This window comes from Anomaloglossus baeobatrachus, chromosome 2, assembly GCF_048569485.1.
Source record: "Anomaloglossus baeobatrachus isolate aAnoBae1 chromosome 2, aAnoBae1.hap1, whole genome shotgun sequence".
NCBI lineage: Eukaryota > Metazoa > Chordata > Amphibia > Anura > Aromobatidae > Anomaloglossus > Anomaloglossus baeobatrachus.
In genome coordinates this window covers 237,097,026-237,241,204 of record NC_134354.1, presented here as the reverse complement: position 1 = coordinate 237,241,204, position 144,179 = coordinate 237,097,026, and positions in this window count along the sequence as shown.

The window sequence follows — 144,179 nt, the reverse complement described above, 5'->3', positions numbered from 1 at the left end:
TGCCTGAACTACACTGCTGCTTTGCTTTCATAAGTATTAGTACATAATGACGTGGTCTTAACCAATAAGAATCATCCATCTCTTAAACTTGGTGTCATTAACAAAAGATAGTCAGCAAGGGAAATAAAGTATGTTGATTGAATCTTAATAGCTGGGCCAAGTCTGAAGCCTGAGAACTTATGAGTGCTATAGGACCTATAGAAGAATCTAACATGGTCACATTTGGCCCATGACAATACAGTTTCAAAATATACATTAGACTTAAATGCACTATTCTACTTTCCATAAAGTATCAACAAATTGGTGAAATTACACCTATCAAAAAAATAACAGCCTCCTCCATATCCCCTATAGCTGTCCTATCCATCGCCACAATAGGTGTGTTTTCTACTACTTAAGGTAGAAGTCACCGTCAATTAATTTGCTAATTTAGACAATGCAGCTGCAAAGTTTTCAAGCAAACTCTAAATGTGAGGTCTGCCTATTTTACAACCGGTGTAGTATGTAGTTCCGAAACTTTTATTCTTTATTTGCCTGAACTACACTACTTCTTTGTTTTCATAGGTATTAGTACATAATGACGTGGTCTTAACCAATAGGACCAATCCATCTCTTGGAGTGGGTGTCACTAACATTACTTATTTGGCTGAATTTACCTAATCATGTCTCGATATTACTTTTAAAAGATACTCAGCAAGGCAAATAAAGCGTGTTGATTAAATCTTATTGCTTAGCCAAGTCTTATGTGTGCTAAAGGACCTGTAGAAGAATCTAACATGGTTAAATTTGGCCCATGACAACACAGTTTCAAAATATGCATTAGAATTAAATGCCATGATCTACTTTCCATAAATTATAAGAATATTGGTGAAATTACACCTATTAAAAAAATAACAGCCTCCTTTATATCCCCTATAGCTGTCCTATCCATCACCTCAATAAGTGTGTTTTCTACCACTTAAAGTAGAAGTTACCATCAATCAATTTGCTAATTTAGACAATGCAGCTGCAAAGTTTTCAAGCAAACTGTAAATGTGAGGTCTGCCTATTTTACAACCGGTGTAGTATGTAGTTCCGAAACTTTTACTCTTTATTTGCCTGAACTACACTACTTGTTTGTTTTCATAGGTATTAGTACATAATGACGTGGTCTTAACCAATAGGACCAATCCATCTCTTGGACTCGGTGTCATTAACATTACTTATTTGGCTAAATTTACCTAATCATGTCTCGATATTACTTTTAAACGATAGTCAGCAAGGCAAATAAAGCGTTTTGATTGAATCTTATTGCTTAGCCTAGTCTTAAGCCTGGGAGCTTATGTGTGCTAAATGACCTGTAGAAGAAACTAACATGGTCCAATTTAGCCCATGACAACACAGTTTTTAAAATATGCATTTGAATTAAATGCACTGATCTACTTTCCATAAATTATCAACAAATTGGTGAAATTACACCCATCAAAAAAATAACAGCCTCCTCCATATCCCCTATAGCTGTCCTATCCATCGCCACAATAGGTGTGTTTTCTACCACTTAAGGTAGAAGTCACCGTCAATCAATTTCCTAAATTAGACAAAGTAGCTAGAACGTTTTTCAAGCAAACTGTACATGTGAGGTCTGCCTATGTTACCACCAGTGTAATATGTAGTTCCGAAACTTTTATTCTTTATTTGCCTGAACTACACTACTTCTTTGTTTTCATAAGTATTAGTACATAATGACCTGGTCTTAACCAATAAGACTCATCCATCTCTTGAACTGGGTGTCATTAACATTATTTATTTTTCTACAATTACCTGATCATGTCTCAATATTACTTTTAAAAGATAGTCAGCAAGGCAAATAAAGTATGTTGATTGAATCTTAATAGTTTGCCAAGTCTGAAGCTTGGAAACTTATGTGTGCTAAACGACCTGTAGAAGAATCCAACATGGTCCAATTTGGCCCATGACCACACAGTTTTTAAAATATGCATTTGAATTAAATTCACTGATCTACTTTCCATAAATTATCAACAAATTGGTGAAATTACACCCATCAAAAAAATAACAGCCTCCTCCATATCCCCTATAGCTGTCCTATGCATCGCCATAATAGGTGTGTTTTCTACTAATTAAGTTTGAAGTCACCATCAATCAATTTGCTAATTTAGACAATGCAGCTGGAAAGTTTTCAAGCAAACTGTAAATGTGAGGTCTGCCTATTTTACAACCGGTGTAGTATGTGGTTCCAGAACTTTTATTCTTTATTTGCCTGAACTACACTACTTCTTTGTTTTCATAAGTATTAGTACATAATGACGTGGTCTTATCCAATAGGATCAATCCATCTCATGGACTGGGTGTCATTAACATTACTTATTTGGCTAAATTTACCTAATCATGTCTCGATAATACTTTTAAAAGATAGTCAGCAAGGCAAAAAAAGCGTTTTGATTGAATCTTATTGCTTAGCCAAGTCTGAAGCCTGGGAACTTATGTGTGCTAAAGGACCTGTAGAAGAATCTAACATGGTCAAATTTGGCCCATGACAACACATTTTCAAAATATGCATTAGAATTAAATGCACTGATCTACTTTCCATAAATTATCAACAAATTGGTGAAATTACACCCATCAAAAAAATAACAGCCTCCTCCATATCCCCTATAGCTGTCCTATCCATCGCCACAATAGGTGTGTTTTCTATCACTTAATGTAGAAGTCACCGTCAATCAATTTCCTAAGTTAGACAAAGTAGCTGGAACGTTTTTAAAGCAAACGGTACATGTGAGGTCTGCCTATGTTACCACCAGTTTAATATGTAGTTCCGAAACATTTATTCTTTATTTGACTGAACTACACTACTTCTTTGTTTTCATAAGTATTAGTACATAATGACCTGGTCTTAACCAATAAGACTCATCCATCTCTTGAACTGGGTGTCATTAACATTATTTATTTTTCTACAATTACTTGATCATGTCTCAATATTACTTTTAAAAGATAGTCAGCATGGCAAATAAAGTATGTTGATTGAATCTTAATAGTTTGCCAAGTCTGAAGCTTAGGAACTTATGTGTGCTAAACGACCTGTAGAAGAATCTAGCATGGTCCAATTTGGCCCATGACAACACAGTTTTTAAAATATGCATTTGAATTAAATGCACTGATCTACTTTCCATAAATTATCAACAAATTGGTGAAATTACACCCATCAAAAAAATAACAGCCTCCTCCATATCCCCTATAGCTGTCCTATCCATCGCCATAATAGGTGTGTTTTCTATCACTTAATGTAGAAGTCACCGTCAATCAATTTCCTAAGTTAGACAAAGTAGCTGGAATGTTTTTCAAGCAATTGGTACATGTGAGGTCTGCCTATGTTACCACCAGTGTAATATGTAGTTACGAAACTTCCATTCTTTATTTGCCTGAACTACACTACTGCTTTGCTTTCATAAGTATTAGTACATAATGACGTGGTCTTAACCAATAAGAATCATCCATCTCTTGAACTGGGTGTCATTAACATTGCTTATTTGGATACATTTACTTGATCATGTTTCAATATTACTTTTAAAAGATAGTCAGCAAGGCAAATAAAATATGTTGATTGAATCTTAATAGCTGGGCCAAGTCTGAAGCCTGAGAACTTATGAGTGCTATAGGACCTATAGAAGAATCTAACATGGTCACATTTGGCCCATGACAACACAGTTTAAAAATATACATTAGAATTAAATGCACTATTCTACTTTCCATAAAGTATCAACAAATTGGTGAAATTACACCTATCAAAAAAATAACAGCCTCCTCCATCTCCCCTATAGCTGTCCTATCCATCGCCACAATAGGTGTGTTTTCTACTACTTAAGGTAGAAGTCACCGTCAATCAATTTGCTAATTTAGACAATGCAGCTGGAAAGTTTTCAAGCAAACTGTAAATGTGAGGTCTGCCTATCTTACAACTGGTGTAGTATGTAGTTCCGAAACTTTTATTCTTTATTTGCCTGAACTACACTACTTCTTTGTTTTCATAGGTATTATTACATAATGACGTGGTCTTAACCAATAGGACCAATCCATCTCTTGGACTATGTGTCATTAACATTACTTATTTGGCTAAATTTACCTAATCATGTCTCGATAATACTTTTAAAAGATAGTCAGCAAGGCAAAAAAAGCGTTTTGATTGAATCTTATTGCTTAGCCAAGTCTGAAGCCTGGGAACTTATGTGTGCTAAAGGACCTGTAGAAGAATCTAACATGGTCAAATTTGGCCCATGACAACACAGTTTCAAAATATGCATTAGAATTAAATGCACTGATCTACTTTCCATAAATTATCAACAAATTGGTGAAATTACACCCATCAAAAAAATAACAGCCTCCTCCATATCCCCTATAGCTGTCCTATCCATCGCCACAATAGGTGTGTTTTCTATCACTTAATGTAGAAGTCACCGTCAATCAATTTCTTAAGTTAGACAAAGTAGCTGGAACATTTTTAAAGCAAACGGTACATGTGAGGTCTGCCTATGTTACCACCAGTGTAATATGTAGTTCCGAAACTTTTATTCTTTATTTGCCTGAACTACACTACTTCTTTGTTTTCATAAGTATTAGTACATAATGACCTGGTCTTAACCAATAAGACTCATCCATCTCTTGAACTGGGTGTCATTAACATTATTTATTTTTCTACAATTACCTGATCATGTCTCAATATTACTTTTAAAAGATAGTCAGCAAGGCAAATAAAGTATGTTGATTGAATCTTAATAGTTTGCCAAGTCTGAAGCTTGGGAACTTATGTGTGCTAAACGACCTGTAGAAGAATCCAACATGGTCCAATTTGGCCCATGACCACACAGTTTTTAAAATATGCATTTGAATTAAATTCACTGATCTACTTTCCATAAATTATCAACAAATTGGTGAAATTACACCCATCAAAAAAATAACAGCCTCCTCCATATCCCCCATAGCTGTCCTATGCATCGCCATAATAGGTGTGTTTTCTACTAATTAAGTTTGAAGTCACCATCAATCAATTTGCTAATTTAGACAATGCAGCTGGAAAGTTTTCAAGCAAACTGTAAATGTGAGGTCTGCCTATTTTACAACCGGTGTAGTATGTGGTTCCAGAACTTTTATTCTTTATTTGCCTGAACTACACTACTTCTTTGTTTTCATAAGTATTAGTACATAATGACGTGGTCTTATCCAATAGGATCAATCCATCTCATGGACTGGGTGTCATTAACATTACTTATTTGGCTAAATTTACCTAATCATGTCTCGATAATACTTTTAAAAGATAGTCAGCAAGGCAAAAAAAGCGTTTTGATTGAATCTTATTGCTTAGCCAAGTCTGAAGCCTGGGAACTTATGTGTGCTAAAGGACCTGTAGAAGAATCTAACATGGTCAAATTTGGCCCATGACAACACAGTTTCAAAATATGCATTAGAATTAAATGCACTGATCTACTTTCCATAAATTATCAACAAATTGGTGAAATTACACCCATCAAAAAAATAACAGCCTCCTCCATATCCCCTATAGCTGTCCTATCCATCGCCACAATAGGTGTGTTTTCTATCACTTAATGTAGAAGTCACCGTCAATCAATTTCTTAAGTTAGACAAAGTAGCTGGAACATTTTTAAAGCAAACGGTACATGTGAGGTCTGCCTATGTTACCACCAGTGTAATATGTAGTTCCGAAACTTTTATTCTTTATTTGCCTGAACTACACTACTTCTTTGTTTTCATAAGTATTAGTACATAATGACCTGGTCTTAACCAATAAGACTCATCCATCTCTTGAACTGGGTGTCATTAACATTATTTATTTTTCTACAATTACCTGATCATGTCTCAATATTACTTTTAAAAGATAGTCAGCAAGGCAAATAAAGTATGTTGATTGAATCTTAATAGTTTGCCAAGTCTGAAGCTTGGGAACTTATGTGTGCTAAACGACCTGTAGAAGAATCTAGCATGGTCCAATTTGGCCCATGACAGCACAGTTTTTAAAATATGCATTTGAATTAAATGCACTGATCTACTTTCCATAAATTATCAACAAATTGGTGAAATTACACCCATCAAAAAAATAACAGCCTCCTCCATATCCCCTATAGCTGTCCTATCCATCGCCATATTAGGTGTGTTTTCTATCACTTAATGTAGAAGTCACCGTTAATCAATTTCCTAAGTTAGACAAAGTAGCTGGAATGTTTTTCAAGCAATTGGTACATGTGAGGTCTGCCTATGTTACCACCAGTGTAATATGTAGTTACGAAACTTCCATTCTTTATTTGCCTGAACTACACTACTGCTTTGCTTTCATAAGTATTAGTACATAATGACCTGGTCTTAACCAATAAGACTCATCCATCTCTTGAACTGGGTGTCATTAACATTATTTATTTTTCTACAATTACCTGATCATGTCTCAATATTACTTTTAAAAGATAGTCAGCAAGGCAAATAAAGTATGTTGATTGAATCTTAATAGTTTGCCAAGTCTGAAGCTTGGGAACTTATGTGTGCTAAACGACCTGTAGAAGAATCCAACATGGTCCAATTTGGCCCATGACCACACAGTTTTTAAAATATGCATTTGAATTAAATGCACTGATCTACTTTCCATAAATTATCAACAAATTGGTGAAATTACACCCATCAAAAAAATAACAGCCTCCTCCATATCCCCTATAGCTGTCCTATGCATCGCCATAATAGGTGTGTTTTCTACTACTTAAGTTTAAGTCACCATCAATCAATTTGCTAATTTAGACAATGCAGCTGGAAAGTTTTCAAGCAAACTGTAAATGTGAGGTCTGCCTATTTTACAACCGGTGTAGTATGTGATTCCAGAACTTTTATTCTTTATTTGCCTGAACTAAACTACTTCTTTGTTTTCATAAGTATTAGTACATAACGACGTGGTCTTATCCAATAGGATCAATCCATCTCATAGACTGGGTGTCATTAACATTAGTTATTTGGCTAAATTTACCTAATCATGTCTCGATATTACTTTTAAAAGATAGTCAGCAAGGCAAAAAAAGCGTTTTGATTGAATCTTATTGCTTAGCCAAGTCTTAAGCCTGGGAACTCATGTGTGCTAAATGACCTGTAGAAGAATCTAACATGGTCCAATTTAGCCCATGACAACACAGTTTTTAAAATATGCATTTGAATTAAATGCACTGATCTACTTTCCATACATTATCAACAAATTGGTGAAATTACACCCATCAAAAAAATAACAGCCTCCTCCATATCCCCTATAGCTGTCCTATCCATCGCCACAATAGGTGTATTTTCTACCACTTAAGGTAGAAGTCACCTTCAATCAATTTCCTAAGTTAGACAAAGTAGCTGGAACGTTTTTCAAGCAAACTGTACATGTGAGGTCTGTTACGGTTGCTGCGAGCACTGGAGACTATGTCCAGATTTCTTGCTACTGCACATGTGCGAGCGCTGGAGACTAAGTCCAGATTTCTTGCTACTGCACATGTGCGAGCGCTGGAGACTAAGTCCAGATTTCTTGCTACTGCACATGTGCGAGCGCCGGAGACTAAGTCCAATCTTGGAGCCATTGCACATGTGCGGGTGACATCATCGCTGACACGAGGTCACATGTCTCTGACACCTTCTATGCGGATTGGTCGCTGGTCATGTGCTTGTGACGTCTTGCTCGGTGATAGGCCAGCATGACGTCACTCCTGTCGTTCTGGCAGCGGATTGGCTCTGGTGTCCTCCATCTTGGATGAGGCACAGAGTCTATATAAGACCCTGACACACGCCGCATGGTGCTCAGTCCTCTTGGTTCATGCATATGAGTAGACGCTCTGTGCGCGTTCCTCTAGGCATTCCTCTGTCTATGCTAGGTGAGCGCTACCGGCAGGGTAGCGTTCTTATACCTTACAGCTTCGGCTGCTGTCCGTATCCTTACCTCTTAGGGGAGCGGACATAGGCAGGTGCCTGAGGCACATGGTCTGGCTGGGCCTTGTGATTCTACTCGTAGGTGGACGTTGCCGCTAGGGTAACGTTCCTTATACTGCGTCTGGCAGTTGTTCGTATCCTCGCACACTAGGGGAGCGAACAGAGGTAGGAGCTTTGTGCGGCTTACGCTGCTGTTCGTCTCTTTTGCACCACTAGAAGAGCGGACCTAGGCAGGTGCCATATCTAGTGGTTCGTGTCCTCGCACACTAGTGGAGCGAACGCAGGTAGGAGCTTTGTGCGGCTTACGCTGCTGTTCGTCTCTTTTGCACCACTAGAAGAGCGGACCTAGGTAGGTGCCATTTCGCACAAATTGCCTTTGTCTCTGTGATTATTAACAGAGATCATTCCACACACCCTCCAAGTAAGGGAGGAATTGCTTTACTTACTTATTATATCCTTCTGTGAGTTAACAGAGGTATTGCACTCTGCCATAGTCTGCAGCAAAGTCTTTGCACGGTGGACCCTGACTGTCTGATACTCCTTTCGGTTATTATCAGACAGCCCCCCGTAACATTAGGACTGAGCCAAGGGTCTGGCAGTTATGGCAGAATATCAGCAGTTACACCGTTACATACAAGTACTTGAGTCACGGCTCAAGAGTATAGAGGATAAACCTCAGACCATGGTGACATCTGCACATGATCCTCGACTTGCTCTGCCAAACAGATATTCTGGCGATGCCAGATCATGTCGTGGTTTCATTAGTCAGTGTCAGATACACCTAGAGGTCAACTCTTCTCGCTTATCTACGGAGAGGTCCAGAGTAGGCTTTATCATCTCCTTACTTCAGGACAAAGCCTTAGAATGGGCGACTCCCCTATGGGAGCGCTCTGATGTGGTTACTCTGAGACATCAAGACTTTCTTGATGCTCTTAAGGCGGTATTCATGGGTCCGCAGGTTACCCATGATGCGGCCCTGAGACTGTTAGATCTATCTCAGGGTTCGTTATCCACTAGTTCTTATGCCATTGCTTTTAGAACTCTGGTGGCAGAACTAGATTGGCCAGAGAAGGTGTTGATTCCTATCTTCTGGAGAGGGTTGGCAGGCTATGTCAAGGATGCCCTTGCTACTCGTGAGGTCCCTGCTTCTCTGGAGGACTTGATCACAGTAGCAACGAGGATCGATGTACGCCATAAGGAACGTAGACTCGAGGTCTCTTCCTCACGCCCTAAGCATCGGGCTATTCCAGTTGTTGAGTGTCCACTACCATCTTCCTCAGCATCTGAAACATCTCCCACTCCTATGGAGTTAGGTCATACGTTCTCCAGACTACGCAAGTCTGGTCCTCCTATATGTTACGTATGTCGTCAGGCTGGGCACTATGCCAACAAGTGTCCTAGTCGTCAGGGAAACTCCCTGGCCTAGTAACCATTAGAGGGGGGTTACTAGAGACGTCTTCTGCACCCTCTAAGTGTTGTATCCCAGGTCAGCTCTCGTTATCTGAGAATACATGGCCTATTATGGCTTTTGTGGATTCCGGAGCTGACGGGATTTTTGTGTCCTCAGGATTTGTAAAGGGACACAATATTCCCTCTATCATGTTAGAGGCGCCTATTCCTGTCCGTGTTGTTAATGGAACTATGTTGTCTGACTCCATTACATTGAGGACAGTTCCCTTGCGCCTTTCCCTGTCTCAGGGTCACATAGAGGAGATTTCTTTTCTTGTTAGATTTCTTTTCTTGTTTTGCCTGAGGGTATAGACGACGTCCTTCTGGGTCTTCCATGGCTTCGGACTCATGCTCCTCACATTGACTGGGAGTCTGACAGCATTATTAGTTGGGGTTCGAAATGTCAGTCCCGATGTCTTCCCTTACCACCTAAGGTCGTTGCGGTTGCATAAACTGATCTCTCTCCCATACCTACACCCTATTTGGATTTCGCTGACGTGTTCTCCAAACAGGGTGCTGAGGTTCTTCCACCCCATAGGCCGTATGACTGTGCCATAGACCTTATCCCAGGTTCGGTTCCACCTAAAGGCAGGGTTTACCCCCTGTCGATACCTGAGTCGGAGGCCATGTCGACCTATATAAGAGAGAGTTTAGAGAAGGGGTTCATTCGTAAGTCTGTCTCTCCCGCGGGAGCTGGGTTTTTCTTTGTTCGGAAGAAAGAGGGTGATTTGCGTCCCTGCATAGATTACAGGGGTCTCAACGCAATCACAATAAAGAACAAATACCCATTACCTTTAATTTCGGAGCTCTTTGACAGACTGAGAGGAGCTCAAGTTTTTACGAAGTTGGATCTGCGGGGTGCGTATAATTTGGTACGAATTCGAAAGGGTGACGAATGGAAGACCGCTTTTAACACCCGAGACGGTCACTATGAATACCTCGTCATGCCTTTTGGGTTATGTAATGCACCCGCAGTATTTCAGGACTTCGTAAACGATGTGTTCAGGGATTTACTGTTATCCTCAGTAGTGGTGTATCTGGATGACATCCTGATTTTTTCTCCTGATCTGGAGACTCATCGTCAGGATGTCGTTCGTGTCCTTTCCCGTTTAAGGGAGCACTCATTGTTTGCTAAACTCGAGAAATGTGTATTCGAGCAGTCCTCATTGCCTTTTTTGGGTTACATTATTTCACAAGAGGGTCTGGCTATGGATCCTGCGAAGCTCTCTGCTGTCCTGCAATGGTCCGAACCTCATTCCTTGAAGGCGGTGCAACGCTTCTTAGGATTCATAAATTATTACAGGCAGTTCATACCCCATTTTTCTACTTTGGTGGCCCCTTTGGTGGCCTTGACTAAGAAAGGTGCTAATCCCAAAGCCTGGTCTACTGAGACATCTCAGGCTTTTGAGGCAGTAAAAAGACACTTTTCAACTGCTCCCGTTCTTCAAAGACCCGATGAGAATAAGCCCTTCCTCTTAGAGGTTGATGCCTCTTCAGTGGGTGCTGGTGCGGTCTTGTATCAAAAGAACGGTGCAGGTAGAAAAAGGCCGTGTTTCTTCTTTGCTAAAACCTTTTCACCGGCAGAGAGAAAGTATACCATTGGGGATAGGGAACTGCTCGCCTTGAGATTAGCCTTGGAGGAGTGGCGTCACTTGCTGGAAGGAGCGAAACATCCTTTCCAGGTCTATACAGACCATAAGAATCTGACGTACTTACAAACCGCTCAGCGTCTGAATCCTCGCCAAGCCCGCTGGTCCTTGTTTTTCTCCCGCTTTCACTTCTCCATCAACTATCTGTCTGGGAGTAAGAATAACAAGGCAGACGCCCTGTCTCGCTCTATGCTTTCTACCCAGGAAGAGATTGACGAACCTCGTCTTATCCTTCCCTCCAGGGTTTTTCATACGCTCTCCCCTGTGACGTTAGACCAAATCCCACCGGGCAAGACCTTTCTCCGCCTGATCGACAGAATGATATACTGTCATGGGCCCACACCTCAAAGGTGGGTGGGCATTTTGGTATTAGGCGGACACGAGAGATACTGGAGAGGTGGTATTGGTGGCCACACTTAGCCAGCCACGTCAAGAGATATGTCGGTTCCTGCTACTCGTGTGCTCGCAACCGTCCATTACGGCAGAGACCGGCTGGGCTCTTGCATCCTTTACCAGTGCCAGATAGACCATGGGAGGTGGTAGGCATGGACTTTGTGGGTGATCTTCCATGTTCACAGGGACATAGATTTGTGTGGGTCATTACGGACCATTTCTCCCGGATGGTTCATCTCGTACCGTTATCGAGAATCCCATCTTCCAGGGTACTAGCCAAACTATTCCTCAAGCATGTCTTTAGGCTTCACGGGATGCCAGATCGTATCATTTGTGATAGAGGCCCGCAATTTACTTCCCGTTTCTGGCGAGATCTTTGTAGCCTTCTGCAAATTGAGTTGAATCTCTCTTCGGCATACCATCCGGAGACTAATGGTTTGGTTGAACGTACCAATCAATCTATGATTATATACCTTCGACACTTTGTTGCTGAGAACCACGATAACTGGTCCTCTCTCCTACCCTGGGCAGAATTTGCCCTTAACAATTCGCTGGCTGAGGCCACTGGGCAGACACCGTTCGTACTCAATAATGGGCAACACCCTAGGGTACCGGTACCGTTTCCCGCTGCTGCACCTCCTCCTCTTGTGGCCGACTGGGCAACTAATGCCAGAGAGGTTTGGGATCGGACTCAAGAGTCGATCCAAGCAGCTAAGGACCGTATGAAGACGGTGTCCGATCGGTTTCGTCGCCCGGCTCCTGTCTTTTCTCCAGGGGACTTTGTGTGGCTCTCTGCAAAACACGTGAGACTTAGAGTGAGCTCTGTCAAATTTGCTCCTCGCTTCCTGGGTCCTTATGAGGTTCTTCGACAGGTAAATCCTGTAGTCTATCAATTGAAGTTACCTGTCCATCTTAGGATTCATGACAAATTCCATGTCTCACTGCTAAAGCCGGCTATTTTACCTCACGCTCGTGAAGTGCACTCTCCTGCCTCTGATTCCTCTCGCTCTAGCTATGAGGTACGAGCCATAGTTGGTTCTAAGATGGTTAGAGGGCGCAGGTTCTTCTTGATAGATTGGGAGGGCTATGGCCCGGAACATCGCTCTTGGGAGCCTGAGGAGGCTGTCCATGCTCCCGACTTAGTTGCCGATTATCTGCGTCGCCGGGAGGGGGGCCCTTGAGGGGGAGGTACTGTTACGGTTGCTGCGAGCACTGGAGACTATGTCCAGATTTCTTGCTACTGCACATGTGCGAGCGCTGGAGACTAAGTCCAGATTTCTTGCTACTGCACATGTGCGAGCGCTGGAGACTAAGTCCAGATTTCTTGCTACTGCACATGTGCGAGCGCCGGAGACTAAGTCCAATCTTGGAGCCATTGCACATGTGCGGGTGACATCATCGCTGACACGAGGTCACATGTCTCTGACACCTTCTATGCGGATTGGTCGCTGGTCATGTGCTTGTGACGTCTTGCTCGGTGATAGGCCAGCATGACGTCACTCCTGTCGTTCTGGCAGCGGATTGGCTCTGGTGTCCTCCATCTTGGATGAGGCACAGAGTCTATATAAGACCCTGACACACGCCGCATGGTGCTCAGTCCTCTTGGTTCATGCATATGAGTAGACGCTCTGTGCGCGTTCCTCTAGGCATTCCTCTGTCTATGCTAGGTGAGCGCTACCGGCAGGGTAGCGTTCTTATACCTTACAGCTTCGGCTGCTGTCCGTATCCTTACCTCTTAGGGGAGCGGACATAGGCAGGTGCCTGAGGCACATGGTCTGGCTGGGCCTTGTGATTCTACTCGTAGGTGGACGTTGCCGCTAGGGTAACGTTCCTTATACTGCGTCTGGCAGTTGTTCGTATCCTCGCACACTAGGGGAGCGAACAGAGGTAGGAGCTTTGTGCGGCTTACGCTGCTGTTCGTCTCTTTTGCACCACTAGAAGAGCGGACCTAGGCAGGTGCCATATCTAGTGGTTCGTGTCCTCGCACACTAGTGGAGCGAACGCAGGTAGGAGCTTTGTGCGGCTTACGCTGCTGTTCGTCTCTTTTGCACCACTAGAAGAGCGGACCTAGGTAGGTGCAATTTCGCACAAATTGCCTTTGTCTCTGTGATTATTAACAGAGATCATTCCACACACCCTCCAAGTAAGGGAGGAATTGCTTTACTTACTTATTATATCCTTCTGTGAGTTAACAGAGGTATTGCACTCTGCCATAGTCTGCAGCAAAGTCTTTGCACGGTGGACCCTGACTGTCTGATACTCCTTTCGGTTATTATCAGACAGCCCCCCGTAACAAGGTCTGCCTATGTTACCACCAGTGTAATATGTAGTTCCGAAACTTTTATTCTTTATTTGCCTGAACTACACTACTTCTTTGTTTTCATAAGTATTAGTACATAATGACCTGGTCTTAACCAATAAGACTCATCCATCTCTTGAACTGGGTGTCATTAACATTATTTATTTTTCTACAATTACCTGATCATGTCTCAATATTACTTTTAAAAGATAGTCAGCAAGGCAAATAAAGTATGTTGATTGAATCTTAATAGTTTGCCAAGTCTGAAGCTTGGGAACTTATGTGTGCTAAACGACCTGTAGAAGAATCCAACATGGTCCAATTTGGCCCATGACCACACAGTTTTTAAAATATGCATTTGAATTAAATTCACTGATCTACTTTCCATAAATTATCAACAAATTGGTGAAATTACACCCATCAAAAAAATAACAGCCTCCTCCATATCCCCCATAGCTGTCCTATGCATCGCCATAATAGGTGTGTTTTCTACTAATTAAGTTTGAAGTCACCATCAATCAATTTGCTAATTTAGACAATGCAGCTGGAAAGTTTTCAAGCAAACTGTAAATGTGAGGTCTGCCTATTTTACAACCGGTGTAGTATGTGGTTCCAGAACTTTTATTCTTTATTTGCCTGAACTACACTACTTCTTTGTTTTCATAAGTATTAGTACATAATGACGTGGTCTTATCCAATAGGATCAATCCATCTCATGGACTGGGTGTCATTAACATTACTTATTTGGCTAAATTTACCTAATCATGTCTCGATAATACTTTTAAAAGATAGTCAGCAAGGCAAAAAAAGCGTTTTGATTGAATCTTATTGCTTAGCCAAGTCTGAAGCCTGGGAACTTATGTGTGCTAAAGGACCTGTAGAAGAATCTAACATGGTCAAATTTGGCCCATGACAACACAGTTTCAAAATATGCATTAGAATTAAATGCACTGATCTACTTTCCATAAATTATCAACAAATTGGTGAAATTACACCCATCAAAAAAATAACAGCCTCCTCCATATCCCCTATAGCTGTCCTATCCATCGCCACAATAGGTGTGTTTTCTATCACTTAATGTAGAAGTCACCGTCAATCAATTTCTTAAGTTAGACAAAGTAGCTGGAACATTTTTAAAGCAAACGGTACATGTGAGGTCTGCCTATGTTACCACCAGTGTAATATGTAGTTCCGAAACTTTTATTCTTTATTTGCCTGAACTACACTACTTCTTTGTTTTCATAAGTATTAGTACATAATGACCTGGTCTTAACCAATAAGACTCATCCATCTCTTGAACTGGGTGTCATTAACATTATTTATTTTTCTACAATTACCTGATCATGTCTCAATATTACTTTTAAAAGATAGTCAGCAAGGCAAATAAAGTATGTTGATTGAATCTTAATAGTTTGCCAAGTCTGAAGCTTGGGAACTTATGTGTGCTAAACGACCTGTAGAAGAATCTAGCATGGTCCAATTTGGCCCATGACAGCACAGTTTTTAAAATATGCATTTGAATTAAATGCACTGATCTACTTTCCATAAATTATCAACAAATTGGTGAAATTACACCCATCAAAAAAATAACAGCCTCCTCCATATCCCCTATAGCTGTCCTATCCATCGCCATATTAGGTGTGTTTTCTATCACTTAATGTAGAAGTCACCGTTAATCAATTTCCTAAGTTAGACAAAGTAGCTGGAATGTTTTTCAAGCAATTGGTACATGTGAGGTCTGCCTATGTTACCACCAGTGTAATATGTAGTTACGAAACTTCCATTCTTTATTTGCCTGAACTACACTACTGCTTTGCTTTCATAAGTATTAGTACATAATGACCTGGTCTTAACCAATAAGACTCATCCATCTCTTGAACTGGGTGTCATTAACATTATTTATTTTTCTACAATTACCTGATCATGTCTCAATATTACTTTTAAAAGATAGTCAGCAAGGCAAATAAAGTATGTTGATTGAATCTTAATAGTTTGCCAAGTCTGAAGCTTGGGAACTTATGTGTGCTAAACGACCTGTAGAAGAATCCAACATGGTCCAATTTGGCCCATGACCACACAGTTTTTAAAATATGCATTTGAATTAAATGCACTGATCTACTTTCCATAAATTATCAACAAATTGGTGAAATTACACCCATCAAAAAAATAACAGCCTCCTCCATATCCCCTATAGCTGTCCTATGCATCGCCATAATAGGTGTGTTTTCTACTACTTAAGTTTAAGTCACCATCAATCAATTTGCTAATTTAGACAATGCAGCTGGAAAGTTTTCAAGCAAACTGTAAATGTGAGGTCTGCCTATTTTACAACCGGTGTAGTATGTGATTCCAGAACTTTTATTCTTTATTTGCCTGAACTAAACTACTTCTTTGTTTTCATAAGTATTAGTACATAACGACGTGGTCTTATCCAATAGGATCAATCCATCTCATAGACTGGGTGTCATTAACATTAGTTATTTGGCTAAATTTACCTAATCATGTCTCGATATTACTTTTAAAAGATAGTCAGCAAGGCAAAAAAAGCGTTTTGATTGAATCTTATTGCTTAGCCAAGTCTTAAGCCTGGGAACTCATGTGTGCTAAATGACCTGTAGAAGAATCTAACATGGTCCAATTTAGCCCATGACAACACAGTTTTTAAAATATGCATTTGAATTAAATGCACTGATCTACTTTCCATACATTATCAACAAATTGGTGAAATTACACCCATCAAAAAAATAACAGCCTCCTCCATATCCCCTATAGCTGTCCTATCCATCGCCACAATAGGTGTATTTTCTACCACTTAAGGTAGAAGTCACCTTCAATCAATTTCCTAAGTTAGACAAAGTAGCTGGAACGTTTTTCAAGCAAACTGTACATGTGAGGTCTGTTACGGTTGCTGCGAGCACTGGAGACTATGTCCAGATTTCTTGCTACTGCACATGTGCGAGCGCTGGAGACTAAGTCCAGATTTCTTGCTACTGCACATGTGCGAGCGCTGGAGACTAAGTCCAGATTTCTTGCTACTGCACATGTGCGAGCGCCGGAGACTAAGTCCAATCTTGGAGCCATTGCACATGTGCGGGTGACATCATCGCTGACACGAGGTCACATGTCTCTGACACCTTCTATGCGGATTGGTCGCTGGTCATGTGCTTGTGACGTCTTGCTCGGTGATAGGCCAGCATGACGTCACTCCTGTCGTTCTGGCAGCGGATTGGCTCTGGTGTCCTCCATCTTGGATGAGGCACAGAGTCTATATAAGACCCTGACACACGCCGCATGGTGCTCAGTCCTCTTGGTTCATGCATATGAGTAGACGCTCTGTGCGCGTTCCTCTAGGCATTCCTCTGTCTATGCTAGGTGAGCGCTACCGGCAGGGTAGCGTTCTTATACCTTACAGCTTCGGCTGCTGTCCGTATCCTTACCTCTTAGGGGAGCGGACATAGGCAGGTGCCTGAGGCACATGGTCTGGCTGGGCCTTGTGATTCTACTCGTAGGTGGACGTTGCCGCTAGGGTAACGTTCCTTATACTGCGTCTGGCAGTTGTTCGTATCCTCGCACACTAGGGGAGCGAACAGAGGTAGGAGCTTTGTGCGGCTTACGCTGCTGTTCGTCTCTTTTGCACCACTAGAAGAGCGGACCTAGGCAGGTGCCATATCTAGTGGTTCGTGTCCTCGCACACTAGTGGAGCGAACGCAGGTAGGAGCTTTGTGCGGCTTACGCTGCTGTTCGTCTCTTTTGCACCACTAGAAGAGCGGACCTAGGTAGGTGCCATTTCGCACAAATTGCCTTTGTCTCTGTGATTATTAACAGAGATCATTCCACACACCCTCCAAGTAAGGGAGGAATTGCTTTACTTACTTATTATATCCTTCTGTGAGTTAACAGAGGTATTGCACTCTGCCATAGTCTGCAGCAAAGTCTTTGCACGGTGGACCCTGACTGTCTGATACTCCTTTCGGTTATTATCAGACAGCCCCCCGTAACATTAGGACTGAGCCAAGGGTCTGGCAGTTATGGCAGAATATCAGCAGTTACACCGTTACATACAAGTACTTGAGTCACGGCTCAAGAGTATAGAGGATAAACCTCAGACCATGGTGACATCTGCACATGATCCTCGACTTGCTCTGCCAAACAGATATTCTGGCGATGCCAGATCATGTCGTGGTTTCATTAGTCAGTGTCAGATACACCTAGAGGTCAACTCTTCTCGCTTATCTACGGAGAGGTCCAGAGTAGGCTTTATCATCTCCTTACTTCAGGACAAAGCCTTAGAATGGGCGACTCCCCTATGGGAGCGCTCTGATGTGGTTACTCTGAGACATCAAGACTTTCTTGATGCTCTTAAGGCGGTATTCATGGGTCCGCAGGTTACCCATGATGCGGCCCTGAGACTGTTAGATCTATCTCAGGGTTCGTTATCCACTAGTTCTTATGCCATTGCTTTTAGAACTCTGGTGGCAGAACTAGATTGGCCAGAGAAGGTGTTGATTCCTATCTTCTGGAGAGGGTTGGCAGGCTATGTCAAGGATGCCCTTGCTACTCGTGAGGTCCCTGCTTCTCTGGAGGACTTGATCACAGTAGCAACGAGGATCGATGTACGCCATAAGGAACGTAGACTCGAGGTCTCTTCCTCACGCCCTAAGCATCGGGCTATTCCAGTTGTTGAGTGTCCACTACCATCTTCCTCAGCATCTGAAACATCTCCCACTCCTATGGAGTTAGGTCATACGTTCTCCAGACTACGCAAGTCTGGTCCTCCTATATGTTACGTATGTCGTCAGGCTGGGCACTATGCCAACAAGTGTCCTAGTCGTCAGGGAAACTCCCTGGCCTAGTAACCATTAGAGGGGGGTTACTAGAGACGTCTTCTGCACCCTCTAAGTGTTGTATCCCAGGTCAGCTCTCGTTATCTGAGAATACATGGCCTATTATGGCTTTTGTGGATTCCGGAGCTGACGGGATTTTTGTGTCCTCAGGATTTGTAAAGGGACACAATATTCCCTCTATCATGTTAGAGGCGCCTATTCCTGTCCGTGTTGTTAATGGAACTATGTTGTCTGACTCCATTACATTGAGGACAGTTCCCTTGCGCCTTTCCCTGTCTCAGGGTCACATAGAGGAGATTTCTTTTCTTGTTAGATTTCTTTTCTTGTTTTGCCTGAGGGTATAGACGACATCCTTCTGGGTCTTCCATGGCTTCGGACTCATGCTCCTCACATTGACTGGGAGTCTGACAGCATTATTAGTTGGGGTTCGAAATGTCAGTCCCGATGTCTTCCCTTACCACCTAAGGTCGTTGCGGTTGCATAAACTGATCTCTCTCCCATACCTACACCCTATTTGGATTTCGCTGACGTGTTCTCCAAACAGGGTGCTGAGGTTCTTCCACCCCATAGGCCGTATGACTGTGCCATAGACCTTATCCCAGGTTCGGTTCCACCTAAAGGCAGGGTTTACCCCCTGTCGATACCTGAGTCGGAGGCCATGTCGACCTATATAAGAGAGAGTTTAGAGAAGGGGTTCATTCGTAAGTCTGTCTCTCCCGCGGGAGCTGGGTTTTTCTTTGTTCGGAAGAAAGAGGGTGATTTGCGTCCCTGCATAGATTACAGGGGTCTCAACGCAATCACAATAAAGAACAAATACCCATTACCTTTAATTTCGGAGCTCTTTGACAGACTGAGAGGAGCTCAAGTTTTTACGAAGTTGGATCTGCGTGGTGCGTATAATTTGGTACGAATTCGAAAGGGTGACGAATGGAAGACCGCTTTTAACACCCGAGACGGTCACTATGAATACCTCGTCATGCCTTTTGGGTTATGTAATGCACCCGCAGTATTTCAGGACTTCGTAAACGATGTGTTCAGGGATTTACTGTTATCCTCAGTAGTGGTGTATCTGGACGACATCCTGATTTTTTCTCCTGATCTGGAGACTCATCGTCAGGATGTCGTTCGTGTCCTTTCCCGTTTAAGGGAGCACTCATTGTTTGCTAAACTCGAGAAATGTGTATTCGAGCAGTCCTCATTGCCTTTTTTGGGTTACATTATTTCACAAGAGGGTCTGGCTATGGATCCTGCGAAGCTCTCTGCTGTCCTGCAATGGTCCGAACCTCATTCCTTGAAGGCGGTGCAACGCTTCTTAGGATTCATAAATTATTACAGGCAGTTCATACCCCATTTTTCTACTTTGGTGGCCCCTTTGGTGGCCTTGACTAAGAAAGGTGCTAATCCCAAAGCCTGGTCTACTGAGACATCTCAGGCTTTTGAGGCAGTAAAAAGACACTTTTCAACTGCTCCCGTTCTTCAAAGACCCGATGAGAATAAGCCCTTCCTCTTAGAGGTTGATGCCTCTTCAGTGGGTGCTGGTGCGGTCTTGTATCAAAAGAACGGTGCAGGTAGAAAAAGGCCGTGTTTCTTCTTTGCTAAAACCTTTTCACCGGCAGAGAGAAAGTATACCATTGGGGATAGGGAACTGCTCGCCTTGAGATTAGCCTTGGAGGAGTGGCGTCACTTGCTGGAAGGAGCGAAACATCCTTTCCAGGTCTATACAGACCATAAGAATCTGACGTACTTACAAACCGCTCAGCGTCTGAATCCTCGCCAAGCCCGCTGGTCCTTGTTTTTCTCCCGCTTTCACTTCTCCATCAACTATCTGTCTGGGAGTAAGAATAACAAGGCAGACGCCCTGTCTCGCTCTATGCTTTCTACCCAGGAAGAGATTGACGAACCTCGTCTTATCCTTCCCTCCAGGGTTTTTCATACGCTCTCCCCTGTGACGTTAGACCAAATCCCACCGGGCAAGACCTTTCTCCGCCTGATCGACAGAATGATATACTGTCATGGGCCCACACCTCAAAGGTGGGTGGGCATTTTGGTATTAGGCGGACACGAGAGTTACTGGAGAGGTGGTATTGGTGGCCACACTTAGCCAGCCACGTCAAGAGATATGTCGGTTCCTGCTACTCGTGTGCTCGCAACCGTCCATTACGGCAGAGACCGGCTGGGCTCTTGCATCCTTTACCAGTGCCAGATAGACCATGGGAGGTGGTAGGCATGGACTTTGTGGGTGATCTTCCATGTTCACAGGGACATAGATTTGTGTGGGTCATTACGGACCATTTCTCCCGGATGGTTCATCTCGTACCGTTATCGAGAATCCCATCTTCCAGGGTACTAGCCAAACTATTCCTCAAGCATGTCTTTAGGCTTCACGGGATGCCAGATCGTATCATTTGTGATAGAGGCCCGCAATTTACTTCCCGTTTCTGGCGAGATCTTTGTAGCCTTCTGCAAATTGAGTTGAATCTCTCTTCGGCATACCATCCGGAGACTAATGGTTTGGTTGAACGTACCAATCAATCTATGATTATATACCTTCGACACTTTGTTGCTGAGAACCACGATAACTGGTCCTCTCTCCTACCCTGGGCAGAATTTGCCCTTAACAATTCGCTGGCTGAGGCCACTGGGCAGACACCGTTCGTACTCAATAATGGGCAACACCCTAGGGTACCGGTACCGTTTCCCGCTGCTGCACCTCCTCCTCTTGTGGCCGACTGGGCAACTAATGCCAGAGAGGTTTGGGATCGGACTCAAGAGTCGATCCAAGCAGCTAAGGACCGTATGAAGACGGTGTCCGATCGGTTTCGTCGCCCGGCTCCTGTCTTTTCTCCAGGGGACTTTGTGTGGCTCTCTGCAAAACACGTGAGACTTAGAGTGAGCTCTGTCAAATTTGCTCCTCGCTTCCTGGGTCCTTATGAGGTTCTTCGACAGGTAAATCCTGTAGTCTATCAATTGAAGTTACCTGTCCATCTTAGGATTCATGACAAATTCCATGTCTCACTGCTAAAGCCGGCTATTTTACCTCACGCTCGTGAAGTGCACTCTCCTGCCTCTGATTCCTCTCGCTCTAGCTATGAGGTACGAGCCATAGTTGGTTCTAAGATGGTTAGAGGGCGCAGGTTCTTCTTGATAGATTGGGAGGGCTATGGCCCGGAACATCGCTCTTGGGAGCCTGAGGAGGCTGTCCATGCTCCCGACTTAGTTGCCGATTATCTGCGTCGCCGGGAGGGGGGCCCTTGAGGGGGAGGTACTGTTACGGTTGCTGCGAGCACTGGAGACTATGTCCAGATTTCTTGCTACTGCACATGTGCGAGCGCTGGAGACTAAGTCCAGATTTCTTGCTACTGCACATGTGCGAGCGCTGGAGACTAAGTCCAGATTTCTTGCTACTGCACATGTGCGAGCGCCGGAGACTAAGTCCAATCTTGGAGCCATTGCACATGTGCGGGTGACATCATCGCTGACACGAGGTCACATGTCTCTGACACCTTCTATGCGGATTGGTCGCTGGTCATGTGCTTGTGACGTCTTGCTCGGTGATAGGCCAGCATGACGTCACTCCTGTCGTTCTGGCAGCGGATTGGCTCTGGTGTCCTCCATCTTGGATGAGGCACAGAGTCTATATAAGACCCTGACACACGCCGCATGGTGCTCAGTCCTCTTGGTTCATGCATATGAGTAGACGCTCTGTGCGCGTTCCTCTAGGCATTCCTCTGTCTATGCTAGGTGAGCGCTACCGGCAGGGTAGCGTTCTTATACCTTACAGCCTGAGGCACATGGTCTGGCTGGGCCTTGTGATTCTACTCGTAGGTGGACGTTGCCGCTAGGGTAACGTTCCTTATACTGCGTCTGGCAGTTGTTCGTATCCTCGCACACTAGGGGAGCGAACAGAGGTAGGAGCTTTGTGCGGCTTACGCTGCTGTTCGTCTCTTTTGCACCACTAGAAGAGCGGACCTAGGCAGGTGCCAAATCTAGTGGTTCGTGTCCTCGCACACTAGTGGAGCGAACGCAGGTAGGAGCTTTGTGTGGCTTACGCTGCTGTTCGTCTCTTTTGCACCACTAGAAGAGCGGACCTAGGTAGGTGCAATTTCGCACAAATTGCCTTTGTCTCTGTGATTATTAACAGAGATCATTCTACACACCCTCCAAGTAAGGGAGGAATTGCTTTACTTACTTATTATATCGTTCTGTGAGTTAACAGAGGTATTGCACTCTGCCATAGTCTGCAGCAAAGTCTTTGCACGGTGGACCCTGACTGTCTGATACTCCTTTCGGTTATTATCAGACAGCCCCCCGTAACAAGGTCTGCCTATGTTACCACCAGTGTAATATGTAGTTCCGAAACTTTTATTCTTTATTTGCCTGAACTACACTACTTCTTTGTTTTCATAAGTATTAGTACATAATGACCTGGTCTTAACCAATAAGACTCATCCATCTCTTGAACTGGGTGTCATTAACATTATTTATTTTTCTACAATTACCTGATCATGTCTCAATATTACTTTTAAAAGATAGTCAGCAAGGCAAATAAAGTATGTTGATTGAATCTTAATAGTTTGCCAAGTCTGAAGCTTGGGAACTTATGTGTGCTAAACGACCTGTAGAAGAATCCAACATGGTCCAATTTGGCCCATGACCACACAGTTTTTAAAATATGCATTTGAATTAAATTCACTGATCTACTTTCCATAAATTATCAACAAATTGGTGAAATTACACCCATCAAAAAAATAACAGCCTCCTCCATATCCCCTATAGCTGTCCTATGCATCGCCATAATAGGTGTGTTTTCTACTAATTAAGTTTGAAGTCACCATCAATCAATTTGCTAATTTAGACAATGCAGCTGGAAAGTTTTCAAGCAAACTGTAAATGTGAGGTCTGCCTATTTTACAACCGGTGTAGTATGTGGTTCCAGAACTTTTATTCTTTATTTGCCTGAACTACACTACTTCTTTGTTTTCATAAGTATTAGTACATAATGACGTGGTCTTATCCAATAGGATCAATCCATCTCATGGACTGGGTGTCATTAACATTACTTATTTGGCTAAATTTACCTAATCATGTCTCGATAATACTTTTAAAAGATAGTCAGCAAGGCAAAAAAAGCGTTTTGATTGAATCTTATTGCTTAGCCAAGTCTGAAGCCTGGGAACTTATGTGTGCTAAAGGACCTGTAGAAGAATCTAACATGGTCAAATTTGGCCTATGACAACACAGTTTCAAAATATGCATTAGAATTAAATGCACTGATCTACTTTCCATAAATTATCAACAAATTGGTGAAATTACACCCATCAAAAAAATAACAGCCTCCTCCATATCCCCTATAGCTGTCCTATCCATCGCCACAATAGGTGTGTTTTCTATCACTTAATGTAGAAGTCACCGTCAATCAATTTCTTAAGTTAGACAAAGTAGCTGGAACATTTTTAAAGCAAACGGTACATGTGAGGTCTGCCTATGTTACCACCAGTGTAATATGTAGTTCCGAAACTTTTATTCTTTATTTGCCTGAACTACACTACTTCTTTGTTTTCATAAGTATTAGTACATAATGACCTGGTCTTAACCAATAAGACTCATCCATCTCTTGAACTGGGTGTCATTAACATTATTTATTTTTCTACAATTACCTGATCATGTCTCAATATTACTTTTAAAAGATAGTCAGCAAGGCAAATAAAGTATGTTGATTGAATCTTAATAGTTTGCCAAGTCTGAAGCTTGGGAACTTATGTGTGCTAAACGACCTGTAGAAGAATCTAGCATGGTCCAATTTGGCCCATGACAGCACAGTTTTTAAAATATGCATTTGAATTAAATGCACTGATCTACTTTCCATAAATTATCAACAAATTGGTGAAATTACACCCATCAAAAAAATAACAGCCTCCTCCATATCCCCTATAGCTGTCCTATCCATCGCCATATTAGGTGTGTTTTCTATCACTTAATGTAGAAGTCACCGTTAATCAATTTCCTAAGTTAGACAAAGTAGCTGGAATGTTTTTCAAGCAATTGGTACATGTGAGGTCTGCCTATGTTACCACCAGTGTAATATGTAGTTACGAAACTTCCATTCTTTATTTGCCTGAACTACACTACTGCTTTGCTTTCATAAGTATTAGTACATAATGACCTGGTCTTAACCAATAAGACTCATCCATCTCTTGAACTGGGTGTCATTAACATTATTTATTTTTCTACAATTACCTGATCATGTCTCAATATTACTTTTAAAAGATAGTCAGCAAGGCAAATAAAGTATGTTGATTGAATCTTAATAGTTTGCCAAGTCTGAAGCTTGGGAACTTATGTGTGCTAAACGACCTGTAGAAGAATCCAACATGGTCCAATTTGGCCCATGACCACACAGTTTTTAAAATATGCATTTGAATTAAATGCACTGATCTACTTTCCATAAATTATCAACAAATTGGTGAAATTACACCCATCAAAAAAATAACAGCCTCCTCCATATCCCCTATAGCTGTCCTATGCATCGCCATAATAGGTGTGTTTTCTACTACTTAAGTTTAAGTCACCATCAATCAATTTGCTAATTTAGACAATGCAGCTGGAAAGTTTTCAAGCAAACTGTAAATGTGAGGTCTGCCTATTTTACAACCGGTGTAGTATGTGATTCCAGAACTTTTATTCTTTATTTGCCTGAACTAAACTACTTCTTTGTTTTCATAAGTATTAGTACATAACGACGTGGTCTTATCCAATAGGATCAATCCATCTCATAGACTGGGTGTCATTAACATTAGTTATTTGGCTAAATTTACCTAATCATGTCTCGATATTACTTTTAAAAGATAGTCAGCAAGGCAAAAAAAGCGTTTTGATTGAATCTTATTGCTTAGCCAAGTCTTAAGCCTGGGAACTTATGTGTGCTAAATGACCTGTAGAAGAATCTAACATGGTCCAATTTAGCCCATGACAACACAGTTTTTAAAATATGCATTTGAATTAAATGCACTGATCTACTTTCCATACATTATCAACAAATTGGTGAAATTACACCCATCAAAAAAATAACAGCCTCCTCCATATCCCCTATAGCTGTCCTATCCATCGCCACAATAGGTGTATTTTCTACCACTTAAGGTAGAAGTCACCTTCAATCAATTTCCTAAGTTAGACAAAGTAGCTGGAACGTTTTTTAAGCAAACGGTACATGTGAGATCTGCCTATGTTACCACCAGTGTAATATGTAGTTACGAAACTTCCATTCTTTATTTGCCTGAACTACACTACTGCTTTGCTTTCATAGTTTCATAGTTTCATAGTTTTTAAGGTTGAAGGGAGACTCTTAGTCCATCTAGTTCAACCCGTAGCCTAACATGTTGATCCAGAGGAAGGCAAAAAAACCCCAATGTGTCAAATAAGCTCCAATGGGGAAAAAAATTCCTTCCTGACTCCACATACGGCAATCAGACTAGTTCCCTGGATCAACACCCTGTCATAAAATCCAATATACATAACTGGTAATATTATATTTTTCAATTAATGCGATCAGGCTCTGCTTAAATTTTACTTGTGAATCCCTCAATACAACATCATACGGCAGAGAGCTCCATAGTCTCACTGCTCGTACAGTAAAGAGTCCTCATCTGTGATTATGATTAAACATTCTTTCCTCAAGACGTAGCGGATGCCCCCGTGTTCCAGTCGCAGGCCTAGGTGTAAAGAGATCTTTGGAAAGGTCTCTGTACTGTCCCCTCATATATTTATACATTGTGATTAGATCCCCCTAAGCCTTTGTTTTTCCTAACTAACTAACCCCAAGTTTAATAACCTGTCTTGGTATTGCAGCCCACCCATTCCTCTAATAATCTTGGTCGCTCTTCTATCTACCTGTAAGATTATGCTATTTATAACCTTCTATACTTTTGCTAACAAGAAATGCATCCATTCCTCTCTTAAATTCATTCAGTTAGTTGGCCATCACCACTTCCTCAGGAAGAGAGTTCCAGAGCCTCACTGCTCTTACCGTGAAGAACCCTCTTCTATGCTGATGTAGGAATTTTCTTTCCTCCAATCGAAAAGAATGCCCCCTTGTTCTTGTCATAGTCCTTGGTACAAACAGATCATGGGAGAGATCTCTATATGGCCCTCTGATATATTTGTACATATTTATTAGGTCTCCCCTAAGTCTTCTCTTTTCTAGAGTAAATAGACCTAATTTTGATAACCTTTCCGTGTATTGTAATGCACCCATTCCATTTATTATTTTAGTAGCCCGCCTCTGAACCCTTTCAAGTTCAGTAATGTCTTTCTTCAGCACCGGCGCCCAAAATTGCACACAATACTCCAATACTCCAATACTCCATAAGTATTAGTACATAATGACGTGGTCTTAACCAATAAGAATCATCCATCTCTTGAACTGGGTGTCATTAACATTACTTATTTGGCTAAATTTACCTAATCATGTCTCGATATTACTTTTAAAAGATAGTCAGCAAGGCAAATAAAGTATGTTGATTGAATCTTAATAGTTTGCCAAGTCTGAAGCTTGGGAACTTATGTGTGCTAAACGACCTGTAGAAGAATCTAGCATGGTCCAATTTGGCCCATGACAACACAGTTTTTAAAATATGCATTTGAATTAAATGCACTGATCTACTTTCCATAAATTATCAACAAATTGGTGAAATTACACCCATCAAAAAAATAACAGCCTCCTCCATATCCCCTATAGCTGTCCTATCCATCGCCATAATAGGTGTGTTTTCTATCACTTAATGTAGAAGTCACCGTCAATCAATTTCCTAAGTTAGACAAAGTAGCTGGAATGTTTTTCAAGCAATTGGTACATGTGAGGTCTGCCTATGTTACCACCAGTGTAATATGTAGTTACGAAACTTCCATTCTTTATTTGCCTGAACTACACTACTGCTTTGCTTTCATAAGTATTAGTACATAATGACGTGGTCTTAACCAATAAGAATCATCCATCTCTTGGACTGGGTGTCATTAACATTGCTTATTTGGCTACATTTACTTGATCATGTTTCAATATTACTTTTAAAAGATAGTCAGCAAGGCAAATAAAATATGTTGATTGAATCTTAATAGCTGGGCCAAGTCTGAAGCCTGAGAACTTATGAGTGCTATAGGACCTATAGAAGAATCTAACATGGTCACATTTGGCCCATGACAACACAGTTTAAAAATATACATTAGAATTAAATGCACTATTCTACTTTCCATAAAGTATCAACAAATTGGGGAAATTACACCTATCAAAAAAATAACAGCCTCCTCCATATCCCCTATAGCTGTCCTATCCATCGCCACAATAGGTGTGTTTTCTACTACTTAAGGTAGAAGTCACCGTCAATCAATTTGCTAATTTAGACAATGCAGCTGCAAAGTTTTCAAGCAAACTGTAAATGTGAGGTCTGCCTATTTTACAACCGGTGTAGTATGTAGTTCCGAAACTTTTATTCTTTATTTGCCTGAACTACACTACTTCTTTGTTATCATAAGTATTAGTACATAATGACGTGGTCTAAACCAATAGGACCAATCCATCTCATGGACTGAGTGTCATTAACATTACTTATTTGGCTAAATTTACCTAATCGTGTCTCGATATTACTTTTAAAAGATAGTCAGCAAGGCAAATAAAGCGTTTTGATAGAATCTTATTGCTTTGCCAAGTCTTAAGCCTGGGAACTTATGTGTGCTAAATGACCTGTAGAAGAATCTAACATGGTCCAATTTAGCCCATGACAACACAGTTTTTAAAATATGCATTTGAATTAAATGCACTGATCTACTTTCCATAAATTATCAACAAATTGGTGAAATTACACCCATCAAAAAAATAACAGCCTCCTCCATATCTTCTATAGCTGTCCTATCCATCGCCACAATAGGTGTGTTTTCTACCACTTAAGGTAGAAGTCACCGTCAATCAATTTCCTAAATTAGACAAAGTAGCTAGAACGTTTTTCAAGCAAACTGTACATGTGAGGTCTGCCTATGTTACCACCAGTGTAATATGTAGTTCCGAAACTTTTATTCTTTATTTGCCTGAACTACACTACTTCTTTGTTTTCATAAGTATTAGTACATAATGACCTGGTCTTAACCAATAAGACTCATCCATCTCTTGGACTAGGTGTCATTAACATTATTTATTTTTCTACAATTACCTGATCATGTCTCAATATTACTTTTAAAAGATAGTCAGCAAGGCAAATAAAGTATGTTGATTGAATCTTAATAGTTTGCCAAGTCTGAAGCTTGGCAACTTATGTGTGATAAACGATCTGTAGAAGAATCTAACATGGTCCAATTTGGCCCATGACAACACAGTTTTTAAAATATGCATTTGAATTAAATGCACTGATCTACTTTCCATAAATTATCAACAAATTGGTGAAATTACACCCATCAAAAAAATAACAGCCTCCTCCATATCCCCTATAGCTGTCCTATCCATCGCCATAATAGGTGTGTTTTCTACTAATTAAGTTTGAAGTCACCATTAGAGATGAGCGAACTGGTCCCGGTTCGGCTCGAGGCCGGTTCGCCGAACGGGGGTCCCGTTCGAGTTCGGTTCGTCGAACGTTCGACGAACCGAACTCGAACGTATAGGCTATAATGGGAGGCAATCACAAACACATAAAAATGCATTATAAATGTACACAAACAGTTAATAAACATTGCCATAACACTTACCGGTCCTCGCGATCCCTTCTGCACTCTGTCTCCTGCCGCTATTCCATCCGATGATCGCTGAATCCTCCCGGTGACCTGCACTGCCAGCAGAGATGCAGGACCTATCGTGACGTCAAAATAGCCATGTGACCAGTCACGTGGCTATTATCTCATTGGCTACAGACTGGTCACATGACTATGACACGTCATGTAGGACCTGCGAGTGCATCTCTCCGGTACACGGTGCACATATGTGTATCGCCGTGTACCGGCGACATGCTCTAGCACACGGTCGACTCCCCGTTCCGTTAGGGACCGGCTGACACAGCCGGTCATTAACGGAGATCACCGTTGCCATAGCAACGCAGTTAGCGGTGACGTCACCGCTAACCGCGGCTCCGAGAGCACCGTTGCTATGGTAACGCGTCTGTCAGCGTTACCGCTGTTACCGCTGACAGCCAGCACTGATCACTCACGGAGTGAAGGCTGCACGCTGCTTCCCGATTGTAGTGATGATTGTAGTGAGGATGGAGGTTCCCCAGCCCCAAGTGATGAGCTGGTGAACCTCATCCTCACTACAATCGTCACTACTACTACACTAGTGATGATTGTAGTGATGATGGAGGTTCCCCAGCCCCAATTGATGAGCTGGTGAATCTCATCCTTCCTCACTACAATCGTCACTACTACTACACTAGTGATGATTGTAGTGAGGATGGAGGTTCCCCAGCCCCAAGTGATTAGCTGGTGAATCTCATCCTCACTACAATCGTCACTACTACTACACTAGAAAGAAAGAAGACAGAAAAGCAGGATCGTGGAGGGCTGACAGGGGGTAATAAAGATGGAGTCTCTAATGTGTCTGTGTATTTATTTCTATTAAAGTATTTTTTCTCTGTGTGGTGTCTTTTTTTTAACCCTTTATTGGAGATTCTTAATGGCCGGGTCAAACGTGCCTGACATTAAGAATCTCTGGCTTAATACTGGCTGGTAAAACAAAGACAGTATTAACTCATGATTACCCAACAAGCCACCCGGCTCCAGGGCTGTTGGAAGAGTTGGATACAGCGCCAGATGATGGCGCTTCTATGAGAGCGCCATTTTCTGGGACGGCTGCGGACTGAAATCCGTAGCAGAGGCGCCCACAAACCTCGGGCTAACCTGTGCTGCGGATTCCAATCCCCAGCTGCCTAGTTGTACCCGGCTGGACACAAAAATGGGGCGAAGCCCACGTCATTTGTTTTTTAATTATTTCATGAAATAAGTGAAATAATTAAAAAAACGGGCTTCCCTATATTTTTGGTTCCCAGCCGGGTACAAATAGGCAACTGGGGGTTGGAGGCAGCCCGTGGCTGCCAGCTGTACCTGGCTAGCATACAAAAATATGGCGAAGCCCACGTCATTTTTTTGGTGGGCAAAAAAATTCTGCATACAGTCCTGGATGGAGTATGCTGAGCCTTGTAGTTCTGTAGCTGCTGTCTGCTCTTCTCCATACAGACAGACAGCAGTTGCAGAACTACAAGGCTCAGCATACTCCATCCAGGACTGTATGCAGAAGTTTTTTGCCCCCTGAAAAAATTATGTGGGCTTCGCCATATTTTTGTATGCTAGCCAGGGACAGCAGGCAGGTACGGCTGCCCCCAACCCCCAGTTGCCTATTTGTACCCGGTTGGGAACCAAAAATAAAGGGAAGCCCTTTTTTTATTATTTCATGAATTTCATGAAATAATTAGAAAACAAATGACGTAGGCTTCGCCCCATTTTTGTGTCCAGCCAGGTACAACTAGGCAGCTGGGAATTGGAATCCGCAGCACAGGTTGGCCTGAGCTTTCTGGGCCCCACTGCTGCGAATTGCAGTCTGCAGCCGCCTCAGAAAATGGCATTTTCATAGAAGCGCCATATTCTGGCGCTGTATCCAACTCTTCCAGCACCTGCCTGCTATACCTGGCTAGCATAAAAAAATATGGCGAAGCTCACGTCCTTTTTTTGTAGTTTTTTGGCAAAAAAAATAAAAAATGCTTCCCTGGATTTTCCATTGCCAGTGAAGGTAACACCAAGCAGTGGGGGTTAGCAGCCAGTAGCTACTTGGATTACCCTTAGCTAGCAATACAAAAAATGCAGCGGGAGCCTATATTTATTTTTTTTAATTATTTATATAAATAACTAAAAATAAAATGGGCTTCCCTGTATTTTGATTGCTGGACATCACAGTGCTGTAAAAATAAATCTTTAAAAAAATGACGTAGCGCTCCGCGGTATTTTTGATTCTCAGCGCAGATAAAGCAGACAGCTATGGGTTGCCACCCCCATCTGCCTGCCGTTACCTTGGTTGGCAATCAAAATACAGGGAAGCCCATTAATTTTTTCTATTTAAAAAATAGTTAAAAAAAAAATGACGTTGGGTCCCCCCATTTTTGATAGCCAGCTAGGGTAAAGCAGACGGCTGTAGCCTGAAAACCACAGCTGGCAGCTTTACCGTGGTTGGGGATCCAATGTGGAGGTCCCCTCAGGCTCTTTTTTATAATTATTTTATAAATATTAATAATTACACAAAAAAAGTAGGGTCCCCTCCAAATTGGATCACCAGCCAAGGTAAAGCGGACAGCTGTGGTTTGGTATTCTCAGGGTGGGAAGGTCCATAGTTATTGGGCCTTCACAGCCTAAAAATAGCAGGCCGCAGGCACCCCAGACGTGGCGCATCCACTAGATGTGCCAATCCTGGCGCTTCACTCCAGCTCATCCCGTGCCCTGGTGCAGTGGCAAACGGGGTAATAAATCGGGTTGATACTAGCTGTAAAGTCACCTGAGATCAAGCCCAGCAGTTTGTGATGTCATGGCGTCTATTAGATACCCAACATCATAAACTGTCAGTACTAACAAAAACAAAAAATCGACAAAAGAAATTTATTTGAAAAAACAGTCCCCAAAACATTTCCTCTTTCATAGTTTCATAGTTTCATAGTTTCATAGTTTTTAAGGTTGAAGGGAGACTCTAAGTCCATCTAGTTCAACCCGTAGCCTAACATGTTGATCCAGAGGAAGGCAAAAAAACCCCAATGTGTCAAATAAGCTCCAATGGGGAAAAAAATTCCTTCCTGACTCCACATACGGCAATCAGACTAGTTCCCTGGATCAACACCCTGTCACAAAATCCAATATACACAACTGGCAATATTATATTTTTCAATTAATGCGATCAGGCTCTGCTTAAATTTTACTTGTGAATCCCTCAATACAACATCATACGGCAGAGAGCTCCATAGTCTCACTGCTCGTACAGTAAAGAGTCCTCATCTGTGATTATGATTAAACATTCTTTCCTCAAGACGTAGCGGATGCCCCCGTGTTCCAGTCGCAGGCCTAGGTGTAAAGAGATCTTTGGAAAGGTCTCTGTACTGTCCCCTCATATATTTATACATTGTGATTAGATCCCCCTAAGCCTTTGTTTTTCCTAACTAACTAACCCCAAGTTTAATAACCTGTCTTGGTATTGCAGCCCACCCATTCCTCTAATAATCTTGGTCGCTCTTCTATCTACCTGTAAGATTATGCTATTTATAACCTTCTATACTTTTGCTAACAAGAAATGCATCCATTCCTCTCTTAAATTCATTCAGTGAGTTGGCCATCACCACTTCCTCAGGAAGAGAGTTCCAGAGCCTCACTGCTCTTACCGTGAAGAACCCTCTTCTATGCTGATGTAGGAATTTTTCTTCCTCCAATCGAAAAGAATGCCCCCTTGTTCTTGTCATAGTCCTTGGTACAAACAGATCATGGGAGAGATCTCTATATGGCCCTCTGATATATTTGTACATATTTATTAGGTCTCCCCTAAGTCTTCTCTTTTCTAGAGTAAATAGACCTAATTTTGATAACCTTTCCGTGTATTGTAATGCACCCATTCCATTTATTATTTTAGTAGCCCGCCTCTGAACCCTTTCAAGTTCAGTAATGTCTTTCTTCAGCACCGGCGCCCAAAATTGCACACAATACTCCAAGTGTGGTCTGACTAGTGATTTGTACAGAGGGAGAATGATGTTTTCATCTCGTGCCCCCAGACCTCTTCTAATGCATCCCATCACCCTATTTGCTTTGGTGGCTGCTGCCTGACACTGGGCACTCCAATTTAGATTCTTATTCACTAAGATGCCTAAGTCTTTTTCCATGTCTGATTTCCCCAGTAGTTTCCCATTTAGTAAGTAATCGTAGCATCTGTTTCTCCTTCCCATGTGCATAACCTTACACTTATCTGTGTTAAACCTCATTTGCCATTTTTCAGCCCAATTCTCCAATTTACTCAAGTCCATCTGTAGTTGCAAACTGTCCTCCTTTGTGTTAACTACCTTACATAGTTTTGTATCATCTGCAAATACTGATATTTTACTCTGTAAACCATCCACCAGATCATTAATAAATATATTAAATAGTAGGGGGCCCAATACAGACCCCTGTGGCACCCCACTAGTAACCCTGGCCCAATCTGAGTATGCACCATTAATAACCACTCTTTGTTTTCTACCACTAAGCCAGCTACCTACCCATCTACACACATTTTCCCCGAGCCCAAGCTTTCTCATCTTACTTAGCAGTCTTTTATGTGGGACAGTGTCAAATGCTTTACCGAAGTCGAGATAAATGACATCCAATGATTCTCCTCGGTCCATGTGAGAGCTTACATCCTCATAGAAGCTGATCAGGTTAGTTTGACAGGAGCGATCCTTCATAAATCCATGTTGATATGGAGTTAAACAGTTACTAACATTGAGACATTCCATAATAGTATCCCTTAAAAACCCTTCAAACATTTTACCCACAACAGATGTTAAGCTTACCGGCCTATAGTTTCCAGGTTCCCTTTTGCACCCTTTTTTGAATATTGGTACCACATTTGCTAGCCGCCAATCCAGTGGAACAGACCCAGTTTCTATAGAGTCTTTAAATAAAAGGAATAGAGGCCTGTCTATCACATTACTTAACTCCCTTAATACCCGAGGGTGAATGCCATCAGGGCCTGGTGATTTGTCAATTTTAATGTTACTAAGTCGGTTCTGCACTTCTTCCTGGGTTAGGCAGGTCATACTTAATGGGGCATTTACATGATCACTCTGCATTTCCCCTGGCATATGCTTTTCCTGTGTGAACACAGTAAAAAAAAAATAAAGGGGTCCCACGACGACTCTGGACCGTCTAGAATATGAGGGGGAGACACTCAGGGAACGTATCCCCCATTTTCTAGGAGTGCGGACCCTTCATGTGAGGAGTGTGGGTGCAATGAATCTGCACTCACTCTCCCCGGGTCCACAGCAGCAGAGTCCATGTCGTAATGGTTGCTACCAAAGCTGCAATGCCCTGCTCATGAGGTGAGGGCATGCCTAATCAGGAGAACTACTGTAGAGGAAGCTCTGCTCACTGGTATATAGGTGCTCAGAGTTAATAATAGATAAAATTAGTGAGTAACCTCGGCACTCTAAATCTCCCAGACTAAGTCAGTAAGTCCCAATGGATAGTAATGCAAAATCACTCTTTATTGGTCCGTATTAAGAACATTTTTTTTTTCATAAGCATATATGTTTTTGTCCAAAACAAGTTACAATTGACGTTTCGGCCTGAGCCTTCGTCAGATTGGACTTATCTGCATGTAATCATGAAAAATGACAATAATCAGTATCACATAAGAGTGAGAGAACAATAACATAAACTCGAACAATGTAGAGGTACAATTGGCATGCAGCAAAAAAATTGCAACACAGCAAGAAATGAAACACATGATACAAATGTCATAATACAGTACAAGGACAATATAGTAATGACAAATATGGGGTCAGAGTAGACTTAGACAGCTCTGGTACGAAAGAGATGTCAATCATAAAGTAACATGTGCAGTAGGTGTAGAGCTACAGTATGCATGGCAGAGCTAATGGGTAGACCGACCATAGAAAAAGAACGGAGAAAAAGTGGAGAAAAAGTGGAGAAAAAGTGGAGAAAAAAATGGAGAAACAGTGGAGAAAAAGTGGAGAATAAGTGGAGAATAAGTGGAGAATAAGTGGAGAAAAAGTGGAGAAAAAGTGGAGAATAAGTGGAGAAAAAGTGGAGAATAAGTGGAGAAAAAGTGGAGAAAAAGTGGAGAAAAAAATGGAGAAAAAGTGGAGAAAAAGTGGAGAATAAATGGAGAAAAAGTGGAGAAAAAGTGGAGAAAAAAATGAAGAAAAAGTGGAGAAAAAGTGGAGAATAAGTGGAGAATAAATGGAGAAAAAGTGGAGAAAAAGTGGAGAAAAAAAATGGAGAAAAAGTGGAGAAAAAGTGGAGAATAAATGGAGAAAAAGTGGAGAATAAGTGGAGAAAAAGTGGAGAAAAAGTGGATAAAAAAATGGAGAAAAAGTGGAGAAAAAGTGGAGAATAAGTGGAGAATAAGTGCGGAATAAGTGGAGAATAAGTGGAGAAAAAGTGGAGAATAAGTGGAGAAAAAGTGGAGAATAAGTGGAGAAAAAGTGGAGAATAAGTGGAGAAAAAATGGAGAAAAAGTGGAGAAAAAGTGGAGAATAAATGGAGAAAAAGTGGAGAAAAAGTGGAGAAAAAAATGGAGAAAAAGTGGAGAAAAAGTGGAGAATAAATGGAGAAAAAGTGGAGAAAAAGTGGAGAATAAGTGGAGAATAAGTGAAGAAAAAGTGGAGAATAAGTGGAGAAAAAGTGGAGAAAAAGTGGAGAATAAGTGGAGAAAAAGTGGAGAAAAAAATGGAGAAAAAGTGGAGAAAAAGTGGAGAATAAGTGGAGAATAAATGGAGAAAAAGTGGAGAAAAAGTGGAGAAAAAAAATTGAGAAAAAGTGGAGAAAAAGTGGAGAATAAATGGAGAAAAAGTGGAGAATAAGTGGAGAAAAAGTGGAGAAAAAGTGGAGAAAAAGTGGAGAAAAAGTGGAGAAAAAAATGGAGAAAAAGTGGACAAAAAGTAAAGAATAAATGGAGAAAAAGTGGAGAAAAAAATGGAGAAAAAGTGGAGAAAAAGTGGAGAAAAAGTGGAGAATAAGTGGAGAAAAAGTGGAGAGTAAGTGGAGAAAAAGTGGAGAAAAAGTGGAGAAAAAAATGGAGAAAAAGTGGAGAATAAATGGAGAAAAAGTGGAGAATAAGTGGAGAAAAAGTGGAGAAAAAGTGGAGAAAAAGTGGAGAATAAGTGGAGAAAAAGTGGAGAAAAAGTGGAGAATAAGTGGAGAAAAAGTGGAGAAAAAGTGGAGAAAAAGTGGAGAATAAGTGGAGAAAAAGTGGAGAAAAAGTGGAGAAAAAGTGGAGAAAAAAATGGAGAAAAAGTGGAGAAAAAGTGGAGAATAAATGGAGAAAAAGTGGAGAAAAAGTGGAGAAAAAAATGGAGAAAAAGTGGAGAATAAGTGGAGAATAAATGGAGAAAAAGTGGAGAAAAAGTGGAGAAAAAGTGGAGAATAAGTGGAGAAAAAGTGGAGAATAAGTGGAGAAAAAGTGGAGAAAAAGTGGAGAAAAAAATGGAGAAAAAGTGGAGAAAAAGTGGAGAATAAATGGAGAAAAAGTGGAGGAAAAGTGGAGAAAAAGTGGAGAAAAAGTGGAGAATAAGTGGAGAAAAAGTGGAGAAAAAGTGGAGAAAAAGTGGAGAAAAAAATGGAGAAAAAGTGGAGAAAAAGTGGAGAATAAATGGAGAAAAAGTGGAGAAAAAAATGGAGAAAAAGTGGAGAAAAAGTGGAGAATAAGTGGAGAAAAAGTGGAGAATAAGTGGAGAATAAGTGGAGAAAAAGTGGAGAAAAAGTGAAGAAAAAGTGGAGAAAAAAATGGAGAAAAAGTGGAGAAAAAGTGGAGAATAAATGGAGAAAAAGTGGAGAAAAAGTGGAGAAAAAAAATTGAGAAAAAGTGGAGAAAAAGTGGAGAATAAATGGAGAAAAAGTGGAGAATAAGTGGAGAAAAAGTGGAGAAAAAGTGGAGAAAAAGTGGAGAAAAAGTGGAGAAAAAAATGGAGAAAAAGTGGACAAAAAGTAAAGAATAAATGGAGAAAAAGTGGAGAAAAAAATGGAGAAAAAGTGGAGAAAAAGTGGAGAAAAAGTGGAGAATAAGTGGAGAAAAAGTGGAGAGTAAGTGGAGAAAAAGTGGAGAAAAAGTGGAGAAAAAAATGGAGAAAAAGTGGAGAATAAATGGAGAAAAAGTGGAGAATAAGTGGAGAAAAAGTGGAGAAAAAGTGGAGAAAAAGTGGAGAAAAAGTGGAGAATAAGTGGAGAAAAAGTGGAGAAAAAGTGGAGAATAAGTGGAGAAAAAGTGGAGAAAAAGTGGAGAAAAAGTGGAGAATAAGTGGAGAAAAAGTGGAGAAAAAGTGGAGAAAAAGTGGAGAAAAAAATGGAGAAAAAGTGGAGAAAAAGTGGAGAATAAATGGAGAAAAAGTGGAGAAAAAGTGGAGAAAAAAATGGAGAAAAAGTGGAGAATAAGTGGAGAATAAATGGAGAAAAAGTGGAGAAAAAGTGGAGAAAAAGTGGAGAATAAGTGGAGAAAAAGTGGAGAATAAGTGGAGAAAAAGTGGAGAAAAAGTGGAGAAAAAAATGGAGAAAAAGTGGAGAAAAAGTGGAGAATAAATGGAGAAAAAGTGGAGGAAAAGTGGAGAAAAAGTGGAGAAAAAGTGGAGAATAAGTGGAGAAAAAGTGGAGAAAAAGTGGAGAAAAAGTGGAGAAAAAAATGGAGAAAAAGTGGAGAAAAAGTGGAGAATAAATGGAGAAAAAGTGGAGAAAAAAATGGAGAAAAAGTGGAGAAAAAGTGGAGAATAAGTGGAGAAAAAGTGGAGAATAAGTGGAGAATAAGTGGAGAAAAAGTGGAGAAAAAGTGAAGAAAAAGTGGAGAAAAAAATGGAGAAAAAGTGGAGAAAAAGTGGAGAATAAATGGAGAAAAAGTGGAGAAAAAGTGGAGAAAAAGTGGAGAAAAAAAATGGAGAAAAAGTGGAGAAAAAGTGGAGAATAAATGGAGAAAAAGTGGAGAATAAGTGGAGAAAAAGTGGAGAAAAAGTGGAGAAATAGTGGAGAAAAAGTGGAGAAAAAAATGGAGAAAAAGTGGAGAAAAAGTGGAGAATAAGTGGAGAATAAATGGAGAAAAAAAATGGAGAAAAAGTGGAGAAAAAGTGGAGAATAAATGGAGAAAAAGTGGAGAAAAAGTGGAGAAAAAAATGGAGAAAAAGTGGAGAAAAAGTGGAGAAAAAGTGGAGAATAAGTGGAGAAAAAGTGGAGAAAAAGTGGAGAATTAGTGGAGAAAAAGTGGAGAAAAAGTGGAGAAAAAGTGGAGAAAAAAATGGAGAAAAAGTGGAGAAAAAGTGGAGAATAAATGGAGAAAAAGAGGAGAAAAAGTGGAGAAAAAAATGGAGAAAAAGTGGAGAAAAAGTGGAGAATAAGTGGAGAAAAAGTGGAGAAAAAGTGGAGAATAAGTGGAGAAAAAGTGGAGAATAAGTGGAGAAAAAGTGGAGAAAAAGTGGAGAAAAAAATGGAGAAAAAGTGGAGAAAAAGTGGAGAATAAATGGAGAAAAAGTGGAGAAAAAGTGGAGAATAAGTGGAGAAAAAGTGGAGAAAAAGTGGAGAAAAAGTGGAGAAAAAAATGGAGAAAAAGTGGAGAAAAAGTGGAGAATAAGTGGAGAAAAAGTGGAGAAAAAGTGGAGAATAAGTGGAGAAAAAGTGGAGAAAAAGTGGAGAAAAAAATGGAGAAAAAGTGGAGAAAAAGTGGAGAATAAATGGAGAAAAAGTGGAGAAAAAGTGGAGAATAAAAGGAGAAAAAGTGGAGAAAAAAATGAAGAAAAAGTGGAGAATAAGTGGAGAAAAAGTGGAGAATAAGTGGAGAAAAAGTGGAGAATAAGTGGAGAATAAATGGAGAAAAAAAATGGAGAAAAAGTGGAGAAAAAGTGGAGAATAAATGGAGAAAAAGTGGAGAAAAAGTGGAGAAAAAGTGGAGAATAAGTGGAGAAAAAGTGGAGAATAAGTGGAGAATAAATGGAGAAAAAAAATGGAGAAAAAGTGGAGAAAAAGTGGAGAATAAATGGAGAAAAAGTGGAGAAAAAGTGGAGAAAAAAATGGAGAAAAAGTGGAGAAAAAGTGGAGAATAAATGGAGAAAAAGTGGAGAAAAAGTGGAGAAAAAAATGGAGAAAAAGTGGAGAAAAAGTGGAGAATAAATGGAGAAAAAGTGGAGAAAAAAATGGAGAAAAAGTGGAGAAAAAGTGGAGAATAAGTGGAGAAAAAGTGGAGAAAAAGTGGAGAAAAAGTGGAGAAAAAAATGGAGAAAAAGTGGAGAAAAAGTGGAGAATAAGTGGAGAAAAAGTGGAGAATAAATGGAGAAAAAGTGGAGAAAAAGTGGAGAAAAAAATGGAGAAAAAGTGGAGAAAAAGTGGAGAAAAAGTGGAGAATAAGTGGAGAAAAAGTGGAGAAAAAGTGGAGAAAAAGTGGAGAAAAAAATGGAGAAAAAGTGGAGAAAAAGTGGAGAAAAAAATGGAGAAAAAGTGGAGAAAAAGTGGAGAATAAATGGAGAAAAAGTGGAGAAAAAGTGGAGAAAAAAATGGAGAAAAAGTGGAGAAAAAGTGGAGAATAAGTGGAGAATAAATGGAGAAAAAGTGGAGAAAAAGTGGAGAAAAAGTGGAGAATAAGTGGAGAAAAAGTGGAGAATAAGTGGAGAAAAAGTGGAGAAAAAGTGGAGAAAAAAATGGAGAAAAAGTGGAGAAAAAGTGGAGAATAAATGGAGAAAAAGTGGAGAAAAAGTGGAGAATAAGTGGAGAAAAAGTGGAGAAAAAGTGGAGAAAAAGTGGAGAAAAAAATGGAGAAAAAGTGGAGAAAAAGTGGAGAATAAGTGGAGAAAAAGTGGAGAATAAGTGGAGAAAAAGTGGAGAAAAAGTGGAGAAAAAAATGGAGAAAAAGTGGAGAAAAAGTGGAGAATAAATGGAGAAAAAGTGGAGAAAAAGTGGAGAATAAATGGAGAAAAAGTGGAGAAAAAGTGGAGAATAAGTGGAGAAAAAGTGGAGAAAAAGTGGAGAATAAGTGCAGAAAAAGTGGAGAAAAAGTGGAGAAAAAAATGGAGAAAAAGTGGAGAAAAAGTGGAGAATAAATGGAGAAAAAGTGGAGAAAAAGTGGAGAATAAGTGGAGAAAAAGTGGAGACAAAGTGGAGAAAAAGTGGAGCACCCTTTGGTGCCTTTCATGTGGCACTAAGGGCTGCTTAGCTTTGTATTTAGCCAAAAAAATGAAAAAAGAAATGACGTAGGGTTCCCCCTAGTTTTGTAGCCAGCTAGGGTAAAGCAGACGGCTGCAGCCTGCAGACCACAGCTGGCAACCTCACCTTGGCTGGTAATCCAAAACTGAGGGCACCCCATGCTGTTATTTTAAATTAAATAAATAATTTAAAAAAAAAAAACACGTAGGGGTCCCCCAAAATTGGATCACCAGCCAAGGTAAAGCAGACAGCTGGGGCCTGATATTCTCAGACTAGGGAGGTCCATGGTTATTGGACTCTCCCAAGCCTAAAAATAGCAGGCCGCAGCCGCCCCAGAAGTGGCGCATCCATTAGATGCGCCAATCCTGGTGCTTGGCCCCAGCTCATCCCGCGCCCTGGTGCGGTGGCAAACGGGGTAATATATGGGGTTAATACCAGATGTGTAATGTCACCTGGCATCAAGCCCTGGGGTTGGTGAGGTCAGGCGTCTATCAGATACCCGACATCACCAACCCAGTCAGTAATAAAAAAAAATAGACGACAAACACATTTTTATTTGAAAAAACACTCCCCAAAACATTCCCTCTTTAACCAATTTATTAGAAAGAAAAACAAATCCAGGTCTGCTGTAATCCAAGGGGTTGCCATGACGATCCACACTGTCCCAGTCAATGAAGAGCAGGATGTTCCCCATTGGCTGGGAGAGCAATGCAGTGACCTGAGCTAACATCAATGGGTCAGCCCAGGTCACTGCAGGGGATGACAAGTGATTCTGTCAGCGAGGTACATTACCTGCGCTGATCTCCAGCACTGCCGACAGCCCCTGTCACTGAGGTCAATGACCGGCGCCTTCACATCAAGTATCGCGAGAGGTCCGTGACGTCACCGCCAGTGTCAGTCTCGGGCCGGAAGCGATAGGTGATGTGACAAGCGGCGGCCATGGAGGACAGTGACAGCGCTGAGGTCGGGATGGCGGGACTTCATCACCGCAGGTAAGCCGAGCGGGGGGGGGTGAGAGTGTGTGTGTGTGCGTGTGTGTATATGTATGTATACATGCCGCGGGCAGGAGGGGTCGGAGCGAACTGAGCGGGAAGTGTGGGCTTCCTGCACGTAACTAAGGTAAACATCGGGTTACTAACCAAAGCGCTTTGCTTGGATACCCGATGTTTATCTTGGTTACCAGCTTGTGGCAGGCTGCCAGCGATGGCTCCTGCACACTGTAGCTGGGAGGGGGGGTGTGCGTGAGTGAGAGTGTGTATGTGTGTGTATATGTATGTATACATGCCGTGGGCAGGAGGGGGCGGAGTGAGCTGAGCGGGGAAGTGTGGGCTTCCTGCACGTAACTAAGATAAACATCGGGTTACTAACCAAAGCGCTTTGCTTGGATACCCGATGTTTATCTTGGTTACCAGCTTCTGGCAGGCTGCCAGCGATGGCTCCGGCAACCCTGTAGCTGTAAAAAGCCCTGCTTTTTGCTGCTAGAACCGTTCTCGAACGTATCTAGAACTATCGAGCTTTTGCAAAAAGCTCGAGTTCTAGTTCGATCTCGAACAGCCCCAAAAATCACTCGAGCTTAGAACTGGAGAACCTCGAACCACGAACCGCGCTCAACTCTAGACAGCATCAATCAATTTGCTAATTTAGACAATGCAGCTGGAAAGTTTTCAAGCAAACTGTAAATGTGAGGTCTGCCTATTTTACAACCGGTGCAGTATGTGGTTCCAGAACTTTTATTCTTTATTTGACTGAACTACACTACTTCTTTGTTTTCATAAGTATTAGTACATAATGACGTGGTCTTAACCAATAGGATCAATCCATCTCATGGACTGGGTGTCATTAACATTACTTATTTGGCTAAATTTACCTAATCATGTCTCGATAATACTTTTAAAAGATAGTCAGCAAGGAAAAAAAGCGTTTTGTTTGAATCTTATTGCTTAGCCAAGTCTGAAGCCTGGGAACTTATGTGTGCTAAAGGACCTGTAGAAGAATCTAACATGGTCAAATTTGGCCCATGACAACACAGTTTCAAAATATGCATTAGAATTAAATGCACTGATCTACTTTCCATAAATTATCAACAAATTGGTGAAATTACACCAATCAAAAAGTAACAGCCTCCTCCATATCCCCTATAGCTGTCCTATCCATCGCCACAATAGGTGTGTTTTCTACCACTTAATGTAGAAGTCACAGTCAATCAATTTCCTAAGTTAAACAAAGTAGCTGGAACGTTTTTCAAGCAAACGGTACATGTGAGGTCTGCCTATGTTACCACCAGTGTAATATGTAGTTACGAAACTTCCATTCTTTATTTGCCCGAACTACACTACTGCTTTGCTTTCATAAGTATTAGTACATAATGACATGGTCTTAACCAATAAGTATCATCCATCTCTTGAACTGGGTGTCATTAACATTACTTATTTGGCTACATTTAACTGATCATGTTTTAATATTACTTTAAAAAGATAGTCAGCAAGGCAAATAAAGTATGTTGATTGAATCTTAATAGCTGGGCCAAGTCTGAAGCCTGAGAACTTATGAGTGCTATAGGACCTATAGAAGAATCTAACATGGTCACACTTGGCCCATGACAACACAGTTTCAAAATATACATTAGAATTAAATGCACTATTCTACTTTCCATAAAGTTTCAACAAATTGGTGAAATTACACCTATCAAAAAAATAACAGCCTCCTCCATATCCCCTATAGCTGTCCTATCCATTGCCACAATAGGTGTGTTTTCTACTACTTAAGGTAGAAGTCACCGTCAATCAATTTGCTAATTTAAACAATGCAGCTGCAAAGTTTTTAAGCAAACTGTAAATGTGAGGTCTGCCTATTTTACAACCGGTGTAGAATGTAGTTCCAAAACTTTTATTCTTTATTTGCCTGAACTACACTACTTCTTTGTTTTCATAGGTATTAGTACATAATGACGTGGTCTTAACCAATAGGACCAATCCATCTCTTGGACTGAGTGTCACTAACATTACTTATTTGGCTAAATTTACCTAATCATGTCTCGATATTACTTTTAAAAGATAGTCAGCAAGGCAAAAAAAGCGTTTTGATTGAATCTTATTGCTTAGCCAAGTCTGAAGCCTGGGAACTTATGTGTGCTAAAGGACCTGTAGAAGAATCTAACATGGTCAAATTTGGCCCATGACAACACAGTTTCAAAATATACATTAGAATTAAATGCACTATTCTACTTTCCATAAAGTATCAACAAATTGGTGAAATTACACCTATCAAAAAAATAACAGCCTCCTCCATATCCCCTATAGCTGTCCTATCCATCGCCACAATAGGTGTGTTTTCTACTACTTAAGGTAGAAGTCACCGTCAATCAATTTTCTAATTTAGACAATGCAGCTGCAAAGTTTTCAAGCAAACTGTAAATGTGAGGTCTGCCTATTTTACAACCGGTGTAGTATGTAGTTCCGAAACTTTTATTCTTTATTTGCCTGAACTACACTACTTTTTTGTTATCATAAGTATTAGTACATAATGACGTGGTCTAAACCAATAGGACCAATCCATCTCATGGACTGGGTGTCATTAACATTACTTATTTGGCTACATTTACCTAATCATGTCTCGATATTACTTTTAAAAGATAGTCAGCAAGGCAAATAAAGCGTTTTGATTGAATCTTATTGCTTAGCCAAGTCTTAAGTCTGGGAACTTATGTGTGCTAAATGACCTGTAGAAGAATCTAACATGGTCCAATTTAGCCCATGACAACACAGTTTTTAAAATATGCATTTGAATTAAATGCACTGATCTACTTTCCATAAATTATCAACAAATTGGTGAAATTACACCCATCAAAAAAATAACAGCCTCCTCCATATCCCCTATAGCTGTCCTATCCATCGCCACAATAGGTGTGTTTTCTACCACTTAAGGTAGAAGTCACCGTCAATCAATTTCCTAAATTAGACAAAGTAGCTAGAACGTTTTTCAAGCAAACTGTACATGTGAGGTCTGCCTATGTTACCACCAGTGTAATATGTAGTTCCGAAACTTTTATTCTTTATTTGCCTGAACTACACTACTTCTTTGTTTTAATAAGTATTAGTACATAATGACCTGGTCTTAACCAATAAGACTCATCCATCTCTTGGACTGGGTGTCATTAACATTATTTATTTTTCTACAATTACCTGATCATGTCTCAATATTACTTTTAAAAGATAGTCAGCAAGGCAAATAAAGTATGTTGATTGAATCTTAATAGTTTGCCAAGTCTGAAGCTTGGGAACTTATGTGTGCTAAACGACCTGTAGAAGAATCTAACATGGTCCAATTTGGCCCATGACAACACAGTTTTTAAAATATGCATTTGAATTAAATGCACTGATCTACTTTCCATAAATTATGAGAATATTGGTGAAATTACACCTATTAAAAAATATAACAGCCTCCTCTATATCCCCTATAGCTGTCCTATCCATCACCTCAATAAGTGTGTTTTCTACCACTTAAGGTAGAAGTCACCGTCAATCAATTTGCTAATTTAGACAATGCAGCTGCAAAGTTTTCAAGCAAACTGTAAATGTGAGGTCTGCCTATTTTACAACCGGTGTAGTATGTGGTTCCAGAACTTTTATTCTTTATTTGCCTGAACTACACTACTTCTTTGTTTTCATAAGTATTAGTACATAATGACGTGGTCTTAACCAATAGGATCAATCCATCTCATGGACTGGGTGTCATTAACATTACTTATTTGGCTAAATTTACCTAATCATCTCTCGATATTACTTTTAAAAGATAGTCAGCAAGGCAAAAAAAGCGTTTTGATTGAATCTTATTGCTTAGCCAAGTCTGAAGCCTGGTAACTTATGTGTGCTAAAGGACCTGTAGAAGAATCTAACATGGTCAAATTTGGCCCATGACAACACAGTTTCAAAATATGCATTAGAATTAAATGCACTGATCTACTTTCCATAAATTATCAACAAATTGGTGAAATTACACCCATCAAAAAAATAACAGCCTCCTCCATATCCCCTATAGCTGTCCTATCCATCGCCAAAATAGGTGTGTTTTCTACCACTTAATGTAGAAGTCACCGTCAATCAATTCCCTAAGTTAGACAAAGTAGCTGGAACGTTTTTCAAGCAAACGGTACATGTGGGGTCTGCCTATGTTACCACCAGTGTAATATGTAGTTACGAAACTTCCATTCTTTATTTGCCTGAACTACACTACTGCTTTGCTTTTATAAGTATTAGTATATAATGACGTGGTCTTAACCAATAAGAATCATCCAAATCTTGAACTGGGTGTCATTAACATTACTTATTTGGCTACATTTACCTGATCATGTTTCAATATTACTTTTAAAATATAGTCAGCAAGGCAAATAAAGTATGTTGATTGAATCTTAATAGCTGGGCCAAGTCTGAAGCCTGAGAACTTATGAGTGCTATAGGACCTATAGAAGAATCTAACATGGTCACATTTGGCCCATGACAACACAGTTTCAAAATATACATTAGAATTAAATGCACTTATCTACTTTCCATAAAGTATCAACAAATTGGTGAAATTACACCTATCAAAAAAATAACAGCCTCCTCCATATCCCCTATAGCTGTCCTATCCATCGCCACAATAGGTGTGTTTTCTACTACTTAAGGTAGAAGTCACCGTCAATCAATTTGCTAATTTAGACAATGCAGCTGCAAAGTTTTTAAGCAAACTGTAAATGTGAGGTCTGCCTATTTTACAACCGGTGTAGTATGTAGTTCCGAAACTTTTATTCTTTATTTGCCTGAACTACACTACTTTGTTTTCATAGGTATTAGTACATAATGACATGGTCTTAACCAATAGGACCAATCCATCTCTTGGACTGGGTGTCATTAACATTACTTATTTGGCTAAATTTACCTAATCATGTCTCATTATTACTTTTAAAAGATAGTCAGCAAGGCAAATAAAGCGTGTTGATTAAATCTTATTGCTTAGCCAAGTCTGAAGCCTGGGAACTTATGTGTGCTTAAGGACCTGTAGAAGAATCTAACATGGTTACATTTGGTCCATGACAACACAAATTTTAAAATATGCTTTTGAATTAAATGCACTGATCTACTTTCCACAAATTATGAGAATATTGGTGAAATTACACCTATTAAAAAATATAGCAGCCTCCTCTATATCCCCTATAGCTGTCCTATCCATCACCTCAATAAGTGTGTTTTCTACCACTTAAGGTACAAGTCACCGTCAATCAATTTGCTAATTTAGACAATGCAGCTGCAAAGTTTTCAAGCAAACTGTAAATGTGAGGTCTGCCTATTTTACAACCGGTGTAGTATGTAGTTCCGAAACTTTTATTCTTTATTTGCTTGAACTACACTACTTCTTTGTCATCATAAGTATTAGTACATAAAGACGTGGTCTAAACCAATAGGACCAATCCATCTCATGGACTGGGTGTCATTAACATTACTTATTTTTCTAAATTTACCTAATCATGTCTCAATATTACTTTTAAAAGATAGTCAGCAAGGCAAATAAAGCGTTTTGATTGAATCTTATTGCTTAGCCAAGTCTTAAGCCTGGGAACTTATGTGTGCTAAATGACCTGTAGAAGAATCTAACATGGTCAAATTTGGCCCATGACAACACAGTTTCAAAATATACATTAGAATTAAATGCACTATTCTACTTTCCATAAAGTATCAACAAATTGGTGAAATTACACCTATCAAAAAAATAACAGCCTCCTCCATATCCCCTATAGCTGTCCTATCCATCGCCACAATAGGTGTGTTTTCTACTACTTAAGGTAGAAGTCACCGTCAATCAATTTTCTAATTTAGACAATGCAGCTGCAAAGTTTTCAAGCAAACTGTGAATGTGAGGTCTGCCTATTTTACAACCGGTGTAGTATGTAGTTCCGAAACTTTTATTCTTTATTTGCCTGAACTACACTACTTTTTTGTTATCATAAGTATTAGTACATAATGACGTGGTCTAAACCAATAGGACCAATCCATCTCATGGACTGGGTGTCATTAACATTACTTATTTGGCTAAATTTACCTAATCATGTCTCGATATTACTTTTAAAAGATAGTCAGCAAGGCCAATAAAGCGTTTTGATTGAATCTTATTGCTTAGCCAAGTCTTAAGTCTGGGAACTTATGTGTGCTAAATGACCTGTAGAAGAATCTAACATGGTCCAATTTAGCCCATGACAACACAGTTTTTAAAATATGCATTTGAATTAAATGCACTGATCTACTTTCCATAAATTATCAACAAATTGGTGAAATTACACCCATCAAAAAAATAACAGCCTCCTCCATATCCCCTATAGCTGTCCTATCCATCGCCACAATAGGTGTGTTTTCTACCACTTAAGGTAGAAGTCACCGTCAATCAATTTCCTAAATTAGACAAAGTAGCTAGAACGTTTTTCAAGCAAACTGTACATGTGAGGTCTGCCTATGTTACCACCAGTGTAATATGTAGTTCCGAAACTTTTATTCTTTATTTGCCTGAACTACACTACTTTTTTGTTTTAATAAGTATTAGTACATAATGACCTGGTCTTAACCAATAAGACTCATCCATCTCTTGGACTGGGTGTCATTAACATTATTTATTTTTCTACAATTACCTGATCATGTCTCAATATTACTTTTAAAAGATAGTCAGCAAGGCAAATAAAGTATGTTGATTGAATCTTAATAGTTTGCCAAGTCTGAAGCTTGGGAACTTATGTGTGCTAAACGACCTGTAGAAGAATCTAACATGGTCCAATTTGGCCCATGACAACACAGTTTTTAAAATATGCATTTGAATTAAATGCACTGATCTACTTTCCATAAATTATGAGAATATTGGTGAAATTACACCTATTAAAAAATATAACAGCCTCCTCTATATCCCCTATAGCTGTCCTATCCATCACCTCAATAAGTGTGTTTTCTACCACTTAAGGTAGAAGTCACCGTCAATCAATTTGCTAATTTAGACAATGCAGCTGCAAAGTTTTCAAGCAAACTGTAAATGTGAGGTCTGCTTATTTTACAACCGGTGTGGTATGTGGTTCCAGAACTTTTATTCTTTATTTGCCTGAACTACACTACTTCTTTGTTTTCATAAGTATTAGTACATAATGACGTGGTCTTAACCAATAGGATCAATCCATCTCATGGACTGGGTGTCATTAACATTACTTATTTGGCTAAATTTACCTAATCATCTCTCGATATTACTTTTAAAAGATAGTCAGCAAGGCAAAAAAAGCGTTTTGATTGAATCTTATTGCTTAGCCAAGTCTGAAGCCTGGGAACTTATGTGTGCTAAAGGACCTGTAGAAGAATCTAACATGGTCAAATTTGGCCCATGACAACACAGTTTCAAAATATGCATTAGAATTAAATGCACTGATCTACTTTCCATAAATTATCAACAAATTGGTGAAATTACACCCATCAAAAAAATAACAGCCTCCTCCATATCCCCTATAGCTGTCCTATCCATCGCCAAAATAGGTGTGTTTTCTACCACTTAATGTAGAAGTCACCGTCAATCAATTCCCTAAGTTAGACAAAGTAGCTGGAACGTTTTTCAAGCAAACGGTACATGTGGGGTCTGCCTATGTTACCACCAGTGTAATATGTAGTTACGAAACTTCCATTCTTTATTTGCCTGAACTACACTACTGCTTTGCTTTTATAAGTATTAGTACATAATGACGTGGTCTTAACCAATAAGAATCATCCATCTCTTGAACTGGGTGTCATTAACATTACTTATTTGGCTACATTTACCTGATCATGTTTCAATATTACTTTTAAAATATAGTCAGCAAGGCAAATAAAGTATGTTGATTGAATCTTAATAGCTGGGCCAAGTCTGAAGCCTGAGAACTTATGAGTGCTATAGGACCTATAGAAGAATCTAACATGGTCACATTTGGCCCATGACAACACAGTTTCAAAATATACATTAGAATTAAATGCACTTATCTACTTTCCATAAAGTATCAACAAATTGGTGAAATTACACCTATCAAAAAAATAACAGCCTCCTCCATATCCCCTATAGCTGTCCTATCCATCGCCACAATAGGTGTGTTTTCTACTACTTAAGGTAGAAGTCACCGTCAATCAATTTGCTAATTTAGACAATGCAGCTGCAAAGTTTTTAAGCAAACTGTAAATGTGAGGTCTGCCTATTTTACAACCGGTGTAGTATGTAGTTCCGAAACTTTTATTCTTTATTTGCCTGAACTACACTACTTTGTTTTCATAGGTATTAGTACATAATGACATGGTCTTAACCAATAGGACCAATCCATCTCTTGGACTGGGTGTCATTAACATTACTTATTTGGCTAAATTTACCTAATCATGTCTCATTATTACTTTTAAAAGATAGTCAGCAAGGCAAATAAAGCGTGTTGATTAAATCTTATTGCTTAGCCAAGTCTGAAGCCTGGGAACTTATGTGTGCTTAAGGACCTGTAGAAGAATCTAACATGGTTACATTTGGTCCATGACAACACAAATTTTAAAATATGCTTTTGAATTAAATGCACTGATCTACTTTCCACAAATTATGAGAATATTGGTGAAATTACACCTATTAAAAAATATAGCAGCCTCCTCTATATCCCCTATAGCTGTCCTATCCATCACCTCAATAAGTGTGTTTTCTACCACTTAAGGTACAAGTCACCGTCAATCAATTTGCTAATTTAGACAATGCAGCTGCAAAGTTTTCAAGCAAACTGTAAATGTGAGGTCTGCCTATTTTACAACCGGTGTAGTATGTAGTTCCGAAACTTTTATTCTTTATTTGCTTGAACTACACTACTTCTTTGTCATCATAAGTATTAGTACATAAAGACGTGGTCTAAACCAATAGGACCAATCCATCTCATGGACTGGGTGTCATTAACATTACTTATTTTTCTAAATTTACCTAATCATGTCTCAATATTACTTTTAAAAGATAGTCAGCAAGGCAAATAAAGCGTTTTGATTGAATCTTATTGCTTAGCCAAGTCTTAAGCCTGGGAACTTATGTGTGCTAAATGACCTGTAGAAGAATCTAACATGGTCAAATTTGGCCCATGACAACACAGTTTCAAAATATACATTAGAATTAAATGCACTATTCTACTTTCCATAAAGTATCAACAAATTGGTGAAATTACACCTATCAAAAAAATAACAGCCTCCTCCATATCCCCTATAGCTGTCCTATCCATCGCCACAATAGGTGTGTTTTCTACTACTTAAGGTAGAAGTCACCGTCAATCAATTTTCTAATTTAGACAATGCAGCTGCAAAGTTTTCAAGCAAACTGTGAATGTGAGGTCTGCCTATTTTACAACCGGTGTAGTATGTAGTTCCGAAACTTTTATTCTTTATTTGCCTGAACTACACTACTTTTTTGTTATCATAAGTATTAGTACATAATGACGTGGTCTAAACCAATAGGACCAATCCATCTCATGGACTGGGTGTCATTAACATTACTTATTTGGCTAAATTTACCTAATCATGTCTCGATATTACTTTTAAAAGATAGTCAGCAAGGCCAATAAAGCGTTTTGATTGAATCTTATTGCTTAGCCAAGTCTTAAGTCTGGGAACTTATGTGTGCTAAATGACCTGTAGAAGAATCTAACATGGTCCAATTTAGCCCATGACAACACAGTTTTTAAAATATGCATTTGAATTAAATGCACTGATCTACTTTCCATAAATTATCAACAAATTGGTGAAATTACACCCATCAAAAAAATAACAGCCTCCTCCATATCCCCTATAGCTGTCCTATCCATCGCCACAATAGGTGTGTTTTCTACCACTTAAGGTAGAAGTCACCGTCAATCAATTTCCTAAATTAGACAAAGTAGCTAGAACGTTTTTCAAGCAAACTGTACATGTGAGGTCTGCCTATGTTACCACCAGTGTAATATGTAGTTCCGAAACTTTTATTCTTTATTTGCCTGAACTACACTACTTTTTTGTTTTAATAAGTATTAGTACATAATGACCTGGTCTTAACCAATAAGACTCATCCATCTCTTGGACTGGGTGTCATTAACATTATTTATTTTTCTACAATTACCTGATCATGTCTCAATATTACTTTTAAAAGATAGTCAGCAAGGCAAATAAAGTATGTTGATTGAATCTTAATAGTTTGCCAAGTCTGAAGCTTGGGAACTTATGTGTGCTAAACGACCTGTAGAAGAATCTAACATGGTCCAATTTGGCCCATGACAACACAGTTTTTAAAATATGCATTTGAATTAAATGCACTGATCTACTTTCCATAAATTATGAGAATATTGGTGAAATTACACCTATTAAAAAATATAACAGCCTCCTCTATATCCCCTATAGCTGTCCTATCCATCACCTCAATAAGTGTGTTTTCTACCACTTAAGGTAGAAGTCACCGTCAATCAATTTGCTAATTTAGACAATGCAGCTGCAAAGTTTTCAAGCAAACTGTAAATGTGAGGTCTGCTTATTTTACAACCGGTGTGGTATGTGGTTCCAGAACTTTTATTCTTTATTTGCCTGAACTACACTACTTCTTTGTTTTCATAAGTATTAGTACATAATGACGTGGTCTTAACCAATAGGATCAATCCATCTCATGGACTGGGTGTCATTAACATTACTTATTTGGCTAAATTTACCTAATCATCTCTCGATATTACTTTTAAAAGATAGTCAGCAAGGCAAAAAAAGCGTTTTGATTGAATCTTATTGCTTAGCCAAGTCTGAAGCCTGGGAACTTATGTGTGCTAAAGGACCTGTAGAAGAATCTAACATGGTCAAATTTGGCCCATGACAACACAGTTTCAAAATATGCATTAGAATTAAATGCACTGATCTACTTTCCATAAATTATCAACAAATTGGTGAAATTACACCCATCAAAAAAATAACAGCCTCCTCCATATCCCCTATAGCTGTCCTATCCATCGCCAAAATAGGTGTGTTTTCTACCACTTAATGTAGAAGTCACCGTCAATCAATTCCCTAAGTTAGACAAAGTAGCTGGAACGTTTTTCAAGCAAACGGTACATGTGGGGTCTGCCTATGTTACCACCAGTGTAATATGTAGTTACGAAACTTCCATTCTTTATTTGCCTGAACTACACTACTGCTTTGCTTTTATAAGTATTAGTACATAATGACGTGGTCTTAACCAATAAGAATCATCCATCTCTTGAACTGGGTGTCATTAACATTACTTATTTGGCTACATTTACCTGATCATGTTTCAATATTACTTTTAAAATATAGTCAGCAAGGCAAATAAAGTATGTTGATTGAATCTTAATAGCTGGGCCAAGTCTGAAGCCTGAGAACTTATGAGTGCTATAGGACCTATAGAAGAATCTAACATGGTCACATTTGGCCCATGACAACACAGTTTCAAAATATACATTAGAATTAAATGCACTTATCTACTTTCCATAAAGTATCAACAAATTGGTGAAATTACACCTATCAAAAAAATAACAGCCTCCTCCATATCCCCTATAGCTGTCCTATCCATCGCCACAATAGGTGTGTTTTCTACTACTTAAGGTAGAAGTCACCGTCAATCAATTTGCTAATTTAGACAATGCAGCTGCAAAGTTTTTAAGCAAACTGTAAATGTGAGGTCTGCCTATTTTACAACCGGTGTAGTATGTAGTTCCGAAACTTTTATTCTTTATTTGCCTGAACTACACTAGTTTGTTTTCATAGGTATTAGTACATAATGACATGGTCTTAACCAATAGGACCAATCCATCTCTTGGACTGGGTGTCATTAACATTACTTATTTGGCTAAATTTACCTAATCATGTCTCATTATTACTTTTAAAAGATAGTCAGCAAGGCAAATAAAGCGTGTTGATTAAATCTTATTGCTTAGCCAAGTCTGAAGCCTGGGAACTTATGTGTGCTTAAGGACCTGTAGAAGAATCTAATATGGTTACATTTGGTCCATGACAACACAAATTTTAAAATATGCTTTTGAATTAAATGCACTGATCTACTTTCCACAAATTATGAGAATATTGGTGAAATTACACCTATTAAAAAATATAGCAGCCTCCTCTATATCCCCTATAGCTGTCCTATCCATCACCTCAATAAGTGTGTTTTCTACCACTTAAGGTAGAAGTCACCGTCAATCAATTTGCTAATTTAGACAATGCAGCTGCAAAGTTTTCAAGCAAACTGTAAATGTGAGGTCTGCCTATTTTACAACCGGTGTAGTATGTAGTTCCGAAACTTTTATTCTTTATTTGCTTGAACTACACTACTTCTTTGTCATCATAAGTATTAGTACATAAAGACGTGGTCTAAACCAATAGGACCAATCCATCTCATGGACTGGGTGTCATTAACATTACTTATTTTTCTAAATTTACCTAATCATGTCTCAATATTACTTTTAAAAGATAGTCAGCAAGGCAAATAAAGCGTTTTGATTGAATCTTATTGCTTAGCCAAGTCTTAAGCCTGGGAACTTATGTGTGCTAAATGACCTGTAGAAGAATCTAACATGGTCCAATTTAGCCCATGACAACACAGTTTTTAAAATATGCATTTGAATTAAATGCACTGATCTACTTTCCATAAATTATCAACAAATTGGTGAAATTACACCCATCAAAAAAATAACAGCCTCCTCCATATCCCCTATAGCTGTCCTATCCATCGCCACAATAGGTGTGTTTTCTACCACTTAAGGTAGAAGTCACTGTCAATCAATTTCCTAAATTAGACAAAGTAGCTAGAACGTTTTTCAAGCAAACTGTACATGTGAGGTCTGCCTATGTTACCACCAGTGTAATATGTAGTTCCGAAACTTTTATTCTTTATTTGCCTGAACTACACTACTTCTTTGTTTCAATAAGTATTAGTACATAATGATCTGGTCTTAACCAATAAGACTCATCCATCTCTTGGACTGGGTGTCATTAACATTATTTATTTTTCTACAATTACCTGATCATGTCTCAATATTACTTTTAAAAGATAGTCAGCAAGGCAAATAAAGTATGTTGATTGAATCTTAATAGTTTGCCAAGTCTGAAGCTTGGGAACTTATGTGTGCTAAACGACCTGTAGAAGAATCTAACATGGTCCAATTTGGCCCATGACAACACAGTTTTTAAAATATGCATTTGAATTAAATGCACTGATCTACTTTCCATAAATTATGAGAATATTGGTGAAATTACACCTATTAAAAAATATAACAGCCTCCTCTATATCCCCTATAGCTGTCCTATCCATCACCTCAATAAGTGTGTTTTCTACCACTTAAGGTAGAAGTCACCATCCATCAATTTGCTAATTTAGACAATGCAGCTGCAAAGTTTTCAAGCAAACTGTAAATGTGAGGTCTGCCTATTTTACAACCGGTGTAGTATGTAGTTCCGAAACTTTTATTCTTTATTTGCCTGAACTACACTACTTCTTTGTTATCATAAGTATTAGTACATAAAGACGTGGTCTAAACCAATAGGACCAATCCATCTCATGGACTGGGTGTCATTAACATTACTTATTTGGCTAAACTTACCTAATCATGTCTCGATATTACTTTTAAAAGATAGTCAGCAAGGCAAATAAAGCGTTTTGATTGAATCTTATTGCTTAGTCAAGTCTTAAGCCTGGGAACTTATGTGTGCTAAATGACCTGTAGAAGAATCTAACATGGTCCAATTTAGCCCATGACAACACAGTTTTTAAAATATGCATTTGAATTAAATGCACTGATCTACTTTCCATAAATTATCAACAAATTGGTGAAATTACACCCATCAAAAAAATAACAGCCTCCTCCATATCCCCTATAGCTGTCCTATCCATCGCCACAATAGGTGTGTTTTCTACCACTTAGGGTAGAAGTCACCGTCAATCAATTTCCTAAATTAGACAAAGTAGCTAGAACGTTTTTCAAGCAAACTGTACATGTGAGGTCTGCCTATGTTACCACCAGTGTAATATGTAGTTCCGAAACTTTTATTCTTTGTTTGCCTGAACTACACTACTTCTTTGTTTTCATAAGTATTAGTACATAATGACCTGGTCTTAACCAATAAGACTCATCCATCTCTTGGACTGGGTGTCATTAACATTATTTATTTTTCTACAATTACCTGATCATGTCTCAATATTACTTTTAAAAGATAGTCAGCAAGGCAAATAAAGTATGTTGATTGAATCTTAATAGTTTGCCAAGTCTGAAGCTTGGGAACTTATGTGTGCTAAACGACCTGTAGAAGAATCTAACATGGTCCAATTTGGCCCATGACAACACAGTTTTTAAAATATGCATTTGAATTAAATGCACTGATCTACTTTCCATAAATTATGAGAATATTGGTGAAATTACACCTATTAAAAAATTTAACAGCCTCCTCTATATCCCCTATAGCTGTCCTATCCATCACCTCAATAAGTGTGTTTTCTACCACTTAAGGTGGAAGTCACCGTCCATCAATTTGCTAATTTAGACAATGCAGCTGCAAAGTTTTCAAGCAAACTGTAAATGTGAGGTCTGCCTATTTTACAACCGGTGTAGTATGTAGTTCCGAAACTTTTATTCTTTATTTGCCTGAACTACACTACTTCTTTGTTATCATAAGTATTAGTACATAAAGACGTGGTCTAAACCAATAGGACCAATCCATCTCATGGACTGGGTGTCATTAACATTACTTATTTGGCTAAATTTACCTAATCATGTCTCGATATTACTTTTAAAAGATAGTCAGCAAGGCAAAAAAGCGTTTTGATGGAATCTTATTGCTTAGCCAAGTCTGAAGCCTGGGAACTTATGTGTGCTAAAGGACCTGTAGAAGAATCTAACATGGTCAAATTTGGCCCATGACAACACAGCTTCAAAATATGCATTAGAATTAAATGCACTGATCTACTTTCCATAAATTATCAACAAATTGGTGAAATTACACCCATCAAAAAAATAACAGCCTCCTCCATATCCCCTATAGCTGTCCTATCACTCGCCTTAATAGTTGTGTTTTCTACCACTTAATGTAGAAGTCACCGTCAATCAATTTCCTAAGTTAGACAAAGTAGCTGGAACGTTTTTCAAGCAAACGGTACATGTGAGGTCTGCCTATGTTACCACCAGTGTAATATGTAGTTCCGAAACTTCCATTCTTTATTTGCCTGAACTACACTACTGCTTTGCTTTCATAAGTATTAGTACATAATGACGTGGTCTTAACCAATAAGAATCATCCATCTCTTGAACTGGGTGTCATTAACATTACTTATTTGGCTACATTTACCTGATCATGTTTCAATATTACTTTTAAAAGATAGTCAGCAAAGCAAATAAAGTATGTTGATTGAATCTTAATAGCTGGGCCAAGTCTGAAGCCTAAGAACTTATGAGTGCTATAGGACCTATAGAAGAATCTAACATGGTCACATTTGGCCCATGACAACACAGTTTCAAAATATACATTAGAATTAAATGCACTATTCTACTTTCCATAAAGTATCAACAAATTGGTGAAATTACACCTATTAAAAAATATAACAGCCTCCTCTATATCCCCTATAGCTGTCCTATCCATCACCTCAATAAGTGTGTTTTCTACCACTTAAGGTAGAAGTCACCATCCATCAATTTGCTAATTTAGACAATGCAGCTGCAAAGTTTTCAAGCAAACTGTAAATGTGAGGTCTGCCTATTTTACAACCGGTGTAGTATGTAGTTCCGAAACTTTTATTCTTTGTTTGCCTGAACTACACTACTTCTTTGTTTTCATAAGTATTAGTACATAATGACGTGGTCTTAACCAAAACGACCAATCCATCTCATGGACTGGGTGTCATTAACATTACTTATTTGACTAAATTTACCTAATCATGTCTCGATATTACTTTTAAAAGATAGTCAGCAAGGCAAATAAAGAGTGTTTATTAAACCTTATTGCTTAGCCAAATCTGAAGCCTGGGAACTTATGTGTGCTAAAGGACCTGTAGAAGAATCTAACATGGTTACATTTGGCCAATGACAACCCAGTTTCAAAATATACATTAGAATTAAATGCACTGATCTACTTTCCATAAATTATGAGAATATTGGTGAAATTACACCTATTAAAAAATAACAGCCTCCTCTATATCCCCTATAGCTGTCCTATCCATCACCTCAATAAGTGTGTTTTCTACCACTTAAGGTAGAAGTCACCGTCAATCAATTTGCTAATGTAGACAATGCAGCTGCAAAGTTTTCAAGCAAACTGTAAATGTGAGGTCTGCCTATTTTACAACCGGTGTAGTAAGTAGTTCCGAAACTTTTATTCTTTATTTGCCTGAACTACACTACTTCTTTGTTATCATAAGTATTAGTACATAAAGACGTGGTCTAAACCAATAGGACCAATCCATCTCATGGACTGGGTGTCATTAACATTACTTATTTGGCTAAATTTACCTAATCATGTCTCGATAGTACTTTTAAAAGATAGTCAGCAAGGCAAATAAAGCGTTTTGATTGAATCTTATTGCTTAGCCAAGTCTTAAGCCTGGGAACTTATGTGTGCTAAATGACCTGTAGAAGAATCTAACATGGTCCAATTTAGCCCATGACAACACAGTTTTTAAAATATGCATTTGAATTAAATGCACTGATCTACTTTCCATAAATTATCAACAAATTGGTGAAATTACACCCATCAAAAAAATAACAGCCTCCTCCATATCCCCTATAGCTGTCCTATCCATCGCCACAATAGGTGTGTTTTCTACCACTTAGGGTAGAAGTCACCGTCAATCAATTTCCTAAATTAGACAAAGTAGCTAGAACGTTTTTCAAGCAAACTGTACATGTGAGGTCTGCCTATGTTACCACCAGTGTAATATGTAGTTCCGAAACTTTTATTCTTTGTTTGCCTGAACTACACTACTTCTTTGTTTTCATAAGTATTAGTACATAATGACCTGGTCTTAACCAATAAGACTCATCCATCTCTTGGACTGGGTGTCATTAACATTATTTATTTTTCTACAAGTACCTGATCATGTCTCAATATTACTTTTAAAAGATAGTCAGCAAGGCAAATAAAGTATGTTGATTGAATCTTAATAGTTTGCCAAGTCTGAAGCTTGGGAACTTATGTGTGCTAAACGACCTGTAGAAGAATCTAACATGGTCCAATTTGGCCCATGACAACACAGTTTTTAAAATATGCATTTGAATTAAATGCGCTGATCTACTTTCCATAAATTATGAGAATATTGGTGAAATTACACCTATTAAAAAAAAATAACAGCCTCCTCTATATCCCCTATAGCTGTCCTATCCATCACCTCAATAAGTGTGTTTTCTACCACTTAAGGTAGAAGTCACCGTCAATCAATTTGCTAATTTAGACAATGCAGCTGCAAAGTTTTCAAGCAAACTGTAAATGTGAGGTCTGCCTATTTTACAACCGGTGTAGTATGTGGTTCCAGAACTTTTATTCTTTATTTGCCTGAACTACACTACTTCTTTGTTTTCATAAGTATTAGTACATAATGACGTGGTCTTAACCGATAGGATCAATCCATCTCATGGACTGGGTGTCATTAACATTACTTATTTGGCTAAATTTACCTAATCATGTCTCGATATTACTTTTAAAAGATAGTCAGCAAGGCAAATAAAGCGTGTTGATTAAATCTTATTGCTTAGCCAAGTCTGAAGCCTAGGAACTTATGTGTGCTAAAGGACCTGTAGAAGAATCTAACATGGTTAAATTTGGCCCATGACAACACAGTTTCAAAATATGCATTAGAATTAAATGCACTGATCTACTTTCCATAAATTATATGATCATTGGTGAAATTACTCCTATTAAAAAAATAACAGCCTCCTCTATATCCCCTATAGCTGTCCTATCCATCACCTCAATAAGTGTGTTTTCTACCACTTAAGGTAGAAGTCACCGTCAATCAATTTGCTAATGTAGACAATGCAGCTGCAAAGTTTTCAAGCAAACTGTAAATGTGAGGTCTGCCTATTTTACAACCGGTGTAGTAAGTAGTTCCGAAACTTTTATTCTTTATTTGCCTTAACTACACTACTTCTTTGTTATCATAAGTATTAGTACATAAAGACGTGGTCTAAACCAATAGGACCAATCCATCTCATGGACTGGGTGTCATTAACATTACTTATTTGGCTAAATTTACCTAATCATGTCTCGATAGTACTTTTAAAAGATAGTCAGCAAGGCAAATAAAGCGTTTTGATTGAATCTTATTGCTTAGCCAAGTCTTAAGCCTGGGAACTTATGTGTGCTAAATGACCTGTAGAAGAATCTAACATGGTCCAATTTAGCCCATGACAACACAGTTTTTAAAATATGCATTTGAATTAAATGCACTGATCTACTTTCCATAAATTATCAACAAATTGGCGAAATTACACCCATCAAAAAAATAACAGCCTCCTCCATATCCCCTATAGCTGTCCTATCCATCGCCACAATAGGTGTGTTTTCTACCACTTAGGGTAGAAGTCACCGTCAATCAATTTCCTAAATTAGACAAAGTAGCTAGAACGTTTTTCAAGCAAACTGTACATGTGAGGTCTGCCTATGTTACCACCAGTGTAATATGTAGTTCCGAAACTTTTATTCTTTGTTTGCCTGAACTACACTACTTCTTTGTTTTCATAAGTATTAGTACATAATGACCTGGTCTTAACCAATAAGACTCATCCATCTCTTGGACTGGGTGTCATTAACATTATTTATTTTTCTACAATTACCTGATCATGTCTCAATATTACTTTTAAAAGATAGTCAGCAAGGCAAATAAAGTATGTTGATTGAATCTTAATAGTTTGCCAAGTCTGAAGCTTGGGAACTTATGTGTGCTAAACGACCTGTAGAAGAATCTAACATGGTCCAATTTGGCCCATGACAACACAGTTTTTAAAATATGCATTTGAATTAAATGCGCTGATCTACTTTCCATAAATTATGAGAATATTGGTGAAATTACACCTATTAAAAAAAAATAACAGCCTCCTCTATATCCCCTATAGCTGTCCTATCCATCACCTCAATAAGTGTGTTTTCTACCACTTAAGGTAGAAGTCACCGTCAATCAATTTGCTAATTTAGACAATGCAGCTGCAAAGTTTTCAAGCAAACTGTAAATGTGAGGTCTGCCTATTTTACAACCGGTGTAGTATGTAGTTCCGAAACTTTTATTCTTTATTTGCCTGAACTACACTACTTCTTTGTTTTCATAGGTATTAGTACATAATGACGTGGTCTTAACCAAAACGACCAATCCATCTCTTGGACTGGGTGTCATTAACATTACTTATTTTGCTAAATTTACCTAATCATGTCTCGATATTACTTTTAAAAGATAGTCAGCAAGGCAAATAAAGCGTGTTGATTAAATCTTATTGCTTAGCCAAGTCTGAAGCCTAGGAACTTATGTGTGCTAAAGGACCTGTAGAAGAATCTAACATGGTTAAATTTGGCCCATGACAACACAGTTTCAAAATATGCATTAGAATTAAATGCACTGATCTACTTTCCATAAATTTTATGAATATTGGTGAAATTACACCTATTAAAAAAATAACAGCCTCCTCTATATCCCCTATAGCTGTCCTATCCATCACCTCAATAAGTGTGTTTTCTACCACTTAAGGTAGAAGTCACCGTCAATCAATTTGCTAATGTAGACAATGCAGCTGCAAAGTTTTCAAGCAAACTGTAAATGTGAGGTCTGCCTATTTTACAACCGGTGTAGTAAGTAGTTCCGAAACTTTTATTCTTTATTTGCCTGAACTACACTACTTCTTTGTTCTCATAAGTATTAGTACATAAAGACGTGGTCTAAACCAATAGGACCAATCCATCTCATGGACTGGGTGTCATTAACATTACTTATTTGGCTAAATTTACCTAATCATGTCTCGATATTACTTTTAAAAGATAGTCAGCAAGGCAAATAAAGCGTTTTGATTGAATCTTATTGCTTAGCCAAGTCTTAAGCCTGGGAACTTATGTGTTCTAAATGACCTGTAGAAGAATCTAACATGGTCCAATTTAGCCCATGACAACACAGTTTTTAAAATATGCATTTGAATTAAATGCACTGATCTACTTTCCATAAATTATCAACAAATTGGTGAAATTACACCCATCAAAAAAATAACAGCCTCCTCCATATCCCCTATAGCTGTCCTATCCATCGCCACAATAGGTGTGTTTTCTACCACTTAGGGTAGAAGTCACCGTCAATCAATTTCCTAAATTAGACAAAGTAGCTAGAACGTTTTTCAAGCAAACTGTACATGTGAGGTCTGCCTATGTTACCACCAGTGTAATATGTAGTTCCGAAACTTTTATTCTTTGTTTGCCTGAACTACACTACTTCTTTGTTTTCATAAGTATTAGTACATAATGACCTGGTCTTAACCAATAAGACTCATCCATCTCTTGGACTGGGTGTCATTAACATTATTTATTTTTCTACAATTACCTGATCATGTCTCAATATTACTTTTAAAAGATAGTCAGCAAGGCAAATAAAGTATGTTGATTGAATCTTAATAGTTTGCCAAGTCTGAAGCTTGGGAACTTATGTGTGCTAAACGACCTGTAGAAGAATCTAACATGGTCCAATTTGGCCCATGACAACACAGTTTTTAAAATATGCATTTGAATTAAATGCGCTGATCTACTTTCCATAAATTATGAGAATATTGGTGAAATTACACCTATTAAAAAAAATAACAGCCTCCTCTATATCCCCTATAGCTGTCCTATCCATCACCTCAATAAGTGTGTTTTCTACCACTTAAGGTAGAAGTCACCGTCAATCAATTTGCTAATTTAGACAATGCAGCTGCAAAGTTTTCAAGCAAACTGTAAATGTGAGGTCTGCCTATTTTACAACCGGTGTAGTATGTGGTTCCAGAACTTTTATTCTTTATTTGCCTGAACTACTCTACTTCTTTGTTTTCATGAGTATTAGTACATAATGACGTGGTCTTAACCGATAGGATCAATCCATCTCATGGACTGGGTGTCATTAACATTACTTATTTGGCTAAATTTACCTAATCATGTCTCGATATTACTTTTAAAAGATAGTCAGCAAGGCAAAAAAAGCGTTTTGATTGAATCTTATTGCTTAGCCAAGTCTGAAGCCTGGGAACTTATGTGTGCTAAAGGACCTGTAGAAGAATCTAAAATGGTCAAACTTGGCCCATGACAACACAGTTTCAAAATTTGCATTAGAATTAAATGCACTGATCTACTTTCCATAAATTATATGAATATTGGTGAAATTACTCCTATTAAAAAAATAACAGCCTCCTCTATATCCCCTATAGCTGTCCTATCCATCACCTCAATAAGTGTGTTTTCTACCACTTAATGTAGAAGTCACCGTCAATCAATTTCCTAAGTTAGACAAAGTAGCTGGAACGTTTTTCAAGCAAACGGTACATGTGAGGTCTGCCTATGTTACCACCAGTGTAATATGTAGTTCCGAAACTTCCATTCTTTATTTGCCTGAACTACACTACTGCTTTGCTTTCATAAGTATTAGTACATGATGACGTGGTCTTAACCAATAAGAATCATCCATCTCTTGAACTGGGTGTCATTAACATTACTTATTTGGCTACATTTACCTGATCATGTTTCAATATTACTTTTAAAAGATAGTCAGCAAAGCAAATAAAGTATGTTGATTGAATCTTAATAGCTGGGCCAAGTCTGAAGCCTGAGAACTTATGAGTGCTATAGGACCTATAGAAGAATCTAACATGGTCACATTTGGCCCATGACAACACAGTTTCAAAATATACATTAGAATTAAATGCACTATTCTACTTTCCATAAAGTATCAACAAATTGGTGAAATTACATCTATCAAAAAAATAACAGCCTCCTCCATATCCCCTATAGCTGTCCTATCCATCGCCACAATAGGTGTGTTTTCTACTACTTAAGGTAGAAGTCACCGTCAATCAATTTGCTAATTTAGACAATGCAGCTGCAAAGTTTTCAAGCAAACTGTAAATGTGAGGTCTGCCTATTTTACAACCGGTGTAGTATGTAGTTCCGAAACTTTTATTCTTTATTTGCCTGAACTACACTACTTCTTTGTTTTCATAGGTATTAGTATATAATGACGTGGTCTTAACCAATAGGACCAATCCATCTCTTGGACTGGGTGTCATTAACATTACTTATTTGGCTAAAGTTACCCAATCATGTCTCGATATTACTTTTTAAAGATAGTCAGCAAGGCAAATAAAGCGTGTTGATTAAACCTTATTGCTTAGCCAAATCTGAAGCCTGGGAACTTATGTGTGCTAAAGGACCTGTAGAAGAATCTAACATGGTTACATTTGGCCAATGACAACCCAGTTTCAAAATATACATTAGAATTAAATGCACTGATCTACTTTCCATAAATTATGAGAATATTGGTGAAATTACACCTATTAAAAAATAACAGCCTCCTCTATATCCCCTATAGCTGTCCTATCCATCACCTCAATAAGTGTGTTTTCTACCACTTAAGGTAGAAGTCACCGTCAATCAATTTGCTAATTTAGACAATGCAGCTGCAAAGTTTTCAAGCAAACTGTAAATGTGAGGTCTGCCTATTTTACAACCGGTGTAGTATGTAGTTCCGAAACTTTTATTCTTTATTTGCCTGAACTACACTACTTCTTTGTTTTCATAGGTATTAGTACATAATGACGTGGTCTTAACCAAAATGACCAATCCATCTCTTGGACTGGGTGTCATTAACATTACATATTTGGCTAAATTTACCTAATCATGTCTCGATATTACTTTTAAAAGATAGTCAGCAAGGCAAATAAAGCGTGTTGATTAAATCTTATTGCTTAGCCAAGTCTGAAGCCTGGGAACTTATGTGTGCTAAAGGACCTGTAGAAGAATCTAACATGGTTAAATTTGGCCCATGACAACACAGTTTCAAAATATGCATTAGAATTAAATCTACTGATCTACTTTCCATAAATTATGAGAATATTGGTGAAATTACACCTATTAAAAAAATAACAGCCTCCTCTATATCCCCTATAGCTGTCCTATCCATCACCTCAATAAGTGTGTTTTCTACCACTTAAGGTAGAAGTCACCGTCAATCAATTTGCTAATGTAGACAATGCAGCTGCAAAGTTTTCAAGCAAACTGTAAATGTGAGGTCTGCCTATTTTACAACCGGTGTAGTAAGTAGTTCCGAAACGTTTATTCCTTATTTGCCTGAACTACACTACTTCTTTGTTATCATAAGTATTAGTACATAATGACGTGGTCTAAACCAATAGGACCAATCCATCTCATGGACTGGGTGTCATTAACATTACTTATTTGGCTAAATTTACCTAATCATGTCTCGATATTACTTTTAAAAGATAGTCAGCAAGGCAAATAAAGCGTTTTGATTGAATCTTATTGCTTAGCCAAGTCTTAAGCCTGGGAACTTATGTGTGCTAAATGACCTGTAGAAGAATCTAACATGGTCCAATTTAGCCCATGACAACACAGTTTTTAAAATATGGATTTGAATTAAATGCACTGATCTATTTTCCATAAATTATCAACAAATTGGTGAAATTACACCCATCAAAAAAATAACAGCCTCCTCCATATCTTCTATAGCTGTCCTATCCATCACCACAATAGGTGTGTTTTCTACCACTTGAGGTAGAAGTTACCGTCAATCAATTTCCTAAGTTAGACAAAGTAGCTAGAACGTTTTTCAAGCAAACTGTACATGTGAGGTCTGCCTATGCTACCACCAGTGTAATATGTAGTTCCGAAATTTTTATTCTTTATTTGCCTGAACTATACTACTTTGTTTTCATAAGTATTAGTACATAATGACCTGGTCTTAACCAATACGACTCATCCATCTCTTGGACTGGGTGTCATTAACATTATTTATTTTTCTACAATTACCTGATTATGTCTCAATATTACTTTTAAAAGATAGTCAGAAAGGCAAATAAAGTATGTTGATTGAATCTTAATAGTTTGCCAAGTCTGAAGCTTGGGAATTTATGTGTGCTAAACGACCTGTAGAAGAATCTAACATGGTCCAATTTAGTCCATGACAACACAGTTTTTAAAATATGGATTTGAATTAAATGCACTGATCTACTTTCCATAAATTATCAACAAATTGGTGAAATTACACCCATCAAAAAAATAACAGCCTCCTCCATATCCCCTATAGCTGTCCTATCCATCGCCACAATAGGTGTGTTTTCTATCACTTAATGTAGAAGTCACCGTCAATCAATTTCCTAAGTTAGACAAAGTAGCTGGAACGTTTTTCAAGCAAACGGTACATGTGAGGTCTGTCTATGTTACCACCAGTGTAATATGTAGTTACGAAACTTCCATTCTTTATTTGCCTGAACTACACTACTGCTTTGCTTTCATAAGTAATAGTACAAAATGACGTGGTCTTAACCAATAAGAATCATCCATCTCTTCAACTGGGTGTCATTAACATTACTTATTTGGCTACATTTACCTGATCATGTTTCAATATTACTTTTAAAAGATAGTCAGCAAGGAAAATAAAGTATGTTGATTGAATCTTAATAGCTGGGCCAAGTCTGAAGCCTGAGAACTTATGAGTGCTATAGGACCTATAGAAGAATCTAACATGGTAACATTTGGCCCATGACAACACAGTTTCAAAATATACATTAGAATTAAATGCACTATTCTACTTTCCATAAAGTATCAACAAATTGGTGAAATTACACCTATCAAAAAAAATAACAGCCTCATCCATATCCCCTATAGCTGTCCTATCCATCGCCACAATAGGTGTGTTTTCTACTACTTAAGGTAGATGTTACGGGGGGACTGGCAGAATAGGACCAGGGGTATATATCCCAATCGCCAATCAGGGCCCACCGTGCTCCAGATGGTAATGGAGCTGCTGGCACCCTTTGGGTTAGGCGGAGACTATAGAGCTGGATGGCTCTGAGATAACCCAGGAACTCTGGGAACCGGTCACGTGTTTTGGGACTTGTCAGACTGGACGACAACCGATTAGCGTTTTGGTGCACCTAGCGCTACACCAACCACGTGTGCAGGAAACATGTCAGGCCGGGTGGTAACCAGGTAGCGTTGACCGGAAGACCGCCACGAAAGCGCCCTGTCGGCCACGTGTAAAGGACACGTCAGGCCGAGCGGTCCTCCGATTAGCGTTTCTTGCCACCTCTCGACTGGCCACGTGTGTGTAGGACACGTCAGGCCAGATGGGTACACCAGTAGCGTTGACCGGGAAGCCGAGGAGGATAAGGAACACCCTGTTAACTCCACAGGGGTCCTGGGGTACGCTGTCCGTGTGCGTAGGGGGCACAATCGGACAGGTGGCGCATCAGGTGCGTTGTCCGTGTGCGTAGGAGGCACAATCGGAAAGGTGGCGCAGCAGGTGCGTTGTCCGTGTGCGTAGGGGGCACAATCGGACAGGAAGCACAGCAGCCGCAGCCCAGTTAACGCCACTGGGCTACTATAGCAAGACTGGAATGGCAGGAGGGAAGCACGGCGCCTTACCCTGATGTGTCGAGCCACGACTCTTGGCGTGGCAGGCACTGTTCGCCTAACCCTACCTACCGCTTCCCAACATAGGCTTATGCCGCAATGAGGCTCTAACATGGAGGTGTGCTCTGACTGAGCAAAAGTGAAGACTGCGCACCTCCATGTTGTCTCCAGCCCCTTTTATAACCTGGGTCCGCCCCAAACCCAGGGTGGAACCACCAAGGTCCAATAGCAGAGTGCCATGTCATCAGTGACGTCACATGTGACCTATCCGGAACCGCCACGTCATTGATGACCTCATGGCAGCCACGCCTCAAACACTTCACCAGTCATCGTCTGACGACCAATACTGAGGTGCCAGATCATAGGGGTGGGCCTCTGCGAGCCAGTCCGGAGTTGCCACGTCATCAGGACACCTGACACTGTCTGCCCTATCAGGGCCTGCCACCTCACGGACATGCTCAGTGAGGTCCTTACCGGACCTAGCCTCTGGTGCACTAAGTGCCTGAGCATGCCCAGCAGCCTGAGCAACAGGCTCAGAAAGCAGACTATCAGTTGGAGCATGCTCAGTAGGCACATCCCAGAACTTAGACACAGCACGATGTCCAAGTACCTGTGCAAAGAGGCTGTTAGGGTTAATTGTGGGAGCATGCTCAGTAGGCTGAACTGAGGACTTATTCTCAGACATAACACAATCAGGCTGAGCATGCTCACTAGGCAAAACACCGGGCTTAAACTCTGGCTGGGGTAATTCAGTGCACGCATGCGCACTAGCCGCCTCTCCACACTTAGACGTGGTGGAAGGAACAGCCAACTGGACGACCCGAGGCACGGCCAAGAATGGCAGCCGGCGCCTGGGCGCAACAGGAGCCGCAGCAGGCTGCTTGCGGCTATGGCGGCGTCAGTTCGTAACAGTACCCCCCTCTAGCGGCCCTCCCACTCGAATGGTCTATAGTCACCACAGATACCACTGAGCGACAGGCGGAAGATGGAGACATGCAGTGGGAGCTACAAGACTCGCTCCACTGCGTAATCACCCCAGACGACCAGTCGATATGTGGGGAATGTTGCTTCAACCAAGGAATACCCAGCAGAATATCATCTGCACCCTTAGGGAGAACCAGAAATGAAATGGTCTCTCTATGCCCAGATGACATGGCAAGGGTAATGGGCACTGTCCGCTGGTGAATTACCTTCGGCAACAAGGACCCATCCAATACACGGACTCTCACTGGCCTTGGCATTTGCACCAGTGGGATGGCATGCCGCCGGGCAAAAGAGGAGGAGATGAAACTATCCCCAGCACCTGTGTCCACACTTGCCCTTGTGGACCATGTTGACCCCTTAAAGAAAATTGACGCGGGAAACGTCACCCTAATAGATGACGCAGAGACCAGTCTACCTTCAGCTATGGTCACCAATCGCGGTCGCTTACCCTGACGCTTTGGGCAATGGTTGGCATAATGACCATACTGCCCACAAGCGAAACAGGAAATGCCCTTGCGACTCGAAGACCTAGCAACACCAACCCTAGCGATGTCCACAGGGACAGAGATGTCCTCTAAGGGAGGTGCAGTAGGAGAGACAACTACAGTGGCTGAACGACCCTCTGGCCTGCGCTCCATCTGACGTTTGGAGGTCCGCAGGTCAATGCGGGTAGCCATGAGGCCCTCAAGGGTAGTTGGTACCTCATGCGACGCTAATGCGTCCTTCACATGCGAGGCTAATCCCCTCCAGAACAGTGGAATGAGAGTCCTCTCTGACCATCCCAGTTCTGCAGCAAGTGTCCTGAAACTCACAGCATATTGACTTGAGGAGGTACGCCCCTGCTGCAAAGTCAGTAGCTGTAGGGCTGAGTCGTGAGTGACCTGAGGCCCCAGGAACACTTGTCTCAAGGACTCAAAAAACTCCTTAGAGTCCTGTACTACGGGGTCATTCCTCTCCCAGAATGGTGTAGCCCACTCCAGTGCTCTATCAGAGAGCAAGGAGATGATAAACCCCACCTTCGACCTCTCTGTAGGAAACCGTGCAGCCAACAGCTCGAGATGGACTGAGCACTGGTTCACGAATCCCCTACATGCCTTGCTGTTCCCCGTAAACTTGTTGGGCAGCGAGAGGTGAGGGAGGGTTGGAGTAGGCTTGGTGACTGAGACCATTGCAGCCGCTTGAGCCACCACATCATCCATATCAGCAGCAAGAGCAGACTTCTCCAGAGACCTCACTATGGCATCAAGCTGCAGCATGAACTGACGTAGCTGCTCTATCTCCGCCATGCCAGCCAGACCCTGGCGCAGTCTTACTGTTACGGGGGGACTGGCAGATTAGGACCAGGGGTATATATCCCAATCGCCAGTTGGGGCCCACCGTGCTCCAGATGGTAATGGAGCTGCTGGCACCCTGTGGGTTAGGCAGAGACTATAGAGCTGGATGGCTCTGAGATAACCCAGGAACTCTGGGAACCGGTCACGTGTGTTGGGACACGTCAGACCAGACGACAACCGATTAGCGTTTTGGTGCACCTAGCGCAACACCAACCACGTGTGCAGGAAACACGTCAGGCCGGGTGGTAACCAGGTAGCGTTGACCGGAAGACCGCCACGAAAGCGCCCTGTCGGCCACGTGTGTAGGACACGTCAGGCCGAGCGGTCCTCCGATTAGCGTTTCTGGCCACCTCTCGACTGGCCACGTGTGTGTAGGACACGTGAGGCCAGATGGGTACACCAGTAGCGTTGACCGGGAAGCCGAGGAGGATAAGGAACACCCTGTTAACTCCAAAGAGGTCCTGGGGTACGCTGTCCGTGAGCGTAGGGGGCACAACCGGACAGGTGGCGCAGCAGGTGCGTTGTCCGTGTGCGTAGGGGGCACAATCGGACAGGTGGCGCATCAGGTGCGTTGTCCGTGTGCGTAGGAGGCACAATCGGACAGGTGGCGCAGCAGGTGCGTTGTCCGTGTGCAAAGGGGGCACAATCGGACAGGAAGCACAGCAGCCGCAGCCCAGTTAACGCCACTGGGCTGCTATAGCAAGACTGGAATGGCAGGAGGGAAGCACGGCGCCTGACCCTGATGTGCCGAGCCACGAATCTTGGCGTGACAGGCACCGTTCGCCTAATCCTACCTACCGCTTCCCAACATAGGCTTATGCCGCAATGAGGCTCTAACATGGAGGTGTGCTCTGACTGAGCAAAAGTGAAGACTGTGCACCTCCATGTTGTCTCCAGCCCCTTTTATAACCTGGGTCTGCCCCAAACCCAGGGTGGAACCACCAAGGTCCAATAGCAGAGTGCCATGTCATCAGTGACGTCACATGCGACCTATCCGGAACCGCCACGTCATTGATGACCTTATCGCAGCCACGCCCCAAACACTTCACCAGTCATCGTCTGACGACCAATACTGAGGTGCCAGATCATAGGGGCGGGCCTCTGCGAGCCAGTCCGGAGTTGCCACGTCATCAGGACACCTGACACTCTCTGCCCTATCAGGGCCTGCCACCTCACGGACATGCTCAGTGAGGTCCTTACCGGACCTAGCCTCTGGTGCACTAAGTGCCTGAGCATGCCCAGTAGCCTGAGCAACAGGCTCAGAAAGCAGACTATCAGTTTGAGCATGCTCAGTAGGCACATCCCAGAACTTAGACAAAGCACGAAGTCCAAGTACCTGTGCAAAGAGGCTGTTAGGGTTAATTGTGGGAGCATGCTCAGAAGCCTGAACTGAGGACTTAGTCTCAGACATAACACAATCAGGCTGAGCATGCTCACTAGGCAAAACACCGGGCTTAAACTCTGGCTGGGGTAAATCAGCGCACGCATACGCACTAGCCGCCTCTCCACACTTAGACGTGGTGGAAGGAACAGCCAACTGGACGACCCGAGGCACGGCCAAGAACGGCAGCCGGCGCCTGGGCACAACAGGAACCGCAGCAGGCTGCTTGCGGCTATGGCGGCGTCGGTTCGTAACAGTAGAAGTCACCATCGATCAATTTGTTAATTTAGACAATGCAGCTGCAAAGTTTTCAAGCAAACTGTAAATGTGAGGTCTGCCTATTTTACAACCGGTGTAGCATGTAGTTCCGAAACTTTTATTCTTAATTTGCCTGAACTACACTACTTCTTTGTTTTCATAGGTATTAGTACATAATGACGTGGTCTTAACCAAAACGACCAATCCATCTCATGGACTGGGTGTCATTAACATTACTTATTTGGCTAAATTTACCTAATCATGTCTCGATATTACTTTTAAAAGATAGTAAGCAAGGCAAATAAAGCGTGTTGATTAAACCTTATTGCTTAGCCAAATCTGAAGCCTGGGAACTTATGTGTGCTAAAGGACCTGTAGAAGAATCTAACATGGTTAAATTTGGCCCATGACAACACAGTTTCAAAATATGCATTAGAATTAAATGCACTGATCTACTTTCCATAAATTATGAGAATATTGGTGAAAATACTCCTTTTAAAAAAATAACAGCCTCCTCTATATCCCCTATAGCGGTCCTATCCATCACCTCAATAAGTGTGTTTTCTACCACTTAAGGTAGAAGTCACCGTCAATCAATTTGCTAATTTAGACAATGCAGCTGCAAAGTTTTCAAGCAAACTGTAAATGTGAGGTCTGCCTATTTTACAACCGGTGTAGTAAGTAGTTCCGAAACTTTTATTCTTTATTGCCTGAACTACACTACTTCTTTGTTATCATAAGTATTAGTACATAATGACGTGGTCTAAACCAATAGGACCAATCCATCTCATGGACTGGGTGTCATTAACATTACCTATTTGGCTAAATTTACCTAATCACGTCTCGATATTACTTTTAAAAGATAGTTAGCAAGGCAAATAAAGCGTTTTGATTGAATCTTATTGCTTAGCCAAGTCTTAAGCCTGGGAACTTATGTGTGCTAAATGACCTGTAGAAGAATCTAACATGGTCCAATTTAGCCCATGACAACACAGTTTTTAAAATTTGCATTTGAATTAAATGCACTGATCTACTTTCCATAAATTATCAACAAATTGGTGAAATTACACCCATCAAAAAAATAACAGCCTCCTCCATATCTTCTATAGCTGTCCTATCCATCGCCACAATAGGTGTGTTTTCTACCACTTAAGGTAGAAGTCACCGTCAATCAATTTCCTAAATTAGACAAAGTAGCTAGAGCGTTTTTCAAGCAAACTGTACATGTGAGGTCTGCCTATGTTACCACCAGTGTAATATGTAGTTCCGAAACTTTTATTCTTTATTTGCCTGAACTACACTACTTCTTTGTTTTCATAAGTATTAGTACATAATGACCTGGTCTTAACCAATAAGACCATCTCTTGGACTGGGTGTCATTAACATTATTTATTTTTCTACAATTACCTGATCATGTCTCAATATTACTTTTAAAAGATAGTCAGCAAGGCAAATAAAGTATGTTGATTGAATCTTAATAGTTTTCCAAGTCTGAAGCTTGGTAACTTATGTGTGATAAACGATCTGTAGAAGAATCTAACATGGTCCAATTTGGCCCATGACAACACAGTTTTTAAAATATGCATTTGAATTAAATGCACTGATCTACTTTCCATAAATTATCAACAAATTGGTGAAATTACACCCATCAAAAAAATAACAGCCTCCTCCATATCCCCTATAGCTGTCCTATCCATCGCCATAATAGGTGTGTTTTCTACTAATTAAGTTTGAAGTCACCATCAATCAATTTGCTAATTTAGACAATGCAGCTGGAAAGTTTTCAAGCAAACTGTAAATGTGAGGTCTGCCTATTTTACAACCGGTGTAGTATGTGGTTCCAGAACTTTTATTCTTTATTTGCCTGAACTACACTACTTCTTTGTTTTCATAAGTATTAGTACATAATGACGTGGTCTTATCCAATAGGATCAATCCATCTCATGGACTGGGTGTCATTAACATTACTTATTTGGCTAAATTTACCTAATCATGTCTCGATATTACTTTTAAAAGATAGTCAGCAAGGCAAAAAAAGTGTTTTGATTGAATCTTTCTGCTTAGCCAAGTCTGAAGCCTGGGAACTTATGTGTGCTAAAGGACCTGTAGAAGAACCTAACATGGTCAAATTTGGCCCATGACAACACAGTTTCAAAATATGCATTTGAATTAAATGCACTGATCTACTTTCCATAAATTATCAACAAATTGGTGAAATTACACCTATCAAAAAAATAACAGCCTCCTCCATATCCCCTATAGCTGTCCTATCCATCGCCACAATAGGTGTGTTTTCTACCACTTAAGGTAGAAGTCACCGTCAATCATTTTCCTAAGTTAGACAAAGTAGCTGGAACGTTTTTCAAGCAAACGGTACATGTGAAGTCTGCCTATGTTACCACCCGTGTAATATGTAGTTCCCGAAACTTTTATTCTTTATTTGCCTGAACTACACTACTTCTTTGTTTTCATAGGTATTAGTACATAATGACGTGGTCTTAACCAATAGGACCAATCCATCTCTTGGACTGGGTGTCATTAACATTACTTATTTTGCGAAATTTACCTAATCATGTCTCGATATTACATTTAAAAGATAGTCAGCAAGGCAAATAAAGTATGTTGATTGAATCTTAATAGCTGGGCCAACTCTGAAGCCTGAGAACTTATGAGTGCTATAGGACCTATAGAAGAATCTAACATGGTCCCATATTGCCCATGACAACACAGTTTCAAAATATACATTAGAATTAAATGCACTGATCTACTTTCCATAAATTATTAACAAATTGGTGAAATTACACCCATCAAAAAAATAACAGCCTCCTCCATATCCCCTATAGCTGTCCTATCCATCGCCACAATAGGTGTGTTTTCTACCACTTAATGTAGAAGTCACCGTCAATCAATTTCCTAAGTTAGACAAAGTAGCTGGAACGTTTTTCAAGCAAACGGTACATGTGAGGTCTGCCTATGTAATCACCAGTGTAATATGTAGTTACGAAACTTTCATTCTTTATTTGCCTGAACTACGCTACTGCTTTGCTTTCATAAGTATTAGTACATAATGACGTGGTCTTAACCAATAATAATCATCCATCTCTTGAACTGGGTGTCATTAACATTAATTATTTGGCTACATTTACCTGATCATGTTTCAATATTACTTTTAAAAGATAGTCAGCAAGGCAAATAAAGTATGTTGATTGAATCTTAATAGCTGGGCCAAGTCTGAAGCCTGAGAACTTATGAGTGCTATAGGACCTATAGAAGAATCTAACATGGTCACATTTGGCCCATGACAACACAGTTTCAAAATATACATTAGAATTAAATGCACTATTCTACTTTCCATAAAGTATCAACAAATTGGTGAAATACACCTATCAAAAAAATAACAGCCTCCTCCATATCCCCTATAGCTGTCCTATCCATCGCCACAATAGGTGTGTTTTCTACTGCTTAAGGTAGAAGTCACTGTCAATCAATTTGCTAATTTAGACAATGCAGCTGCAAAGTTTTCAAGCAAACTGTAAATGTGAGGTCTGCCTATTTTACAACCGGTGTAGTATGTAGTTCCGAAACTTTTATTCTTTATTTGCCTGAACTACACTACTTCTTTGTTTTCATAGGTTTTAGTACATAATGACGTGGTCTTAACCAATAGGAACAATCCATCTCTTGGACTGGGTGTCATTAAAATTACTTATTTGGCTAAATTTACCTAATCATGTCTCGATATTACTTTTAAAAGATAGTCAGCAAGGCAAATAAAGCGTGTTGATTAAATCTTATTGCTTAGCCAAGTCTTATGTGTGCTAAAGGACCTGTAGAAGAATCTAACATGGTTAAATTTGGCCCATGACAACACAGTTTCAAAATATGCATTAGAATTAAATGCACTGATCTACTTTCCATAAATTATGAGAATATTGGTGAAATTACACCTATTAAAAAAATAACAGCCTCCTCTATATCCCCTATAGCTGTCCTATCCATCACCTCAATAAGTGTGTTTTCTACCACTTAAGGTAGAAGTCACCGTCAATCAATTTGCTAATTTAGACAATGCAGCTGCAAAGTTTTCAAGCAAACTGTAAATGTGAGGTCTGCCTATTTTACAACCGGTGTAGTATGTAGTTCCGAAACTTTTATTCTTTATTTGCCTGAACTACACTACTTCTTTGTTTTCATAGGTTTTAGTACATAATGACGTGGTCTTAACCAATAGGAACAATCCATCTCTTGGACTGGGTGTCATTAACATTACATATTTGGCTAAATTTACCTAATCATGTCTCGATATTACTTTTAAAAGATAGTCAGCAAGGCAAATAAAGCGTGTTGATTAAATCTTATTGCTTAGCCAAGTCTGAAGCCTGGGAACTTATGTGTGCTAAAGGACCTGTAGAAGAATCTAACATGGTCCAATTTAGCCCATGACAACACAGTTTTTAAAATATGCATTTGAATTAAATGCACTGATCTACTTTCCATAAATTATCAACAAATTGGTGAAATTACACCCATCAAAAAAATAACAGCCTCCTCCATATCCCCTATAGCTGTCCTATCCATCGCCACAATAGGTGTGTTTTCTACCACTTAAGGTAGAAGTCACCGTCAATCATTTTCCTAAGTTGGACAAAGTAGCTGGAACGTTTTTCAAGCAAACGGTACATGTGAGGTCTGCCTATGTTACCACCCGTGTAATATGTAGTTCCGAAACTTTTATTCTTTATTTGCCTGAACTACACTACTTCTTTGTTTTCATAGGTATTAGTACATAATGACGTGGTCTTAACCAATAGGACCAATCCATCTCTTGGACTGGGTGTCATTAACATTACTTATTTTGCGAAATTTACCTAATCATGTCTCGATATTACATTTAAAAGATAGTCAGCAAGGCAAATAAAGTATGTTGATTGAATCTTAATAGCTGGGCCAAGTCTGAAGCCTGAGAACTTATGAGTGCTATAGGACCTATAGAAGAATCTAACATGGTCCCATTTTGCCCATGACAACACAGTTTCAAAATATACATTAGAATTAAATGCACTAATCTACTTTCCATAAATTATTAACAAATTGGTGAAATTACACCCATCAAAAAAATAACAGCCTCCTCCATATCCCCTATAGCTGTCCTATCCATCGCCACAATAGGTGTGTTTTCTACCACTTAATGTAGAAGTCACCGTCAATCAATTTCCTAAGTTAGACAAAGTAGCTGGAACGTTTTTCAAGCAAACGGTACATGTGAGGTCTGCCTATGTAATCACCAGTGTAATATGTAGTTACGAAACTTTCATTCTTTATTTGCCTGAACTACGCTACTGCTTTGCTTTCATAAGTATTAGTACATAATGACGTGGTCTTAACCAATAATAATCATCCATCTCTTGAACTGGGTGTCATTAACATTAATTATTTGGCTACATTTACCTGATCATGTTTCAATATTACTTTTAAAAGATAGTCAGCAAGGCAAATAAAGTATGTTGATTGAATCTTAATAGCTGGGCCAAGTCTGAAGCCTGAGAACTTATGAGTGCTATAGGACCTATAGAAGAATCTAACATGGTCACATTTGGCCCATGACAACACAGTTTCAAAATATACATTAGAATTAAATGCACTATTCTACTTTCCATAAAGTATCAACAAATTGGTGAAATTACACCTATCAAAAAAATAACAGCCTCCTCCATATCCCCTATAGCTGTCCTATCCATTGCCACAATAGGTGTGTTTTCTACTGCTTAAGGTAGAAGTCACTGTCAATCAATTTGCTAATTTAGACAATGCAGCTGCAAAGTTTTCAAGCAAACTGTAAATGTGAGGTCTGCCTATTTTACAACCGGTGTAGTATGTAGTTCCGAAACTTTTATTCTTTATTTGCCTGAACTACACTACTTCTTTGTTTTCATAGGTTTTAGTACATAATGACGTGGTCTTAACCAATAGGAACAATCCATCTCTTGGACTGGGTGTCATTAACATTACTTATTTGGCTAAATTTACCTAATCATGTCTCGATATTACTTTTAAAAGATAGTCAGCAAGGCAAATAAAGCGTGTTGATTAAATCTTTTTGCTTAGCCAAGTCTGAAGCCTGGGAACTTATGTGTGCTAAAGGACCTGTAGAAGAATCTAACATGGTCCAATTTAGCCCATGACAACACAGTTTTTAAAATATGCATTTGAATTAAATGCACTGATCTACTTTCCATAAATTATCAACCAATTGGTGAAATTACACCCATCAAAAAAATAACAGCCTCCTCCATATCCCCTATAGCTGTCCTATCCATCGCCACAATAGGTGTGTTTTCTACTACTTAAGGTAGAAGTCACTGTCAATCAATTTGCTAATTTAGACAATGCAGCTGCAAAGTTTTCAAGCAAACTGTAAATGTGAGGTCTGCCTATTTTACAACCGGTGTAGTATGTAGTTCCGAAACTTTTATTCTTTATTTGCCTGAACTACACTACTTCTTTGTTTTCATAGGTTTTAGTACATAATGACGTGGTCTTAACCAATAGGAACAATCCATCTCTTGGACTGGGTGTCATTAACATTACATATTTGGCTAAATTTACCTAATCATGTCTCGATATTACTTTTAAAAGATAGTCAGCAAGGCAAATAAAGCGTGTTGATTAAATCTTATTGCTTAGCCAAGTCTGAAGCCTGGGAACTTATGTGTGCTAAAGGACCTGTAGAAGAATCTAACATGGTCCAATTTAGCCCATGACAACACAGTTTTTAAAATATGCATTTGAATTAAATGCACTGATATACTTTCCATAAATTATCAACAAATTGGTGAAATTACACCCATCAAAAAAATAACAGCCTCCTCCATATCCCCTATAGCTGTCCTATCCATCGCCACAATAGGTGTGTTTTCTACCACTTAAGGTAGAAGTCACTGTCAATCAATTTCCTAAATTAGACAAAGTAGCTAGAACGTTTTTCAAGCAAACTGTACATGTGAGGTCTGCCTATGTTACCACCAGTGTAATATGTAGTTCCAAAACTTTTATTCTTTATGTGCCTGAACTACACTACTTTTTTGTTATCATAAGTATTAGTACATAAGGACGTGGTCCAAACCAATAGGACCAATCCATCTCATGGACTGGGTGTCATTAACATTACTTATTTGGCTAAATTTACCTAATCATGTCTCGATATTACTTTTAAAAGATAGTCAGCAAGGCAAATAAAGCGTTTTGATTGAATCTTATTGCTTAGCCAAGTCTTAAGCCTGGGAACTTATGTGTGCTAAATGACCTGTAGAAGAATCTAACATGGTCCAATTTAGCCCATGACAACACAGTTTTTAAAATATGCATTTGAATTAAATGCACTGATCTACTTTCCATAAATTATCAACAAATTGGTGAAATTACACCCATCAAAAAAATAACAGCCTCCTCCATATCCCTTATAGCTGTCCTATCCATCGCCACAATAGGTGTGTTTTCTTCCACTTAAGGTAGAAGTCACCGTCAATCAATTTCCTAAAATAGACAAAGTAGCTAGAACGTTTTTAAAGCAAACTGTACATGTGAGGTCTGCCTATGTTACCACCAGTGTAATATGTAGTTCCAAAACTTTTATTCTTTATTTGCCTGAACTACACTACTTCTTTGTTTTCATAAGTATTAGTACATAATGACCTGGTCTTAACCAATAAGACTCATCCATCTTTTGGACTGGGTGTCATTAATATTATTTATTTTTCTACAATTACCTGATCATGTCTCAATATTACTTTTAAAAGATAGTCAGCAAGGCAAATAAAGTATGTTGATTGAATCTTAATAGTTTGCCAAGTCTGAAGCTTGGGAACTTATGTGTGCTAAACGACCTGTAGAAGAATCTAACATGGTCCAATTTGGCCCATTACAACAGTTTTTAAAATATGCATTTGAATTAAATGCACTGATCTACTTTCCATAAATTATCAACAAATTGGTGAAATTACACCCATCAAAAAAATAACAGCCTCCTCCATATCCCCTATAGCTGTCCTATCCATCGCCATAATAGGTGTGTTTTCTACTAATTAAGTTTGAAGTCACCATCAATCAATTTGCTAATTTAGACAATGCAGCTGGAAAGTTTTCAAGCAAACTGTAAATGTGAGGTCTGCCTATTTTACAACTGGTGTAGTATGTGGTTGCAGAATTTTTATTCTTTATTTGCCTGAACTACACTACTTCTTTGTTTTCATAAGTATTAGTACATAATGACGTGGTCTTAACCAATAGGATCAATCCATCTCATGGACTGGGTGTCATTAACATTACTTATTTGGCTAAATTTACCTAATCATGTCTCGATATTACTTTTAAAAGATAGTCAGCAAGGGAAAAAAAGCGTTTTGATTAAATCTTATTGCTTAGAGAAGTCTGAAGCCTGGGAACTTATGTGTGCTAAAGGACCTGTAGAAGAATCTAACATGGTTAAATTTGGCCCATGACAACACAGTTTCAAAATATGCATTAGAATTAAATGCACTGATCTACTTTCCATAAATTATGAGAATATTGGTGAAATTACACCTATTAAAAAAATAACAGCCTCCTCTATATCCCCTATAGCTGTCCTATCCATAACCTCAATAAGTGTGTTTTCTACCACTTGAGGTAGAAGTCACCGTCAATCAATTTGCTAATTTAGACAATGCAGCTGCAAAGTTTTCAAGCAAACTGTAAATGTGAGGTCTGCCTATTTTATAACCGGTGTAGTATGTAGTTCCGAAACTTTTATTCCATATTAGCCTGAACTAAACAACTTCTTTGTTATCATAAGTATTAGTACATAATGACGTGGTCTAAACCAATAGGACCAATCCATCTCATGGACTGGGTGTCATTAACATTACTTATTTGGCTACAATTACCTGATCATGTCTCAATATTACTTTTAAAAGATAGTCAGCAAGGCAAATAAAGTATGTTGATTGAATCTTAATAGTTTGCCAAGTCTGAAGCTTGGGAACTTATGTGTGCTAAACGACCTGTAGAAGAATCTAACATGGTCCAATTTGGTCCATGACAACACAGTTTTTAAAATATGCATTTGATTTAAATGCACTGATCTACTTTCCATAAATTATCAACAAATTAATGAAGTTACACCCATCTAAAAAATAACAGCCTCCTCCATATCCCCTATAGCTGTCCTATCCATCGCCATATTAGGTGTGTTTTCTACTAATTAAGTTTGAAGTCACCATCAATCAATTTGCTAATTTAGACAATGCAGCTGTAAAGTTTTCAAGCAAACTGTAAATGTGAGGTCTGCCTATTTTGCAACCGGTGTAGTATGTGGTTCCAGAACTTTTATTCTTTATTTGCCTGAACTACACTACTTCTGTGTTTTCATAAGTATTATTACATAATGACGTGGTCTTAACCAGTAGGATCACTCCATCTCATGGACTGGGTGTCATTAACATTACTTATTTGGCTAAATTTACCTAATCATATCTCGATATTACTTTTAAAAGATAGTCAGCAAGGCAAAAAAAGCGTTTTGATTGAATCTTATTGCTTAGCCAAGTCTGAAGCCTGGGAACTTATGTGTGCTAAAGGACCTGTAGAAGAATCTAACATGGTCAAATTTGGCCCATGACAACACAGTTTCAAAATATGCATTAGAATTAAATGCACTGATCTACTTTCCATAAATGATCAACAAATTGGTGAAATTACACCCATCAAAAAAATAACAGCCTCCTCCATATCCCCTATAGCTGTCCTATCCATCGCCACAATAGGTGTGTTTTCTACCACTTAATGTAGAAGTCACCGTCAATCAATTTCCTAAGTTAGACAAAGTAGCTGGAACGTTTTTCAAGCAAACGGTACATGTGAGGTCTGCCTATGTTACCACCAGTGTAATATGTAGATACGAAACTTCCATTCTTTATTTGCCTGAACTACACTACTGCTTTGCTTTCATAAGTATTAGTACATAATGACGTGGTCTTAACCAATAAGAATCATCCATCTCTTGAACTGGGTGTCATTAACATTACTTATTTGGCTACATTTATGTTACGAACCGGCGCCGCCATAGCCGCAATCAGCCTGCTGCGGTTCCTGTTTCGCCCAGGCTGCCGTTCTTGGCCGTGCCTCGGGTCGTCCAGTTGGCTATTCCTTCCACCACGTCTAAGTGTGGAGAGGCGGCTAGTGCGCATGCGTGCGCCGATTTACCCCAGCCAGAGTTTAAGCCTGGTGTTTTGCCTAGTGAGCAAGCTCAGCCTGATTGTGTTATGTCTGAGACTAAAGGCCCCGTCACACACAGAGATAAATCTTTGGCAGATCTGTGGTTGCAGTGAAATCATGGACATATTATTCCATTTGTACACAGCCACAAACCTGGCACTGATTGTCCACAATTTCACTGCAACCACAGATCTGCCAAAGATTTATCTCTGTGTGTGACAGGGCCTTAAGTCCTAAGTTCAGGCTACTGAGCATGCTCCCACAATTAACCCTAACAGCCTCTTTGCACAGGTACTTGGACTTTGTGCTGTGTCTAAGTGCTGGGATGTGCCTACTGAGCATGCTCAAACTGATAGTCTGCTTTCTGAGCCTGTTGCTCAGGCTACTGGGCATGCTCAGGCACTTAGTGCACCAGAGACTAGGTCCGGTAAGGACCTCACTGAGCATGTCCGTGAGGTGGCAGGCCCTGATAGGGCAGAGGGTGTCAGGTGTCCTGATGACGTGGCAACTCCGGACTGGCTCGCAGAGGCCCGCCCCTATGATCTGGCACCTCAGTATTGGTTGTCAGACGATGACTGGTGAAGTGTTTGGGGCGTGGCTGCCATGAGGTCATCAATGATGTGGCGGTTCCAGATAGGTCGCATGTGACGTCACTGATGACATGGCACTTTGCTATTGGACTTTGGTGGTTCCACCCTGGGTTTGGGGCGGACCCAGGTTATAAAAGGGGCTGGAGACAACATGGAGGGGCGCAGTCTTCACTTTTGCTCAGTCAGAGCACACCTCCATGTTAGAGCCTCATTGCGGCATAAGCCTATGTTTCGAAGTGGTAGGTAGGGTTAGGCGAACGGTGCCTGTCACGCCAAGATTCGTGGCTCGGCACATCAGGGTCAGGCGCTGTGCTTCCCTCCTGCCATTCCAGTCTTGCTATAGCAGCCCAGTGGCGTTAACTGGGCTGCAGCTGCTGTGCTTCCTGTCCGATTGTGCCCCCTACGCACACAGACAACGCACCTGCTGCGCCACCTGTCTGATTGTGCCCCCTACGTACACGGACAACGCACCTGCTGCACCATTTGTCCGATTGTGCCCCCTACGCACACGGACAACGCACCTGCTGCGCCACCTGTCCGGTTGTGCCCCCTACGCGCACAGACAGCGTACTCCAGGACCCCTGTGGAGTTAACAGGGTGTTCCTTATTTTCCTCGGCTTCCCGGTCAACTCTACTGGTGTACACATCTGGCCTGACATGTCCTACACACACGTGGCCAGTCGAGAGGTGGCCAGAAACGCTAATCGGAGGACCGCTCGGCCTGACGTGTCCTACACACGTGGTCGACAGGGCGCTTTCGTGGCGGTCTTCCGGTCAACGCTACCTGGTTACCACCCGGCCTGACGTGTTTCCTGCACACGTGGTTGGTGTAGCGCTAGGTGCACCAAAACGCTAATCGGGTTGTCGTCCGGTCTGACGTGTCCCAACACACGTGACCGGTTCCCAGAGTTCCTGGGTTATCTCAGAGCCATCCAGCTCTATAGTCTCCGCCTAACCCTCTGGTGCCAGCAGCTCCATTGTCATCTGGAGCACGGTGGGCCCCGACTGGCGATTAGGATATATACCCCCTGGTCCTAATCTGCCGGTCCCCCCGTAACAGTAAGACTGCGCCAGGGTCTGGCTGGCATGGCGGAGATGGAGCATCTACGTCAGTTCATGCTGCAGCTTGATGCCAGAGTGAGGTCTCTGGAGAAGTCTGCTCTTGCTGCTGATATAGATGATGTGGTGGCTCAAGCGGCTGCAATGGTGTCCGTCACCAAGCCTACTCCTACCCTCCCTCACCTCTCGCTGCCCAACAAGTTTACGGGGAACAGCAAGGCATGTAGGGGATTCGTGAACCAGTGCTCAGTCCATCTAGAGCTGTTGGCTGCACGGTTTCCTACAGAGAGGTCGAAGGTGGGGTTTATCATCTCCTTGCTCTCTGATAGAGCACTGGAGTGGGCTACACCATTGTGGGAGAGGAATGACCCCGTAGTACAGGACTCTAAGGAGTTTTTGGAGTCCTTGCGACAAGTGTTCCTGGGGCCTCAGGTCACTCACGACTCGGCCCTACAGCTACTGACTTTGAAACAGGGGCGTACCTCCTCAAGTCAATATGCTGTGAATTTCCGGACACTTGCAGCAGAACTGGGGTGGTCAGAAAGGACTCTCATTCCACTGTTCTGGAGGGGATTAGCCTCGCACGTGAAGTACGCATTAGCGTCGCGTGAGGTACCAACTACCCTTGAGGGCCTCATGACTCTGGCTACACGCATTGACCTGCGGACCTCCGAACGTCAGCTGGAGCGCAGGTCAGAGGGTCGTTCAGCCACTGTAGTGGTCTCTCCTACTGCACCTCCCTTAGAGGACATCTATGTCCCTATGGACATCTCTAGGATTGGTGTTGCTAGGTCTTCGAGTCGCAAGGGCATTTCCTGTTTCGCTTGTGGGCAGTATGGTCATTGTGCCAACCGTTGCCCAAAGCGTCAGGATAAGCGACCACGATTGGTGACCATAGCTGGAGGTAGACTGGACTCTGCGTCATCCATTAGGGTGACGTTTCCTTCGTCCATTTCCTTTAAGGGGTCAACATGGTCCACAAGGGCAAGTGTGGACACAGGTGCTGGGGATAGTTTCATCTCCTCCTCTTTTGCCCGGCGGCATGCCATCTTGCTGGTGCAAATGCCAAGGCCAGTGAGAGTCCGTGTGGTGGATGGGTCCTTGTTGCCCAAGGTAATTCACCAGCGGACAATGCCCATTACCCTTGCCATGTCATCTGGGCATAGGGAGACCATTTCATTTCTGGTTCTCCCTAAGGGTGCAGATGATATTCTGCTGGGTATTCCTTGGTTAAAGCAACATTCCCCACATATCGACTGGTCGTCTGGGGTGATTACGCGGTGGAGCGAGTCTTGTAGCTCCCACTGCATGTCTCCATCTTCCGCCCGTCGCTCAGTGGTACCTCTGGTGACTATAGACTATTCGAATGAGAGGGCCGCTAGAGGGTGGGTACTGTTACGAACCGGCGCCGCCATAGCCGCAATCAGCCTGCTGCGGTTCCTGTTGCGCCCAGGCGCCGGCTACCGTTCTTGGCCGTGCCTCGGGTCGTCCAGTTGGCTGTTCCTTCCACCACGTCTAAGTGTGGAGAGGCGGCTAGTGCGCATGCGTGCGCCGATTTACCCCAGCCAGAGTTTAAGCCCGGTGTTTTGCCTAGTGAGCATGCTCAGCCTGATTGTGTTATGTCTTAGACTAAGTCCTCAGTTCAGGCTACTGAGCATGCTCCCACAATTAACCCTAACAGCCTCTTTGCACAGGTACTTGGACTTCGTGCTGTCTAAGTTCTGGGATGTGCCTACTGAGCATGCTCCAACTGATAGTCTGCTTTCTGAGCCTGTTGCTCAGGCTACTGGGCATGCTCAGGCACTTAGTGCACCAGAGGCTAGGTCCGGTAAGGACCTCACTGAGCATGTCCGTGAGGTGGCAGGCCCTGATAGGGCAGAGAGTGTCAGGTGTCCTGATGACGTGGCAACTCCGGACTGGCTCGCAGAGGCCCGCTCCTATGATCTGGCACCTCAGTATTGGTCGTCAGACGATGACTGGTGAAGTGTTTGGGGCGTGGCTGCCATGAGGTCATCAATGATGTGGCGGTTCCGGATAGGTTGCATGTGACGTCACTGATGACATGGCACTTTGCTATTGGACTTTGGTGGTTCCACCCTGGGTTTGGGGCGGACCCAGGTTATAAAAGGGGCTGGAAACAACATGGAGGGGCGCAGTCTTCACTTTTGCTCAGTCAGAGCACACCTCCATGTTAGAGCCTCATTGCGGCATAAGCCTATGTTGAGAAGCGGTAGGTAGGGTTAGGCGAACGGTGCCTGTCACGCCAAGATTCGTGGCTCGGCACATCAGGGTCAGGCGCCGTGCTTCCCTCCTGCCGTTCCAGTCTTGCTATAGCAGCCCAGTGGCGTTAACTGGGCTGCGGCTGCTGTGCCCCCTACGCACACGGACAACGCACTTGCTGCGCCATCTGTCTGATTGTGCCCCCTACGTACACAGACAACGCACCTGCTGCGCCACCTGTCCGATTGTGCCCCCTACGCACACGAACAACGCACCTGCTGCGCCACCTGTCCGGTTGTGCCCCCTACACGCACGGACAGCGTACTCCAGGACCCCTGTGGAGTTAACAGGGTGTTCCTTATTTTCCTCGGCTTCCCGGTCAACGCTACTGGTGTACATATCTGGCCTGACGTGTCCTACACACACGTGGCCAGTCGAGAGGTGGCCAGAAACGCTAATCGGAGGACCGCTCGGCCTGACGTGTCCTACACACGTGGCCGACAGGGCGCTTTCGTGGCGGTCTTCCGGTCAACGCTACCTGGTTACCACCCGGCCTGACGTGTTTCCTGCACACGTGGTTGGTGTAGCGCTAGGTGCACCAAAACGCTAATCGGGTTGTCGTCCGGTCTGACGTGTCCCAACACACGTGACCGGTTCCCAGAGTTCCTGGGTTATCTCAGAGCCATCCAGCTCTATAGTCTCCGCCTAACCCTCAGGTGCCAGCAGCTCCATTGTCATCTGGAGCACGGTGGGCCCCGACTGGCGATTAGGATATATACCCCCTGGTCCTAATCTGCCGGTCCCCCCGTAACTATTTACCTAATCATGTTTCAATATTACTTTTAAAAGATAGTCAGCAAGGCAAATAAAGTATGTTGATTGACTCTTACTAGCTATGCCAAGTCTGAAGCCTGAGAACTTATGAGTGCTATAGGACCTATAGAAGAATCTAACATGGTCACATTTGGCCCATGACAACAGAGTTTCAAAATATACATTAGAATTAAATGCACTATTCTACTTTCCATAAAGTATCAACAAATTGGTGAAATTACACCTATCAAAAAAATAACAGTCTCCTCCATGTCCCCTATAGCTGTCCTATCCATCGCCACAATAGGTGTGTTTTCTACTACTAATCAATTTGCTAATTTAGACAATGCAGCTGCAAAGTTTTCAAGCAAACTGTAAATGTGAGGTCTGCCTATTTTACAACCGGTGTAGTATGTAGTTCCGAAACTTTTATTCTTTATTTGCCTGAACTACACTACTTCTTTGTTTTCATAGGTATTAGTACATAATGACGTGGTCTTAACCAATAGGACCAATCCATCTCTTGGACTGGGTGTCATAAACATTACTTATTTGGCTAAATTTACCTAATCATGTCTCGATATTACTTTTAAAAGATAGTCAGCAAGGCAAATAAAGCGTGTTGATTAAATCTTATTGCTTAGCCAAGTCTGAAGCCTGGGAACTTATGTGTGCTAAAGAACCTGTAGAAGAATCTAACATGGTTAAATTTGGCCCATGACAACACAGTTTCAAAATATGCATTAGAATTAAATGCACTGATCTACTTTCCATAAATTATGAGAATATTGGTGAAATTACACCTATTAAAAAAATAACAGTTTCCTCTATATACCCTATAGCTGTCCTATCCATAACCTCAATAAGTGTGTTTTCTACCACTTAAAGTAGAAGTCACCGTCATTCAATTTGCTAATTTAGACAATGCAAGTGCAAAGTTTTCAAGCAAACTGTAAATTTGAGGTCTGCCTATTTTACAACCGGTGTAGTATGTAGTTCCGAAACTTTTATTCTTTATTTGCCTGAACTACACTACTTCTTTGTTATCATAAGTATTAGTACATAATATAGTGGTCTAAACCAATAGGACCAATCTATCCCATGGACTGGGTGTCATTAACATTACTTATTTGGCTAAATTTACCTAATCATGTCTCGATATTACTTTTAAAAGATAGTCAGCAAGGCAAGTAAAGCGTTTTGATTGAATCTTATTGCTTAGCCAAGTCTTCAGCCTGGGAACTTATGTGTGCTAAATGACCTGTAGAAGAATCTAACATGGTCCAATTTAGCCCATGACAACACACTTTTTAAAATATGCATTTGAATTAAATGCACTGATCTACTTTCCATAAATTATCAACAAATTGGTGAAATTACACCCATCAAAAAAATAACAGCCTCCTCCATATCCTCTATAGCTGTCCTATCCATCTCCACAATAGGTGTGTTTTCTACCACTTAAGGTAGAAGTCACCGTCAAGCAATATTCTAAATTAGACAAAGTAGCTAGAACGTTTTTCAAGCAAACTGTACATAAGAGGTCTGCCTATGTTACCACCAGTGTAATATGTAGTTCCAAAACTTTTATTCTTTATTTGCCTGAACTACACTACTTCTTTGTTTTCATAAGTATTAGTACATAATGACCTGGTCTTAACCAATAAGACTCATCCATCTCTTGGACTGGGTGTCATTAACATTATTTATTTGGCTAAATTTACCTAATCATGTCTCGATATTACTTTTAAAAGATAGTCAGCAAGGCAAATAAAGCGTTTTGATTGAATCTTATTGCTTAGCCAAGTCTTAAGCCTGGGAACTTATGTGTGCTAAATGACCTGTAGAAGAATCTAACATGGTCCAATTTAGCCCATGACAACACAGTTTTTAAAATATGCATTTGAGTTAAATGCACTGATCTACTTTCCATAAATTATCAACAAATTGGTGAAATTACACCCATCAAAAAAATAACAGCCTCCTCCATATCCTCTATAGCTGTCCTATCCATCGCAACAATAGGTGTGTTTTCTACAACTTAAGGTAGAAGTCACCGTCAATCAATTTCCTAAATTAGACAAAGTAGCTAGAACGTTTTTCAAGCAAACTGTACATGTGAGGTCTGCCTATGTTACCACCAGTGTAATATGTAGTTCCGAAACTTTTATTCTATATTTGCCTGAACTACACTACGTCTTTGTTTTCATAAGTATTAGTACATAATGATGTGGTCTTAACCAATAAGACTCATCCATCTCTTGGACTGGGTGTCATTAACATTATTTATTTGGCTACAATTACCTGATCATGTCTCAATATTACTTTTAAAAGATAGTCAGCAAGGCAAATAAAGTATGTTGATTGAATCTTAAATGTTTGCCAAGTCTGAAGCTTGGGAACTTATGTGTGCTAAACGACCTGTAGAAGAGTCTAACATGGTCCAATTTGGCCCATGACAACACAGTTTTTAAAATATGCATTTGAATTAAATGCACTGATCTACTTTCCATAAATTATCAACAAATTGGTGAAGTTACACCCATCCAAAAAATAACAGCCTCCTCCATATCCCCTATAGCTGTCCTATCCATCGCCATAATAGGTGTGTTTTCTACTAATTAAGTTTGAAGTCACCATCAATCAATTTGCTAATTTAGACAATGCAGCTGGAAAGTTTTCAAGTAAACTGTAAATGTGAGGTCTGCCTATTTTACAACCGGTGTAGTATGTGGTTCCAGAACTTTTATTCTTTATTTGCCTGAACTACACTACTTCTTTGTTTTCATAAGTATTAGTACATAATGACGTGGTCTTAACCAATAGGATCAATCCATCTCATGGACTGGGTGTCATTAACATTACTTATTTGGCTAAATTTACCTAATCATGTCTCGATATTACTTTTAAAAGATAGTCAGCAAGGCAAAAAAAGCACTTTGATTGAATCTTATTGCTTAGCCAAGTCTGAAGCCTGGGAACTTATGTGTGCTAAAGGACCTGTAGAAGAATCTAACATGGTCAAATTTGGCCCATGACAACACAGTTTAAAAATATGCATTAGAAATAAATGCACTGATCTACTTTCCATAAATTATTAACAAATTGGTGAAATTACAACCATCAAAAAAATAACAGCCTCCTCCATATCCCCTATAGCTGTCCTATCCATCTCCACAATAGGTGTGTTTTCTACCACTTAATGTAGAAGTCACCGTAAATCAATTTCCTAAATTAGACAAAGTAGCTGGAACGTTTTTCAAGCAAAGGTACATGTGAGGTCTGCCTATGTTACCACCAGTGTAATATGTAGTTACGAAACTTCCATTCTTTATTTGCCTGAACTACACTACTGCTTTGCTTTCATAACTATTAGTACATAATGACGTGGTCTTAACCAATAAGAATCATCCATCTCTTGAACTTGGTGTCATTAACATTACTTATTTGGCTACATTTACCTGATCATGTTTCAATATTACTTTTAAAAGATAGTCAGCAGGGCAAATAAAGTATGTTGATTGAATCTTAATAGCTGGGCCAAGTCTGAAGCCTGAGAACTTATGGGTGCTATAGGACCTATAGAAGAATCTAACATGGTCACATTTGGCCCATGACAACACAGTTTCAAAATATACATTAGAATTAAATGCACTATTCCACTTTCCATAAAGTATCAACAAATTGGTGAAATTACACCTATCAAAAAAAAAAACAGCCTCCTCCATATCCCCTATAGCTGTCCTATCCATCTCTACAATAGGTGTGTTTTGTACTACTTAAGGTAGAAGTCACCGTCAATCAATTTGCTAATTTAGACAATGCAGCTGCAAAGTTTTCAAGCAAACTGTAAATGTGAGGTCTGCCTATTTTACAACCGGTGTAGTATGTAGTTCCGAAACTTTTATTCTTTATTTGCCTGAACTACACTACTTCTTTGTTTTCATAGGTATTAGTACATAATGACGTGGTCTTAACCAATAGGACCAATCCATCTCTTGGACTGGGTGTCATAAACATTACTTATTTGGCTAAATTTACCTAATCATGTCTCGATATTACTTTTAAAAGATAGTCAGCAAGGCAAATAAAGCGTGTTGATTAAATCTTATTGCTTAGCCAAGTCTGAAGCCTGGGAACTTATGTGTGCTAAAGAACCTGTAGAAGAATCTAACATGGTTAAATTTGGCCCATGACAACACAGTTTCAAAATATGCATTAGAATTAAATGCACTGATCTACTTTCCATAAATTATGAGAATATTGGTGAAATTACACCTATTAAAAAAATAACAGTTTCCTCTATATACCCTATAGCTGTCCTATCCATAACCTCAATAAGTGTGTTTTCTACCACTTAAGGTAGAAGTCACCGTCATTCAATTTGCTAATTTAGACAATGCAAGTGCAAAGTTTTCAAGCAAACTGTAAATGTGAGGTCTGCCTATTTTACAACCGGTGTAGTATGTAGTTCCGAAACTTTTATTCTTTATTTGCCTGAACTACACTACTTCTTTGTTATCATAAGTATTAGTACATAATATAGTGGTCTAAACCAATAGGACCAATCTATCCCATGGACTGGGTGTCATTAACATTACTTATTTGGCTAAATTTACCTAATCATGTCTCGATATTACTTTTAAAAGATAGTCAGCAAGGCAAGTAAAGCGTTTTGATTGAATCTTATTGCTTAGCCAAGTCTTCAGCCTGGGAACTTATGTGTGCTAAATGACCTGTAGAAGAATCTAACATGGTCCAATTTAGCCCATGACAACACACTTTTTAAAATATGCATTTGAATTAAATGCACTGATCTACTTTCCATAAATTATCAACAAATTGGTGAAATTACACCCATCAAAAAAATAACAGCCTCCTCCATATCCTCTATAGCTGTCCTATCCATCTCCACAATAGGTGTGTTTTCTACCACTTAAGGTAGAAGTCACCGTCAAGCAATATTCTAAATTAGACAAAGTAGCTAGAACGTTTTTCAAGCAAACTGTACATAAGAGGTCTGCCTATGTTACCACCAGTGTAATATGTAGTTCCAAAACTTTTATTCTTTATTTGCCTGAACTACACTACTTCTTTGTTTTCATAAGTATTAGTACATAATGACCTGGTCTTAACCAATAAGACTCATCCATCTCTTGGACTGGGTGTCATTAACATTATTTATTTGGCTAAATTTACCTAATCATGTCTCGATATTACTTTTAAAAGATAGTCAGCAAGGCAAATAAAGCGTTTTGATTGAATCTTATTGCTTAGCCAAGTCTTAAGCCTGGGAACTTATGTGTGCTAAATGACCTGTAGAAGAATCTAACATGGTCCAATTTAGCCCATGACAACACAGTTTTTAAAATATGCATTTGAGTTAAATGCACTGATCTACTTTCCATAAATTATCAACAAATTGGTGAAATTACACCCATCAAAAAAATAACAGCCTCCTCCATATCCTCTATAGCTGTCCTATCCATCGCAACAATAGGTGTGTTTTCTACAACTTAAGGTAGAAGTCACCGTCAATCAATTTCCTAAATTAGACAAAGTAGCTAGAACGTTTTTCAAGCAAACTGTACATGTGAGGTCTGCCTATGTTACCACCAGTGTAATATGTAGTTCCAAAACTTTTATTCTTTATTTGCCTGAACTACACTACTTCTTTGTTTTCATAAGTATTAGTACATAATGACCTGGTCTTAACCAATAAGACTCATCCATCTCTTGGACTGGGTGTCATTAACATTATTTATTTTTCTACAATTACCTCATCATGTCTCAATATTACTTTTAAAAGATAGTCAGCAAGGCAAATAAAGTATGTTGATTGAATCTTAATAGTTTGCCAAGTCTGAAGCTTGGGAACTTATGTGTGCTAAACGACCTGTAGAAGAATCTAACATGGTCCAATTTGGCCCATGACAACATAGTTTTTAAAATATGCATTTGAATTAAATGCACTGATCTATTTTCCATAAATTATCAACAAATTGGTGAAATTACACCCATCAAAAAAATAACAGCCTCCTCCATATCCCCTGTAGCTGTCTTATCCATCGCCATAATAGGTGTGTTTTCTACTAATTAAGTTTGAAGTCACCATCAATCAATTTGCTAATTTAGACAATGCAGCTGTAAAGTTTTCAAGCAAACTGTAAATGTGAGGTCTGCCTATTTTACAACCGGTGTAGTATGTGGTTCCAGAACTTTTATTCTTTATTTGCCTGAACTACACTACTTCTTTGTTTTCATAAGTATTAGTACATAATGACGTGGTCTTAACCAATAGGATCAATACATCTCATGGACTGGGTGTCATTAACATTACTTATTTGGCTAAATTTACCTAATCATGTCTCGATATTACTTTTAAAAGATAGTCAGCAAGGCAAATAAAGCATTTTGATTGAATCTTATTGCTTAGTCAAGTCTTAAGCCTGGGAACTTATGTGTGCTAAATGACCTGTAGAAGAATCTAACATGGTCCAATTTAGCCCATGACAACACAGTTTTTAAAATATGCATTTGAATTAAATGCACTGATCTACTTTCCATAAATTATCAACAAATTGGTGAAATTACACCCATCAAAAAGATAACAGCCTCCTCCATATCCCCTATAGCTGTCCTATCCGTCGCCACAATAGGTGTGTTTTCTACCACTTAAGGTAGAAGTCACCGTCAATCAATTTCCTAAGTTAGACAAAGTAGCTGGAACGTTTTTCAAGCAAACGGTACATGTGAGGTCTGCCTATGTTACCACCAGTGTAATATGTAGTTACGAAACTTCCATTCTTTATTTGCCTGAACTACACTACTGCTTTGCTTTCATAAGTATTAGTACATAATGAAGTGGTCTTAACCAATAAGAATCATCCATCTCTTGAACTGGGTGTCATTAACATTACTTATTTGGCTACATTTACCTGATCATGTTTTAATATTACTTTTAAAAGATAGTCAGCAAGGCAAATAAAGTATGTTGATTGAATCTTAATAGCTGGGCCAAGTCTGAAGCCTGAGAACTTATGAGTGCTATATGACCTATAGAAGAATCTAACATGGTCACATTTGGCCCATGACAACACAGTTTCAAAATATACATTAGAATTAAATGCACTATTCTACTTTCCATAAAGTATCAACAAATTGGTGAAATTACACCTAGTAAAAAATAACAGCCTTCTCTATATCCCCTATAGCTGTCCTATCCATCACCTCAATCAGTGTGTTTTCTACCACTTAAGGTAGAAGTCACCGTCAATTTATTTTCTAATTTAGACAATGCAGCTGCAAAGTTTTCAAGCAAACTGTAAATGTGAGGTCTGCCTATTTTACAACCGGTGTAGTATGTAGTTCCGAAACTTTTATTCTTTATTTGCCTGAACTACACTACTTGTTTGTTTTCATAGGTATTAGTACATAATGACGTGGTCTTAACCAATAGGACCAATCCATCTCTTGGACTCGGTGTCATTAACATTACTTATTTGGCTAAATTTACCTAATCATGTCTCGATATTACTTTTAGAAGATAGTCAGCAAGGCAAATAAAGCATGTTGATTAAATCTTATTGCTTAGCCAAGTCTGAAGCCTGGGAACTTATGTGTGCTAAAGGACCTGTAGAAGAATCTAACATGGTCCAATTTAGCCCATAACAACACAGTTTTTAAAATATGCATTTGAATTAAATGCACTGATCTACTTTCCATAAATTATCAACAAATTGGTGAAATTACACCCATCAAAAAAATAACAGCCTCCTCCATATCCCCTATAGCTGTCCTATCCATCGCCACAATAGGTTTGTTTTCTACCACTTAATGTAGAAGTCACCGTCAATCAATTTCCTAAGTTAGACAAAGTAGCTGGAACGTTTTTCAAGCAAACGGTACATGTGAGGTCTGCCTATTTTACCACCAGTTTAATATGTAGTTACGAAACTTCCATTCATTATTTGCCTGAACTACACTACTGCTTTGCTTTCATAAGTATTAGTACATAATGACGTGGTCTTAACCAATAAGAATCATCCATTTTTTGAACTGGGTGTCATTAACATTACTTATTTGGCTACATTTACCTGATCATGTTTTAATATTACTTTTAAAAGATAGTCATCAAGGCAAATAAAGTATGTTGATTAAATCTTAATAGCTGGGCCAAGTCTGAAGCCTGAGAACTTATGAGTGCTATAGGACCTATAGAAGAATCTAACATGGTCACATTTGGCCCATGACAACACAGTTTCAAAATATACATTAGAATTAAATGCACTATTCTACTTTCCATAAAGTATCAACAAATTGGTGAAATTACAACTATTAAAAAATAACAGCCTTCTCTATATCCCCTGTAGCTGTCCTATCCATCACCTCAATCAGTGTGTTTTCTACCACTTAAGGTAGAAGTCACCGTCAATTTATTTTCTAATTTAGACAATGCAGCTGCAAAGTTTTCAAGCAAACTGTAAATGTGAGGTCTGCCTATTTTACAACCGGTGTAGTATGTAGTTCCGAAACTTTTATTCTTTATTTGCCAGAACTACACTACTTGTTTGTTTTCATAGGTATTAGTACATAATGACGTGGTCTTAACCAATAGGACCAATCCATCTCTTGCACTCGGTGTCATTAACATTACTTATTTGGCTAAATTTACCTAATCATGTCTCGATATTACTTTTAGAAGATAGTCAGCAAGGCAAATAAAGCATGTTGATTAAATCTTATTGCTTAGCCAAGTCTGAAGCCTGGGAACTTATGTGTGCTAAAGGACCTGTAGAAGAATCTAACATGGTTAAATTTGGCCCATGACAACACAGTTTCAAAATATGCATTAGAATTAAATGCACTGATCTACTTTCCATAAATTATGAGAATATTGGTGAAATTACACCTATTAAAAAAATAACAGCCTCCTCTATATCCCCTATAGCTGTCCTATCTATCGCCACAATAGGTGTGTTTTCTACTACTTAAGGTAGAAGTCACCGTCAATCAATTTGCTAATTTAGACAATGCAGCTGCAAAGTTTTCAAGCAAACTGTAAATGTGAGGTCTGCCTATTTTACAACCGGTGTAGTATGTAGTTCCGAAACTTTTATTTTTTATTTGCCTGAACTACACTACTTCTTTGTTATCATAAGTATTAGTACATAATGACGTGGTCTAAACCAATAGGACCAATCCATCTCATGGACTGGGTGTCATTAACATTACTTATTTGGCTAAATTTACCTAATCATGTCTCGATATTACTTTTAAAAGATAGTCAGCAAGGCAAAAAAAGCATTTTGATTGAATCTTATTGCTTAGCCAAGTCTGAAGCCTGGGAACTTATGTGTGCTAAAGGACCTGTAGAAGAATCTAACATGGTCAAATTTGGCCCATGACAACACAGTTTCAAAATATGCATTAGAATTAAATGCACTGATCTACTTTCCATAAATTATCAACAAATTGGTGAAATTACACCCATCAAAAAAATAACAGCCTCCTCCATATCCCCTATAGCTGTCTTATCCATCGCAACAATAGGTGTGTTTTCTACCACTTAATATAGAAGTCACCATCAATCAATTTCCTAAGTTAGACAAAGTAGCTGGAACGTTTTTCAAGCAAACGGTACATGTGAGGTCTGCCTATGTTACCACCAGTGTAATATGTAGTTACGAAACTTCCATTCTTTATTTGCCTGAACTACACTACTGCTTTGCTTTCATAAGTATTAGTACATAATGAAGTGGTCTTAACCAATAAGAATCATCCATCTCTTGAACTGGGTGTCATTAACATTACTTATTTGGCTACATTTACCTGATCATGTTTTAATATTACTTTTAAAAGATAGTCAGCAAGGCAAATAAAGTATGTTGATTGAATCTTAATAGCTGGGCCAAGTCTGAAGCCTGAGAACTTATGAGTGCTATATGACCTATAGAAGAATCTAACATGGTCACATTTGGCCCATGACAACACAGTTTCAAAATATACATTAGAATTAAATGCACTATTCTACTTTCCATAAAGTATCAACAAATTGGTAAAATTACACCTATCAAAAAAATAACAGCCTCCTCCATATCCTTTATAGCTGTCCTATCCATCGCCACAATAGGTGTGTTTTCTACTACTTAAGGTAGAAGTCACCGTCAATCAATTTGCTAATTTAGACAATGCAGCTGCAAAGTTTTCAAGCAAACTGTAAATGTGAGGTCTGCCTATTTTACAACCGGTGTAGTATGTAGTTCCGAAACTTTTATTCTTTATTTGCCTGAACTACACTACTTCTTTGTTATCATAAGTATTAGTACATAATGACGTGGTCTAAACCAATAGGACCAATCCATCTCATGGACTGGGTGTCATTAACAATACTTATTTGGCTAAATTTACCTAATCATGTCTCGATATTACTTTTAAAAGATAGACAGCAAGGCAAATAAAGCGTTTTGATTGAATCTTATTGCTTAGCCAAGTCTTAAGCCTGGGAACTTATGTGTGCTAAATGACCTGTAGAAGAATCTAACATGGTCCAATTTAGCCCATGACAACACAGTTTCAAAATATGCATTAGAATTAAATGCACTGATCTACTTTCCATAAATTATCAACAAATTGGTGAACTTACACCCATCAAAAAAATAACAGCCTCCTCCATATCCCCTATAGCTGTCCTATCCATCGCCACAATAGGTGTGTTTTCTACCACTTAAGGTAGAAGTCACCGTCAATCAATTTACTAAGTTAGACAAAGTAGCTGGAACGTTTTTCAAGCAAACGGTACATGTGAGGTCTGCCTATGTTACCACCAGTGTAATATGTAGTTACGAAACTTCCATTCTTTATTTGCCTGAACTACACTACTGCTTTGCTTTCATAAGTATTAGTACATAATGACGTGGTCTTAACCAATAAGAATCATCCATTTTTTGAACTGGGTGTCATTAACATTACTTATTTGGCTACATTTACCTGATCATGTTTTAATATTACTTTTAAAAGATAGTCATCAAGGCAAATAAAGTATGTTGATTGAATCTTATTAGCTGGGCCAAGTCTGAAGCCTGAGAACTTATGAGTGCTATAGGACCTATAGAAGAATCTAACATGGTCACATTTGGCCCATGACAACACAGTTTCAAAATATACATTAGAATTAAATGCACTATTCTACTTTCCATAAAGTATCAACAAATTGGTGAAATTACACCTATTAAAAAATAACAGCCTCCTCTATATCCCCTATAGCTGTCCTATCCATCACCTCAATCAGTGTGTTTTCTACCACTTAAGGTAGAAGTCACCGTCAATTAATTTTCTAATTTAGACAATGCAGCTGCAAAGTTTTCAAGCAAACTGTAAATGTGAGGTCTGCCTATTTTACAACCGGTGTAGTATGTAGTTCCGAAACTTTTATTCTTTATTTGCCTGAACTACACTACTTGTTTGTTTTCATAGGTATTAGTACATAATGACGTGGTCTTAACCAATAGGACCAATCCATCTCTTGGACTCGGTGTCATTAACATTACTTATTTGGCTAAATTTACCTAATCATGTCTCGATATTACTTTTAGATGATAGTCAGCAAGGCAAATAAAGCATGTTGATTAAATCTTATTGCTTAGCCAAGTCTGAAGCCTGGGAACTTATGTGTGCTAAAGGACCTGTAGAAGAATCTAACATGGTTAAATTTGGCCCATGACAACACAGTTTCAAAATATGCATTAGAATTAAATGCACTGATCTACTTTCCATAAATTATGAGAATATTGGTGAAATTACACCTATTAAAAAAATAACAGCCTCCTCTATATCCCCTATAGCTGTCCTATCTATCGCCACAATAGGTGTGTTTTCTACTACTTAAGGTAGAAGTCACCGTCAATCAATTTGCTAATTTAGACAATGCAGCTGCAAAGTTTTCAAGCAAACTGTAAATGTGAGGTCTGCCTATTTTACAACCGGTGTAGTATGTAGTTCCGAAACTTTTATTTTTTATTTGCCTGAACTACACTACTTCTTTGTTATCATAAGTATTAGTACATAATGACGTGGTCTAAACCAATAGGACCAATCCATCTCATGGACTGGGTGTCATTAACATTACTTATTTGGCTAAATTTACCTAATCATGTCTCGATATTACTTTTAAAAGATAGTCAGCAAGGCAAAAAAAGCATTTTGATTGAATCTTATTGCTTAGCCAAGTCTGAAGCCTGGGAACTTATGTGTGCTAAAGGACCTGTAGAAGAATCTAACATGGTCAAATTTGGCCCATGACAACACAGTTTCAAAATATGCATTAGAATTAAATGCACTGATCTACTTTCCATAAATTATCAACAAATTGGTGAAATTACACCCATCAAAAAAATAACAGCCTCCTCCATATCCCCTATAGCTGTCTTATCCATCGCCACAATAGGTGTGTTTTCTACCACTTAATATAGAAGTCACCATCAATCAATTTCCTAAGTTAGACAAAGTAGCTGGAACGTTTTTCAAGCAAACGGTACATGTGAGGTCTGCCTATGTTACCACCAGTGTAATATGTAGTTACGAAACTTCCATTCTTTATTTGCCTGAACTACACTACTGCTTTGCTTTCATAAGTATTAGTACATAATGAAGTGGTCTTAACCAATAAGAATCATCCATCTCTTGAACTGGGTGTCATTAACATTACTTATTTGGCTACATTTACCTGATCATGTTTTAATATTACTTTTAAAAGATAGTCAGCAAGGCAAATAAAGTATGTTGATTGAATCTTAATAGCTGGGCCAAGTCTGAAGCCTGAGAACTTATGAGTGCTATATGACCTATAGAAGAATCTAACATGGTCACATTTGGCCCATGACAACACAGTTTCAAAATATACATTAGAATTAAATGCACTATTCTACTTTCCATAAAGTATCAACAAATTGGTGAAATTACACCTATCAAAAAAATAACAGCCTCCTCCATATCCCCTATAGCTGTCCTATCCATCGCCACAATAGGTGTGTTTTCTACTACTTAAGGTAGAAGTCACCGTCAATCAATTTGCTAATTTAGACAATGCAGCTGCAAAGTTTTCAAGCAAACTGTAAATGTGAGGTCTGCCTATTTTACAACCGGTGTAGTATGTAGTTCCGAAACTTTTATTCTTTATTTGCCTGAACTACACTACTTCTTTGTTATCATAAGTATTAGTACATAATGACGTGGTCTAAACCAATAGGACCAATCCATCTCATGGACTGGGTGTCATTAACAATACTTATTTGGCTAAATTTACCTAATCATGTCTCGATATTACTTTTAAAAGATAGACAGCAAGGCAAATAAAGCGTTTTGATTGAATCTTATTGCTTAGCCAAGTCTTAAGCCTGGGAACTTATGTGTGCTAAATGACCTGTAGAAGAATCTAACATGGTCCAATTTAGCCCATGACAACACAGTTTTTAAAATATGCATTTGAATTAAATGCACTGATCTACTTTCCATAAATTATCAACAAATTGGTGAAATTACACCCATCAAAAAAATAACAGCCTCCTCCATATCCCCTATAGCTGTCCTATCCATCGCCACAATAGGTGTGTTTTCTACCACTTAAGGTAGAAGTCACCGTCAATCAATTTCCTAAGTTAGACAAAGTAGCTGGAACGTTTTTCAAGCAAACGGTACATGTGAGGTCTGCCTATGTTACCACCAGTGTAATATGTAGTTACGAAACTTCCATTCTTTATTTGCCTGAACTACACTACTGCTTTGCTTTCATAAGTATTAGTACATAATGACGTGGTCTTAACCAATAAGAATCATCCATTTTTTTAACTGGGTGTCATTAACATTACTTATTTGGCTACATTTACCTGATCATGTTTTAATATTACTTTTAAAAGATAGTCATCAAGGCAAATAAAGTATGTTGATTGAATCTTAATAGCTGGGCCAAGTCTGAAGCCTGAGAACTTATGAGTGCTATAGGACCTATAGAAGAATCTAACATGGTCACATTTGGCCCATGACAAAACAGTTTCAAAATATACATTAGAATTAAATGCACTATTCTACTTTCCATAAAGTATCAACAAATTGGTGAAATTACACCTATTAAAAAATAACAGCCTCCTCTATATCCCCTATAGCTGTCCTATCCATCACCTCAATCAGTGTGTTTTCTACCACTTAAGGTAGAAGTCACCGTCAATTAATTTGCTAATTTAGACAATGCAGCTGCAAAGTTTTCAAGCAAACTGTAAATGTGAGGTCTGCCTATTTTACAACCGGTGTAGTATATAGTTCCGAAACTTTTATTCTTTATTTGCCTGAACTACACTACTTGTTTGTTTTCATAGGTATTAGTACATAATGACGTGGTCTTAACCAATAGGACCAATCCATCTCTTGGACTCGGTGTCATTAACATTACTTATTTGGCTAAATTTACCTAATCATGTCTCGATATTACTTTTAGATGATAGTCAGCAAGGCAAATAAAGCATGTTGATTAAATCTTATTGCTTAGCCAAGTCTGAAGCCTGGGAACTTATGTGTGCTAAAGGACCTGTAGAAGAATCTAACATGGTTAAATTTGGCCCATGACAACACAGTTTCAAAATATGCATTAGAATTAAATGCACTGATCTACTTTCCATAAATTATGAGAATATTGGTGAAATTACACCTATTAAAAAAATAACAGCCTCCTCTATATCCCCTATAGCTGTCCTATCTATCGCCACAATAGGTGTGTTTTCTACTACTTAAGGTAGAAGTCACCGTCAATCAATTTGCTAATTTAGACAATGCAGCTGCAAAGTTTTCAAGCAAACTGTAAATGTGAGGTCTGCCTATTTTACAACCGGTGTAGTATGTAGTTCCGAAACTTTTATTTTTTATTTGCCTGAACTACACTACTTCTTTGTTATCATAAGTATTAGTACATAATGACGTGGTCTAAACCAATAGGACCAATCCATCTTATGGACTGGGTGTCATTAACATTACTTATTTGGCTAAATTTACCTAATCATGTCTCGATATTACTTTTAAAAGATAGTCAGCAAGGCAAAAAAAGCATTTTGATTGAATCTTATTGCTTAGCCAAGTCTGAAGCCTGGGAACTTATGTGTGCTAAAGGACCTGTAGAAGAATCTAACATGGTCAAATTTGGCCCATGACAACACAGTTTCAAAATATGCATTAGAATTAAATGCACTGATCTACTTTCCATAAATTATCAACAAATTGGTGAAATTACACCCATCAAAAAAATAACAGCCTCCTCCATATCCCCTATAGCTGTCTTATCCATCGCCACAATAGGTGTGTTTTCTACCACTTAATATAGAAGTCACCATCAATCAATTTCCTAAGTTAGACAAAGTAGCTGGAACGTTTTTCAAGCAAACGGTACATGTGAGGTCTGCCTATGTTACCACCAGTGTAATATGTAGTTACGAAACTTCCATTCTTTATTTGCCTGAACTACACTACTGCTTTGCTTTCATAAGTATTAGTACATAATGAAGTGGTCTTAACCAATAAGAATCATCCATCTCTTGAACTGGGTGTCATTAACATTACTTATTTGGCTACATTTACCTGATCATGTTTTAATATTACTTTTAAAAGATAGTCAGCAAGGCAAATAAAGTATGTTGATTGAATCTTAATAGCTGGGCCAAGTCTGAAGCCTGAGAACTTATGAGTGCTATATGACCTATAGAAGAATCTAACATGGTCACATTTGGCCCATGACAACACAGTTTCAAAATATACATTAGAATTAAATGCACTATTCTACTTTCCATAAAGTATCAACAAATTGGTAAAATTACACCTATCAAAAAAATAACAGCCTCCTCCATATCCTTTATAGCTGTCCTATCCATCGCCACAATAGGTGTGTTTTCTACTACTTAAGGTAGAAGTCACCGTCAATCAATTTGCTAATTTAGACAATGCAGCTGCAAAGTTTTCAAGCAAACTGTAAATGTGAGGTCTGCCTATTTTACAACCGGTGTAGTATGTAGTTCCGAAACTTTTATTCTTTATTTGCCTGAACTACACTACTTCTTTGTTATCATAAGTATTAGTACATAATGACGTGGTCTAAACCAATAGGACCAATCCATCTCATGGACTGGGTGTCATTAACAATACTTATTTGGCTAAATTTACCTAATCATGTCTCGATATTACTTTTAAAAGATAGACAGCAAGGCAAATAAAGCGTTTTGATTGAATCTTATTGCTTAGCCAAGTCTTAAGCCTGGGAACTTATGTGTGCTAAATGACCTGTAGAAGAATCTAACATGGTCCAATTTAGCCCATGACAACACAGTTTCAAAATATGCATTAGAATTAAATGCACTGATCTACTTTCCATAAATTATCAACAAATTGGTGAACTTACACCCATCAAAAAAATAACAGCCTCCTCCATATCCCCTATAGCTGTCCTATCCATCGCCACAATAGGTGTGTTTTCTACCACTTAAGGTAGAAGTCACCGTCAATCAATTTACTAAGTTAGACAAAGTAGCTGGAACGTTTTTCAAGCAAACGGTACATGTGAGGTCTGCCTATGTTACCACCAGTGTAATATGTAGTTACGAAACTTCCATTCTTTATTTGCCTGAACTACACTACTGCTTTGCTTTCATAAGTATTAGTACATAATGACGTGGTCTTAACCAATAAGAATCATCCATTTTTTGAACTGGGTGTCATTAACATTACTTATTTGGCTACATTTACCTGATCATGTTTTAATATTACTTTTAAAAGATAGTCATCAAGGCAAATAAAGTATGTTGATTGAATCTTATTAGCTGGGCCAAGTCTGAAGCCTGAGAACTTATGAGTGCTATAGGACCTATAGAAGAATCTAACATGGTCACATTTGGCCCATGACAACACAGTTTCAAAATATACATTAGAATTAAATGCACTATTCTACTTTCCATAAAGTATCAACAAATTGGTGAAATTACACCTATTAAAAAATAACAGCCTCCTCTATATCCCCTATAGCTGTCCTATCCATCACCTCAATCAGTGTGTTTTCTACCACTTAAGGTAGAAGTCACCGTCAATTAATTTTCTAATTTAGACAATGCAGCTGCAAAGTTTTCAAGCAAACTGTAAATGTGAGGTCTGCCTATTTTACAACCGGTGTAGTATGTAGTTCCGAAACTTTTATTCTTTATTTGCCTGAACTACACTACTTGTTTGTTTTCATAGGTATTAGTACATAATGACGTGGTCTTAACCAATAGGACCAATCCATCTCTTGGACTCGGTGTCATTAACATTACTTATTTGGCTAAATTTACCTAATCATGTCTCGATATTACTTTTAGATGATAGTCAGCAAGGCAAACAAAGCATGTTGATTAAATCTTATTGCTTAGCCAAGTCTGAAGCCTGGGAACTTATGTGTGCTAAAGGACCTGTAGAAGAATCTAACATGGTTAAATTTGGCCCATGACAACACAGTTTCAAAATATGCATTAGAATTAAATGCACTGATCTACTTTCCATAAATTATGAGAATATTGGTGAAATTACACCTATTAAAAAAATAACAGCCTCCTCTATATCCCCTATAGCTGTCCTATCTATCGCCACAATAGGTGTGTTTTCTACTACTTAAGGTAGAAGTCACCGTCAATCAATTTGCTAATTTAGACAATGCAGCTGCAAAGTTTTCAAGCAAACTGTAAATGTGAGGTCTGCCTATTTTACAACCGGTGTAGTATGTAGTTCCGAAACTTTTATTTTTTATTTGCCTGAACTACACTACTTCTTTGTTATCATAAGTATTAGTACATAATGACGTGGTCTAAACCAATAGGACCAATCCATCTCATGGACTGGGTGTCATTAACATTACTTATTTGGCTAAATTTACCTAATCATGTCTCGATATTACTTTTAAAAGATAGTCAGCAAGGCAAAAAAAGCATTTTGATTGAATCTTATTGCTTAGCCAAGTCTGAAGCCTGGGAACTTATGTGTGCTAAAGGACCTGTAGAAGAATCTAACATGGTCAAATTTGGCCCATGACAACACAGTTTCAAAATATGCATTAGAATTAAATGCACTGATCTACTTTCCATAAATTATCAACAAATTGGTGAAATTACACCCATCAAAAAAATAACAGCCTCCTCCATATCCCCTATAGCTGTCTTATCCATCGCCACAATAGGTGTGTTTTCTACCACTTAATATAGAAGTCACCATCAATCAATTTCCTAAGTTAGACAAAGTAGCTGGAACGTTTTTCAAGCAAACGGTACATGTGAGGTCTGCCTATGTTACCACCAGTGTAATATGTAGTTACGAAACTTCCATTCTTTATTTGCCTGAACTACACTACTGCTTTGCTTTCATAAGTATTAGTACATAATGAAGTGGTCTTAACCAATAAGAATCATCCATCTCTTGAACTGGGTGTCATTAACATTACTTATTTGGCTACATTTACCTGATCATGTTTTAATATTACTTTTAAAAGATAGTCAGCAAGGCAAATAAAGTATGTTGATTGAATCTTAATAGCTGGGCCAAGTCTGAAGCCTGAGAACTTATGAGTGCTATATGACCTATAGAAGAATCTAACATGGTCACATTTGGCCCATGACAACACAGTTTCAAAATATACATTAGAATTAAATGCACTATTCTACTTTCCATAAAGTATCAACAAATTGGTGAAATTACACCTATCAAAAAAATAACAGCCTCCTCCATATCCCCTATAGCTGTCCTATCCATCGCCACAATAGGTGTGTTTTCTACTACTTAAGGTAGAAGTCACCGTCAATCAATTTGCTAATTTAGACAATGCAGCTGCAAAGTTTTCAAGCAAACTGTAAATGTGAGGTCTGCCTATTTTACAACCGGTGTAGTATGTAGTTCCGAAACTTTTATTCTTTATTTGCCTGAACTACACTACTTCTTTGTTATCATAAGTATTAGTACATAATGACGTGGTCTAAACCAATAGGACCAATCCATCTCATGGACTGGGTGTCATTAACAATACTTATTTGGCTAAATTTACCTAATCATGTCTCGATATTACTTTTAAAAGATAGACAGCAAGGCAAATAAAGCGTTTTGATTGAATCTTATTGCTTAGCCAAGTCTTAAGCCTGGGAACTTATGTGTGCTAAATGACCTGTAGAAGAATCTAACATGGTCCAATTTAGCCCATGACAACACAGTTTTTAAAATATGCATTTGAATTAAATGCACTGATCTACTTTCCATAAATTATCAACAAATTGGTGAAATTACACCGATCAAAAAAATAACAGCCTCCTCCATATCCCCTATAGCTGTCCTATCCATCGCCACAATAGGTGTGTTTTCTACCACTTAAGGTAGAAGTCACCGTCAATCAATTTCCTAAGTTAGACAAAGTAGCTGGAACGTTTTTTAAGCAAACGGTACATGTGAGGTCTGCCTATGTTACCACCAGTGTAATATGTAGTTACGAAACTTCCATTCTTTATTTGCCTGAACTACACTACTGCTTTGCTTTCATAAGTATTAGTACATAATGACGTGGTCTTAACCAATAAGAATCATCCATTTTTTTAACTGGGTGTCATTAACATTACTTATTTGGCTACATTTACCTGATCATGTTTTAATATTACTTTTAAAAGATAGTCATCAAGGCAAATAAAGTATGTTGATTGAATCTTAATAGCTGGGCCAAGTCTGAAGCCTGAGAACTTATGAGTGCTATAGGACCTATAGAAGAATCTAACATGGTCACATTTGGCCCATGACAAAACAGTTTCAAAATATACATTAGAATTAAATGCACTATTCTACTTTCCATAAAGTATCAACAAATTGGTGAAATTACACCTATTAAAAAATAACAGCCTCCTCTATATCCCCTATAGCTGTCCTATCCATCACCTCAATCAGTGTGTTTTCTACCACTTAAGGTAGAAGTCACCGTCAATTAATTTGCTAATTTAGACAATGCAGCTGCAAAGTTTTCAAGCAAACTGTAAATGTGAGGTCTGCCTATTTTACAACCGGTGTAGTATATAGTTCCGAAACTTTTATTCTTTATTTGCCTGAACTACACTACTTGTTTGTTTTCATAGGTATTAGTACATAATGACGTGGTCTTAACCAATAGGACCAATCCATCTCTTGGACTCGGTGTCATTAACATTACTTATTTGGCTAAATTTACCTAATCATGTCTCGATATTACTTTTAGATGATAGTCAGCAAGGCAAATAAAGCATGTTGATTAAATCTTATTGCTTAGCCAAGTCTGAAGCCTGGGAACTTATGTGTGCTAAAGGACCTGTAGAAGAATCTAACATGGTTAAATTTGGCCCATGACAACACAGTTTCAAAATATGCATTAGAATTAAATGCACTGATCTACTTTCCATAAATTATGAGAATATTGGTGAAATTACACCTATTAAAAAAATAACAGCCTCCTCTATATCCCCTATAGCTGTCCTATCTATCGCCACAATAGGTGTGTTTTCTACTACTTAAGGTAGAAGTCACCGTCAATCAATTTGCTAATTTAGACAATGCAGCTGCAAAGTTTTCAAGCAAACTGTAAATGTGAGGTCTGCCTATTTTACAACCGGTGTAGTATGTAGTTCCGAAACTTTTATTTTTTATTTGCCTGAACTACACTACTTCTTTGTTATCATAAGTATTAGTACATAATGACGTGGTCTAAACCAATAGGACCAATCCATCTTATGGACTGGGTGTCATTAACATTACTTATTTGGCTAAATTTACCTAATCATGTCTCGATATTACTTTTAAAAGATAGTCAGCAAGGCAAAAAAAGCATTTTGATTGAATCTTATTGCTTAGCCAAGTCTGAAGCCTGGGAACTTATGTGTGCTAAAGGACCTGTAGAAGAATCTAACATGGTCAAATTTGGCCCATGACAACACAGTTTCAAAATATGCATTAGAATTAAATGCACTGATCTACTTTCCATAAATTATCAACAAATTGGTGAAATTACACCCATCAAAAAAATAACAGCCTCCTCCATATCCCCTATAGCTGTCTTATCCATCGCCACAATAGGTGTGTTTTCTACCACTTAATATAGAAGTCACCATCAATCAATTTCCTAAGTTAGACAAAGTAGCTGGAACGTTTTTCAAGCAAACGGTACATGTGAGGTCTGCCTATGTTACCACCAGTGTAATATGTAGTTACGAAACTTCCATTCTTTATTTGCCTGAACTACACTACTGCTTTGCTTTCATAAGTATTAGTACATAATGAAGTGGTCTTAACCAATAAGAATCATCCATCTCTTGAACTGGGTGTCATTAACATTACTTATTTGGCTACATTTACCTGATCATGTTTTAATATTACTTTTAAAAGATAGTCAGCAAGGCAAATAAAGTATGTTGATTGAATCTTAATAGCTGGGCCAAGTCTGAAGCCTGAGAACTTATGAGTGCTATATGACCTATAGAAGAATCTAACATGGTCACATTTGGCCCATGACAACACAGTTTCAAAATATACATTAGAATTAAATGCACTATTCTACTTTCCATAAAGTATCAACAAATTGGTGAAATTACACCTATCAAAAAAATAACAGCCTCCTCCATATCCCCTATAGCTGTCCTATCCATCGCCACAATAGGTGTGTTTTCTACCACTTAAGGTAGAAGTCACCGTCAATCAATTTGCTAATTTAGACAATGCAGCTGCAAAGTTTTCAAGCAAACTGTAAATGTGAGGTCTGCCTATTTTACAACCGGTGTAGTATGTAGTTCCGAAACTTTTATTCTTTATTTGCCTGAACTACACTACTTCTTTGTTATCATAAGTATTAGTACATAATGACGTGGTCTAAACCAATAGGACCAATCCATCTCATGGATTGGGTGTCATTAACAATACTTATTTGGCTAAATTTACCTAATCATGTCTCGATATTACTTTTAAAAGATAGACAGCAAGGCAAATAAAGCGTTTTGATTGAATCTTATTGCTTAGCCAAGTCTTAAGCCTGGGAACTTATGTGTGCTAAATGACCTGTAGAAGAATCTAACATGGTCCAATTTAGCCCATGACAACACAGTTTTTAAAATATGCATTTGAATTAAATGCACTGATCTACTTTCCATAAATTATCAACAAATTGGTGAAATTACACCCATCAAAAAAATAACAGCCTCCTCCATATCCCCTATAGCTGTCCTATCCATCGCCACAATAGGTGTGTTTTCTACCACTTAAGGTAGAAGTCACCGTCAATCAATTTCCTAAGTTAGACAAAGTAGCTGGAACGTTTTTCAAGCAAACGGTACATGTGAGGTCTGCCTATGTTACCACCAGTGTAATATGTAGTTACGAAACTTCCATTCTTTATTTGCCTGAACTACACTACTGCTTTGATTTCATAAGTATTAGTACATAATGACGTGGTCTTAACCAATAAGAATCATCCATTTTTTGAACTGGGTGTCATTAACATTACTTATTTGGCTACATTTACCTGATCATGTTTTATTATTACTTTTAAAAGATAGTCATCAAGGCAAATAAAGTATGTTGATTGAATCTTAATAGCTGGGCCAAGTCTGAAGCCTGAGAACTTATGAGTGCTATATGACCTATAGAAGAATCTAACATGGTCACATTTGGCCCATGACAACACAGTTTCAAAATATACATTAGAATTAAATGCACTATTCTACTTTCCATAAAGTATCAACAAATTGGTGAAATTACACCTATTAAAAAATAACAGACTCCTCTATATCCCCTATAGCTGTCCTATCCATCACCTCAATCAGTGTGTTTTCTACCACTTAAGGTAGAAGTCACCGTCAATTAATTTGCTAATTTAGACAATGCAGCTGCAAAGTTTTCAAGCAAACTGTAAATGTGAGGTCTGCCTATTTTACAACCGGTGTAGTATATAGTTCCGAAACTTTTATTCTTTATTTGCCTGAACTACACTACTTGTTTGTTTTCATAGGTATTAGTACATAATGACGTGGTCTTAACCAATAGGACCAATCCATCTCTTGGACTCGGTGTCATTAACATTACTTATTTGGCTAAATTTACCTAATCATGTCTCGATATTACTTTTAGATGATAGTCAGCAAGGCAAATAAAGCATGTTGATTAAATCTTATTGCTTAGCCAAGTCTGAAGCCTGGGAACTTATGTGTGCTAAAGGACCTGTAGAAGAATCTAACATGGTTAAATTTGGCCCATGACAACACAGTTTCAAAATATGCATTAGAATTAAATGCACTGATCTACTTTCCATAAATTATGAGCATATTGGTGAAATTACACCTATTAAAAAAATAACAGCCTCCTCTATATCCCCTATAGCTGTCCTATCTATCGCCACAATAGGTGTGTTTTCTACTACTTAAGGTAGAAGTCACCGTCAATCAATTTGCTAATTTAGACAATGCAGCTGCAAAGTTTTCAAGCAAACTGTAAATGTGAGGTCTGCCTATTTTACAACCGGTGTAGTATGTAGTTCCGAAACTTTTATTTTTTATTTGCCTGAACTACACTACTTCTTTGTTATCATAAGTAATAGTACATAATGACGTGGTCTAAACCAATAGGACCAATCCATCTTATGGACTGGGTGTCATTAACATTACTTATTTGGCTAAATTTACCTAATCATGTCTCGATATTACTTTTAAAAGATAGTCAGCAAGGCAAAAAAAGCATTTTGATTGAATCTTATTGCTTAGCCAAGTCTGAAGCCTGGGAACTTATGTGTGCTAAAGGACCTGTAGAAGAATCTAACATGGTCAAATTTGGCCCATGACAACACAGTTTCAAAATATGCATTAGAATTAAATGCACTGATCTACTTTCCATAAATTATCAACAAATTGGTGAACTTACACCCATCAAAAAAATAACAGCCTCCTCCATATCCCCTATAGCTGTCTTATCCATCGCCACAATAGGTGTGTTTTCTACCACTTAATGTAGAAGTCACCGTCAATCAATTTCCTAAGTTAGACAAAGTAGCTGGAACGTTTTTCAAGCAAACGGTACATGTGAGGTCTGCCTATGTTACCACCTGTGTAATATGTAGTTACGAAACTTCCATTCTTTATTTGCCTGAACTACACTACTGATTTGCTTTCATAAGTATTAGTACATAATGAAGTGGTCTTAACCAATAAGAATCATCCATCTCTTGAACTGGGTGTCATTAACATTACTTATTTGGCTACATTTACCTGATCATGTTTCAATATTACTTTTAAAAGATAGTCAGCAAGGCAAATAAAGTATGTTGATTGAATCTTAATAGCTGGGCCAAGTCTGAAGCCTGAGAACTTATGAGTGCTATATGACCTATAGAAGAATCTAACATGGTCACATTTGGCCCATGACAACACAGTTTCAAAATATACATTAGAATTAAATGCACTATTCTACTTTCCATAAAGTATCAACAAATTGGTGAAATTACACCTATCAAAAAAATAACAGCCTCCTCCATATCCCCTATAGCTGTCCTATCCATCGCCACAATAGGTGTGTTTTCTACTACTTAAGGTAGAAGTCACCGTCAATCAATTTGCTAATTTAGACAATGCAGCTGCAAAGTTTTCAAGCAAACTGTAAATGTGAGGTCTGCCTATTTTACAACCGGTGTAGTATGTAGTTCCGAAACTTTTATTCTTTATTTGCCTGAACTACACTACTTCTTTGTTATCATAAGTATTAGTACATAATGACGTGGTCTAAACCAATAGGACCAATCCATCTCATGGACTGGGTGTCATTAACAATACTTATTTGGCTAAATTTACCTAATCATGTCTCGATATTACTTTTAAAAGATAGTCAGCAAGGCAAATAAAGCGTTTTGATTGAATCTTATTGCTTAGCCAAGTCTTAAGCCTGGGAACTTATGTGTGCTAAATGACCTGTAGAAGAATCTAACATGGTCCAATTTAGCCCATGACAACACAGTTTTTAAAATATGCATTTGAATTAAATGCACTGATCTACTTTCCATAAATTATCTACAAATTGGTGAAATTACACCCATCAAAAAAATAACAGCCTCCTCCATATCCCCTATAGCTGTCCTATCCATCGCCACAATAGGTGTGTTTTCTACCACTTAAGGTAGAAGTCACCGTCAATCAATTTCCTAAGTTAGACAAAGTAGCTGAAACGTTTTTCAAGCAAACAGTACATGTGAGGTCTGCCTATGTTACCACCTGTGTAATATGTAGTTATGAAACTTCCATTCTTTATTTGCCTGAACTACACTACTGATTTGCTTTCATAAGTATTAGTACATAATGACATGGTCTTAACCAATAAGAATCATCCATCTCTTGAACTGGGTGTCATTAACATTACTTATTTGGCTACATTTACCTGATCATGTTTTAATATTACTTTTAAAAGATAGTCAGCAAGGCAAATAAAGTATGTTGATTGAATCTTAATAGCTGGGCCAAGTCTGAAGCCTGAGAACTTATGAGTGCTATAGGACCTGTAGAAGAATCTAACGTGGTCCAATTTGGCCCATGACAACACAGTTTTTAAAATATGCATTTGAATTAAATGCACTGATCTACTTTCCATAAATTATCAACAAATTGGTGAAATTACACCCATCAAAAAAATAACAGCCTCCTCCATATCCCCTATAGCTGTCCTATCCATTGCCATAATAGGTGTGTTTTCTACTAATTAAGTTTGAAGTCGCCATCAATCAATTTGCTAATTTAGACAATGCAGCTGGAAAGTTTTCAAGCAAACTGTAAATGTGAGGTCTGCCTGTTTTACAACCAGTGTAGTATGTAGTTCCAAAACTTTTATTCTTTATTTGCCTGAACTACATTACTTCTTTGTTTTCATAGGTATTAGTACATAATGACGTGGTCTTAACCAATAGGACCAATCCAACTCTTGGACTGGGTGTCATTATCGTTACTTATTTGGCTACAATTACCTAATCATGTCTTGATATTACTTTTAAAGGATAGTCAGCAAGGCAAATAAAGCGTGTTGATTAAATCTTAATGCTTAGCCAAGTCTGAAGCCTGGGAACCTATGTGTGCTAAAGGACCTATAGAAGAATCTAACATGGTTAAATTTGGCCCATGACAACACAGTTTCAAAATATGCATTAGAATTAAATGGACTGATCTACTTTCCATAAATTATCAACAAATTGGTGAAATTACACTCATCAAAAAAAAACAGCCTCCTCCATATCCCCTATAGCTGTCTTATCCATCGCCACAATAGGTGTGTTTTCTACCACTTAAGGTAGAAGTCACCGTCAATCAATTTGCTAATTTAGATAATGCAGCTGCAAAGTTTTCAAGCAAACTGTAAATGTGAGGTCTGCCTATTTTACAACCGGTGTAGTATGTAGTTCCGAAACTTTTATTCTTTATTTGCCTGAACTACACTACTTCTTTGTTTTCATAGGTATTAGTACATAATGACGTGGTCTTAACCAATAGGACCAATCCATCTCTTGGACTGGGTGTCATTAACAATACTTATTTGGCTAAATTTACCTAATCATGTCTCGATATTACTTTTAAAAGATAGTCAGCAAGGCAAATAAAGCGTGTTGATTAAATCTTATTGCTTAGCCAAGTCTGAAGCCTGGGAACTTATGTGTGCTAACGGACCTGTAGAAGAATTTAACATGGTCAAATTTGGCCCATGACAACAGTTTCAAAATATGCATTAGAAATAAATGCACTGATCTACTTTCCATAAATTATCAACAAATTGGTGAAATTACACCAATCAAAAAAATAACAGCCTCCTCCATATCTCCTATAGCTGTCCTATCCGTCGCCACAATAGGTGTGTTTTCTACCACTTAAGGTAGAAGTCACCGTCAATCAATTTCCTAAGTTAGACAAAGTAGCTGGAATGTTTTTCAAGCAAACGGTACATGTGAGGTCTGCCTATGTTACCACCAGTGTAATATGTAGTTACGAAACTTCCATTCTTTATTTGCCTGAACTACACTACTGCTTTGCTTTCATAAGTATTAGTACATAATGACGTGATCTTAACCAATAAGAATCATCCATCTCTTGAACTGGGTGTCATTAACATTACTTATTTGGCTACATTTACCTGATCATGTTTCAATATTACTTTTAAAAGATAGTCAGCAAGGCAAATAAAGTATGTTGATTGAATCTTAATAGCTGGGCCAAGTCTGAAGCCTGAGAACTTATGAGTGCTATAGGACCTATAGAAGAATCTAACATGGTCAAATTTGGCCCATGACAACACAGTTTCAAAATATACATTAGAATTAAATGCACTATTCTACCTTCCATAAAGTATCAACAAATTGGTGAAATTACACCAATAACAGCCTCCTCCATATCCCCTATAGCTGTCCTATCCATCGCCACGATAGGTGTGTTTTCTACTACTTAAGGTAGAAGTCACCGTCAATCAATTTGCTAATTTAGAAAATGCAGCTGCAAAGTTTTCAAGCAAACTGTAAATGTGAGGTCTGCCTATTTTACAACCGGTGTAGTATGTAGTTCCGAAACTTTTATTCTTTATTTGCCTGAACTACACTACTTCTTTGTTATCATAAGTATTAGTACATAATATAGTGGTCTAAACCAATAGGACCAATCTATCTCATGGACTGGGTGTCATTAACATTACTTATTTGGCTAAATTTACCTAATCATGTCTCGATATTACTTTTAAAAGATAGTCAGCAAGGCAAGTAAAGCGTTTTGATTGAATCTTATTGCTTAGCCAAGTCTTCAGCCTGGGAACTTATGTGTGCTAAATGACCTGTAGAAGAATCTAACATGGTCCAATTTAGCCCATGACAACACACTTTTTAAAATATGCATTTGAATTAAATGCACTGATCTACTTTCCATAAATTATCAACAAATTGGTGAAATTACACCCATCAAAAAAAAAACAGCCTCCTCCATATCCCCTATAGCTGTCCTATCCATCTCCACAATAGGTGAGTTTTCTACCACTTAAGGTAGAAGTCACCGTCAAGCAATATTCTAAATTAGACAAAGTAGCTAGAACGTTTTTCAAGCAAACTGTACATAAGAGGTCTGCCTATGTTACCACCAGTGTAATATGTAGTTCCAAAACTTTTATTCTTTATTTGCCTGAACTACACTACTTCTTTGTTTTCATAAGTATTAGTACATAATGACCTGGTCTTAACCAATAAGACTCATCCATCTCTTGGACTGGGTGTCATTAACATTATTTATTTTTCTACAATTACCTCATCATGTCTCAATATTACTTTTAAAAGATAGTCAGCAAGGCAAATAAAGCATGTTGATTAAATCTTATTGCTTAGCCAAGTCTGAAGCCTGGGAACTTATGTGTGCTAAAGGACCTGTAGAAGAATCTAACATGGTTAAATTTGGCCCATGACAACACAGTTTCAAAATATGCATTAGAATTAAATGCACTGATCTACTTTCCATAAATTATGAGAATATTGGTGAAATTACACCTATTAAAAAAATAACAGCCTCCTCTATATCCCCTATAGCTGTCCTATCTATCGCCACAATAGGTGTGTTTTCTACTACTTAAGGTAGAAGTCACCGTCAATCAATTTGCTAATTTAGACAATGCAGCTGCAAAGTTTTCAAGCAAACTGTAAATGTGAGGTCTGCCTATTTTACAACCGGTGTAGTATGTAGTTCCGAAACTTTTATTTTTTATTTGCCTGAACTACACTACTTCTTTGTTATCATAAGTATTAGTACATAATGACGTGGTCTAAACCAATAGGACCAATCCATCTCATGGACTGGGTGTCATTAACATTACTTATTTGGCTAAATTTACCTAATCATGTCTCGATATTACTTTTAAAAGATAGTCAGCAAGGCAAATAAAGCATTTTGATTGAATCTTATTGCTTAGCCAAGTCTGAAGCCTGGGAACTTATGTGTGCTAAAGGACCTGTAGAAGAATCTAACATGGTCAAATTTGGCCCATGACAACACAGTTTCAAAATATGCATTAGAATTAAATGCACTGATCTACTTTCCATAAATTATCAACAAATTGGTGAAATTACACCCATCAAAAAAATAACAGCCTCCTCCATATCCCCTATAGCTGTCTTATCCATCGCCACAATAGGTGTGTTTTCTACCACTTAATATAGAAGTCACCATCTGTTACACCTCGTGGCTCTCCTGTGGCAAGGAATGAGACAGTCCCCTTGCCTGCCACGAGTGCTCCTCCTCAGCAGCGCCGAAGGTCTGCCAGACTGCGCAGAGTGAAGGAGAAACCTCCTCAGAGAGGCAGCACAAGGGTGACACCTAGTGGTACTCCTGTTGCAAGAAATGAGACGGTCTCCCATTCCTTTCCTGCCGCAGCTCCTCCTGCTCAGCAGCCTCGAAGGTCTGTGAGGTTGCGCAATGTGCAGAGGTTTGCTGCTCAGGGAAGCAGTGAGACTCCCGTTATCTCTACACATTGTGAGACCGAGGATCCCGCCTCTATTTCCCAGAGGCAGGAGGGTGAGCATGTGCTATGCTTGGTGGATCCTGATTCGCCCACTGACGTCACACGGCTTGATGACAAGGCTGGTGACGTGGTGAATCCTGACTGGCCAGGCTGGGATGTCGTGGATCCTGATTGGGTCAAGTCCGTCATCTCCGCCTCGCGCCCGCCCTTGGCTGGAGCTACACCTCCTTAAAAGCTCCTCCTGCCATCATGGCGGCGCGCGACCGTCCTTCTATGTTTGGATGTCTGGCAGCGTGCTGCCACGCCACTGCTCAGGCATTATCTTCCTCTGTGGGCTTGGCCCTTGCTGCTTAGGCAGCCCCTGGTTTGCAGGCCGTGTCCCTGCCTTGCTGCTCCGGCAGTAGCTCCTTCTACAGGCCGTGTTCCTGTCCCAGGTGAGCTCCTCGAGTCTCCACTGGACTCACCTGGTTATTGAAAGCACACGTGCGTGGGCACCTCTGTGCTACTCTCGTGCCATATTCTTGTGACTTCCACTGGCACACGTGCGTGGGCACCTCTGTGCTTCCCCGTGCAACAGGTACACCGAGCCGTGTGATCCCTGCCATACAACCCACACGGGTTAGAGCAGACCGGTGTACATAGATCATCTGTGACATTCCAGACGATCGCTAGCAGCAACCCGCTCACTCTTCACCCACCATAGCAGCGGTCCCTTACACCGCACAGTGGACCTTGACCGGCGGAAGCTGTCCATTCCCCATCTTGGCACGCTTCCCCGGGTCCCCCTCGTAACATTACGGTCGCGCCAAAGGTCTGGCTATGGCTGAAGAGCAGCAGCAGTTGCTGCGTTATGTGCAGCAGTTGGAATCACGTTTGGCAGCAGTGGAGCAGTCTTCCTCCGACAAGACTACTCTGACGACAGTCGCCACCCAGGCGGCTACCCAGGCTGTGCTATTGGGCGGAAGGTCTCCTCGCCTTGCGCTTCCAGAGCGCTTTAGCGGGGACAGCTCTGAGTGCCGTGGGTTTATAAACCAAGTTACCACCTACTTAGAGCTGTCCGCGAATCTTTACGCTACCGAGAAGGCGAAGGTAGCCTTCGTCCAGTCCCTGCTCACAGGGAGAGCGCTGAAGTGGTCTACGCCGTTGTGGGAGCGCGGAGATCGGGTGGTGACTAACTTAGCATCTTATCTTGGGGCCATGAGAATGGTGTTCCTCGGGCCTCAAGTCACCCACGACTCCGCGCTGCGAATCCTACGACTTCGGCAAGGGTCCACTTCAGTCGGGGACTTTGCCGTACACTTTAGGACACTTGCCGCAGAGCTGGACTGGCCCGATAAGGTCCTTGTCCCTGTGTTCTGGGAGGGCCTGGCAGGGTTCGTCAAAGACGCACTGGCCACGCGTGAGGTGCCTGCTACTTTAGAGTCCTTGATTGTGGTTGCCTCTCGCATAGACATCCGCCAGGCGGAGCGGAGGCTCGAGGTCTCTTCAGCACCCACGTCCTCACGGCCTAAAAAGCGTCTGGCTCCCGTCTTCCACCAGACAGGTCTCCCAGCCAGCTCTGTAGGCGACTCCGTGGAGTCAATGGAGGTGTCCAAAGCGGTCTCCTCTACCCCAGGTTCTCGGTCTGGTGTCATCTGCTTTTCCTGTGGGCAGAGGGGACACATAGCTACCCGATGTCCCAAACCGTCGGGAAAAGACAGCGTCTAGTTTCCATCAGAGGGGGGTTCCTAGACGCTGCTTCTCCCTCTAGGTTGACTATCAGCGCCCAGTTGCAGTTTGGCACTACTCTCTTCTCTGCTCTGGCCTGCCTGGACTCAGGCGCTGATGGCAATTTCATTTCGACCTCCCTGGCAACCCGATACTCAGTTCCCCTGGTTCTCTTGCCCAAGCCACTCAGGGTTCGGGTAGTCAACGGGTCCCTACTAGTCGATCCCATCACCCAGATCACCATCCCTCTCAGGATGGAAGTATCACCAGGACACCATGAGCAGGTGTCCTTCCTGGTGCTTCCAGGGGGGACGGATGAGATCCTACTGGGCCTCCCCTGGTTGAGACAGCATGCTCCTATACTCAACTGGGCAACAGGGGAGATCTCATCATGGGCAGGATCCTGTAGGGAGCACCTCGTGACTACCGAACCACCCGCTACCATTAGGTCGGTTGGGTCCTCAGGGAATACAGGGGAGCCAGGTTTACCGACACCTTATGAGGCCTACAGGGACGTCTTCTCCAAGAGGGCCGCAGATACCCTTCCTCCCCACCGGCCATACGATTGCCGAATAGACCTGAAGCCAGGCTCCGAGCCCCCTAGGGGCAGAGTGTATCCCCTCTCTGCTCCAGAGACGGAGGCTATGTCCAAATATATTCAGGACAGCCTGGCAAAAGGGTTCATTCGCAAGTCTATTTCACCGGCCGGTGCGGGGTTCTTCTTCGTGCAAAAGAAGGAAGGGGATCTACGCCCCTGTATCGATTACAGGGGATTAAATGCAATCACGATCAAAAACAAATACCCTTTGCCCCTCATTACGGAGTTATTTGATCGATTCCGCGGGGCAAAGATCTTCACGAAGCTGGATCTACGCGGGGCGTATAATCTAGTGCGAGTCCGAGAGGGCGATGAGTGGAAGACCGCCTTCAACACCAGGGACGGTCACTACGAGTATCTCGTAATGCCCTTCGGACTCTGCAATGCCCCCGCCGTATTTCAAGACTTTGTGAATGATGTTTTCCGGGATTTGTATCTTTCCGTGGTTGCATACCTGGATGATATCCTTATCTTCTCCCCCGATCTTGCCACCCATCGGAGGGATGTCATCCGAGTACTTAAGAGGCTCCGCACTCATTCGTTATATGCTAAACTAGAAAAGTGCGTTTTTGAACGTGAATCCTTGCCGTTCCTGGGGTATATCGTGTCCAGTCAGGGGTTAGCAATGGATCCGGGGAAGTTGGAGACAGTGATGAAATGGCCTGAGCCCCGCTCGCTGAAAGCGATCCAGCGATTCTTGGGGTTTATCAATTATTATCGCCAGTTCATTCCCAACTTCTCGACGGTGGCAGCACCCATCATTGCCCTTACCCGCAAGGGCGCTAATCCCAAAGCATGGACACGGGAAACGGTAGAGGCATTTCACACTCTCAAAACTTACTTCTCCAGAGCTCCCATCCTTCATCGTCCAGACATCTCCAAACCCTTTCTACTAGAGGTAGACGCCTCTTCGGTCGGTGCTGGTGCAGTCCTGTACCAGAAAGACGAACGAGGAAGGAAGCATCCATGTTTCTTTTTCTCCAAAACCTTTTCTCCGGCCGAGAGGAACTACTCCATAGGGGATAGGGAGTTACTGGCGATGAAACTAGCATTCCAGGAATGGCGGCATCTCCTGGAGGGTGCGAAGCATCCATTTGAAGTATTTTCCGACCATAAAAATCTCACATACCTCCAGACAGCACAACGCCTGAACCCAAGGCAGGCCCGTTGGTCCTTGTTCTTCTCCCGGTTCCGCTTTATTATCCGCCACCTGGCCGGTGAGAAGAACGTACGGGCCGATGCCTTGTCACGTTGTATGGTTGTGTTGGAGGAGGACGAGGAGGAGCCTCGTCTTATACTACCCCCGGACAGCTTGAGGATGGTCACTCCCACTTCTTTGGACCAGGTGCCACCTGGCAAGACCCTCGTTCCCCCTGAACTACGGAATGAGGTGCTATCGTGGGCCCATGCCTCCAAGGTCGGGGGTCACTTTGGGGTCAAAAGGACCAGAGACCTTGTGACTAGGCACTATTGGTGGCCGAGACTACCCCAGGACATACAGGAGTATGTGGGAGCCTGTATGTCGTGTGCACGGAATAAGCCGTCCCGGCAGAGACCGGCAGGTCTTCTTCACCCACTGCCAGTGCCGGATCGTCCCTGGGAAGTGGTGGGAATGGACTTCCTGGGAGATCTGCCCAAGTCAGCAGGTCACAAGGTCGTATGGGTCATCACGGACCACTTCTCTAAAATGGTCCACTTGGTGCCTCTCCCACGACTCCCGACGTCACGTGCTCTCGCCACCTTATTCATTAGGCATGTATTTAGGCTGCATGGCATGCCTGACAAGGTGGTGAGCGACCGGGGTCCCCAGTTCGCGTCTCGCTTCTGGAGAGAGCTCTGTAAGCTCCTGCAGATAGAGCTGAACATCTCCTCCGCATACCATCCCGAAACCAATGGACTGGTAGAGAGGACCAATCAGACCTTGGTAACTTACCTCCGCCATTTTATCTCCGCGCACCACGACAACTGGGCTAACCTCCTTCCTTGGGCCGAATTTGCCATTAATAATTCGGTCCATGAATCCTCTGGTCAGACTCCGTTCCTGCTCAATAACGGACAACATCCCAGAATCCCGGTTCCTATGCCCATAACGTCACCCGATCCTAGAGTGGAGGATTGGGCGACCGAGGCCCGGGAGATCTGGGATAACACCCAAGAGGCCCTTAAGAGGGCTAAAGACCGGATGGTGACAACGGCTGATGAGCGCCGCCGCCCTGCACCATCCTTCGCCCCTGGTGACCTAGTGTGGCTGTCCTCTAAGAATGTTAACCTACGGGTACAGGCAGCCAAGTTCGCCCCTAGGTACCTGGGTCCGTTTAAAGTGCTAGAGCAGGTGAACCCGGTGGCATACCGACTCCAGCTCCCTCCACGCTGGGCTATAGCCAACACCTTTCACGTGTCCCTCCTGAAACCCGTACGACTTAATAAGTTCTCGGGGTCCCTGACGCCTCAAACTGACCCCCCGCCCGACGACTCTGAGGTGGCGAAGCTTGTGGAGACAAAAGTTATACGGGGCAGGAGGTACTACCTTGTGGAGTGGGTCGGCCGTGGTCCGGAGCATAGATCCTGGGAATTGGAGGATCATATCCACGCCCCGGGTTTGATAGCGGCCTTTGAGCATGGGCAGGGGGGAGGGCCTAGACGGGGGGGTAATGTTACACCTCGTGGCTCTCCTGTGGCAAGGAATGAGACAGTCCCCTTGCCTGCCACGAGTGCTCCTCCTCAGCAGCGCCGAAGGTCTGCCAGACTGCGCAGAGTGAAGGAGAAACCTCCTCAGAGAGGCAGCACAAGGGTGACACCTAGTGGTACTCCTGTTGCAAGAAATGAGACGGTCTCCCATTCCTTTCCTGCCGCAGCTCCTCCTGCTCAGCAGCCTCGAAGGTCTGTGAGGTTGCGCAATGTGCAGAGGTTTGCTGCTCAGGGAAGCAGTGAGACTCCCGTTATCTCTACACATTGTGAGACCGAGGATCCCGCCTCTATTTCCCAGAGGCAGGAGGGTGAGCATGTGCTATGCTTGGTGGATCCTGATTCGCCCACTGACGTCACACGGCTTGATGACAAGGCTGGTGACGTGGTGAATCCTGACTGGCCAGGCTGGGATGTCGTGGATCCTGATTGGGTCAAGTCCGTCATCTCCGCCTCGCGCCCGCCCTTGGCTGGAGCTACACCTCCTTAAAAGCTCCTCCTGCCATCATGGCGGCGCGCGACCGTCCTTCTATGTTTGGATGTCTGGCAGCGTGCTGCCACGCCACTGCTCAGGCATTATCTTCCTCTGTGGGCTTGGCCCTTGCTGCTTAGGCAGCCCCTGGTTTGCAGGCCGTGTCCCTGCCTTGCTGCTCCGGCAGTAGCTCCTTCTACAGGCCGTGTTCCTGTCCCAGGTGAGCTCCTCGAGTCTCCACTGGACTCACCTGGTTATTGAAAGCACACGTGCGTGGGCACCTCTGTGCTACCCTCGTGCCATATTCTCGTGACTTCCACTGGCACACGTGCGTGGGCACCTCTGTGCTTCCCCGTGCAACAGGTACACCGAGCCGTGTGATCCCTGCCATACAACCCACACGGGTTAGAGCAGACCGGTGTACATAGATCATCTGTGACATTCCAGACGATCGCTAGCAGCAACCCGCTCACTCTTCACCCACCATTCTTTATTTGCCTGAACTACACTACTGCTTTGCTTTCATAAGTATTAGTACATAATGAAGTGGTCTTAACCAATAAGAATCATCCATCTCTTGAACTGGGTGTCATTAACATTACTTATTTGGCTACATTTACCTGATCATGTTTTAATATTACTTTTAAAAGATAGTCAGCAAGGCAAATAAAGTATGTTGATTGAATCTTAATAGCTGGGCCAAGTCTGAAGCCTGAGAACTTATGAGTGCTATATGACCTATAGAAGAATCTAACATGGTCACATTTGGCCCATGACAACACAGTTTCAAAATATACATTAGAATTAAATGCACTATTCTACTTTCCATAAAGTATCAACAAATTGGTGAAATTACACCTATCAAAAAATAACAGCCTCCTCCATATCCCCTATAGCTGTCCTATCCATCGCCACAATAGGTGTGTTTTCTACTACTTAAGGTAGAAGTCACCGTCAATCAATTTGCTAATTTAGACAATGCAGCTGCAAAGTTTTCAAGCAAACTGTAAATGTGAGGTCTGCCTATTTTACAACCGGTGTAGTATGTAGTTCCGAAACTTTTATTCTTTATTTGCCTGAACTACACTACTTCTTTGTTATCATAAGTATTAGTACATAATGACGTGGTCTAAACCAATAGGACCAATCCATCTCATGGACTGGGTGTCATTAACAATACTTATTTGGCTAAATTTACCTAATCATGTCTCGATATTACTTTTAAAAGATAGTCAGCAAGGCAAATAAAGCGTTTTGATTGAATCTTATTGCTTAGCCAAGTCTTAAGCCTGGGAACTTATGTGTGCTAAATGACCTGTAGAAGAATCTAACATGGTCCAATTTAGCCCATGACAACACAGTTTTTAAAATATGCATTTGAATTAAATGCACTGATCTACTTTCCATAAATTATCAACAAATTGGTGAAATTACACCCATCAAAAAAATAACAGCCTCCTCCATATCCCCTATAGCTGTCCTATCCATCGCCACAATAGGTTTGTTTTCTACCACTTAATGTAGAAGTCACCGTCAATCAATTTCCTAAGTTAGACAAAGTAGCTGGAACGTTTTTCAAGCAAACGGTACATGTGAGGTCTGCCTTTTTTACCACCAGTTTAATATGTAGTTACGAAACTTCCATTCTTTATTTGCCTGAACTACACTACTGCTTTGCTTTCATAAGTATTAGTACATAATGACGTGGTCTTAACCAATAAGAATCATCCATTTTTTGAACTGGGTGTCATTAACATTACTTATTTGGCTACATTTACCTGATCATGTTTTAATATTACTTTTAAAAGATAGTCATCAAGGCAAATAAAGTATGTTGATTGAATCTTAATAGCTGGGCCAAGTCTGAAGCCTGAGAACTTATGAGTGCTATAGGACCTATAGAAGAATCTAACATGGTCACATTTGGCCCATGACAACACAGTTTCAAAATATACATTAGAATTAAATGCACTATTCTACTTTCCATAAAGTATCAACAAATTGGTGAAATTACACCTATTAAAAAATAACAGCCTCCTCTATATCCCCTATAGCTGTCCTATCCATCACCTCAATCAGTGTGTTTTCTACCACTTAAGGTAGAAGTCACCGTCAATTAATTTGCTAATTTAGACAATGCAGCTGCAAAGTTTTCAAGCAAACTGTAAATGTGAGGTCTGCCTATTTTACAACCGGTGTAGTATGTAGTTCCGAAACTTTTATTCTTTATTTGCCTGAACTACACTACTTGTTTGTTTTCATAGGTATTAGTACATAATGACGTGGTCTTAACCAATAGGACCAATCCATCTCTTGGACTCGGTGTCATTAACATTACTTATTTGGCTAAATTTACCTAATCATGTCTCGATATTACTTTCAGATGATAGTCAGCAAGGCAAATAAAGCATGTTGATTAAATCTTATTGCTTAGCCAAGTCTGAAGCCTGGGAACTTATGTGTGCTAAAGGACCTGTAGAAGAATCTAACATGGTTAAATTTGGCCCATGACAACACAGTTTCAAAATATGCATTAGAATTAAATGCACTGATCTACTTTCCATAAATTATGAGAATATTGGTGAAATTACACCTATTAAAAAAATAACAGCCTCCTCTATATCCCCTATAGCTGTCCTATCTATCGCCACAATAGGTGTGTTTTCTACTACTTAAGGTAGAAGTCACCGTCAATCAATTTGCTAATTTAGACAATGCAGCTGCAAAGTTTTCAAGCAAACTGTAAATGTGAGGTCTGCCTATTTTACAACCGGTGTAGTATGTAGTTCCGAAACTTTTATTTTTTATTTGCCTGAACTACACTACTTCTTTGTTATCATAAGTATTAGTACATAATGACGTGGTCTAAACCAATAGGACCAATCCATCTCATGGACTGGGTGTCATTAACATTACTTATTTGGCTAAATTTACCTAATCATGTCTCGATATTACTTTTAAAAGATAGTCAGCAAGGCAAAAAAAGCATTTTGATTGAATCTTATTGCTTAGCCAAGTCTGAAGCCTGGGAACTTATGTGTGCTAAAGGACCTGTAGAAGAATCTAACATGGTCAAATTTGGCCCATGACAACACAGTTTCAAAATATGCATTAGAATTAAATGCACTGATCTACTTTCCATAAATTATCAACAAAATGGTGAAATTACACCCATCAAAAAAATAACAGCCTCCTCCATATCCCCTATAGCTGTCTTATCCATCGCAACAATAGGTGTGTTTTCTACCACTTAATATAGAAGTCACCATCAATCAATTTCCTAAGTTAGACAAAGTAGCTGGAACGTTTTTCAAGCAAACGGTACATGTGAGGTCTGCCTATGTTACCACCAGTGTAATATGTAGTTACGAAACTTCCATTCTTTATTTGCCTGAACTACACTACTGCTTTGCTTTCATAAGTATTAGTACATAATGAAGTGGTCTTAACCAATAAGAATCATCCATCTCTTGAACTGGGTGTCATTAACATTACTTATTTGGCTACTATTACCTGATCATGTTTTAATATTACTTTTAAAAGATAGTCAGCAAGGCAAATAAAGTATGTTGATTGAATCTTAATAGCTGGGCCAAGTCTGAAGCCTGAGAACTTATGAGTGCTATATGACCTATAGAAGAATCTAACATGGTCACATTTGGCCCATGACAACACAGTTTCAAAATATACATTAGAATTAAATGCACTATTCTACTTTCCATAAAGTATCAACAAATTGGTAAAATTACACCCATCAAAAAAATAACAGCCTTCTCCATATCCCCTATAGCTGTCCTATCCATCGCCACAATAGGTGTGTTTTCTACCACTTAAGTTTGAAGTCGCCATCAATCAATTTGCTAATTTAGACAATGCAGCTGGAAAGTTTTCAAGCAAACTGTAAATGTGAGGTCTGCCTGTTTTACAACCAGTGTAGTATGTAGTTCCAAAACTTTTATTCTTTATTTGCCTGAACTACATTACTTCTTTGTTTTCATAGGTATTAGTACATAATGACGTGGTCTTAACCAATAGGACCCATCCAACTCTTGGACTGGGTGTCATTATCGTTACTTATTTGGCTACAATTACGTAATCATGTCTTGATATTACTTTTAAAGGATAGTCAGCAAGGCAAATAAAGCGTGTTGATTAAATCTTAATGCTTAGCCAAGTCTGAAGCCTGGGAACCTATGTGTGCTAAAGGACCTATAGAAGAATCTAACATGGTTAAATTTGGCCCATGACAACACAGTTTCAAAATATGCATTAGAATTAAATGGACTGATCTACTTTCCATAAATTATCAACAAATTGGTGAAATTACACCCAGCAAAAAAAAAACCTGCCTCCTCCATATCCCCTATAGCTGTCTTATCCATCGCCACAATAGGTGTGTTTTCTACCACTTAAGGTAGAAGTCACCGTCAATCAATTTGCTAATTTAGATAATGCAGCTGCAAAGTTTTCAAGCAAACTGTAAATGTGAGGTCTGCCTATTTTACAACCGGTGTAGTATGTAGTTCCGAAACTTTTATTCTTTATTTGCCTGAACTACACTACTTCTTTGTTTTCATAGGTATTAGTACATAATGACGTGGTCTTAACCAATAGGACCAATCCATCTCTTGGACTGGGTGTCATTAACAATACTTATTTGGCTAAATTTACCTAATCATGTCTCGATATTACTTTTAAAAGATAGTCAGCAAGGCAAATAAAGCGTGTTGATTAAATCTTATTGCTTAGCCAAGTCTGAAGCCTGGGAACTTATGTGTGCTAACGGACCTGTAGAAGAATTTAACATGGTCAAATTTGGCCCATGACAACAGTTTCAAAATATGCATTAGAAATAAATGCACTGATCTACTTTCCATAAATTATCAACAAATTGGTGAAATTACACCCATCAAAAAAATAACAGCCTCCTCCATATCCCCTATAGCTGTCCTATCCATCGCCACAATAGGTTTGTTTTCTACCACTTAATGTAGAAGTCACCGTCAATCAATTTCCTAAGTTAGACAAAGTAGCTGGAACGTTTTTCAAGCAAACGGTACATGTGAGGTCTGCCTTTTTTACCACCAGTTTAATATGTAGTTACGAAACTTCCATTCTTTATTTGCCTGAACTACACTACTGCTTTGCTTTCATAAGTATTAGTACATAATGACGTGGTCTTAACCAATAAGAATCATCCATTTTTTGAACTGGGTGTCATTAACATTAATTATTTGGCTACATTTACCTGATCATGTTTTAATATTACTTTTAAAAGATAGTCATCAAGGCAAATAAAGTATGTTGATTAAATCTTAATAGCTGGGCCAAGTCTGAAGCCTGAGAACTTATGAGTGCTATATGACCTATAGAAGAATCTAACATGGTCACATTTGGCCCATGACAACACAGTTTCAAAATATACATTAGAATTAAATGCACTATTCTACTTTCCATAAAGTATCAACAAATTGGTGAAATTACACCTATCAAAAAAATAACAGCCTCCTCCATATCCCCTATAGCTGTCCTATCCATCGCCACAATAGGGGTGTTTTCTACTACTTAAGGTAGAAGTCACTGTCAATCAATTTGCTAATTTAGACAATGCAGCTGCAAAGTTTTCAAGCAAACTGTAAATGTGAGGTCTGCCTATTTTACAACAGGTGTAGTATGTAGTTCCGAAACTTTTATTCTTTATTTTCCTGAACTACACTACCTCTTTGTTTTCATAGGTATTAGTACATAATGACGTGGTCTTAACCAATAGGACCAATCCATCTCTTGGACTGGGTGTAATTAACTTTACTTATTTGGCTAAATTTACCTAATCATGTCTCGATATTACTTTTAAAAGATATTCAGCAAGGCAAATAAAGCGTGTTGATTAAATCTTATTGCTTAGCCAAATCTGAAGCCTGGGAACTTATGTGTGGTAAAGGACCTGTAGAAGAATCTAACATGGTTAAATTTGGCCCATGACAACACAGTATCAAAATATGCATTAGAATTAAATTGACTGATCTACTTTACATAAATTATGAGAATATTGGTGAAATTACACCTATTAAAAAAATAACAGCCTCCTCTATATCCCCTATAGCTGTCCTATCCATCACCTCAATAAGTGTGTTTTCTACCACTTAAGGTAGAAGTCACCATCAATCAATTTGCTAATTTAGACAATGCAGTTGCAAAGTTTTCAAGCAAACTGTAAATGTGAGGTCTCCCTATTTTACAACCGGTGTAGTATGTAGTTCTGAAACATTTATTCTTTATTTGCCTGAACTACACCACTTCTTTGTTATCATAAGTATTAGTACATAATGACGTGGTCTAAACCAATAGGACCAATCCATCTCATGGACTGGGTGTCAATAACATTACTTATTTGGCTAAATTTACCTAATCATGTCTCGATATTACTTTTAAAAGATAGTCAGCAAGGCAAATAAAGCGTTTTGATTGAATCTTATTGCTTAGCCAAGTCTTAAGCCTGGGAACTTATGTGTGCTAAATGACCTGTAGAAGAATCTAACATGGTCCAATTTAGCCCATGACAACACAGTTTTTAAAATATGCATTTGAATTAAATGCACTGATCTACTTTCCATAAATTATCAACAAATTGGTGAAATTACACCCATCAAAAAAATAACAGCCTCCTCCATATCCCCTATAGCTGTCCTATCCGTCGCCACAATAGGTGTGTTTTCTACCACTTAAGGTAGAAGTCACCGTCAATCAATTTCCTAAGTTAGACAAAGTAGCTGGAACGTTTTTCAAGCAAACGGTACATGTGAGGTCTGCCTATGTTACCACCAGTGTAATATGTAGTTACGAAACTTTTATTCTTTATTTGCCTGAACTACACTACTTCTTTGTTTTCATAAGTATTAGTACATAATGACGTGGTCTTAACCAATAAGAATCATCCATCTCTTGAACTGGGTGTCATTAACTTTACTTATTTGGCTACATTTACCTGATCATGTTTTAATATTACTTTTAAAAGATAGTCAGCAAGGCAAATAAAGTATGTTGATTGAATCTTAATAGCTGGGCCAAGTCTGAAGCCTGAGAACTTATGAGTGCTATATGACCTATAGAAGAATCTAACATGGTCACATTTGGCCCATGACAACACAGTTTCAAAATATACATTAGAATTAAATGCACTATTCTACTTTCCATAAAGTATCAACAAATTGGTGAAATTACACCTATCAAAAAAATAACAGCCTCCTCCATATCCCCTATAGCTGTCCTATTTATCGCCACAATAGGTGTGTTTTCTACTACTTAAGGCAGAAGTCACCGTCAATGAATTTGCTAATTTAGAAAATGCAGCTGCAAAGTTTTCAAGCAAACTGTAAATGTGAGGTCTGCCTATTTTACAACCGGTGTAGTATGTAGTTCCGAAACTTTTATTTTTTATTTGCCTGAACTACACTACTTCTTTGTTTTCATAGGTATTAGTACATAATGACGTGGTCTTAACCAATAGGACCAATCCATCTCTTGGACTGGGTGTCATTAACATTACTTATTTGGCTAAATTTACCTAATCATGTCTCAATATTACTTTTAAAAGATAGTCAGCAAGGCAAATAAAGCGTGTTGATTAAATCTTATTGCTTAGCCAAGTCTGAAGCCTGGGAACTTACAGTTAGGTCCAGAAATATTTGGACAGTGACACAATTTTCGCGAGTTGGGCTCTGCATGCCACCACATTGGATTTGAAATGAAACCTCAACAACAGAATTCAAGTGCAGATTGTAATGTTTAATTTGAAGGTTTGAACAAAAATATCTGATAGAAATTGTAGGAATTGTCACATTTCTTTACAAACACTCCACATTTTAGGAGGTCAAAAGTAATTGGACAAATAAACCAAACCCAAACAAAATATTTTTATTTTCAAGATTTTGTTGCGAATCCTTTGGAGGCAATCACTGCCTTAAGTCTGGAACCCATGGACATCACCAAACGCTGGGTTTCCTCCTTCTTAATGCTTTGCCAGGACTTTACATCCGCAGCCTTCAGGTCTTGCTTGTTTGTGGGTCTTTCCATCTTAAGTCTGGATTTGAGCAAGTGACATGCATGCTTAATTGGGTTAAGATCTGGTGATTGACTTGGACATTGCAGAATGTTCCACTTTTTTGCACTCATGAACTCCTGGGTAGCTTTGGCTGTATGCTTGGGGTCATTGTCCATCTGTACTATGAAGCGCCGTCCGATCAACTTTGCGGCATTTGGCTGAATCTGGGCTGAAAGTATATCCCGGTACACTTCAGAATTCATCCGGCTACTCTTGTCTGCTGTTATGTCATCAATAAAGACAAGTGACCCAGTGCCATTGAAAGCCATGCATGCCCATGCCATCACGTTGCCTCCACCATGTTTTACAGAGGATGTGGTGTGCCTTGGATCATGTGCCGTTCCCTTTCCTCTCCAAACTTTTTTCTTCCCATCATTCTGGTACAGGTTGATCTTGGTCTCATCTGTCCATAGAATACTTTTCCAGAACTGAGCTGGCTTCATGAGGTGTTTTTCAGCAAATTTAACTCTGGCCTGTCTATTTTTGGAATTGATGAATGGTTTGCATCTAGATGTGAACCCTTTGTATTTACTTTCATGGAGTCTTCTCTTTACTGTTGACTTAGAGACAGATACACCTACTTCACTGAGAGTGTTCTGGACTTCAGTTGATGTTGTGAACGGGTTCTTCTTCACCAAAGAACGTATGCGGCGATCATCCACCACTGTTGTCATCCGTGGACGCCCAGGCCTTTTTGAGTTCCCAAGCTCACCAGTCAATTCCTTTTTTCTCAGAATGTACCTGACTGTTGATTTTGCTACTCCAAGCATGTCTGCTATCTCTCTGATGGATTTTTTCTTTTTATTCAGCCTCAGGATGTTCTGCTTCACCTCAATTGAGAGTTCCTTAGACCGCATGTTGTCTGGTCACAGCAACAGCTTCCAAATGCAAAACCACACACCTGTAATCAACCCCAGACCTTTTAACTACTTCATTGATTACAGGTTAATGAGGGAGACGCCTTCAGAGTTAATTGCAGCCCTTAGAGTCCCTTGTCCAATTACTTTTGGTCCCTTGAAAAAGAGGAGGCTATGCATTACAGAGCTATGATTCCTAAACCCTTTCTCCGATTTGGATGTGAAAACTCTCATATTGCAGCTGGGAGTGTGCACTTTCAGCCCATATTATATATATAATTGTATTTCTGAACATGTTTTTGTAAACAGCTAAAATAACAAAACTTGTGTCACTGTCCAAATATTTCTGGACCTAACTGTATGTGTGCTAAAGGACCTGTAGAAGAATCTAACATGGTTAAATTTGGCCCATGACAACACAGTTTCAAAATATGCATTAGAATTAAATGCACTGATCTCTTTTCCATAAATTATGAGAATATTGGTGAAATTACACCTATTAAAAAAATAACAGCCTCCTCTATATCCCCTATAGCTGTCCTATCCATCACCTCTATAAGTGTGTTTTCTACCACTTAAGGTAGAAGTCACCGTGAATCAATTTCCTTAATTAGACAAAGTAGCTAGAACGTTTTTCAAGCAAACTGTACATGTGAGGTCTTCCTATGTTACCACCAGTGTAATATGTAGTTCCGAAACTTTTATTCTTTATTTGCCTGAACTACACTCCTTCTTTGTTTTCATAAGTATTAGTACATAATGACCTGGTCTTAACCAATAAGACTCATCCATCTCTTGGACTGGTTGTCATTAACATTATTTATTTTTCTACAATTACCTGATCATGTCTCAATATTACTTTTAAAGATAGTCAGCAAGGCAAATAAAGTATGTTGATTGAATCTTAATAGTTTGCCAAGTCCGAAGCTTGGGAACTTATGTGTGCTAAACGACCTGTAGAAGAATCTAACATGGTCCAATTTGGCCCATGACAACACAGTTTTTAAAATATGCATTTGAATTAAATGCACTGATCTACTTTCCATAAATTATCAACAAATTGGGGAAATTACACCCATCAAAAAAATAACAGCCTCCTCCATATCCCCTATAGCTGTCCTATCCATCGTCACAATAGGTGTGTTTTCTACCACTTAATGTAGAAGTCACCGTCAATCAATTTCCTAAGTTAGACAAAGTAGCTGGAACGTTTTTCAAGCAAACGGTACATGTGAGGTCTGCCTATGTTACCACCAGTGTAATATGTAGTTATGAAACTTCCATTCTTTATTTGCCTGAACTACACTACTGCTTTGCTTTCATAAGTATTAGTACATAATGACGTGGTCTTAACCAATAGGAATCATCCATCTCTTGAACTGGGTGTCTTTAACATTACTTATTTGGCTACATTTACCTGATCATGTTTTAATATTACTTTTAAAAGATAGTCAGCAAGGCAAATAAAGTATGTTGATTTAATCTTAATAGCTGGGCCAAGTCTGAAGCCTGAGATTTTATGAGTGCTATATGACCTATAGAAGAATCTAACATGGTCACATTTGACCCATGACAACACAGTTTCAAAATATACATTAGAATTAAATGCACTATTCTACTTTCCATAAAGTATCAACAAATTGGTGAAATTACACCTATCAAAAAAATAACAGCCTCCACCATATCCCCTATAGCTGTCTTATCCATCGCCACAATAGGTGTGTTTTCTACTACTTAAGGTAGAAGTCACCGTCAATCAATTTGCTAATTTAGACAATGCAGCTGCAAAGTTTTCAAGCAAACTGTAAATGTGAGGTCTGCCTATTTTACAACCGGTGTAGTATGTAGTTCCGAAACTTTTATTCTTTATTTGCCTGAACTACACTACTTCTTTGTTTTCATAGGTATTAGTACATAATGACGTGGTCTTAACCAATAGGACCAATCCATCTCTTGGACTGGGTGTCATTAACATTACTTATTTGGCTAAATTTACCTAATCATGTCTCAATACTACTTTTAAAATATAGTCAGCAAGGCAAATAAAGCGTGTTGATTAAATCTTATTGCTTAGCCAAGTCTGAAGCCTGGGAACTTATGTGTGCTAAAGGACCTGTAGAAGAATCTAACATGGTTAAATTTGGCCCATGACAACACAGTTTCAAAATATGCATTAGAATTAAATGCACTGATCTACTTTCCATAAATTATGAGAATTTGGTGAGATTACACCGATAAAAAAATAACAGCCTCCTCTATATCCCCTATAGCTGTCCTATCCATCACCTCTATAAGTGTGTTTTCTACCACTTAAGGTAGAAGTCACCGTGAATCAATTTCCTTAATTAGACAAAGTAGCTAGAACGTTTTTCAAGCAAACTGTACATGTGAGGTCTTCCTATGTTACCACCAGTGTAATATGTAGTTCCGAAACTTTTATTCTTTATTTGCCTGAACTACACTACTTCTTTGTTTTCATAAGTATTAGTACATAATGACCTGGTCTTAACCAATAAGACTCATCCATCTCTTGGACTGGGTGTCATTAACATTTTTTATTTTTCTACAATTACCTGATCATGTCTCAATATTACTTTTAAAGATAGTCAGCAAGGCAAATAAAGTATGTTGATTGAATCTTAATAGTTTGCCAAGTCTGAAGCTTGGGAACTTATGTGTGCTAAACGACCTGTAGAAGAATCTAACATGGTCCAATTTGGCCCATGCCAACACAGTTTTTAAAATATGCATTTGAATTAAATGCACTGATCTACTTTCCATAAATTATCAACAAATTGGGGAAATTACACCCATCAAAAAAATAACAGCCTCCTCCATATCCCCTATAGCTGTCCTATCCATCGCCACAATAGGTGTGTTTTCTACCACTTAATGTAGAAGTCACCGTCAATCAATTTCCTAAGTTAGACAAAGTAGCTGGAACGTTTTTCAAGCAAACGGTACATGTGAGGTCTGCCTATGTTACCACCAGTGTAATATGTAGTTATGAAACTTCCATTCTTTATTTGCCTGAACTACACTACTGCTTTGCTTTCATAAGTATTAGTACATAATGACTTCGTCTTAACCAATAGGAATCATCCATCTCTTGAACTGGGTGTCTTTAACATTACTTATTTGGCTACATTTACCTGATCATGTTTTAATATTACTTTTAAAAGATAGTCAGCAAGGCAAATAAAGTATGTTGATTTAATCTTAATAGCTGGGCCAAGTATGAAGCCTGAGATTTTATGAGTGCTATATGACCTATAGAAGAATCTAACATGGTCACATTTGGCCCATGACAACACAGTTTCAAAATATACATTAGAATTAATTGCACTATTCTACTTTCCATAAAGTATCAACAAATTGGTGAAATTACACCTATCAAAAAAATAACAGCCTCCACCATATCCCCTATAGCTGTCTTATCCATCGCCACAATAGGTGTGTTTTCTACTACTTAAGGTAGAAGTCACCGTCAATCAATTTGCTAATTTAGACAATGCAGCTGCAAAGTTTTCAAGCAAACTGTAAATGTGAGGTCTGCCTATTTTACAACCGGTGTAATATGTAGTTCCGAAACTTTTATTCTTTATTTGCCTGAACTACACTACTTCTTTGTTTTCATAGGTATTAGTACATAATGACGTGGTCTTAACCAATAGGACTAATCCATCTCTTGGACTGGGTGTCATTAACATTACTTATTTGGCTAAATTTACCTAATCATGTCTCAATACTACTTTTAAAAGATAGTCAGCAAGGCAAATAAAGCGTGTTGATTAAATCTTATTGCTTAGCCAAGTCTGAAGCCTGGGAACTTATGTGTGCTAAAGGACCTGTAGAAGAATCTAACATGGTTAAATTTGGCCCATGACAACACAGTTTCAAAATATGCATTAGAATTAAATGCACTGATCTACTTTCCATAAATTATGAGAATTTGGTGAGATTACACCGATAAAAAAATAACAGCCTCCTCTATATCCCCTATAGCTGTCCTATCCATCACCTCTATAAGTGTGTTTTCTACCACTTAAGGTAGAAGTCACCGTGAATCAATTTCCTTAATTAGACAAGGTAGCTAGAACGTTTTTCAAGCAAACTGTACATGTGAGGTCTTCCTATGTTACCACCAGTGTAATATGTAGTTCCGAAACTTTTATTCTTTATTTGCCTGAACTACACTACTTCTTTGTTTTCATAAGTATTAATACATAATGACCTGGTCTTAACCAATAAGACTCATCCATCTCTTGGACTGGGTGTCATTAACATTTTTTATTTTTCTACAATTACCTGATCATGTCTCAATATTACTTTTAAAGATAGTCAGCAAGGCAAATAAAGTATGTTGATTGAATCTTAATAGTTTGCCAAGTCTGAAGCTTGGGAACTTATGTGTGCTAAACGACCTGTAGAAGAATCTAACATGGTCCAATTTGGCCCATGACAACACAGTTTTTAAAATATGCATTTGAATTAAATGCACTGATCTACTTTCCATAAATTATCAACAAATTGGGGAAATTACACCCATCAAAAAAATAACAGCCTCCTCCATATCCCCTATAGCTGTCCTATCCATCGCCACAATAGGTGTGTTTTCTACCACTTAATGTAGAAGTCACCGTCAATCAATTTCCTAAGTTAGACAAAGTAGCTGGAACGTTTTTCAAGCAAACGGTACATGTGAGGTCTGCCTATGTTACCACCAGTGTAATATGTAGTTATGAAACTTCCATTCTTTATTTGCCTGAACTACACTACTGCTTTGCTTTCATAAGTATTAGTACATAATGACCTGGTCTTAACCAATAGCAATCATCCATCTCTTGAACTGGGTGTCTTTAACATTACTTATTTGGCTACATTTACCTGATCATGTTTTAATATTACTTTTAAAAGATAGTCAGCAAGGCAAATAAAGTATGTTGATTTAATCTTAATAGCTGGGCCAAGTCTGAAGCCTGAGATTTTATGAGTGCTATATGACCTATAGAAGAATCTAACATGGTCACATTTGGCCCATGACAACACAGTTTCAAAATATACATTAGAATTAAATGCACTATTCTACTTTCCATAAAGTATCAACAAATTGGTGAAATTACACCTATCAAAAAAATAACAGCCTCCACCATATCCCCTATAGCTGTCTTATCCATCGCCACAATAGGTGTGTTTTCTACTACTTAAGGTAGAAGTCACCGTCAATCAATTTGCTAATTTAGACAATGCAGCTGCAAAGTTTTCAAGCAAACTGTAAATGTGAGGTCTGCCTATTTTACAACCGGTGTAGTATGTAGTTCCGAAACTTTTATTCTTTATTTGCCTGAACTACACTACTTCTTTGTTTTCATAGGTATTAGTACATAATGACGTGGTCTTAACCAATAGGACCAATCCATCTCTTGGACTGGGTGTCATTAACATTACTTATTTGGCTAAATTTACCTAATCATGTCTCAATATTACTTTTAAAAGATAGTCAGCAAGGCAAATAAAGCGTGTTGATTAAATCTTATTGCTTAGCCAAGTCTGAAGCCTGGGAACTTATGTGTGCTAAAGGACCTGTAGAAGAATCTAACATGGTTAAATTTGGCCCATGACAACACAGTTTCAAAATATGCATTAGAATTAAATGCACTGATCTACTTTCCATAAATTATGAGAATATTGGTGAGATTACACCGATAAAAAAATAACAGTCTCCTCTATATCCCCTATAGCTGTCCTATCCATCACCTCAATAAGTGTGTTTTCTACCACTTAAGGTAGAAGTCATCGTCAATCAATTTGCTAATTTAGACAATGCAGCTGCAAAGTTTTCAAGCAAACTGTAAATGTGAGGTCTGCCTATTTTACAACCGGTGTAGTATGTACCGTGTTTCCCCGAAAGTAGGACCCCCCCGAAAGTAAGACAGGGTGGGGGTTACGGGGGGTCCTTCAAGGCCTCCCCCGAATGTAAGGCAGGGTTGGGGGGCCGCTGTGAAATGTAAGGCCCTTACCTTTGGGCCGCCGCTGTCCCCCATTGGGTCCCCAGGCTCCAGAGGTGTCCTCAGGTGCAGCTGGGCGGGTCCAGCGCTCATGGGGTTAACTCGCCGTGTTAACCCCGCAATCCGCCCAGCTCAACAGCTCATTGGCCGCCCCTGCTCTTCACGTCACCGCCGGCCCCCGGCTCGAGCGCTGATTGGCCCAGCAGCTCGGGCTGTAATTGGCCGCCCCAGCCCCACGTCACCGCTGTTTCCCTGCTGATTGGCACAGCGTTCCCTGCAGCACAGGCCTTCCGCACCCACAGCTGCACCGCAGAGGAAAATGTCCAGCATTTAAAAACCAAGTAGGGGAAACATGTACTTTATAGGGTATGGGGCTGTGTTCAGTGGGATACGGCACTGTTATGGGGTGTAGGACTGTGTGCAGTGTGATACGGCACTGTTATGGGGTATGGGGCTGTGTGCAGTTGGATACGGCACTGTTATGGGGTATGGGGCTGTGTGCAGTGGGATACGGCACTGTTATGGGGTATGGGGCTGTGTGCAGTGGGATACGGCACTGTTATGGGGTATGGGGCTGTGTGCAGTGGGATACGGCACTGGTATGGGGTGTGGGGCTGTGTGCAGTGAGATACGGCACTGTTATGGGGTATGGGGCTGTGTGCAGTGGGATACGGCACTGTTATGGGTTATGGGGTTGTGTGCAGTGGGATACGGGGCTATGTGCAGTGGGATACGGCACTGTTATGGGGTATGGGGCTGTGTGCAGTGGGATACGGCACTGTTTTGGGAAATTGACATTTTTTTTCGGCTAATGTAAGACTTCCCCTGAAAGTAAGACAGGGTGGGACTTTTTGGGGTAAAATTAATGTAAGACAGGGTCTTACTTTCGGGGAAACACGGTAGTTCCGAAACTTTTATTCTTTATTTGACTGAACTACACTACTTCTTTGTTATCATAAGTATTAGTACATAATGACGTGGTCTAACCAATAGGACCAATCCATCTCATGGACTGGGTGTCATTAACATTACTTATTTGGCTAAATTTACCTAATCATGTCTCGATATTACTTTTAAAAGATAGTCAGCAAGGCAAAAAAAAAGCGTTTTGATTGAATCTTATTGCTTAGCCAAGTCTGAAGCCTGGGAACTTATGTGTGCTAAAGGACTTGTAGAAGAATCTAACATGGTCAAATTTGGCCCATGACAACACAGTTTCAAAATATGCATTAGAATTAAATGCACTGATCTACTTTCCATAAATTATCAACAAATTGGTGAAATTACACCCATCAAAAAAAATAACAGCCTCCTCCATATCCCCTATAGCTGTCCTATCCATCGCCACAATAGGTGTGTTTTCTACCACTTAATGTAGAAGTCACCGTCAATCAATTTCCTAAGTTAGACAAAGTAGCTGGAACGTTTTTCAAGCAAACGGTACATGTGAGGTCTGCCTATGTTACCACCAGTGTAATATGTAGTTACGAAACTTCCATTCTTTATTTGCCTGAACTACACTACTGCTTTGCTTTCATAAGTATTAGTACATAATGACGTGGTCTTAACCAATAAGAATCATCCATCTCTTGAACTGGGTGTCATTAACATTACTTATTTGGCTACATTTACCTGATCATGTTTCAATATTACTTTTAAAAGATAGTCAGCAAGGCAAATAAAGTATGTTGATTGAATCTTAATAGCTGTGCCAAGTCTGAAGCCTGAGAACTTATGAGTGCTATAGGACCTATAGAAGAATCTAACATGGTCACATTTGGCCCATGACAACACTGTTTCAAAATATACATTAGAATTAAATGCACTATTCTACTTTCCATAAAGTTTTAACAAATTGGTGAAATTACACCTATCAAAAAAATAACAGCCTCCTCCATATCCCCTATAGCTGTCCTATCCATCGCCAAAATAGGTGTGTTTTCTACTACTTAAGGTAGAAGTCACCGTCAATCAATTTGCTAATTTAGACAATGCAGCTGCAAAGTTTTCAAGCAAACTGTAAATGTGAGGTCTGCCTATTTTACAACTGGTGTAGTATGTAGTTCCGAAACATTTATTCTTTATTTGCCTGAACTACATTACTTCTTTGTTATCATAAGTATTAGTACATAATGACGTGGTCTAAACCAATAGGACCAATCCATCTCATGGACTGAGTGTCATTAACATTACTTATTTGGCTAAATTTACCTAATCATGTCTCGATATTACTTTTAAAAGATAGTCAGCAAGGCAAATAAAGCGTGTTGATTAAATCTTATTGCTTAGCCAAGTCTGAAGCCTGGGAACTTATGTGTGCTAAAAGACCTTTAGAAGAATCTAACATGGTTAAATTTGGCCCATGACAACACAGTTTCAAAATATGCATTAGAATTAAATGCACTGATCTACTTTCCATAAATTATGAGAATATTGGTGAAATTACACCTATTAAAAAAATAACAGCCTCCTCTATATCCCCTATAGCTGTCCTATCCATCACCTCAATAAGTGTGTTTTCTACTACTTAAGGTAGAAGTCACCGTCAATCAATTTGCTAATTTAGACAATGCAGCTGCAAAGTTTTCAAGCAAACTGTAAATGTGAGGTCTGCCTATTTTACAACCGGTGTAGTATGTAGTTTCGAAACTTTTATTTTTTATTTGCCTGAACTACACTACTTCTTTGTTATCATAAGTATTAGTACATAATGACGTGGTCTAAACCAATAGGACCAATCCATCTCATGGACTGGGTGTCATTAACATTACTTATTTGGCTAAATTTACCTAATCATGTCTCGATATTACTTTTAAAAGATAGTCAGCAAGGCAAAAAAAGCATTTTGATTGAATCTTATTGCTTAGCCAAGTCTGAAGCCTGGGAACTTATGTGTGCTAAAGGACCTGTAGAAGAATCTAACATGGTCAAATTTGGCCCATGACAACACAGTTTCAAAATATGCATTAGAATTAAATGCACTGATCTACTTTCCATAAATTATCAACAAAATGGTGAAATTACACCCATCAAAAAAATAACAGCCTCCTCCATATCCCCTATAGCTGTCTTATCCATCGCAACAATAGGTGTGTTTTCTACCACTTAATATAGAAGTCACCATCAATCAATTTCCTAAGTTAGACAAAGTAGCTGGAACGTTTTTCAAGCAAACGGTACATGTGAGGTCTGCCTATGTTACCACCAGTGTAATATGTAGTTACGAAACTTCCATTCTTTATTTGCCTGAACTACACTACTGCTTTGCTTTCATAAGTATTAGTACATAATGAAGTGGTCTTAACCAATAAGAATCATCCATCTCTTGAACTGGGTGTCATTAACATTAATTATTTGGCTACTATTACCTGATCATGTTTTAATATTACTTTTAAAAGATAGTCATCAAGGCAAATAAAGTATGTTGATTAAATCTTAATAGCTGGGCCAAGTCTGAAGCCTGAGAACTTATGAGTGCTATAGGACCTATAGAAGAATCTAACATGGTCACATTTGGCCCATGACAACACAGTTTCAAAATATACATTAGAATTAAATGCACTATTCTACTTTCCATAAAGTATCAACAAATTGGTGAAATTACACCTATCAAAAAAATAACAGCCTCCTCCATATCCCCTATAGCTGTCCTATCCATCGCCACAATAGGGGTGTTTTCTACTACTTAAGGTAGAAGTCACTGTCAATCAATTTGCTAATTTAGACAATGCAGCTGCAAAGTTTTCAAGCAAACTGTAAATGTGAGGTCTGCCTATTTTACAACAGGTGTAGTATGTAGTTCCGAAACTTTTATTCTTTATTTTCCTGAACTACACTACCTCTTTGTTTTCATAGGTATTAGTACATAATGACGTGGTCTTAACCAATAGGACCAATCCATCTCTTGGACTGGGTGTAATTAACATTACTTATTTGGCTAAATTTACCTAATCATGTCTCGATATTACTTTTAAAAGATATTCAGCAAGGCAAATAAAGCGTGTTGATTAAATCTTATTGCTTAGCCAAATCTGAAGCCTGGGAACTTATGTGTGGTAAAGGACCTGTAGAAGAATCTAACATGGTTAAATTTGGCCCATGACAACACAGTATCAAAATATGCATTAGAATTAAATTGACTGATCTACTTTACATAAATATGAGAATATTTGGTGAAATTACACCTATTAAAAAAATAACAGCCTCCTCTATATCCCCTATAGCTGTCCTATCCATCACCTCAATAAGTGTGTTTTCTACCACTTAAGGTAGAAGTCACCATCAATCAATTTGCTAATTTAGACAATGCAGTTGCAAAGTTTTCAAGCAAACTGTAAATGTGAGGTCTCCCTATTTTACAACCGGTGTAGTATGTAGTTCTGAAACATTTATTCTTTATTTGCCTGAACTACACCACTTCTTTGTTATCATAAGTATTAGTACATAATGACGTGGTCTAAACCAATAGGACCAATCCATCTCATGGACTGGGTGTCAATAACATTACTTATTTGGCTAAATTTACCTAATCATGTCTCGATATTACTTTTAAAAGATAGTCAGCAAGGCAAATAAAGCGTTTTGATTGAATCTTATTGCTTAGCCAAGTCTTAAGCCTGGGAACTTATGTGTGCTAAATGACCTGTAGAAGAATCTAACCTTGGTCCAATTTAGCCCATGACAACACAGTTTTTAAAATATGCATTTGAATTAAATGCACTGATCTACTTTCCATAAATTATCAACAAATTGGTGAAATTACACCCATCAAAAAAATAACAGCCTCCTCCATATCCCCTATAGCTGTCCTATCCGTCGCCACAATAGGTGTGTTTTCTACCACTTAAGGTAGAAGTCACCGTCAATCAATTTCCTAAGTTAGACAAAGTAGCTGGAACGTTTTTCAAGCAAACGGTACATGTGAGGTCTGCCTATGTTACCACCAGTGTAATATGTAGTTACGAAACTTTTATTCTTTATTTGCCTGAACTACACTACTCTTTGTTTTCATAAGTATTAGTACATAATGACGTGGTCTTAACCAATAAGAATCATCCATCTCTTGAACTGGTGTCATTAACTTTACTTATTTGGCTACATTTACCTGATCATGTTTTAATATTACTTTTAAAAGATAGTCAGCAAGGCAAATAAAGTATGTTAATTGAATCTTAATAGCTGGGCCAAGTCTGAAGCCTGAGAACTTATGAGTGCTATATGACCTATAGAAGAATCTAACATGGTCACATTTGGCCCATGACAACACAGTTTCAAAATATACATTAGAATTAAATGCACTATTCTACTTTCCATAAAGTATCAACAAATTGGTGAAATTACACCTATCAAAAAAATAACAGCCTCCTCCATATCCCCTATAGCTGTCCTATTTATCGCCACAATAGGTGTGTTTTCTACTACTTAAGGTGAGAAGTCACGTCAATGAATTTGCTAATTTAGAAAATGCAGCTGCAAAGTTTTCAAGCAAACTGTAAATGTGAGGTCTGCCTATTTTACAACCGGTGTAGTATGTAGTTCCGAAACTTTTATTTTTTATTTGCCTGAACTACACTACTTCTTTGTTTTCATAGGTATTAGTACATAATGACGTGGTCTTAACCAATAGGACCAATCCATCTCTTGGACTGGGTGTCATTAACATTACTTATTTGGCTAAATTTACCTAATCATGTCTCAATATTACTTTTAAAAGATAGTCAGCAAGGCAAATAAAGCGTGTTGATTAAATCTTATTGCTTAGCCAAGTCTGAAGCCTGGGAACTTACAGTTAGGTCCAGAAATATTTGGACAGTGACACAATTTTCGCGAGTTGGGCTCTGCATGCACCACTTTGGATTTGAATGAAACCTCAACAACAGAATTCAAGTGCAGATTGTAATGTTTAATTTGAAGGTTTGAACAAAAATATCTGATAGAAATTGTAGGAATTGTCACATTTCTTTACAAACACTCCACATTTTAGGAGGTCAAAAGTAATTGGACAAATAAACCAAACCCAAACAAAATATTTTTATTTTCAAGATTTTGTTGCGAATCCTTTGGAGGCAATCACTGCCTTAAGTCTGGAACCCATGGACATCACCAAACGCTGGGTTTCCTCCTTCTTAATGCTTTGCCAGGCCTTTACATCCGCAGCCTTCAGGTCTTGCTTGTTTGTGGGTCTTTCCATCTTAAGTCTGGATTTGAGCAAGTGAAATGCATGCTTAATTGGGTTAAGATCTGGTGATTGACTTGGACATTGCAGAATGTTCCACTTTTTTGCACTCATGAACTCCTGGGTAGCTTTGGCTGTATGCTTGGGGTCATTGTCCATCTGTACTATGAAGCGCCGTCCGATCAACTTTGCGGCATTTGGCTGAATCTGGGCTGAAAGTATATCCCGGTACACTTCAGAATTCATCCGGCTACTCTTGTCTGCTGTTATGTCATCAATAAAGACAAGTGACCCAGTGCCATTGAAAGCCATGCATGCCCATGCCATCACGTTGCCTCCACCATGTTTTACAGAGGATGTGGTGTGCCTTGGATCATGTGCCGTTCCCTTTCCTCTCCAAACTTTTTTCTTCCCATCATTCTGGTACAGGTTGATCTTGGTCTCATCTGTCCATAGAATACTTTTCCAGAACTGAGCTGGCTTCATGAGGTGTTTTTCAGCAAATTTAACTCTGGCCTGTCTATTTTTGGAATTGATGAATGGTTTGCATCTAGATGTGAACCCTTTGTATTTACTTTCATGGAGTCTTCTCTTTACTGTTGACTTAGAGACAGATACACCTACTTCACTGAGAGTGTTCTGGACTTCAGTTGATGTTGTGAACGGGTTCTTCTTCACCAAAGAACGTATGCGGCGATCATCCACCACTGTTGTCATCCGTGGACGCCCAGGCCTTTTTGAGTTCCCAAGCTCACCAGTCAATTCCTTTTTTCTCAGAATGTACCTGACTGTTGATTTTGCTACTCCAAGCATGTCTGCTATCTCTCTGATGGATTTTTTCTTTTTATTCAGCCTCAGGATGTTCTGCTTCACCTCAATTGAGAGTTCCTTAGACCGCATGTTGTCTGGTCACAGCAACAGCTTCCAAATGCAAAACCACACACCTGTAATCAACCCCAGACCTTTTAACTACTTCATTGATTACAGGTTAATGAGGGAGACGCCTTCAGAGTTAATTGCAGCCCTTAGAGTCCCTTGTCCAATTACTTTTGGTCCCTTGAAAAAGAGGAGGCTATGCATTACAGAGCTATGATTCCTAAACCCTTTCTCCGATTTGGATGTGAAAACTCTCATATTGCAGCTGGGAGTGTGCACTTTCAGCCCATATTATATATATAATTGTATTTCTGAACATGTTTTTGTAAACAGCTAAAATAACAAAACTTGTGTCACTGTCCAAATATTTCTGGACCTAACTGTATGTGTGCTAAAGGACCTGTAGAAGAATCTAACATGGTTAAATTTGGCCCATGACAACACAGTTTCAAAATATGCATTAGAATTAAATGCACTGATCTCTTTTCCATAAATTATGAGAATATTGGTGAAATTACACCTATTAAAAAAATAACAGCCTCCTCTATATCCCCTATAGCTGTCCTATCCATCACCTCTATAAGTGTGTTTTCTACCACTTAAGGTAGAAGTCACCGTGAATCAATTTCCTTAATTAGACAAAGTAGCTAGAACGTTTTTCAAGCAAACTGTACATGTGAGGTCTTCCTATGTTACCACCAGTGTAATATGTAGTTCCGAAACTTTTATTCTTTATTTGCCTGAACTACACTCCTTCTTTGTTTTCATAAGTATTAGTACATAATGACCTGGTCTTAACCAATAAGACTCATCCATCTCTTGGACTGGGTGTCATTAACATTATTTATTTTTCTACAATTACCTGATCATGTCTCAATATTACTTTTAAAGATAGTCAGCAAGGCAAATAAAGTATGTTGATTGAATCTTAATAGTTTGCCAAGTCCGAAGCTTGGGAACTTATGTGTGCTAAACGACCTGTAGAAGAATCTAACATGGTCCAATTTGGCCCATGACAACACAGTTTTTAAAATATGCATTTGAATTAAATGCACTGATCTACTTTCCATAAATTATCAACAAATTGGGGAAATTACACCCATCAAAAAAATAACAGCCTCCTCCATATCCCCTATAGCTGTCCTATCCATCGCCACAATAGGTGTGTTTTCTACC